The 131,293-nt window shown below is 36.0% G+C and overlaps 4 protein-coding genes and 1 long non-coding RNA gene across 9 annotated transcripts; 3 read left to right on the top strand and 2 right to left on the bottom strand.

The window, feature by feature from the left end:
• Positions 1–12,508: 12,508 nt before the first annotated feature.
• Positions 12,509–21,035, top strand: LOC120890816 (uncharacterized). Its single transcript, XR_013427873.1, has 3 exons — positions 12,509–18,219; positions 18,305–18,513; positions 18,746–21,035. It is a non-coding gene; the product is annotated as an uncharacterized LOC120890816 (long non-coding RNA).
• Positions 21,036–42,318: 21,283 nt separating this feature from the next.
• On the bottom strand, positions 42,319–103,223 carry Spata1 (spermatogenesis associated 1). Of its 3 annotated transcripts, none has more exons than XR_013427872.1 (16): positions 103,098–103,223; positions 97,477–97,639; positions 93,146–93,252; positions 91,500–91,617; positions 88,709–88,762; positions 88,390–88,621; positions 85,816–85,927; positions 84,107–84,164; positions 74,374–74,476; positions 73,665–73,790; positions 70,480–70,658; positions 68,831–68,929; positions 66,400–66,487; positions 63,798–63,868; positions 48,849–59,408; positions 42,319–44,702 (listed from the first exon to the last, which is right to left on the bottom strand). XR_013427872.1 is itself a non-coding variant. In XM_078026611.1 (15 exons), exons 2-14 carry the CDS (start codon positions 97,564–97,566, stop codon positions 63,846–63,848), a joined length of 1,389 nt encoding a protein of 462 aa, XP_077882737.1. In that variant the 5' UTR covers positions 97,567–97,639; positions 103,098–103,223; the 3' UTR covers positions 42,319–44,702; positions 63,798–63,845. The 3 variants fall into 3 exon arrangements, 1 of the variants encoding a protein (XP_077882737.1); XR_013427871.1 differs by having other exon boundaries at positions 50,299–59,408; XM_078026611.1 differs by lacking the exon at positions 48,849–59,408.
• On the top strand, positions 50,533–70,595 carry Ctbs (chitobiase). Of its 2 annotated transcripts, none has more exons than XM_078026612.1 (7): positions 50,533–50,706; positions 54,214–54,352; positions 55,121–55,329; positions 59,257–59,428; positions 60,993–61,090; positions 61,368–61,529; positions 70,256–70,595. In XM_078026612.1, the coding sequence occupies exons 1-7, from the start codon at positions 50,533–50,535 to the stop codon at positions 70,295–70,297; spliced, it is 996 nt and encodes a 331-aa protein (XP_077882738.1). In that variant the 3' UTR covers positions 70,298–70,595. The 2 variants fall into 2 exon arrangements, with proteins under 2 accessions (XP_077882738.1, XP_005334130.1); XM_005334073.5 differs by lacking the exon at positions 70,256–70,595 and adding an exon at positions 64,477–65,807.
• Rpf1 (ribosome production factor 1 homolog) lies at positions 102,554–126,011 on the bottom strand. 2 transcript variants are annotated; one of them, XM_078026613.1, is made up of 10 exons: positions 125,745–126,011; positions 124,323–124,379; positions 122,529–122,609; positions 118,160–118,255; positions 117,265–117,418; positions 113,793–113,875; positions 112,744–112,925; positions 112,360–112,486; positions 102,875–111,966; positions 102,554–102,670 (listed from the first exon to the last, which is right to left on the bottom strand). In XM_078026613.1, the coding sequence occupies exons 1-9, from the start codon at positions 125,970–125,972 to the stop codon at positions 111,925–111,927; spliced, it is 1,050 nt and encodes a 349-aa protein (XP_077882739.1). In that variant the 5' UTR covers positions 125,973–126,011; the 3' UTR covers positions 102,554–102,670; positions 102,875–111,924. The 2 variants fall into 2 exon arrangements, with proteins under 2 accessions (XP_077882739.1, XP_005334132.1); XM_005334075.5 differs by having other exon boundaries at positions 103,098–111,966.
• Positions 103,375–111,001, top strand: Gng5 (G protein subunit gamma 5). The gene is made up of 3 exons (XM_005334074.4): positions 103,375–103,508; positions 107,036–107,182; positions 110,784–111,001. The coding sequence occupies exons 1-2, from the start codon at positions 103,428–103,430 to the stop codon at positions 107,159–107,161; spliced, it is 207 nt and encodes a 68-aa protein (XP_005334131.2). The 5' UTR covers positions 103,375–103,427; the 3' UTR covers positions 107,162–107,182; positions 110,784–111,001.
• Positions 126,012–131,293: the final 5,282 nt, after the last annotated feature.

Genomic DNA, 131,293 nt, shown 5'->3' with positions numbered 1-131,293 from the left:
AGCATTTGCAAGGATTTGGGCCACAAAGATAAGGAAAACAAATCAGTTATTCTAGTCCTTTTTCTAAATAGTGTTTTGGGTGTTTTTCTCTCCCCTAAGCTGGATGTAAATTAGAGTGGATTGATTTAATTATTTGATATAAAAACTTTCATATGACTAATGTTTGTTTTTAAAGAATACTTCTTTACCAATACTAGATTGGGGAGGGCTCAGGAACTACTGTAATGCCAGTAATACCTTAATATTCATATATTTAAAATTCAGAAATATTTATTTCTAGTATAATGCTTAACACAGTAAGCATGTCCCAGAACTCCTTTCTCAAGAGAGTAGGAATCTTGTTTTATGATTTTTGTGTTTCCAACTTTTTCTCACTTGAGTCTTTGCACAGAATATTAGAATAGGTCATGGTACAACTGGTATAGCTTAATGCAAAAGCTTAAATCTTTCCCATGTAAGTCAATTACGTGGAGAGTTGTGGGGAGGAAAGTAAACTGGAGAAGAGACCAGGGTGTAGTAACCCAAGGGAAAAGTGATTTGGGGCAGGGAGAGATTTTATAGGTAGAATCCAGGTTGGGTGCTGGGGTTAAGTGGCGTGATCTAGGCTGGCTCATGCTTAGGCAATGGTAGATGCCGGGATTAGAGGAAGAAGAGCTTGGGGGGGGATAGGGGATAGTGCAGAAGAAGTTAGCAGACCTGGGTTGCTACATATCACTCTCAAGACAGGTCTGTCTGTAGGATGGCCCTGTTGGCTCCTGAGAATACCCCTGAGCCTTGGCATCTTCTGCCTGCTAAGAGAGTATTTGTGTGTCTCAGATGTTGGTCCTGGTCCAGGCTGTACCAACGTGAGCAAAAAAATTATCCTAACAATGTGATTAATGGTGAATGCCTATGTTAGGCCTAGAGTCTGAATAGCTGATGTCAATCACATGTGTGGGCTCTACATATCTACTCAAGTACTCCTGGTAACAACTCCAAACACCAAGCCCTCGGTAAACTGGCAACACTTGGCATGTATTGTCACATATTATTGTGACTCCACTGGGAAAGGACAGCTGGAAGTTTGTGCTTGGTTTCTCCTAGACTTTGCCTGTATGTCTCTTCCCTTTGCTGATTGTTTCTTTTTGGCATGATGAATCACAGCCAAGAACATAGCCGCTTTTCTGAGCCCTGAAAGTCCAAATAAATAATCAGGTCTAAGGGTGATCTTGGAGACCCCTGACACAGGCACAGTGATTGTTCTGGGCCCTTAGAATTTAGAGACTGTAGTCATCTAAGTTCATGTGTCAAGTAGACAATTGGATACAAGGGTTTTAGAGCTCAAAAGAGAGGTCCAGGCTAGATAAGGCTCATCTTGCAAGATGAGGGATTTGCCAGGGACAATGCTAGGTCACCATGCCCCAGGGATTCTGGCTGTGATTTAGTCCAGACTTGACTTCTAGATCACCTGCTCTCAATCTTAACAGTACTGACATATTTAAGTTTCAGTTTTCTATGAACCACATTATAAAAGCTAAAATCAAAAAGGTGAAATTGGTTTTGATATAATTTAATCTACCCAAAATATAATCATTTCATACCACAATCAATATAAAGTCATTAGCAAGATAAGGAAGGAGTCTCAGAAGGCTGCCGCCAAGGTGTCAGGCCACAAGGTATCCCAAGGTAGCCACAGAGGCTCCATGGGGAAGAACCTTCTCACATGGTCACTCAGGTTTGCAGAATTCAGTTCCTTGGAGTGGTATGATGGAAGGCTCCAGTATCTTGCTAGCTGTGGGGTTGGAAAGAGGCAGGGAAGTACCTACAGATTACCCACAATTTCTTGTCATGCCCACAACACAGCAGCTTGCTTCCAAAGCCAGGACAAGAGATTCCAACAAAACACACTTTCTTATCTATGCAATCACATGTGTATATCTCACATCATCATGTATGTAAGTGCATACATTCTGGCCCCTTTACCACATTCTATTGGTCAGAAGCAAATCACAGGTCACTCCCACATTTGAAGGGAAAGGATTAATAGGGGAGTGGCAATCAGCTATCCTGGAGTCTGGAGTTTGTCCACTATACCCATCAATCCTACTTCATAGGCACATTTTTTTTTTTTTTTAATTTGGAGCCAGTCTCCCTAAGTTGCTTTTAGGGCCTTGCTGAGTTGCTGAGGCTGGCCTTGAACTCGTGAGGCAAAAATTTAGATATTTTAATAGCCATATCTTTTGTCACTTTAAGTTCTTTTTGAAACAGAGGGGATGAAGCTCAAAAAATATGAGCCTTTCCCTTCAAATGTGGGAGTGACCTACTTGTTATCTGGATGTTCTTCAGGGAGGGGTTGGTTTCAGCCTTTTTTTTTTTTCAGTTTTTATTGATAAAATATTTACTCTCATAATTTTATGTTAAACCATGTTTTAGTCTCTTGGATTATATTTAGGGAAAGGCCAATTTACTACCAAAGCATGCCCCATTGGCCAGCAGAATTAAATCATAGATGGGGGCTGGGGGTTGTAGCTCAGTGGTAGAGCACTTGCCTTGCAGGTGTGAGACACCGGGTTCAATCCTCAGCACCACATAAAAATGAATAAAATAAAGGTATTGCATCCATCCATAACTAAAAATATTTTTTTTAAAATGCATAGATGGCCTGGCATGGATCTGAGGCTCACTGAGCAGAGTGAAAACAGAACACCTTACACAGCACAGGGTCTTTTTCTGGGTCACCAGGATTCCTCAGATCTATGTCTAATGGAAAACATATTGAAAACTGTTGCTGATACGCCCTTCTAACTTCTCTGTGAACAGCTTTACAACATGTCTGGCCAATTAAAGAAAAATTAAGGGAGACAAATTTATGGCATAGTGATTGAAACTGGTAGAATAATCAAGGGAAACCAATGGCAGCTTGTGTTTAAAATTAAAGTTCGTGTGGAAAGTATGACATTTACCTAACAGAATTTAAAAGTCACCAAAACAGTGAAACAAGGCCCAGTTGGCCGTACCACATGGACATTAGCTAGTTCCTTAGAAACTGCCTATTGTCAAAGTTTCATGTTCATGGACACAAGGAGGAGAGTCTCATGGTAGGGACACTCCTCTCCTGCAGGAAGTTCAAGGTCTTTTGTATGCTATCACCAAATAACATTTGCTTTACACACACACACACACACACACACACACAGATTTTTAGTGGGTATCTTTCGGGTCAAGACATATAGATTGCATCATTGTTTCGTTGCTTGGTACTCTATTGAATGTGTGATAATTGTTTAATCTTTCCTAGTTAGACAAGATTTTCAAGTATTTATGCATACTTGCTATTAAGATAATTTTCTAAAATTGGAATTCTTGACTCATGAGATATGCATATTGTTAAGGCTTTTATTTTTTGTTGCCAAATGACCCTCAGAATTTAATTAATCTAACACTCTGCTAGCACACCATGAAAGAACGTATTTGGTATTTTTATGTAGTTGTCACTTTTGCTAATTTTATCAATAAAGATTTTCTTCTTAGCTTTGATTTTTTTTTACTATTGATCTTTTAAGATTTTCCCCCATATTCATTGACCATTTATATTTTTCTCCTTCAAGTCCAATGACACTTACCCTAACCACACTATTTAAAATTGTAAACCATTCTGACTCCTGACATTCCTTATATTCCTTTCCCCTGCCTTGATCTTTGCCCCCACCCCCTGGTAATTATCATTTCTAACCCGATATACAATTTATTATTTATTAATAGGCACTTTCTCTCCCATCAAATTTTGCAAAGTAGAAAGGATTCAGATCACATCAAATATACAACCTTATCTTAGAAAAAAAGACAAGCTCTTATATCTCTGGAGCTGTGTCTCCTGTCATTAAATGACTGGGGAATAGTTATTTGATGTAGACTTAAACATATATTCAAACTTAATGGGAAGTGTGGAAAATTATTAGATTTCCAATTTTTTATTCACATTTATGATAAAAAAATTATGATTTCCTAATTTTTTTACTTATGTGTATATACATGCAGACACATTAATATGTATTTATGTATATGTTTATGTGTATATTTTAATATTTTTTAAAGTTTTTGAAACTAGTATATGCTTTTTCATTCAATGTGTATAATTGAATATGCAGATCAATATATTTGGTTTTTATACTAATATAATTTGACTTATTTTCCTGAAAATATTTTACTGGGATTCATTGCTTATATTTGGCTGTTTATATCTTAAAATTAAGAAAATACGGAAAATGAACCCTTGTAATCCTGACAGTGTTTATATCACAACTCTAGACCTCTTGAAAGACTGTTAAATATGAATATCATTTGCTTCAATTTCTCAAAGAAATGTATCGACGATCTTATTCCTAATGTTTAATTTCCCTTACTACTTGTTCCAGAACAAAGTCATGCTATAGGTTAGGCAGTGGTTTAGGATGCATTAGAGTAGGGTTGGCAAAATTTTTCTGTCATGGACCAGAAAATAAATATTTTAGGTTGTGTCAGCCAAAAGGCAAAATTGAGGATATTAAGTAGTAACTTATATAATAGAAGAGACAGCAAATTTCTTCCATTTTCTTATTGATGAAATAATAATAATAAATATATCATAATAAAATAATAATTACTTATAAAGCAAGTTTTCTCATCAAATTTTATCAAATTTTTATTGGTTAATGCTTATCCAGAAGAAAATTTTACATAATTCCTCCTTAAAAATGTCTTTTTATGCAGATGATATTCCGTAATACTGATATCTCTCCATGAACATATGACTTTAATTGAGCATTTTCATTGCTTGGAAGACATTTATAGACTTAGATTCTTGCTTTGATATTTTCCTTTTAGATTGAAAATTAATTACTTCCAATTGAAGGTTAGGTGGAAGCTTTTCCATTTGTACATTTGACAGACTTTGAAATATGCAAATTTTCTTTGCAGTTTTATTGAAGTCTGAAATGTCCTGCAAGAATTATCTTTGGAGCTCAAAAAATACATTTGCTACAAATTTGTGGGGAATTAAGATATCACTTCTTGTGACAGCGTGGGAAATGTGTAAAGAAGCTTCACATAAGTTTTTTTTTTCATTTGATTGTGGTCAAAATTACTGAAAAATAATTTTCATATATTAAGTGCTGTCTGGACTTGTAAGTTTAAATTGAATTCACTACGAAACAGTATTTATCTAATTTATCTAATTCCCAAAGCCAGTCGGTGTTCAAAAACAGTGAATAAGGGTGATTCTTCCTACTTAGAAAAATTTTAATCTTGGCCCTGAATTCAAAAAATTACAATAATACTTTACTGGTGTTAAGCCATCAAACAAATGCATGACTAGGAAGATCAGAATATTCAGATTTTATTTCTTATAAGCATTCATGGAATTATGCTTAAGTTCATAAGAATAAGGAAGTTTACTGGTGGCACCAATGATTCAATAACAAACAGCTAAATCATCATTGTAAAATAGATCCATTGTAAAATAGATCCAGATAGATTCAACTCATTCTGCAGGCATGTTTCACTGTTGACATTTTTAATACCATAGATTTTGTCATACATAATGAATTACTGTTTTTCTTGATATCTTTGAAAATATTCTTAACTGTGATTGTTCCATGTCAATTATCCATGCAGGCTAACTCTCATGACTTCAAATTTGTCTTTGATCTCTCAAATAAACTGCTATGTAGTATTAGTGATACCTGTTGACTTATCAAGAGCCAAGAAAAATAATTTAAAATGACTCATCTTATTTTTCTAGAATTGAGTATGGATGCTAATTCCATTGTCCCCAACTCTGTGAGTGACTATTCTTGCCAAAAAGCTAATAGTCCTGAATAAGTTCATTTTGTTTGGACACATTGCTTCAGTTGCAGCAATTAAATACATGTAATTATCTCACCCCTGCCAAACAGTTCTTTTCACTTGGCTAATAAATGAGCCACTTGGAAAATTAATTTTGTTTTGGAGCCTCCTTTTTCATTTTTAATTTTTGTGGAGAATTTTTACTATGCTAAAGATACTTTATTTTAAATCTGCTCATTTTTTGGGCCATTGTTTTCCCATGACTTGGGAATACTGTAATGAATTCTTAATCTGATACATTGTATCCTTTTATTTTAACCCAGTTACAGTGTCATTACATAATGAAACAATTAATTTTAACATCTAGTTGATAATGAAATAAATCACATTCTTTAAGTGTGCAACATTTGCTGGGCACAGTGGTGCATGTGTATAATCCCAGCAACCTGGGAAGCTGAGGCAGAAGAATTACAGGTTCAAGGCCAGACTCTGCAATTTAGTAAGGCCTTAAGCAATTTAGCAAGACCCTGTCTCCAAAAAAGGGGAAGGCCAGGGGGGTGGGGAGCTGGGAATGCAGCTCACTGGTAAAACACCCCTGGGTTCAATCCCCAGTACCAAAACAAACAGCAGTGCAAAATTCAAAGTGCACTTTCTTTGTCACAATGGCTATGCATAAGTAATAAAAAGAATTTTAAAAAGTTACTGTGTGGGGAAACTTGTGGCAATTGGAGCATTATTGTGTTATAATTAAAATTAGTCATACACAGTGATAACTGAGCAGTAGTGCCAAGCAATGCAAGCATATAGGCCCACCACAACTACTTAGCATGTCATTTTAGCATGACAGCAATCCTAAAGAGTATGTAAAGAGTCTGGACTTGTAATTTTAAACTGAATTCACTAAGAAACATTATTTATCTAATGTAAACAAATGAAAATTCGTATGTTTACTATAAAACTTTAGTTATGATCACTGAAATGGAATTTCACATAATTTTTGCGAAATATTCTTTTGAGAGAGACACAGTAGTGGGCTTCACCAAGTATATGTTCACCATCTTAGTTGCTAGACTGGTCCTGAAGGAGCATGACCCACAGACTTAGTCCCACCATAACAAACTCAGGTTTGATTCTGTGCATAAGAGACAGAGTTGGAAGTGATTTATAGGAAAAAGAATTTGGCAACTTGTGTAATGAATCATTGAAAAGGCATTAGCAACATGTCCCGACCAAACAAGATCCCACCCATAGTTGGAAATATAGAGCAAAAGAGCCATTCCACCAAGAAATGGAGTTGGCAAGGTCTGTGGCAATGGTGAGGACCCTAGATGCATGGACAGACTAGTCCTTATAGCATCTGAGCAGCATCCCAATACCATGAGCCTGGCCAGTGGTTCTCATCCACAGCTATGGGTGGCAAGACATTAATTACAATAAAATGTTACACTTGTGAATAAATTCTTTCTCCAGTGTTATTTGGGCCAAATGCAAGTTTATCCTGATTACCATTCCCACACAATTGTATTTCATTGTTTCAAAAGGGATAGAAAAGTACAGTCTAACTGATAGCATGAAGAGAGAATGTGCAGTTCATATAAATGCCACCAAGTGAGGGTAAGTGGAAAAAATACTGCACTGGGAAGCAAGATTGCTATCAAGAAATGACCCAGTACAGTAATTTCGTAGGAGCCCAGAGTTGACCACTCCAGACACCGTGGGGATGACAATGCAAGTAACTAGATCCTAGATGCCTCTGGATCACAGGCTACCCGTGGGCTGATGGTGATGGTCAGGTTTGCTCCAGACCCCGATGGCTCTCAAAGTACAGGTTGAAGTTTATCACATCTACCTCAAAGTCTCAGAATATTCTTTTGATGGAGTTTTGGGAGGAGTTGGCTAAAGCTTTATTCTCTCCTGGAACTCCTCCATCTGACCCACGGCTATCTTGACCCTGGATTGGGGAAGGTGTCAGGAATGCTGACCCCCAAACTATAAAGTGAAATGAAGAAGACGGAGGGCAGTAGTGCTGCTGGCAGAAAAGACAGGAGAAGTCCTGGCAATTCTGCTTCCCAATCCTACCTGCCTTTTGCTCTGCTCTATGTCCTAGGAAGAAGAGAGCCCTCTCATTAAGCAATAATCTATGCTGAAGTTCTATCTGCGCAGCTCCCCAAGGCTGAGGAAAAAAAAAATTCAGAAAACAAATTATGGTATTATATAACCAGCTCAATTTAATCTCTCAGGAAATGAAGTTAGCAACGGCTCAGTTGAGTGGGGCTTGTTCTAAGAGCTTCATTTCCCCCTCTCCCAAGGACAAGATAATACCACCTGATGTCATTGTACCCAGAGAGTTCTTTTCCCCAACTGTTGCCTGCTGCAGTTAGAGAGCAAGCATGGAGAGGAAGTGCTCAGAGGTGCTGAAACCCAAAGCAGAAGGGCATCCCAAGACTCCTGCATCGTGGCTTGAGCTCCATTCCTGGGGCTGGTGTGCCTGAACTGGTCCTTGATCTGTGCTCCTAGTTAACTGAAGCCACAGCCTATAAGATTTGCCTCCAAACACAGTGGAGCACTTAGCAGGCAAGTAAGAAATCTGTTTATCATCCTCTGCACCTGGGAAAAAGATTCTTGTGTGAAGATTCTCACTTTAGGTGAGTTCTTGAAATAAACAGGCAAAAATAAAACCCCCAACAGGATTCCAAAAGAAAGCTTATTTCTACAGTCTACGATTGCTCCCAGGACATTGCTTTGATCCCAATAGCCATTTCTGAAATTTCTGGTTCTTGCTTTCAAGTTTGGAGGGTCTATCTTTACCTGCCCATGGGCACCCCAGGGGAAATTGAGTGTGTGTGTTGAGTGGCAGAGTACTAGTGCCAACTTACGCTAACAGAAGGGAGATAGTTCTCTTTGAGTGTATACTTTATAGTCAATAGAGGCATACATAAGAATAAAGCCAGACATAAATCATGTGACTTAATGGAAAAATTCTTACTAAGTTGCTTAGTCACATGCAAATTAGATGATCATTTTCTGTGAGGTCACATGTAGGTGAGTCTTTCAGACTGCTTCTGTGTCCTAAATGCAGCTTAGGGCTCAGTTCTGGAAGTAAGCAAGTTGCAGTCTACAGAGCAACAAGTGTTTTAGCATCAAACTGGTCAATTAATATTTACAAAGGGTTGGGTTAGACAAGCTTGGTTCCTGAGAGAGACCATCATCCTATCAGTTTTGAAAAATGTAGAGTTTTAATTTGAGATGAATCATTTAACACAGAAGCAGCCTATTAAGTTGTCTGTTTTGAAATTCTACTCTATAAAATTTTCAAAAGGCTTTGAAATGCATGTTCAGCTTAGTAATGGCAGGTAAAAAGCATTATTAAAAGATTTTAAATGCCTAAAGAATAATGGGTTTCTCCTCCCACTACTGAAAACACTTCAGAGTCTAGAACTTTTATCCCTTTCTCTGTGTCCCCTGCATGGAACACCATCATGGGACTCAGGGACATCCCAGGACAATCCCAAGGAAACACTCCTTTCCTATCTCCATTGGAAGATGGTGAAAGAACTGAATAGTCAAAAAGTTTATGGGTTACATTCCAGTCCTGGTCCTATCTTAACTAAGCTGCATTCCTTTGGGCAAGTTGTTCAATCTTTTTTGAGACTTGGTTTTTCAACTGCAGTAAAAAAAAAAAAAAGAAAAAAAAAGTCTTTGACAGACAAGTGCAAGACACTGCCACTACATGATTGTCCAATTCAATGCTGAGTCATGTCCAGTCCAGTAGGCCACCCTATTACTAATTTGGAGCCTTCAACATTGATGCAGGAGAATCAAACATAAGGAGGTCTGATGCTTTCAAGGTTAGAAAACTTGTAAATGTGTTAAAGTTTGTAAAATTTGTAGCTTCAAGGCAACATCCACCTCTCCATCTAGCTCATCTGAGTCCTACGACAATCACAGAAGCATACCCGCAGGTGAGGTTAGGTAATTTACTCATGAGTACACAGCTAATAAGAACCCTAAGGGGGTCTGTCTCTATCTCTGAGGATTGCAGACTTTCTACCTCACTCACTGACTATAAAAAATACAAATTGGTCAGACCAGGCATGGTCTGGTCCCTCTTATCAGCATGTTCCAAGTGCTGGTTTTTACTTTCTAAAGGTTTTATTTATTTATTTATTTATGATACCAGGTATTGAACTCAGGGGCACATGACCACTGAGCCATTCCCCAGCCCTAATTTGTATTTTATTTAGAGACAGGGCCTCACTGGGATGCTTAGTGTCTCACTTTTGCTGAGGCTGGCTTTGAACTCACGGTTCTCCTGCCTCAGCCTCCCAAGCCGCTGGGATTACAGGTGAGTGCCATGTGCCCAACCTAAAGCTTTTATTTTCACCCAAGCAGAACTTGAAGAGAAACACAGCCCTTTTTCATGTTCCCCCAGAGGAAAACCTGCTATAAAGCCTTGCTGAATGATGTGTATGTCACTAGAGATTTCATTTCAACTCATGGGGACATAAAGGCTGGAGGATTGACTTTGCCCCTCCACACTTTACACCATCATCTCTACAAATGGGTCCTCTTCTACATCTTCTCTCTGCCTCAGACTCTGCCAGGCTGCAGGTGACCAGAGGAGAGAAGGAGGAAGGGAGAGAAGGAGAGAGAGGTTGGAATGGGCAGAGAGGGAGGGAGGAGAGCCCAGATGTCATGTGTGAACTGTGAAGTAGATATTCCACTCCCAAACCCATGACGCTAATCTAGAACTTCACCACTGCAGCAGAGGGACAATTTTCAGAATTAACATAAAGAAGGGTCTTGTAAAGAAATCCAATTAAAAGACCAATTTTGTCAGAATGAAATTGAAAACAAATAATTGTATGTTGTCTGTGAGAGATACTCCTTAAACATAAGGATGAAGAAAACTTGAAAGTAAAAGGATAGAAAAAAAGGTAAACTAAATACTGAATAGGGAGAGCTTGAAATTAGATATAAAAAAGATCTTCCCGTATTAAGGAAAGTGGAACAAACTATTATGGAAATTTTCTTGGGTGTATTTAAAAAATAAAAGAAGATTCTCATTGGCTTTCCAGAAAAAGGGAGATAGAAGAGGCAACTTCAGGACCCTCTGTTAGGCTCATGTTTTATTATTTTTTTTATATATTTATTTTTTAGTTTTAGGTAGATACAATATCTTTATTTTGTTTTTATGTGGTGCTGAGGATCGAACTCAGTGCCTTTTTGCATGCTAGGCGAGCACTCTACCACTGAGCCACCACCCGAGCCCAGCCTCATGTTTTTATGATGTGCCTGGAAAGAATATGACCAATTATTAAATTAAAGTTACTAACTCATAAAAGTGGTCTTGTTTAGGGGTCCCAGTCAGCAGAAGTAAGGGAAGGTGGGCAAGAGGTTGTCCTGAAGCTCTATGACAAAGTTTTGCTTCTCTTGTGCCCTTCTCTCTGACACTGACAAACTAGCAACATGATTATATGAAGCATGTTGAGGGGAAAAAAAAAAAGACAGACAGTGATCAAAGGGACTTTGCACTTTGCCAAGCAAAGGGAAAAGGTGCAAAGCCCTTGAGAGCATTCCTGCTGTTGATAATTTACAACCTAGTCTTGGAGACAAGAGACTCACACCTGATGAGTCACAGAGCAGCAGGAAAAAGCATGGGATCAGGTGCAAAGGGTGGAGGCAGAGCTACACTGCATAGAGAGGAACTCTTAAGTCTTCCAGCTATTCAAAGTCTACATTGAGATCAATTTTTCTTTCCACAGCAGATCCACTAACCACTGCCACCTACTTGCCCCTAGCAAAGTAGCTTTAGCTGTGCAACCTAGCTATGCACTTTCACTTATGTAACCCCAGGCAAAGAGGAAAACAGTTTCTTTGCAAACAAGAATAATTAGTTCATTAAGCCAAGAGGCATCCAGACCCCCTTTTAAGGGCGAGGAGTTCCCACTGCTTGTAATTTGGCCTTTTCTTCAACCAGGCCAGTTTAACACCAGGTCTGACTCTTTATAGCATTGTCCAGCTGTTTATACTGATAATTACTGTTTATATATGATGTTTGTGTATAGGAAAAGAAAAGGGGGACTTTAAACGTGTACTAATCTCTGATGAAATTAAAGGTTTGCTAGTCTTCTTTATGCTTTTGTGGGTTTAAAAAATTTTTAATAAATAACAAGCATTGCTTATTAAGTAATGTTTAAGTAATAAGCATTATTTTTGGAGGGTAAGAAAAATAGCTGATGCTGTTTAAAACAAAACAAAAAACACACGTAAAGTGAAATATGGATGGAGAGGAAGGAAGATGGTAATGAAACTATGGATGCCTTAATCCTGGGGGTGCCTCTCCCTCAGGGCCCAGAGATTCTGAGGCTCCCTCCCTGCCGGCCACTTCGGCCTCCAGGCTTGCACCGCGCCTGGGTCCCGGCAGAGGGCGCCACGAGGCCGCAACCCCGGCGTGTCCACGCCTTTCCCAGAGTTGGTGCCGGCGTGGGTAATTCTGTGTCTTCTCCAGTAAAGTGGAGGAGAAAAGCCCTCCCATGGCTCCGGGAGAGCCAGCGCCGAGGTGAAAGCACCTTGTTTCCGGAGAAACCACTCCGGAAAGCAACTGGTATCCTAAGTAAAAGTGCATCGGCTTCGCATCTCGCTGCGAAACCTGGCGCGCCCAGTGCGCGTGCGCCACTTCCTAGCCAGGCCCGCCTCTTGCAGCGACTCCAGCAGCCCTGAGCAGCACGTAGCTAGGGCCCGGACTGCCTCCCGCTGCTTTCTGCGGATGGGCTACCTCCCTAGCTCTGCACCCTCGCCAGGAGGAGGCCCTCCTTAGTGCTCAGGGTCCCCCTGATAAACCCCATTATTCCCAAGAATGATTGCCTTGGTTTTGTTATTTAAATTTTTTTTTTTTTGCGCACACACACAGTAATATGCAGTTGTGAAAAATCCGAATAATGTGTTTATATTTAAAAATCAGCCTCCTGCACCATCTTATTAATTTCCCTCTTCATAATGAACTAGTATACATGTAAGAACATTGTGAGGGTATCTTCAAGGCTGTCCACTCATCCAAGCGTCCATCCATTCCTGGAAGAAAGTTAATCAAAATGTTAACAGTGGTAATTTCTAGGTGGCAGAATTATGAATAATTCTTGCTTTCTGAATTGTTAGATAATGAAAATATGTGCTGGGATCGTCTCGCGTGAGACAAGTGGTCATCCTCAGCCCTATTTTAAAATCCTGTTTACTCTTAGAGCTGTCCTTCTACATGAAGGGGTCAACTGCAGGCGGGGGCTCCAGAGTGTTCCTGCCTTTCATGGAGTAGTTCACTATCATTTCCCTGCTTCCTTAAGTAGTACTTTGGGTCCCCTGGCAACGGAACTGGAGGTCTGTAGCCCCAAGGTTAATGATTATAAGGGGCTGGGCCTGTACCTTTCCCTGCTGCAGGAGCATTTTATCAGAAATGGTTGCTGACCTCTGGGAAATGACAAAGAATCACAATGATAGTGGTAGCAAGACATGTGGATTGAAGACCTCTCCAAAGGAGCATTTTTTTTCTGATTCTTGAAAAACAATTTTGAAATTTTGTCCTTGATTTTGGAGGTCAGAGGTAGTGACTCAGTGGGTCCTATACTCTCCATCAGAAGAATCAGATAAAATCCCAATTACCACAGGAACAAGACTCTTCATTAGGCATAAGGGAGACACAGCAATGGCCTGTCAGGATGGCTCCCCAGGATGAAGAAGGCTAGTTTTAGTCATGTGAAAGGGTGACTGGGGTGGGCTAGAGTTTAGGAATATTAATTGGTTTGGGGTACATTTTCTTTTCCTGGAAAAGCACTTTAACCTTGAAGGAGGGGTAGGTTGCTACAGTTAGCAGAGACTTAATTTTAAGTGCAAATAACATGTTATTTGGGTTTTTCATAATTACATGCCACATCCTGTATAAACATCCCTGCCTTGTGATAAGGATGAGTTTCTGTGCCTGTTAAGAGAGCGTATAGGTGGAGAGTGGAAGAAAGAGTGGAAGAAAACACAAATCTTGGCAAGTAAGAAGTTACGGGTCCAGGGAATTTGCTGTTTCTGTGACTCCTGTTTCTGTTTTATCCTTTATGTTGTTTGTCCTTGGAGACTTATGGTGAGGGTATCCTGGCTTTAATAATATACTGATTTTTTGAGGCCAAACTGCTGGAGAGTGAGTCAGTGAGAAGGTAGAGAAAGGCACATAACATGATGGAAATAGCTAACAAACCACAAGGGAAGGGGGACAGCAGGGACAGCACATACCATGCTTGTGGAGTTAAGGCCCAGGAGTGCCTTTGCCCTTTGTCCCTATGGTGGTCTCTGTCTCAAGAGAACTCGAATTTTGATTTAAAGTGTGTTCTAATCAACCCAGAATCTTTATTGTTTTTGATGTTGTTTTGGGAAACCTAGTCCTGATGTATGTGACACTAGTGACCACAGGCAGAAAGTGCCATGAGACTAAAGAAAGAGGCAGATAGACCCAAGATTGCACAAAGTACAATTTATTAGGGGCTCACAGACAGAAGCTATCTTTGGGCGGCAGCAACACAAGAGAATCCCAGCACCTAGAGACAGGAAAGAGTGGTTTAGATATAAAGCTTGACAAAGGTAGGCCTTTGCCCATCAGGAGGTACCTGGGCTTTCTCAAAAACTTAATAGTTAACACATCCAACTCAGGTAAGAAAAAATAAAAGTGTCAATAGTCAGCACAATAGCTTGGTAGACTACCTGAATGACTTGTTTGTCCTGTTAGGGTTTAGGATGCATGCCAGGGTTACCTGGATGGCAAAATAGTGCTTGGGACCAACATGGATAGAGTCATGTCAAACTGGATCCCAACAGGGAATTATGTGGAATTTATGTCTCTTCCTTTACATTCTAGTAGAGAAGGGTTTGATGCTCTACTCTCAGGGCCTGAAACCCTAAATCCAGGTCTTCATGGAATGCTTTTGCAAAACTTTAAGGCTGACATGCAAAATCTACTGTGCCCTGATGCCCTGTGGCAGTGTCATGGTTTGACTTTTGTACATGTAAGTGGTTTATTTAAAATACACATATCCCAGCATCTCAGGAGGCTGAGGCTGGAGGATCATGAGTTCAAAGCCAGCCTCAGCAGAACTGAGGTGCTAAGCAACTCAGTGAGTCTCTAAATAAAACAAAATAGGGCTAGGGATGTGGCTCAGTGGTTGAGTGCCCCTGAGTTTAATTAAAAAATAAATAAATAAAAAATAAATAAAATACACATATTTTTAAAATCACAATTTTAAAAGTATATTAAAGTGTTTAACATTTTGGTGATGAATGGAGGAAACAAACACGAACACCTTTAAGGGTTTAACCCTATTTAAACCTTTCATTCCCATATCTTATTGCTCACCTACTTGGCCAGTTTGTGTGATCAGCAACAGGGAGCAAGACCATGAAGAACCAGCTGGACCCAGCCTGACAGAAAGTCCAGTTTGTTCCCCAGCCTATAGGGAAGCATTCCAATGGGGATTCTGAGGTTTTGATATTTCACCAACAAGTAAAATTCAGAATAACTCTTGGAAGTAGCAATGATGTGTCAACTTTTAATTTTGCAAAAAGAACCTGTCATACTGGCACTACCATTTTTTACAAAAGAAAAGGCAGTTGACAGAGGAAAAAAAGGACATGATCTCAGAATAAAGAACTGTTTTAAAAATAAATTTTGCTTCGTGAAATGTTTTACTGTAGTTTCTTAATGATTTTTTTTTCAGAAGTGAAAATATTGTTGCCAAATTGCATTTTGCCCATTTACTTAGCTACTAGATAGAGCTCAGTGGGTATAATTGAATCTTTGTTTGATGAAGGCTGATTTTAGGGCCATTGTGATGGATATCAGTGAACATAGTCAAGTATACTGAGGTGAAGAATATTAGATGCTGGGATGAATTCATACTAATTATAGGATCCCATGCAAATCCTGTACACAAACTTTCCATTTTAGACAAGTATACCAATTATTTTAATTTTAGATCACTTTTATTGCTTCTGATGAATTAAATTTACAGTGCTTTCAGGAGGATTATAGGATCCTTTATTTGGATTCCAGTCATTGAAGTTATTCTGCTTGCAGTGATCACCACAAGAATTGACATTTTGTTGTACTCTTTGACCCAAAGTCATTTTCAAATTCTAATCATTAAATTTCAAGAAAGCAAAGTGTTGAGGGTGGGTTATACTATCCAACTGCTCAAAGTGAGAAGGTGGAGGGAGATAAAAAGAAGAAGAGGGAGAAGAGAGGGAAAAAGAAGTGAAGGTAGAGAAAGAGAAGGGAAAATAAGAATCAATTGACAAAAAAAGGGGTGCTATGTACCAACAAGTTTTCTAAAAGCTTTTCTAAAATTGAAGCAGATGCCAACAACCAAATTCCTATTTCTTGAAAGCAATCATAAGGGCATTAAATCACCAGAAATTGAAAGCAGTTTGTAAGAGAGCTTCCCTATCTGTCGCTGCCTACAATGCACATCTAAAGCTGCTGACATCCTCCTCTCCTCCCCAACTCCCAGGCCTGGTGGAAAAATTGCAAGACAGTTCCCTGGATGATAAGGGAGGCCGGACTTTTTCCAGGAACAGGCTGTGCTGTGTTACAGAGTAGAAATGGAAACCTCAACTTTAAATGTGACTTTTTTCCCCAACACTTGAAATTACTTGGTGTAAAAGTAACTCCCTCAGGGAAAGAAAAGGTCGTCAGCGGTTTTACCTTATCTTGAAATGGAAAGATCTGACACAAATCCTAGATATCTGGAAAGGAATACATTTGCAACCTCAAATTTCTTTGTGGGAGACCAACCTTGCACATGACTGAGTCACACTCCTGGCTGGGTGCTGAGGGATCAGGCGACAATCTGCTAGACTTTCTTCACCCTTCTTGGGATCAAGGCACAGTGTTTTGTGCATGGGCATGACTTCCTACAGCCCCATGGGTGGAGCTATGCTCACCTGTTCCTTTGTAATATAACCCCTTGTCCTGTTTAGGATAGAATGTTCCATGGAAGTGCCTTGTGTGTGTCCCCTTCTCTTACTGTGCCCTTGGGTGTGGCCTACCCAGGTGTCAGTCAACCTGCTGACAGTGGACATCATGAAGACAGACTCAGCCCCCTGAAACCTGACCCCTTGCCTCATTTGAATAGCTTCTCCTCAATAAAAGGGGTCAGCATGTGGGGTGTCTCTCTCTCTCTCTCTCTCTCTCTCTCTCTCTCCCTCTCTCTCTCTCTCTCTTCCTGCTGACCCTTAAGGTCAGAGAGCCGTCATATGACCCCAAAGAAAAAGGTATTTTGTGTCTCTTGTGTGGTTATTTTGCTCAGCCCAGTCAGCCCAGTTTACCTGGAGTGACCCCTGAGCCTTTTAGTCGCCAACAAAACTCCAGAATTTCTTGACCTATAACTCCCAGAGAAGGTTCTGTCAGAATGGACTCTACAGGGGACTCACACAACTGGTGCTTTTCCGGGCTTTACCTTTTGTTTCCTCATTCTTTTCTGGTTAAGCCAAACCAAACTCATGACTGTAACTGTCACACAACTCCTGAATCGGTACCTCCAGCCCTGACTTTTCCCCAGGATTCCAGACATATATTTTTATCTGCTTGCGTAACATCTCCCACCTAACAGGAGGTTTAAACTCAACATATCCCAAACCAAACTAATCACATTCTCCCCACCACTAGTAGTAGACTTCTTCATCTCCTACATTCCTTTCTGTTTGGGTTAGTTGCATTATCATTTACCAAATTGCTTAAGCCAAAGTCTGGTGTCATGTTAATTCCCTTTTTCTCCTTCATTACCTAATAGTCACCAGGGCTCACCTCTCTACTCTCACATACCTCACCTTTCCATTTTTTTTTTTCATTCTACTGTCACTTCCCTATTTCAGGACTTCAGCACCTCCCACTTGGACCAGGGCAACAGCTTTCTACTTGTCTCTGGGTCACAGAATCATCCACCAGAACCCATCCATCCAGGTGGCTGTCAAGGAGATGGCTGTAATACAGCTCAGCTCATACTTCTCTGCCTCCAAAACTGTTTTTGATGATTCCTCATTTCGAGGAGGAAAAATTCCAAACTCCTTGATGTGTCCTTCCCCAGCAGGCTCCCATCATCCCAATTTCCTCCTCTGACACTCTCCACAGTGCATTTTGTAGAAGTAGTGACAGATTGCTGCCCCCTTCTGAATACAATAATGACAATTGGTGATTGCTTTCCCTAGTGTCTGTCTCTCGCTCTCTAATACCTGTATTTTATTTATTCTATGTGGTGCTGAGGATCAAACCCAGTGCTTCACACATACCACTGAAGCACAACTCCAGCCTTTTCCCTAGCCTCTTGTGCAGTTAGATGTGGACTGGTGACAAAGTTCTGGACAATGTTATGCTCAACAAAGTAAAATGTGAGTTTCCGAGAACTTTTTCAAGAGCAATCTGGCACAAGTCCTTGGTTGGTTCTTATTCTTTTCTCCCTTCTTCATCCTGCAGCTACCATCTGAGCCCATGAAAATGAAGATGACACCAAAGGGAATGAGGAGTGGCAAGGTGACAGCACCATGGAGCAGAACTGCCACAGCTGCACTTCCTACCTCTGGAATTTGGGATGAGAAATAGCCTTCTAACTTGATTAAGCTACTGTTATTTTGGGTCTCTGCCTCTTGCTGAAGAGGTAACACTGACACAGAATTTGGCACCAGGTATGGGATGGTACCAGTAGCTCCATACTAGTCTTTTTCTGTGTACTCCATGGGGACTCAAGAAACCAGCCAATCAATCCTCCAGCCTTGGAATTTATCATTTGGGCCATAAAATCTTATTACCATAGCCATTTGGCCTCTGATATTTTTAATTCTGTGGAGACTTTTTTTCCCCCACAAATGTGACCACAAATGATACTTTAATTAACGGCTCTGCTACTGTGTGCTGCAGGTTGACGGACCTTGAGAGTGCATCTCGTTGATAGAATTGTAGCTTCAAGATCCTCTGGGATGTGTGGCTTTGTTTCTGATTCTGTTGAACAGGGAGCAACAGGGAGCACACGCTGAGCACGTCAACCCGAAGTGTCTGCACACACTCCTCAATCCAGCCGCACAGGACAACTCACCCTGCTGCAGGGTTAAAGTTTGTGCCTCTTTTTACATTTCTACATTTCCTTCTGCCCTGAATCTTGTCTCCTCCCTCTCTTGCTTCTCTGCTTTCTGAGTTTATGCTCCTCTTTCAAGATCTAAATCAAATATTCCCACTGGTAGAACAGGTCCATCCTGCCTGTTGCTAGATCTAAGTTGACTTTAAATATTCTTCAGTTATTGTCCATTGATGAATCATTTGCTGGTTTACAGATCTCTGCTTCCTTGCTAAAATGAGTGCCTTGAGGGCAGGATTGTAAGTGACTGTGATTTTTATCTGCTGTGTCCTCTCCCAAAGAGCTTTCCCTGGGAAAATGTTTGTTGAACTAGTGAATATTGATAACCAAAGCTACCTCCTTCCTCAGACTGGTTAAGAGCATAGACTCTAGAGTAAAACTGCCTGTGAGTGGACGTGGGCTCTACCATGTACAGCTGGTGGGGGGGGCAACTCGAGCATATTATGCAACCTCTCTGTACCATCGTTCCCATCTCTGCTAAGTGAGGAGAATAACACCCAGAGAGGTAACAGAGGGAGTAAATAGCACTATCCCCATGAAGCATTAGCATAGTGCTTATCACAGTCAGTGTCAAGGCTATAGCTGGGGTGGCTGTCAATCTCTTGGCATGCAATCACTTTCCTTTTTCTCTCCTCTCTCTGTCCTTTGTTTTTCAATAACATTTCAACTTAACATTTCCTGAGTCACAGCACTGTGCCAAGGCAAACACAGCCACTACCTTCAGGAGCTTGCTGCATTTTAAGGAGGCAGACACATAAACCATGAGCTACAGTGAAGCCTGGTGCATAAATGGTAGACATTTTCACTGGTTTCCATGGCAGTATAATGGAGAGAGGCGGTTACCATGGGCAGGAGAAAACAGATGGGCCAGAAAATGGTTTACAAATCCTTGAACTGACTCTCAAAAGAGGAATGGGAGGGAGGAAGGACTTCTGGGCAGAGAATAGCATGTGCAGAGGCTTAGAGATGTTCAACACACAGTGTGGCTTGGGGAATTGCCAGTGGTTCAGTACAACTAGGCAGCAAGTGGTTCTCAATCTTGAAAATGCAACAGGTTGTTGCATGGAAGCCTTGTTAAAATGCAGATTGATGATTCATTAAGTCTAGGGTAGGTCCTGAGATTTTCCATTTTTAATAAGCTCCCACATTATTTTTCTGGGACCATACTCTTAATCTATGAGGAGGCCAGAGGGCAGCAGTTGGGACTGGCAAACAGAAAATGGTGGGAAATCAAGCTGGACTTCATAAAAGCTAGCTTACAAGTTTAGATTTTATAAAAATAATGTTTTAAAAAACTATTGGAGTGTTTAGTTAAGTGCATATGATTGGGTCTGTGTGGAATGAATAGATTTTTAAGGCAACAAGATTTTGGGAGGGAAGACACATGATCATTTGAATCCAGGTGCATTTTGGGTGGTCTGTCACTAGTTAACCTGTGCCAGGTTCCTAGCATCTAACCAAGTTCCCTACCCCTTCAGCTGTTTTGTTTTTCTCATCACAGAATTATCTCTCTCCCGTGCCCTCTCATCTTCATTTCCTCTGACTTATTGTCTTCCAACATCTTCTGCCTTTCTCTCTCCCCCATTAACCTTCCTGTTGAGCATTCCTGTTTAAGTCAAGACCTCAAACACGTAGACTTCCCTGAGTCATGCTTCCCTGCCCCGTTTGGCTGCTATTATTGATAATTTTTAATCAAAAATTTCTCAGCAATTGGTCACCATCTCCTGTACCTCCTCATAACTGGTCCTTAAAACTCAACCTTTTGTACCTGCTTCTGTGATGAAATAGCAACCTCTTTTTCGTTTTTGTGTTAATCTCATCACTCACACTACCACCAAAATGTCTTGAGGACCCATATGAGTAACTCCAGGAAAAACAGTTGATCAATGTTATTGAAAAATGCTACAACAGAATTGAATTTTTAAGACTCCAAGACATTGTTAACCTTTCTATTCCAAAACAGCTTACAGGAAACTCAAATGCCATGGGAATGTGGTACTGTTCCTAACTTAACCGACATAATCCAGTTCATGTAAATTTATGAAATTAGAATAAAATTGACACATATGTGAAATATATTTCCTATAGTTGTATGTTTTACACTTTCTTGGTCTGCCTCTCTGCTCCTTAGAAACAGGAATTAGTCATCTTTCTACAATTGTTGTTAACCAAATATCTGTGAATTGTCCATCGTTTGTTTACATTTCTAAGTTTTTTAAAGATTTGAGAAATAAATAGGTTAGGCATTGGGAACATAAATAATGTTGCTCTTACAGGTTGGTAATTCTAAACAAACATGGAAAAATCTATTGAGTCTTATTTCAGGCTTCCAAGTATGTAAGGGTTGGTTTATATTCCAAACTGGCAGTTGTTCGAGGGTTGGTAATAGCCAAAGCCCCCATGATTCTGTTTTGAATATTGCCCTTTATTCTGGACCATTTATAAAGCTGCTGTAAATCCTTGTTGATATTGCTATCTTGTCACAGGTACCTTCCAACAGGGAATGGTAACAAATTCTAAAATAAATCGGTGACTCAGGAAGGGTGCTTTTTATGATGTCTATGAATCAGGAAAGCCAAGAAATTAGAAACCAAACAGAGAGGTCCATTTCTTTTATTTTCCTTTTTTTTTTTTTTTTGGTGGCACTGGGGATTGAACCCAGGGCCTTGTGCATGTGAAGTAAGCACTCTACCAACTGAGCTATGTTCCCAGCCCATAAGAGAGGCCCATTTGTTATCAATAATTTTAATCCTTTCGAATGCGTTTCCTTCACTTTCTTCCTGCTATGACTTTGAAGAACCCACAGCTTTCTCTGGAAGCAGTGATTGTTTTTTAATCAGTGAGAACACCAGAAATTCTATAATTATCAGAATCTTCTAGGGTTAAGGGCTACTCTCTTTATAAAGCAAACAAATTCCTCTGAGCATAGTTTGAAGTCCACTTACTTTATTTGGTTATGGGGCACAGAACAAAAAGCCTGATCTTGACACTCCTGGTTCCCTTCTTGTGAATCCCACAGAGTTCTCACTGGGGAAGACTTGCCCCCAAATGTATGGGGACAGTTAAGCTTATGCATCATTCCTGAAGGGAGCCCAAAGAAGCCCAGAGAGATGGAGCTGGACAAGAGACAGAGAAAGGAGCAGAGGTGCACTCTGTCCTCGTCAATTCCAGCAATCACTCCAAATCAGAAGAGAAAATTAGACACATTATTCCACTTATGTGTTTATCTTACCAGCTTAGTTGCTCTCTCAAATGCAAATAGGACATCATTTAAAAACTGCAGGTTTATGTGTCTGTGGCACAAATTGGTCAGCACATTCTGTATTAACAGAAAGGTTGTTTTTGGAGCCCACCAGGAGACAGGTTTGTTACTTTAAACTGGGCACAGTGACATACACCTGTAATTTCAGCTACTCTGAAGGCTGAGGCAGGAGTTGGAGCCCAGACTGGGCAACATAGTGAGACGAGACCCTGTCTCAAAAACCAAACCAAAGTAGTCAAAAACAACAAAAAAATCCTTCCAGAATATTTTCTCCTTCATACACTTGTTCCTGCCAATTCAATTTGAAATCAACCTTCTCAGTTGTCCTTTTCTCATCTGGGAGGAACCCAGCCATACATCTACCTATAGATGATAAAACTGTACCCTATCCCTCATGTCCACACTAGATCTGCTTCTTCTAGACCAGGTCAAGAGGCTGGTACAAAATGATAAATGACCATGAGGGCCACAGGGGGATTCTCCAAAAGGGTAATCAGGTTGTTGCCCAGGGTCTGATGGGCTTCCTGAAAGCCTCAAATGCCCTGGAAAGTTTTCAGGTTGACATGACATCATAGAAATATCCAGTTCTTTGTTCATGGTTCAGCACTTTACAGGCAGAGTTTAACATAGGCAGATACTTGATAAGTATGAATGAACGGACAGATTGCTAGAGTGAACGAACTACAAAATAATTGTTACATACTAGAGAAATTTCCTTACATTTTCTTTTAAATATTTGATTTGAAAAATGTTAACCATTTTCCAGAATCCTGTTTCTAGACTCAGTCTACACAAATTGATAAAATAAAAGTTTCTAGTCAAAAGATCCCCTCACACTATCAGCATAGCTGATTGTTATGATAGCAGCCATCTTCCTGACCCTGTTAAATGCAGAGGTTGGAAACATGTATGTAACCCTCTAAAATAGGTTGAACACCATCATCAACAAATTCTGAGGTATCTTTCCCATGCTGCACATGACCATCAAGAAAATACAATAACTCTATAAACAACAGGTGTGACCCAGGAATGCCTGCTGAGATTCACCTCAGCTACCAGGTGGGATGGTCAGATTACAGAGGGGTTGTTCTCTCTGCTTGTCTGCAACTGGCATTTTTGGAGTTTGTCTACTAGATATGTCATCCAGGAAGACCAAAAAACAATTGGATGACTTTAAGCAAGACCAAGAACTTCAGCCCTTGCTAAGAAAGGTTATGAAGACTAATGGGGAGTAAATGCCAACTGAGCCTGCATAGGCAGTGGCCACAGGATTGAAACGGGGCTTGGGGAGAGACAGACAGGACCCACCCATTGCATTGGTCACCCAGCAAAGAGAACGAACTGTCACCATTTGCATGGGATACCACCATGGCAGAGAACTGACGTTACCAAAACGAGGCGGAGGAGATAAATTCATTGAAACCAGTGGCAGCAGGTGTGTAATCCCCTAGCCTTCCCTCTCCACACAGTGGGAAAACATTAAGGGACCCTCCCCCCTCCCAGCTCTCCCGTGAGCGAGATAGCCAGACAGAGGGAATCAGGAGTGGCGCAGGAATCGCGGCGCAGAACTCCTGGCTACCGCTCCCACCAGTGCTGACAACTGAGGTCCCTTGCACCAGCTACCGGGGGCGTGGCTACCGGAGGGCAAGCAAATTCGATGGGGGTTCTCAGCCCCAAGCTCCACAAACTTAGGGTCTGAAGGAGGCAGACAGGGAGAGTGTGCCCAGTCACTCATGAAAACAGGGCTCCAGGAGCAGCAGACCTGGCGTGTAGCCAGTATTGCGGTGAGCGTCACCAGTGAGCGGGGCCTGGCTAGAGGAAAAGAGGGGAAGTGTCTAGACACAAGAGAAGGCCCTAGGCACCCAGGATTGGAGACCCGCCCAGTCTGGGAGGAAGAGCTGCTGCACAGTGATTGGTTCCCACCTATTGAGAGGAGAAGCTTGGCCCAGTGGGCACAGCTCCACCTACTGGAAGAGAAGTTAATCAAACTCTAAAACTGCATTTATTAAATTTTTTTTCTTTTTTTTTTTAATTTAGGGTTTTTTTTCATTTTCATATTTTTGTTGTTGTTTTGTAAATATTTTTTTAATTTCTTTAAATTTTTAAAAAACTTTTTATTATTTTATTTTATTTTTATTTTTTAATTTTAATTTTAATTTTTTATTATTATTTGTCTTTTCATTTCTTTTCAATTCTCTTATTCCCCCTTCCTTGAATTCTATCTGCTTACTCTCATTCTCTTTAGTGACTTCTTCCCTTCTCTTCTAATACCTTTTTTCCCAAGCATCAAATAAATTTATAGGAGTAAACAGTAACTCAGCAGTCAAACAGAACAAGAAGTAACATGAGCAGCATGAAAAAGCAAGGAAGAAAAGGAGTACAAACAATGCAGGACAGCCTAAATATTCAGGAGGACCTAGAGCCATCAGAAAAATGGTCATATAAAGAACTCAAGGAACACCTTAGACAGATGGAATGGAACCTTAAAGAGGATATGAGACAGCAAATTCAAACAGTAAAAGAATACATTGAAAATGAATTATATAAACAGATAAAAGAAGAAGTTAAGCATCTTTATCAGGAGATAGAGATTATAAAAAAATCAAACAATAATTCTAGAAGTGAAAGAAACTATAAACCAAATTAAAAACTCAATTGAGAGTATCACTAATGGAATGGAGCAAGTAGAAGCCAGAATGTCAGATAATGAAGACAAAATATATCATCTTGAAAAGAGTCTAGCCAGTTCAGAAAGGCTGGTTAAAAATCACAAGAAAAACATCCAAGAGATATGGGATAACATAAAAAAAAAAATTTAAGAGTCATCGGGATAGAGGAAGGCACAGAGATTCAAACCAAGGGAATGAGTAACCTGCTGAATGAAAAAATTACAGAAAACTTTCCAGAAATAAAAAAGGAAACAAATATACAAATTGTAGATGCATACAGGACACCGAGCACACAAAATCACAGTAGACCAACGCCAAGACACATTGTTATGAAGATATCCAATATACAAAACAAAGAGAAAATATTAAAAGCTACGAGAGAAAGGAGGCAGAGTACATTCAGGGGTAAACCAATAAGGTTAACGGCTGATTTTTCCTCACAGACACTGAAAGCAAGAAGATCCTGGAACAACGTATTTCAAACACTGAAAGACAATGGATGCCAACCAAGAATTCTGTATCCAGCAAAATTAACCTTCAGGTATGACAACGAAATAAAAATCTTTCATGATAAACAAAAGCTAAAAGAATTTGCAGCCAGAAAACCAGCATTGCAAAGCGTCTTGTGCAAAACACTACACAAGAAAGAAATGAAAAACAATAACCAAAACCATCAGTGGGAAGTGCCTCGGTAAAGACAGAGGACGAGAGGAAAGCTAATCATGGAGAAACCAACGAAATTAAAAAAAAAAAAAAGATAAATAATCAAACATGGCTGGAAGTACAAACCATATATCAATAGTAACTCTAAAAGTTAATGGCTTAAACTCTCCAATAAAGCAACATAGGCTGGTAACATGGATTAAAAAAACAAATCCAACAATATGCTGCCTCCAGGAGACACATCTGATTGGCAAAGACATACACAGGCTGAAGGTGAAAGGTTGGGAAAAAATATACCACGCACACGGTCCTCGTAAGCAAGCAGGGGTGGCCAACCTCATATTGAATAAAATCGACTTCAAGACTAAGTTAATCAAAAGGGATAAGGAAGGACATTATATACTGTTAAAAGGAACCATTCACCAACAAGACATAATAATTATCAATATTTATGCGCCAAATAATGGTGCTGCGAGGTTCATAAAACAAATTCTCCTCAAGTTCAAGAATCAAATAGGCCACAACACAATAATTATGGGTGACTTCAACACACCTCTCTCACCATTGGACAGATCCTCCAAACAAAAGTTGAATAAAGAAACTATAGAACTTAATATCACAATCAATAACCTAGACTTAACTGACATATATAGAATATATCAACCATCATCAAGTGGATATACTTTTTTCTCAGCAGCACATGGATCCTTCTCAAAAATAGAGCATATATTATGCCATAGGGCAACCCTCAGTAAATATGAAGGGGTGGAGATAATACCATGCATTTTATCTGATCATAATGGAATGAAACTGGAAATCAATGATAAAAGAAGGAAGGAAAAATCCTACATCACATGGAAAATGAACAACATGTTACTGAATGATCAATGGGTTACAGAAGACATAAAGGAGGAAATCAAAAAATTCTTACAGATAAATGAAAATACAGACACAACATATCAGAATCTATGGGACACAATGAAAGCAGTTTTAAGAGGGAAATTCATTGCCTGGAGGTCATTCCTCAAAAAAAAAAAAAAAACCAACAAATAAATGAGCTCACACTTCATCTCAAAGCCATAGAAAATGAAGAGCAAAACAACAGCAAATGTAGCAGAAGGCAAGAAATAATTAAAATCAGAGTAGAAATCAACGAAATTGAAACAAAAAAACTTTTGAAAAAATTAACAAAACTAAAAGTTGGTTCTTCGAAAAAATAAATAAGATCGACAGACCCTTAGCCATGCTAACGAAGAGAAGAAGAGAGAGAACTCAAATTACTAACATATGGGATGAAAAAGGCAATATCACAACAGATGCTACAGAAATAAGAAGACAATTAGAAATTATTTTGAAAACCTATATTCCAATAAAATAGAAGATAGTGAAGACATCGATAAATTTCTTAAGTCATATGATTTGCCCAGACTGAGTCAGGAGGATACACACAATTTGAACAGACCAATATCAATGGATGAAATAGAAGAAGCAATCAAAAGACTACCAACCAAGAAAAGCCCAGGACCCAATGGGTATACAGTGGAGTTTTACAAAACCTTTAAAGAAGAATTAATACCAAAACTTTTCAAGTTATTTCAGGAAATAGAAAAAGAGGGAGCTCTGCCAAATTCATTCTATGAGGCCAACATCACCCTGATTCTGAAACCAGACAAAGACACCTCAAAGAAAGAAAACTACAGACCAATATCTCTGATGAACCTAGATGCAAAAATCCTCAATAAAATTCTGGCAAATCCGATACAAAGGCACATCAAAAAAATTGTGCACCATGACCAAGTGGGATTCATCCCTGGGATGCAAGGATGGTTCAATATATGGAAATCAATAAATGTTATTCACCACATCAATAGACTCAAAGATAAGAACCATATGATCATCTCAATAGACGCAGAAAAAGCATTCAACGAAGTACAGCATCCCTTTGTGTTCAAAACATTAGAAAAACTAGGGATAACAGGAACTTACCTCAACATTGTAAAAGCTATCTATGCTAAGCCCCAGGCTAGCATCATTCTGAATGGAGAAAAATTGAAGGCATTCCCTCTAAAATCTGGAACAAGACAGGGATGCCCTCTATCACCACTTCTATTCAATATAGTTCTCGAAACACTGGCCAGAGCAATTAGACGAAAGAAATTAAAGGCATAAAAATAGGAAAAGAAGAACTTAAATTATCACTATTTGCAGATGACATGATTCTATACCTAGAAGACCCAAAAGGGTCTACAAAGAAACTACTAGAACTAATAAATGAATTCAGCAAAGTGGCAGGATATAAAATCAACACGCATAAATCAAAGGCATTTCTGTATATCAGTGACAAAACTTCTGAAATGGAAATGAGGAAAAACACTCCATTCACAATATCCTCCAAAAAAATAAAATACTTGGGAATCAACCTAGCAAAAGAGGTGAAAGATTTATACAATGAAAACTACAGAACCCTAAAGAGAGAAGTAGAAGAAGATCTTAGAAGATGGAAAAATATACCCTGTTCATGGATAGGCAGAACTAACATCATCAAAATAGCGATATTACCAAAAGTTCTCTATAGGTTTAATGCAATGCCAATCAAAATCCCAATGGCATTTCTTGTAGAAATAGATAAAGCAATCATGAAATTCATATGGAAAAACAAAAGACCCAGAATAGCAAAAGCAATGCTAAGCAGGAAGTGTGAATCAGGCGGTATAGCAATACCAGACTTCAAACTATATTACAGAGCAATAGTAACAAAAACAGCATGGTACTGGTACCAAAACAGGCGGGTGGACCAATGGTACAGAATAGAGGACACAGAGACTAATCCACAAAGTTACAACTATCTTATATTTGATAAAGGGGCTAAAAGCATGCAATGGAGGAAGGATAGCATCTTCAACAAATGGTGCTGGGAAAACTGGAAATCCATATGCAACAAAATGAAACTGAATCCCCTCCTCTCTCCATGCACAAAAGTTAACTCAAAGTGGATCAAGGAGCTTGATATCAAATGAGAGACACGGCGTCTGATAGAAGAAAAAGTTGGCTCTGATCTACATATTGTGGGGTCGGGCTCCAAATTCCTTAATAGGACACCCATAGCACAAGAGTTAATAACAAGAATAAACAAATGGGACTTACTTTAACTAAAAAGTTTTTTCTCAGCAAGAGAAACAATAAGAGAGGTAAATAAGGAACCTACATCCTGGGAACAAATTTTTACTCCTCACACTTCAGATAGAGCGCTAATATCCAGAGTATACAAAGAACTCAAAAAATTAGACAATAAGATAACAAATAACCCAATCAACAAATGGGCCAAGGACCTGAACAGACACTTCTCAGAGGAGGACATACAATCAATCAACAAGTACATGAAAAAATGCTCACCATCTCTAGCAATCAGAGAAATGCAAATCAAAACCACCCTATGAATCAAACAACAACATGAATCAGCCACTATGAATCAAACAACAACAAGTGCTGGTGAGGATGTGGGGAAAAGGGTACTCTTGTACATTGCTGGTGGGACTGCAAATTGGTGCGGCTAATTTGGAAAGCAGTTTGGAGATTCCTGGGAAAGCTAGGAATGGAACCACCATTCGACCCAGCTATTGCCCTTCTCTGACTATTCCTTGAAGACCTTAAAAGAGTGTACTACAGGGATACTGCCACATCGATGTTCATAGCAGCACAATTCACAATAGCTAGACTGTGGAACCAACCCTGATGCCCTTCAATAGATGAATGGATAAAAAAAAATGTGGCATTTATACACCATGGAGTATTACGCAGCACTAAAAAATGACAAAATCATGGAATTTGCAGGGAAATGGATGGCACTAGAGCAGATTATGCTTAGTGAAGCTAGCCAATCCCTAAAAAACAAATACCAAATGTCTTGTTTGATATAATGAGAGCAACTAAGAACAGAGCAGGGAGGAAGAGCAGGAAGAAAAGATTAACATTAAACAGAGACATGAGATGGGAGGGAAAGGGAGAGAAAAGGGAAATTGCATGGAAATGAAGGGAGACCCTCTTTGCTATACAAAATTACATATAAGAGGTTGTGAGGGGAACGGGAAAATAAACAAGGAGAGAAATGAATTACAGTAGATGGGGTAGAGAGAGAAGATGGGAGGGGAGGGGAGGGGGGATAGTAGAGGATAGGAAAGGTAGCAGAATACAACAGTTACTAATAGGGCATCATGTAAAATTGTGGATGTGTAACCGACGTGATTCTGCAATCTGCATTTGCGGTAAAAATTTGGAGTTCATAACCCACTTGAATCTAATGTATGAAATATGATATGTCAAGAGCCGTGTAATGTTGTGAACAACCAATAAAAAAAAAAAAAAAGACTATTGAGACCGTGTCCACCAATGACCATCTAATACATTTGGGTGAGTCCCAGGGCTACAGCTCCCCAGCACCTTCCCTGGATTAGCATCCAGTAGGTGTAATCAGCAATATGACAATTAAAGATAATTATTTATACTGTTGCTATTAATGTTGCAATAAATGATCACAAATAATATTAATTTTATTTTTTATTTTTATTTTATTATTTTTAATTTGTTCTTGAATGCATTTTGAAACACAGCTTCTCATTTCTCTGGCTGTACATGGTGTAGCATCATTCCAGTAGTTTGAATTATACATGTATATAGGGTATTATTATTCATTTTAAATGTCAATTTTTAAATCTAGATAAAGAAAGTTTGGATTATTTGGCTATTATTAATTCAATATATAATTTAAATGGCCCTATTTTCCATCTTTTTGATTCCATGGGTAATCATCATACGATAAGTTACTTATTTTGCAAAGATGATCAACCGGACTTTATCAATTAAATGTGGACCAAATGCAGCTAATCATTCTGTTTATGGTTCTACTGCTTTGTTTTGCCCAGTTCCTATGATTGCAAATTGAGTCTGCCTGCCTTTGGAGTTCCTCAATGATCATTTTAATTGTTTTCTTTTGCATCCTAGTTTAGTTTTTTGGTAGATGATCTTTAATGAGACTTCAGTTTTAAGTATAGAATGGATGTTATTTTAAAAATCTGACTTTATCTGTGATATCCCGAGTTCTGTTTCTGTATTTAAAAATTGCCACAATGTAGAATAATATTTCATCAAAGGTACTATAATGATCAGTTTATTTCCTTTCACTCAAAGATTCTGCCAGAGACCTACCAATTAACATTCAAGTCATTCCACAAATACAAGTCTTATTCCTCAAGTGAATTCTAATTCTGCAAGGAACACATCTTCTACTGATGAAGAGTGAAATCTTTAGCTATGCTCACCCAGTCAATAAAGGTAGGTTTTCAGGAATGTACCATTAGAGCCATTGCTGTCTGTTTCACATTCATGCTCCAAAAACCTGATACTATTTTTTCTTGCACTGAGAATATGAGGAAAAAAAATTAAAAAAGAGAAATGAATCAGGATTGGATACCTCATTATTTCATTTCAAATTTTCAAGTACAAAAAGCTAGAAATTTTGTGCTGTGGTGCATGCCTGTAATCTCTGTGGCTTGGGAGGCTGAGGCAGAAAGATGGTGAGTTCAAGCCAGCCTCAGCAATGGCAAGGCGCTAAGTAATTCAGTGAGACCCTGTCTCTAAATAAAATACAAAACAGGGCTGGGGATATGGCTCAGTGATTGAGTCCCCCTGGTACCAAAAAAGAAAAAACAAAAACAAAAACAAAACAAAACAAAAAACAAACAAACAAAAACTTTAAAATCAGTTTTGAAACAAAAATTTAAAAAATATTTTCATTGTTGGGTACAAGCAAATCATCAACTTTTCCAAAGTTTGATTTTATATTAGGTAAAACTTAATTATTTTTCAAGAGGGGCATCTTCCTTCAAAAGAAGAGATTACACTCTGAAAGCTTTAAAATTAAATACATGTAATGTAATAAAAAAAAATTTGCAGAAAGTTAGAGGCATTTCGGTAAATTCCGTGAAAAGATTTTGTTCCCTCTTATCTTCTTGAAAATCGTTTTGATGGTTTTGAGATTCAAACAATGAAAGGTACAAAAGGCCAGGAGAGCAGCATAAGTATGAGCAGCAGCCCCGCAGCCATAGCTGCAGTGGCACTTTGCTCTGTGGTCCTAGCGGTGCAGGAACTGATGTAGCCACCACCCATAGCAGCCAGCAGCTGTGGACATGCGTTGTTTTAAGCATGACTTTTCTGTATAAAGTTACATTTACTATTTTTTCTTTGTAATAATAGAGACATCATAGGGATATTATAATCCAAATTTTCTACTTAAACTTTTTCTTCTTCATTAGAGAGTCCAAAGTGATGAAGAGCATGAAAGAAATGGTCTCGGGTAACAGCCCCTCATTGTGGCCTTGATGAAAACATATGAAATGTACCTCTTCCTTTTCTATCACCGTCACCATTGTGAATATGACCCAGGATAGTTTCTGCTGATTAAGATACATAATCCTTGTTTCAGTTATACTTTTTTCATTGTCATGACCAAAAGACCTGGCAAGGACAGATAGAGGAGGAAAAGTTTATTTTAGGGCTCATCTTTTCAGAGATCTAAGTCTTTAGACAGTCAGCTCCATTTCTTGGGGCCTGAAGTAAGGCAAAACATCAAGGCAGAAGAGTATGGTGGAGGAAAATTGGCTCAGGACATGGTACCATGAAGCAGAAAGAGAGCTCTGTTCAACAAGAACAAAATACAAACCCCAAAGGCACACTCCCCAGGACTCACCTGCTCCAATACATCCTACCCATCTTCAGTTACCACTCAGTTAATCCATATCAGGGGAGTCACTCACTGATTAGGTTAAGACTCTCATAATCTGATCATTTCACCTCTAACCCACCTTGCATTGTCTCATACACAAACTTTTGAGGAGCACCTCATATCTCAACCTTAATAATCTTTTTTCCTTTGATTCAAATTTCTTTTTAGATGACTTGAAAAATGCATAGCATGAATGGAAACTCTGATGCTAAAAAACAAAACAAAAACAGAAACAGAATTCCAAATGCTCACTAGCCTTCCTAGCTAAGCATGCTGTGAACAAATGTTCAACCTTGAATATTAGCTGGTAGTTCCTACAATTCAGGGATGAAGGGAAATGTATCTCATTCAAGCTTGAGTTGCCAATATCCCAAATGCTTACTTTTGTACTAAAAGAGCAAATTAACTTTCCACAGTATCATTAGTTTACCGGATATTACAGGGTCCTTTGCCACTCTATCACTGTGGATGATTTAACATGTTTCATGTGCTGAAAGGATGTCTCTAGCATAATTCAGTGAAGAATATGGGCATCTAGCTTACAGGAAACAAGCACCCATAGACACTCAGAGCACATCCCTGCAATGGACATGGGCACATCAGCTGCCTTAAGTTTTGCTATTTATCTTTAAAAACCCCACTGGAGACCTAGGTGCAATGTCAAGGAGAGAAACCTTGCTGATGTTAGAGGCTTAGTCCTTAGTGTGGTCGTGGGAGGTGGTGGATTTTTAAATGGTGGAGCCTAGTAAGAGACCCTTAGGTCATCTGGGGTGTATCCCTCGGAAGGCATCTTGGGACCCCAGCTTCTCTGGCTTTCTGTCTGGCCATAAGCCTGACTTGATGTTATGCAGCCAAGAGGAGCAGAGTTGAGCTGATGCTATTGCTATGGCCCTCTGTTATGGTTTAGAGATGGGGTGTCCCCAAAACCTCATGTATGAGACAATGCAAGAAAGTTCTGAGGTGAAATGATGAGGTTACGAGAACCTTAACCTAGTCTGTGCATTAATCCACTGACATGGATTAACTGGGCAGTAACTGGGGTATGTAGGGTGTGGTAGGAAGAAGTTGGTCATTGGGGCATGTCTTTTGGGTTGAGCATATTTTGTCCCTAGTGATCAGAGTTCCCTTTATCTGCTTCCTGATATTCATGTTCTAAGGTGTTTCTCTCCACCATGCCCTCTGCTGTGTGACCAAAAGACCTGACAAGAACAACTTTAGAGGAATAGAAGTTTACTTGGGTCTCACAGTTTCAGAGGTCTCTCCATGATGTTCTGCCTCACCTTGGGCCCAGAGCTGTGGAGTCTGCTGACCATGGACTGAACCTCTGAAACCATGAGCCAAAATGTTTCCTCCTTAAGTTGTTTTTGTCAGGTCTTTGGTCACAGTGATGAAAAAGCTAATAAAACACAATTGAGTCTCCTAAATTGAGAGGTAAATAAACATATTTTCTTCATAAAAATCTTAGCTCAGATATTTTGTTGTAGTAACACAAAACAGACTAATTCAGTTACTCCAAGCTATCAGCCTCAGAAGTACTCACTTTGGCAAATAATCGATGGATCCATAATCTTGAGTAGCATTTTCTATCTTTCCTCCTTTTACAAATGAAGTTAAGTGAATTCCCTAGAGTCATATAACTGGTAAAGATATAAACCTCAATGTAGAATTTAGGTGTTTTGATTCCGTCTAAAATAAAAAATACTGAAAGACTGGCATTATACCAATAAAATCATAGGAATGGGTAGGATCAATATACTAAGAACTGAAGGTGTTAGTAGGAAACGTTAGCTTTTTGTAAAATTAAGTCTGATTAGTTGATCTGATCCCTGATTTATAAGGATTCATGTTTCTGGCAGTGGAAACAAGCTGATGGTTCCTTTAGGCCACCATTATATTATCTTGTGCGCAGAACTGAAATGCAATTTTTCTTGATAAAATTGCCACTACCATTTCTGTCCTCACCATGGTCAGTATCACCATCAACTTTACAATCTCCATAGTCTATATGGCCATTAAGAAAAATTTCTTATATTTTAAACCAGAATGCAGGAGATGCTCTGCATCTTGAGTCCTATGGAAGAAATTGGCATTTCAAGGTAGATGGCTCAGGAATATTGTTACGGGTTGAACTGTGTCATTCTCCCAAGTCGATATGTTGAATTCCTAATATCTGAGACTGTGACCTTATTTGGAGAGAGAATCTTTACCAAGTTTAAATGAAGTCTTGAGAGTGGTCTCTATTGCAATAGGACATATTTTAAAAAAAAAGGAAAAATATGGAGAAAGACTCATTTATATAAACACGAAGAAACCATGTGACAATGAAGATCATTTACAAGCTAAAGAAAGGATCTGGAACAGGTCCTTCTCTCACAGCCCTCAGAAGGAACCATCACTTCCAACCCCTTGGTTTTGGACCTTCTGCCTCCAGAACTCTGAGATGACACATTTCAGTTGTTTAGGCTACTGAGCTTGTGGCACCTGGTGACAGCAGCCTTACCAAACTAACACAGGCACCAAATGCAATACGAACGCCTTGCTAGTGTGTGAAGCCATACAGCTGCACCTCGGCTATGAAAAGAAGGCCTTGCTTGCCTCTCAGTTCAGCCAATCTTGGCAGGGAGACTTGACCACCAGGACAGTCTCACTCTCTGTTGATTTTTATTGTTTGGTAGCTGGTAAATGGAACCCTTTTTTGTGGTTGTTCATGCCAACAAAAGCCATTTAAAGTTATTATATTTATAGATTGTCAGCTTGTTTTTAAACCTCTCTAAGCAGAGTCCTTGAAGACACATTGTCTTTTAGTCCTCACATGCAGGGTAGACTGGCCCAAATAATATATGACTTTAAGGGATGAAAATAAAGTCTTTTTTTTTTTTAGTTAAATGAGTCTATTGTAATTGTACGGGTAAAATGTTAATAAGATCTGGTTGAACAACATTTCCTGTCAAATAGACATAGCTAGGGGTCTTAATTGATCATGAATCTGTTATAAGCCAATGGGGGTATCTCTGCCCAGAAAGCTAAGAAATCAGTCAAGCCCAGAATGCATCAAGCTCCTTAGCTCACAGGATTAACAACTCTGCTTAAGGCTGCACTGACCGGATCAGGCCTGAACACTTCCTTAGAGCTCAACCAAAAGGAGTGTGGGTAGAATGGTGAAAACTAGGTTATATCAGGAATGGCCGATGGAAATGTACTTATTTAATCTAGTCTTATGGTTTAGGTACGAAGTGTCTCCTAAAAGCTCACAGCGAGATAAAGCAAGAAAGTTTAGAGCTGAAATGATGGGATTATGAGAACCTTGACCTAATCAGTGCATTGATTCAATGATTGGGATTATAGACAGGGAGCAGGTGGCTGGAGGAGGTAGGTCACTGGGGACATGCCTTGGGTTTATATTTTGTCTGTGGTGAGGAGAGCAGTCTCTCTCTGCTTCCTGGTACCGTGTCCTGAGCCACTTTTCTCCACCAGACTCTTCTGCCATGATGTTCTGCCTCACTTCTTAGAGCAATGGAGTCAACTGTCTATGGATCGAGACCTCTGAAACTGTGGGACCCAAGTAAACTTTTCTTCCTCTAAAGTTGTTCTTGTCAGGCTTTTGGTCAAAGCAGCAAAAGAGGCTAGCTAAAACACCTAGAAAGGTAAAGATTTGGGAAGCATGGAGAAAGGAAATATTGTTTTTCATCTTCAAATATGTGATGAATGCTTTGGATAAAGGAGACTGTGGTTGTCCTGGGAGTCCCAAAGGGAAAGAACCCTTAATGTTAAACATTTTTCAACTCAAAGTTAAGGAGTTATTTATAGTTATTAGCTTCCTTAAACAGTCTGGGATACTTAGTGCGACGGTAGGCTTGTTATTCTGGAAGATTGATGCAAAAGCTGAAAACCACTTTTTATGGGAGGGAAAGACAGACATAAGGTAGGACTTCAGGATCTGATGTTCAAAGGTGTGGTAAGGATAGCTCATGCTACTGGACTCTATGGCAATCAAATGGCCACCCTGACAATGACTCTGTTTTCTCCATTCCAGTAAAATAGACTATAGGCTTGTTAAACAACTTCAATCACCATCTACCAAAATAGAGTTGCTATGGTTATTGAAAATGGCCCTGGGATGCTATTCACCTCCATCTGAGTAGACCAATTATGTGCTCAAAGGAGACAAGAGTTGGGACTAACACAGGCACTCCACCAGCTGTGCTATAAAAATGCAGATTGTACAGCATATTTGTTAAGATCATGGACTTTGGAGCTACACTATTCAAGTTCAAATGTGTGCTTCACACCTCACTATCCAGTGAAACTATCTTTAACTTCTGGTGCTTCTTTATAAATTAGAAATGTTTAATAATAGAACCTGACTCATGGGTTGTTGTGATAATTAAATGAATAAAAGGATATTATATACTTGGAACACAGTGCACTGCTACACATTTTATAATACTTTTAACCTCTCTGTCTCCAGCTGACACCTGCTTTAGAATGTTTACTCCAACCAGTCTCTAAAATGATCTCAGTACATGGAGAGTCTATCTAGCTCCAAACCCAAAGAGTCCCCTCACCCAGTTATAATCAACTCTTGAAGCAGAAATCATAGATCTTTATAGGGAACCCCACCTAAATATTCAAGTTCTAATCAAAAGTATCTACTGAGATAAACCCCGTGAGGAGTTGCATAGCAGTGATTCTCAAAGTGTGGTCCCTAGATAAGCTGTATCTGCATCACCTGGGGACCTTTTTAGAAAAACAAAATTTTGACCTTACCCTGGACTTCCTAAATCAGAGACACTAAAAGTGGGTCCAGTCATCTGTGGTTTAGCAAGTCCTCTAGATGACCCTGCATGATCAATTTGAGAGTGTTCTTGATGCAATAGATTTGGGATACAGTCCAAAGTGTGCATTCCTAGGTTGCCTGGGTGATGTGATATTTCAGGTTGGGGATAAGACTTTGAGAACCACTGCTCTCTAGTGAGCCTCTACTGAGGAACTAAACTGACACCCGGACACAAGTAGAGATCATTTAAGTCACTTATATTATGTGGTGGTGACTAGTGCAGCAGGAGAAAAAAGAAAGCACAGGTGACTGAACTAGGAGGCTGAATGGAGAGGGAGCCTCATCAGGAGCAGCACAAGTCAGGAGACCACCTGGCTGGAGAGGAGGGAAAACATGGAGGAAAGATCCACTAGTCCAGATCAGGCCAGATTATAGGGAAAGGGTGATCAGACAGAAGAATCTGGACTTGATTCGGGATTCCTGCTGGTTCTGGAGCAGGAATATGACAGGTGGACTCAGGGTTCTAGAAAGGGAAGACTAGGTACCTATAAAAGGTCTAAGGAACTAGAATGGAGACTTGCTGAGGAGTCGGCCTATGAGCCTCAGCTTCATTATCTGTGAAATGGGGATAAGAACCATCCCTGCCCTACATGGCCACTACTGTGGGAAGCCATTCTCGCATGTGATTTGAGTTACCTCCCTGGCTGGGTGTGAGGCGCTTAGAAACACTGTGTCAGAGCCTTCTCCACCCTGTCTCAGGTACAAGGGCTTGTCTGTGTGGGGGTGTGCCTGACCACTAACCTGAAGACCAATCACTGCCCCTGACCTTGGAATGCTGCCCGCCTCGACCTTCATTGGATGGAATTTTCCTTTTAATTTTTTTTGTTCCCCAATAAAAGCTCACTCCTTGGCGTGTTTCCCTCTCTCTGGCTGGCCTCTCTTGTTAACCTCGTTAGGTGGCTGGAGGCAGGAGCTAGGAGGAGCCGTCGCTGAGCTGGGCATAAAAGGTAACTGAGAGTCATGTTTCTAATTTAAACTCACTAGTTCTATGCTTCGAATCTCTATTATGAAGCTAGTGTGCTGGTTGCGTGGCTGACATACTATGATCTAAGAGCATGAGCATCGGAGCAAGTAAAGGAGAGGGAAATGTTAACAGAATGAAACAGATAATTCTCTCGAAGTATTGAGCTTAGGAGAAAAAAAAAATGGTGACACCAAGGACCACCCAGAGAACTTCAGGATGGGGAAAGCAAATCTGGTTTCCTATCAGAAACAGTATTTCAAATGAAGCTTTTCTATTCTATGAAGAGTAGAAGTGTATTATTTTATTCTTGTTTCTATATAGCTAAAGTATTATCTTCTCCTCAGAGAACTGGAGTGAGATCTTTGTTTTGATAATACTTTGGCTCTAGAAAGGGAATTTACATCATGTAAAATTTTATTAGTGTTTAGGGGGGTTGAAATAAATTTAAACTCATATGCTGCAATTAGTGTTTTAATTGTTATTATTTTATGAGGTTTGAGGTTTTCCATTTTTTTTTATAGCCATGAAGAGAATGTTTAAACAAGAGAATCCCCAAAGACACAAGATAATTTCCAAAATGTTTTTTTTTTTTCCTTCTAGGATGCACTAGTGTTTCTGAGCAGAGTAATCTAGACCACATGTCTCAGGATTTGGCAGAAATTGTAGATGCTCACATACCATGTTCCTACAGTGAAACAAATGTTCTACTTGAAGTTGTAATTCACATGCCAAGACCATTGAACTAAGTTTAGTTTATCCTTATTTGAATTTGTTTGTCTTTAAATTTGTTTTTTATTTGAACATCACAGAACATTCTTGGCTAAATAGTTTATAATATGAAAATAATATCATCACATCTGTTTTACAGTTTCTAACATCCTGTTTTGAGACTTCAAAAAGTATGTGCTTAAGTGTGTCAAACCCAATCACATTTGAATTTTAAAAAGAAAATCTGAGTTCTTTGAAATTTACAAACAGGAAGCTTATTAAAAACTTACTATGTGCCAAGTGCTATCCTGAACTTGCTGGGATACTAAGCAAGTATTTATAAATCACCTCCAGGGTCTTTAGAGGCTCCTAGGATGTACAGATAACTGAGAGGGGAAAAGGCCACCTCTTTCTCCTCACCCCTTGGCCTCTAACCTAGCAGCTAGGGTTCCTAAGTCTCACTTTTTAGGCTCAGCTCTGCCCTACTCAGTCCTTTTCTAGCCAGGGAGCCTCAGAAGGTCTTGATGTCCTGAGTACTTAGGCACAGAATTCAATAGTCTTGCTACTACATGAACACATCAGCACTGGGACTTTTTTCACTCTAACCTGATTGCTAGCATTTCTAGTGCTGTTTTCTACTCTCTAAGCCATCATTCCTGAAATTAGTTTTTCTGACTTTTTCTCAGGATTTGGGCTTCCTGACCCTTAAACCAACTCTCTCAGGAGCCAAATCTTACACCTATTGTTTGAAGCCGCAGCCCTTTTCATCCTTAAAGTTTTCCTTGGTAAGATTCCACTAACTTTCTGTCTTACTCCTATTAACACAGTCATCTGAGATGTTGATAAGGGCGTATTTAAAGGAATTGATTTTTATTTGTCTTATAGGGCTCATCCTTATACCACAGTTGCTGGGTTTCTGTTCTCGAGACTAAAAGGCTCAGAGGTCACTCCAGTTAAACTGGGCTGACTGGGCTGCACGAAATAACCACACAAGAGACACAAATACCTTTTTCTTTGGGGTCACTGTGACAGCTCCTCTGACCTTAAGGGTCCCAGAAAGAGAGAGAGTGAGAGCACGCACTGACCCCTTTTATTGAGGAGAAGCTATTCAAATGAGGCAAGGGGTCAGGTTTCAGGGGGCTGAGTCTATCTTCATGATGTCCACTGTCAGCAGGTTGACTGACACCTGGGCAGGCCACACCCAAGGGCACAGTAAGAGAAGGGGACACACACAAGGCACTTCCATGGAAGATTCTATCCTAAACAAGGCAAGGGGTTAGATTACAAAGGAACAGGTGAGCGTAGCTTCACCCATGGGGCTGTAGCAAGACACACCCATGCACAAGACACTGACCCTGGAACCCAAGAAGGGTGCCACATTTCTGTGACTGAGAGCTTCAGCACCCAGGTGGGGAGTGTAACTCAGTCACATGTAAGTTGGCTTCCCACACACAGTGAGGTCTCTGCCTTCTGGACTCATGTCTTCATGTATGTTGGTGAGTTTTTCCATTACTATAACAAAATACTTGAGACAGTCAACTTATAAAAAAAAAAAAAGAAACTTATTGTTTAGACCCAAAATGTCCCCCAAGGATTTATGTGTTGAAGGTTTGGTCCCCAATGCAGCACTGTTCAGAGGTGGGGCTTTTGAGAAGTGATTGGATTGTAAGGGCTCTGACTTCATCAGTGAATTAATCCATGGATGTATTAATAATTTGATGACATTAGTGTGGGTGGTGAAACTTTAGGAGGTGGAGCCCAGTTGGAGGAAATAGGTTTACTGGGGATGTGCCCTAGAATGGCATTTCTTGTCCCTGGCCTCATTATCTGGCTCATTATCTTTTTCCTACCTGCCATGAAGTAAGCAGCTTTGATCTGCCACACTTTTCTGTCATGATGTTCTTTCTGCCTTAACTCAAACCCAAAGCCGTAGAGCCAGCCAATTTTGGACTGAAACCTCTGAAACCGTGAGCCAAAATAAAGCTTTCCTACTTTTAAGTTGTTCCAGCCAGGTATTTTGCTAATAGTGATAAAAAGTTGACCAACACAATTAATTTTGGCTCATGCTTTTGAAGATTTCAGTCTATGGTGGGTAGGCCCCATTCCTTCTGGGCCTGTGATGAGGCGCACATCGTAGTGGGAAACGTGATGATGCAGACGGCTGTAGATGGCTCTCCTCATGTGTGGGAAGTAAAAGAGAAAGAGGAAGAGGCTGGGACCCACTGTCCTCTCAAGGACACACTCCCAATGACAAAAAGACCTTCCAACAGGCCCTGCCTTCTCAGGTTTCTACCACCTCCCAATAATGCCGAGTTGGAGACCAAACCTTTAACACATGGGTGTTTGGAGGACATTCCAGATTCATCCATAACATCACAATTCAATTCCATTCAGCAGGATGTGTGATCCTCTTAATGCCAGGTACTGTAATGTAGTAAGGATCGAACAGCACACCACAGATCACCTCTGACTTCAAGGAGCATCAATTCCATAGACAGGCAACATATAGTCAGCCTTACTGCTTCTTTTCCCTCCGGTCCCCTATCTTACATCAGTGAGTCTTTCCAGATCTACTCAGCCTGTATGTTCACATTTGAGCCACCTTGAACTTCTATGGGATTACTGGGAAATAAGCAAAATCTTTAACCACGGATAATGGCACCAACCAATTAGAACTGCATCTAGTCAACAGATGCTGGTTATAAAGAACCCAGACAACAGCTTAATACTTGCCAGGTGACCATCAGCCTTGCTCCTGGTCATCAATAGTTGATTTACTTTGCAAGCCCCTTTCTAATCCGTCTTCCATACTCCAGTCAGAATAATCTTTTAAAATATAAATCAGACCAGGCTACTTCTCTGCTTAAAACATTTCAAAGGTTTTCTTCTCATCCACCGTAGACTAAAACCCCAAACCATGGCAACAAGACTTTGTGTGACAGACCCCTGGTCTCCTCTTCAATTCTCTATCCCTTTTTCATTGTGCTTCAGGTACATAATGAGCCTCTTTCTGCTCCTGGGGCAAGCTATGCTTGTTCTCAGTCTCAACACCTCTGTGCCACTGCATGATTAGCTGCTTCTAATTTTTTGCTACCCATCCTTTCTAGAGCAACCACAACCCCCTCAAATCCTATCACAGTATTAATTACTACCTGAAAACATTGCATTTCTGAACTAATATGATTATAAACTGCACAGGGACATCTTGGCTTTCTGGTTGACTCCAAGCACTTAGAACAAAATTTGTTACTTACAGCAGATTAAACAGTCCTCAAAATTTTTTGTTTTAACTCATATAAATAGACAATTATAATATGGTATAATAAGCACATAATAAAGAGGTGATGAGAAAACAGAGAAGTCCACCTAACTCAGTTTGGGAGAGCTCTACACACTTCAGAGAAAGGTATTTGAGTTAAGTGATGAACATTTATTGTCATGATCACCAATTTTTAAGTGGAATTGATGCACCCAGAAGTGATATTAAGCAGTTTTTATTCATTTTTCTTATGCAGTCATCACAACATTTGTATAAGAAATTACCATTTTAGATTGCAGATGAGAAAACTGAGATTTAAGAGAATGAATGTTGTCAGTACCTCCAAAGCCCAAGCACCACAGCAAAGCAGAGGTGGGGAAGGGTACTTCTAGGGAGAGGAAATAGCATGGGCAGAAGTGTGAGGCCTGAAAGGGCAAAGTGCATTTGAGGAACTGTAAACAATTTCAGAATAACATGTCCCCGATTGTACCACTGTGATTAGAATTGCTCAGTTCTTTGAGACTTCCTAGATTCTTAATATTTTTGTTCCCAAATGTGGACCACAGCTACCCAACCTGGATTACAAAAGAATTTTTAGTCTTATATATTTATGTCATCAACATAACATGTTTGAATTGCTTTGTTTTTAATTGTCAATGGACCTTTATTTTATTTATTTGTATGTGGTGCTGAGAATCAAATTCAGTGCCTCACACATGCTAGGCTGAGAATCAAATTCAGTGCCTCACACGTGCTAGGCAAGTTCTCTACCACTGAGCTACAACCCCAGCTCCTGAACTGCTTTTTAATAGCACCCCCACCCTTGGATTCCTATTTATACTAGAGTATTTGGGAAACTTCTAGCATGAAAGGATCCAGAGGAAAGCTCTGATCATGGAAAAGGGCCTTTCCACCCCTTCAACCTTACTCATCTTTACAGATAATTCTATAACAAAACACCTAAGGCTGTGTAACTTATGAAGTAGAGAGGTTTATTTGGTTCACAATTTGGGTGGCTGGAGGGTCCAAACACCATGGTGCTGTCATTCTGAAAAGGATCCCTCTGGATGCATCACAATGTGGTAGAGAAATGGAAAGGGAATCCACTTCATGCAGAAAGGGCCAATCATATGGGGTGGGCTTGTTTTATAACAACCTGCTCTCCCAAGAATCAATTTGCTCCATGAGACGAGCATTAATCTTTTCCATGGGTGGTGCCTCATGACCCAATTACCTTGAATAATCCTCACTGCTTAAAGATCCACCACCTTAACATTGCAGTGCTGGGGACCAAGCTTCTCACATATGAACCTCTGGTGGACAAACCATATTCCAGCTATGACAATTATTTCTGCCCAAGAAAGTGTAAAGGAATGCTAACTAGGAATTCCTCCTGCTTCTCCAGCTGAGGAAATAAACTGAGCTACATCTCTCTTTTTCATACTTAAAATTTATAAAATGTTTAAGACATGAAAAACATCATAAATGTAAATTATGAAGGATAGCAATAGAGAAATCTCTATAAATTGAATGCTTAATTCATATAAATAAAGTACCAATAGCTTTAATTGCCCTCATGTGCATCTGCCTTCCATACAACTTCATCACCCTAACTCCCAACCCTCACCAAAAAATCACTGCCATGATTTTGTGTCTGTCATTCCCTTTATGGTTTCCCCCATATGTAAGGGTCTCTGATATATGGTTTGGAACTTTAATTTTATATAAACAGTATTGTATTGTTGGTATTCTTCGACAGCATGATTTTTCTAATCATATTTCTAAGATTCATTTATATTGATGCCTATGGCTTTAATTTATTCCTTTTCATTGCTGTATTTCATTCCATTGTATGAATATATCACAGCATATCTATGCCCTGTCGATGGGCATTTGGGTTTTTTCAAGTTTTTTTTGCTACAACAAACAGAAGAGCTGTAAGGCAAAAGGGTATGACTCCCATTCTTGAGGCTTAGCAGTACAAATATGAGATAGGATTCATTAGGGGGAATTTTTTTCCAATTAGAGATTTAGTATACCATGCATATTTCTCTAAGCTTTCATTGTACCACAATGTAGGTTGAGCACAGATGTCTGTACTTGCCATGATCAAAGTTCAAGAAGAAAGGTAATTTCCAACTCCACCGGCTGCATACTTAGGAAAATTACACCATGATGTAACAATGGAAGCTTTGTGAGCCCTTCCCAAAGGAGCTTTGTTAAAAAGGGGAAGCTTCCAGAACTCATCAGCTGGAATCGGCCGACCTAATTCAGATCTGCTGAGCCAGTTCTCTTCCTAGTTAACAAAAGGAGAGGAAAAGCCTTTTGGGCCCATCCAGTTGTCTTCTCAGGACTATGAAGATACTTGTACCGTGGGAGACGCTGAAGCTGCTGGGTCTACAGTATGTGATTCTTCAAGTTTATGAGATAATGCCAACTTGTTTTCGCAAATTATGTGAAGATCTTGATTTTATTATATTACCTGGAGCTCTTGTTTTAAATTTATACTCCTGGACCCCAAACAGAACTAGTGAATGAGAATCTCTAGGCATAGGACCCACACTCAGATTTAAGAAGCTTTGCAGGGTTTTCTTGTCATTTAGCTGAAATATAGAAAAAATATCTTTTGTATAATAAGCAGAAAAAAAAACCATTACACCTACATAATAATAATTAAGTGTAATTATATTAATAACTTGATTTTCAGTCATAAAAATTATAGTCATTATAGTCATATATACATACATGTCATTATTAAGTATATTTTTCAAGATTAAGGAAAATTTGTTGGATTGGCTATAACTTTAAAATATTTAGAGTTTATTTATGTGAATTTACACTGTGCCCTTGTCTGAAGTCTGCAAATGCTAGGGGAGGCTGTGGCAGTGCTTGAGAGCCTGTAGCTGTTGACAAACGTGTTTTCACTATAAGGGAAAAGCCTGACGAAGAATGAAAGCCAATTCAGAGAAAAACAGAGCCAAGATATGAAAGATGATACCAAGATCTAGTGATATCATTAGAGTCTCTGGGTCCTAAAGAGCTATTCATAAACTTTTAGTTCCTTGAATGAACAAATTCCCTTTTTGCTCCGGTCAGTCTGAGTTTTTGCGTTTGTATCAATTGTTACTACTTTCTGGAATCCTCCTTTGGGGGTCCAGAACCTGTGATAAACTTCAGAATTATTCATAAAATTGGCTAGAATGTGCATCTGCACTTTGAGGGGCGGGAGAGGGAGGGAGAGAGAGGGAGGGGGAGGGAGGGGGAGGGAGAAGGGAGGGAGGGAAGGGGGGGGAGAGAGAGAGAGAGAGAGATCATAAATTTTCATAGATCCTTAAAAGGACAAAAAACTCCCCAAATGGTTGTGAAACACTGCCATATTAAATAGGGAACTGTTTTCGAAAAGGTAGTGAAATAACAGAAATGTACTTTAGGAAAATTATAGAAACATTAATTAGAAATAGTGCCTCTCAAATGATATGCCATGACCCACCTGCATCACAATCATCTGAGACTCTTGTTTTAAATTCATATTCTTGGGTCCCAAACCAGACTAGTGAATGAGAATCTCTACATATTGGACCCACATTGAATTTTAAGAAGTTTTGCAGAGGTTTCTTATCAAAACTGCAGTTTAAAAACCTTAGAATTATTGGATGGGTCAGAGGATGGAAAGTCTAAAGTCTAGGAAACAAAAAGACGACTACAAGAGGCTATTTGAAATAATCTGAGCTAATTACTGGTACACTCATAATCTGAATGTGATCTTTATATAACTATTGATAACTAGGTTGTTTACAGGGTCAAGGCTATTTCACGTGAAGTATTCAGGTCCCCCCAGGGACACCTGCACTAGTATATACAATAAAAGATGCTAAGAAAGCACAATTTGGGGCTATGTCTGACTTTAGCTATAAACTACAGGGATACTGGGAATGGAACCCATAGGCATTGAGCCACATACCCGGACCTTTTTAAAAATATGGACTTTTGGGGCTGGGGTTGTGGCTCATTGGTAGAGTGCTCACCTAGCACGTTCAAGGCCCTGGGTTTGATCCTTAGCACCACGTAAAAATAAATAAATAAAATAAAGGTATTGTGATCAATTACAACCAAAAGAAACTTTTTTTAAAATATTGACTTTTGAGACAGGGTCCTTGCTAAGTTGCTGAGGATCCTTGCTAAGTTGCTGAGGCTGACCTGGAAACTTGCAGTTCTCCTGCCTCAGCCTCCCTAATCACTGGGATTTCATGCGTGAGCCACTAGGTATGGCCAGATAATTCTGTTTGTACCTTTGGAGGAGTTTTAATTCTAGGTAAAAGCTTGGGGCAAATGAGAATATTTTGTTCTATTTACATCTAGAGGAGAAAAAGGACAAAAGGTAAATTAGTTAAAGATATTTAACATACAGTTAATTAAATCTTGCTCTCATGATATGAGATTCAAAAGAGCAAAAGAGTAAATAATGTCTCCTTCATCCTATTTTTCCCCAGACACCTATTTTTTTTCCCCTCTCCAGAGGCAAACACTTTTCTAACTTTCTCATGCATCCTTTTGGAAAGTCTATATACATATGAGCATATATAGATATTTATGCATACACAGATTTACAGGAATTCCTCATTTGGGTAGCTTGCTGGGAGTTGTTGGAGGCCCAAGACTGCTGGATTTGGGATAGTTTCTAGCATCTTCTGAGTCTCTGATGAACTTCCATGGTAGACAACAGTTCACAACTTTTGTCACTTTGATGCTGGAGTAGTTACGCATTTGTGTTACTCCATGGGTCTCTTGCAAACTTCATTTTATGTGACTTTCTTCTTTGCTGATTTTCTTTGTATCCTTCTGGTATATTAAATCTTAGCTATAAATACAACTAAGTCCTGTGAGTTCATCTAGTGCATCACTAAGTCTGAGAATGATTTGGGGACGCCCAATATAGGTAGATCATGTGTTTCCGTCTGTATTACAGACTATATTCTCATGCCATGGGAACGACATGCTGGTTAAATGTCCTTGTGGGTTAAAAGATGATCAGATTCAGAGAAATCATTTGTATTAAGAGCACTTTATTGGTTTTATCTATCAGTCTTAGCCCTTTACTAACATTATTCTGTACTTCATCAATTTAAAAAGATGTTTTTGTGCCTGGGTGTGTGGTGGTGCACATCTTTAATCCCAGAATTGCAAGTTTGAGGCTAGCCTCAGCAACTTAAAGAGACCCTCTCAAAACAAAAATTTTTAAAAGGGGCCAGGATATAGCTCAGTGGTAGAGTGTCTCTGGGTTCAATCTCCTGTATCAGAAAAGAAAGGAAAAAAATATTTTGTGTACTTTCATCATGACTGTTTACCCTGAAGAGAAGGTGGCAACTGATATGTAACCTTCCAAGGCATTATAATTTCTTCTCCAACAATCTTATCTGGGCTAGAGCCATGTGATGCTCAAATTGTCATTCAATTCATCATCTTTTGGGGAGGATTTCAACTTTCCTACTTTATTTTTTAAATTAATTAATTAACTTCTTTTAATTAGGTATATATGACAGCAGAATGCAGTTTGATTCTTTGCACACAATTGCCACACAACTTTGATTTCTCTGTTTCTCAAGCAGCCTTAAGAATTACTAATTTCTTCCTGTTTTTTCTACTCTTCCAATTTTCTTTTTTTCCCTGTACATTTCTCAATGTTACCAATTGTTGATTTTTTTTCCACTTCTGCTATTTTCTTTCTTATTTCCTAAGCATTCTTATTTCCCCCATTGCATCCTGTTGTGGCTTCATCTTCTGCCTTTCTTTGGATATTATGAATTTTTAAAGTGTTCTCGCTGCAATTTCTGGAGTTTTTATTTAAATTTTTTTTAAAATTCTAATTTGTTACATATGACAGCAGAATGCATTACTTCATATTACACATACAGAGCATGATTTCTCATGTCTCTGTTTGTATGCAAAGTATATTCACACCATTCATGTCTTTATACATGTACTTGAGGTAATGATGTCTATCTCATTCCACTATCTTTTATTTATCCCCATGCCCCTCCCTTCCCCTCCCACCCTTTTGCCTATCTAGAATTTGTCTAATCCTCTCATACTCCCCCTCCAACCTCATTATGAATCAGCCTCCTTATATCAGAGAAAACATTCAGCATCTGTTTTTGGGGGGATTAGCTAACTTCACTTAGCATTATTTTCTTCAATGCCATCCATTTACCTGCAAATGCCATGATTTTATTCTCTTTTATTGCTGAGTAATATTCCATTGTGTATATACACCACATTTTCTTTCATCCATTCATCTACTGAAGGGCATCTAGGTTGGTTCACAGTTTTTAACTCTATTGGTAAGTGCTTATCTTGCACGCACAAGGTCCTGGATACAATCCCCAGTACAAAAAAAAAAAAAAAAAAAAAAAAAAAAAACAACTCTCTGCATTTCTATTTCCTCCATATTCCTTTTTCTGATTCTTAGGATTTTTCTATATTATTAGATTTTCTTGGTTGTGGACTATGATAAAGTAAAACATGAGTAAAAAAGAGGAATCTTTGAATGGCCCTTGCTTTTGACTTTGAATTTCACTATAGGGTGATCTGGTGTATGATACCAACCTCATTGTTGGTATATTTGGTTAACCTCTTGGATTAGTCAGATTTTGGTCAGCATGGGGAGAGATACAGATGAGGGGTCTTTCTTTTCAGTGGCACAAAGTTTTGCTTATTTACTCCCATTTTAGGTATAGCACTCAAACACTCACCAGGGAAGCTCCCCTCTCCAGAAAATTAAACCTCCCAACTTCAATACAGGTGGGAGCAGGATAGATGACCAGGGACCTGAAACTGGAGAAAGGATCTGGCGGTTTAATTCTTACCAAGAAAAAACTTAAACCCTCTAGCTTCATTTGCTCTGAATTGACTTATAAATCACTAATTTTGGAGGTCACATAGCTCGGCAATACAATAGTTGTTTCCTGCTAGTTTTGTTGTAGATAACACCTCTGAAAGGTGAGTTATGATGATAAGAGTTGCCTAGGTTACTTTTCAGGTACCTGAAGGCTTCTTTTGCTGAAAACAATAACTCTTCAATTGTGTCTATGGTTGTACCGTGTGTGACTAGAATCAGATGAAAAGATCATGTGTGAGACAATACAAAATGGTCTGGAGGGAAACTGATTGGGCTGTAGCCTTAATTCAATCAGGAATCAATGCCTGATGGGATTAACTGAATGGTAACTGGAGGCAGGTGGAGTGTGGCTGGAGGAAATGGAGCATTGGGGGCGTGGCTATAGGGTATATATATTGTATCTGAAGAGTGGAGCCTCTTGGCTTTTTGCTCATCTTGTGAATCATGCTCTTCTGCCATGATGTTCTGCCTCACTTCCAGGGCAGAGGAATGGAGTCAGCCTTTGATGAACTAAGACCACTGAAACCAAGAACCCGCAAATAAATTTTTCCTCCTCTAAAATTGTTCTGGTAGGATCATTTAGTTCCTGCAGGAAAATAGATGATAAAAAAGCACCTCTCTTTTCATACGGTGTCTGTCTCCTTTATTGCCTTAACTTTTGAGTCAGATTCTACTCAGCTCTGCACATATACTTGTTTAACATTTGAGAAATGTTTTGTCCAAAACTATGAAATAGGGTTAACTTGACCTAGACCTGCCTTGTTTTCCCTGTTCCCAAGGGTAAAGACACCTACCAGCCACCATGACCGGAAACACGGGGCCATGAAAGGAGTGAAAATGGCCCTGGGTACCTGAAAGATCTCCACTTATTCCCAGAAAACATATATTCCTCTCCTTTGCTAGCCTATCCTTCTCATTATTCCTATCCTGTAAACTCCTCAAGTCCCTGGAGCTGAGAAGTCCATCTGCAAACCGCTGTCCCTTTTCTCCATTTGTAGCCACTGAATCTGGGTTCACTAACATAAATGCTTTTCAAGCAGCCTTCATCTATTTCTTTGCTTTCTCACACTAATGCTTTCTAGCTTCTGGCATTTTGTTGCTGTCACCTTTGTCCTGGTGGGTCTGGGTTTTTCCTGAGTTTGGACACGGAGGAAGTTGTATTTCAGCCTCCACCCTAACTCAGCACTTACAACCACAGCAATCTTTCTGGCCACTGCATCTATATTGCTGCGTCATCAGCTTCAAAGACACCCTACTTCTCCATTTTGGGGTCTTTCTCTGTCCTTAGGCTCCACAAGGAGTGCCAAGCAACCGCGACACAGATCGACGAGCCACTCGCTGGAACGAGCCGCGGATCGGTATTTATCCGGCTCAGCCACCCGCGCGCTAGGCGTGCCTGCAGGACGCCGGCAGGCTGCGGGGACGTTCCCGGCCCCGCGCCAGCGGCTTTCATAGGGCCGCGGCCGGGCACCGTCCCAAAGCCGGTAGTCGAGTGCCGACCCAGCTCCGCGCCTGGCAGGCCGCGCTCCCCAGCTGGTATGTCGTGGCCCCAGCTCCGGCGCCCGCGCCTCCTCGCTCGCGCGCCTCGCGGCGACCCGAGGCTTGCTCTGCTGCTCTTGTTGGCGCTGGCGCCGCTGCTCGCGGCGGGGACCCACTGCCCGTGCTCGGAGCCCGAGCTCTGCAGCCCGATCCAACACCGCCCGGACTTTGAGGTCAGCGTCGCTTTTTTGCGCTTCCGGGTCTGGCCCTAAAAGCCCGGAGAGAAGTTAAGAGAGGGACGGAGCCCTACCTAGAGGTGGTGGTGCTGCTGACACCTACTTTGACCACTCGCCGAAGGCTGTCCTATTTACGGATTGCCTACAATTTATGGATGAGGAAACTTGGGCGCAGACAGGTTGAGGAACTGCTTCCAAGTCTCACTGGCTAAGCGGCTGACTGGGTGGGCAAGTGTTCAAATCCTCAGCTGGCCCACTCCTTTCATCATCCTGCTCTGCTTCCTGGGGCAGCACCAGGGTGTATACACAAGGAGAGTAGGGTGATAGGATGATCCATTTCTTGGCTTCCAAGAGAAAGAGGATTTAGTATGAAGAATTTTAGCACTCCAACAGTACATTGGAAGGCAGGATGTTCTCCTTACCTTTAGTTTTTATACTTATTAGCCCTTTATAAAAGCACCCCCACACCACCAAGAAATTTATTTTATAGTACACCAGCCTGTTTATTTTTTTGGTACTGGGGATTGAACCCAGGGGCGTCACATCCCCAGGCCTTTTAAATATTTTATTTAGAGACAGGGCCTAGCTGAGTTGCTTCAGGCCTCCCTAAATTGTTACAGCTGGCTTTGAGCTCATGATCCTCCTGCCTCAGCCTCCTCAGCCGCTGGGATTACAGTCCTGTGACACCTGGCCTGGCCAAATCTAACAGTTTATAAGGCTTCTGGCAAACACCCTTTCCGAAGCAATATGAAAACCATCTGGAGTTTAATGACTGGCAGGAATTGGAGGCAAGGAGATCAGAAAATTTAGTCCAAAGAATCCTTGTTTGTAGAAATAGAAACAATTCCTAGCTCTTAAATTATTAATTTTGAGGCAGGGACATTTAAATGCCAATTTTAAAAAGTACATATACATACTTTAGGAAAAGAAATAGAATTGGTGAAAGTATTTTGGAGAGCCTACCTAGTGTGGAAACTTAACATCTCCCTGAAACAAAAATTTTAGACCAATTAAATAGCAAAGAAAAATTCATGATTCTTGGTAGCACTTAAACCATAAAAAGCTCAGAGAGGTCCAAAGTGTAAGGCTGGCTATTATCTGCTGAACATGGAGACAAATTACTTGATTGGCTCTGGGTAGGTATTTGTCTATATGGGTATGATCTGGTGGAAAGTCCCTGCTTAGAGGTAGTTGGTTACTGATTGGTTAAGTTTATTTCCTTTTACTGTTTACATTGATTTGCACTTTGCTTAAGTGGGAATCGGAGGCACTGGAGCTGTTTCAGCTGAATGACGAGCCAATTAAGCGGTTTTTGTTTAACAGTCTGATTTTTTTTTTGTAGCTTACAATACTTGGGCCATGTAGTGTTTGTGGGTATTTTAAGAAATCAGTTTTATAAAGAAGCAAAATTATGTATTATTTGTATGTTCATAGTAAATGGATCCTTTATTGGCTTTTTTTTTTGTATTCGAGTAGGAAGTCTAGATTATGTGGCTTCCTCCCACAATTGATTATATATAATAAATTATATGTAACTGGGGGGAGTTGAGGGCTGGGAATTGAATGCAAGGCCTGTGCATACTAAACATTCACTCCTAGCCTAAATCACATTCCTGTGGCTTTCCCATATTTTCCACTGGTTCATCCAATTATTAATGTTTTTAAGAATTTCTATTATATCACAGGCTCTCAATAGTTTCTTTAAATATTTATTTTTTGGGTTATAGGAGGACAGAATTTTTTTTTCTTTTTTTATGTGGTGCTGAGTATTGAACCCAGTGCCTCACACATGCTAGGTGAGCACTTTACTTCTGAGCCACAACCCCAGCCCCTCAAGATTTTTTTCCCCCAATAGATTGAACTTATGTTAACTTATTTTTTCTCAATAGTTTTTTTAAAAAACAAATTCAGCCTTAACTATCAGAATTAAAATTGGGATGTTTTGATAGAAATATGAGTCCAAAGACAATGAGCCATTCAGTTGCACATTTTGTAATTTTTATTATTTCATTGTGCTGTTGCTTAAAAGATACTTCTGAAAAGTTAAAAAAAGGTGGGGGGGTTTGAGAAAATTAAGAGATTTCTAACTTTTATAGTTGATGTTCCCCTGGGCCTCTCCCACATCCATTCTCACAATAGCTTCCATCGTCAATTTCTTTTTAGAGCAAATCTTATGCCCCTCCTCTGCTTCAAACTAATGGATTCCCATCTATCCTAGGTTATAATCCAAAATTCTGTGGTCTACAAACTACATGATCTTGCCAAATATCCCAGTTGTGATTCCACATAAAGTGAAGGTTTCTGTGTTCTACATGATTATCTCACTTTCAGAGTCTCAAAATCCTTCTGAAGTGTAGGGACTTTGGATTTTTTGTTCCCTCATCTGAGAATGCTTTTTTTTTTTTTGTCCATTAGAATCTTCCTCCATTGTCATTCCACAGTTTTTAGTCCTCCCCATCTGGGAATTTTCCTGCCCCACCTGGCTAGTGGGTCCCCTTTAATATAGTGTTATGACTGCGTGTATTTGTTTAAGCCAGGAGTATTGTTGTAACTGATTAACTCCCAATGGACCTGGTATGTATTGTTAACCACTATATCCCTAGTGCCTTGCAAAATACGACCCTCCCATTGTATTGAAATTCAGTAAATATTTGCTGAATCAGTACCTTGGGATAAAACAAACATGAATAATAAAACTTCAGAGCTTCTACTATTAGCTGGGAGGGAAATACTGGAGAAACACAGCATCAGCTCTTAGGATTGAACTGTAATAGTATTCTAAGAAGTCACCCTCATCAAAAACATATAGTAACAAATGCAGTAACTATGGCTTCATCAGTAGAAGCCAGAAACCTAAGTATTATCAAACTCCTTTCCCTTGCCTTGCTCATTCCATTAGTCACAAAGTCCTGTTAATTAGCCGCCTCTAATTCTCCCAGATCTATTCAATTACCTCACTCATCTCCAGTGCTCCATCCACATCATCTCTTGCATAGATTCATGCAAGAGCTTCTCTATTATGCCTCCAGCTTTGGCCCCTCTTTAATCCATTTCACACTTCAGCTCAAGGGATTTTTCTAAAGTGAATACTTTTTCATTTTAAAAACTTACTATTTTCTTCCTTTTACTCACAATAAGTACCAACTTTTCCAATGGCTTACAAGTCTCTTCATGACTGAACCCCTACCTACCACACTCTGGTTCTTTTCTATGTTCTCTTTCTAAACTCTAGGCATGGCCACACTAAATAGTTACCCAACCATTAAGCTCTTTGTGCCTCCAGACCTTGTCATATGCACTATTTCTTCCTGGCCTGTCCTCTACTTTCCAGACCTGGCTAATTACTCTGCCACCAATTACACTGGGACCCTTATATCTTATTCACTCTTGGACCCTCAGTGCCTGATATAATGCTTGGTATATTGTGATATTTAATATTATTTTGGGTGGTTATCATGATATTCTTGATTTAAATGATGGTGCTTATCCCTGTTTTTCTGGCAGGTATTTGTATTTGATATTGGAGGGAAAACTTGGAAATCTTATGACTGGTCACAGATTACAACTGTGGCAGTTTTTGGAAAATATGACCCAGAACTTATATGCTATGCTCATTCAAAAGGAGCCAGAGTAGTTCTGAAAGGTATGTGTGTTTTGTTTTGTTTAGCCAATTAGTAAATTTACCTATCATTTGTTATAGTTCTTACTAGGAAAAAAAATATATATATATACATACATATATACATATATATGTATACCCGACTGAAAAAAAGGGGAGATATTTTTTTTCAGTTGGGTACATACCTGTAATCCCAGCTACTTGGGAGACTGAGGCAGGAGGATCACAAGTTCAGGCTAGCCTCAGCAATTTAGTAAGACCCTACCTTAAAAAATAAAAAGGGGTAGAGATGTAGCTCCATGATAGGGTACCCCTGGGTTTAATTCATAGTATTTTAAAAAATTCCTTTTTTCTGTTTATCTATTTTTTTCAAACTTTAAAATTAATCTTACATACTACTAACTCCATTTCACAAATACAGATGTTTTTAAAGAATTAAATAAACTACTTCATGGTTTTGAGTAAAGCATGACTGCCAAATTAGCATGTTGACTTTTAGTTAGTAATAGGCCAAAATTTCTGCTTCTAGTTTGGGAATTTTATTTGTAGTAGTTATTTTGGATATTAGCGAGCAATAGCTTTATGTCATTTTAGTACCTGATTTCTCCATTTGGAAAACTTAGATTAGGGCTTAGTATTCCAAAATAATGAGATGTTTTAAAGAAATTTTGATTTCTTTGAAAATGGGTTTGTGAAATAAATAGCACTGAACTGTGAAACACACACACACATATATTAAAAAAAATATATATATATACACACACACACAAAAGATGTCTATTTCTTTCACAGGAGATGTATCCATAAAGGATATCATTGATCCTACTTTCAGAACATCCTGGATAGCTCAAAAACTGGATTTGGCCAAAACACAATATATGGATGGAATTAATATAGATATAGAGCAAGAAGTTACTTGTTTATCACCTGAATATGATGCATTAACAGCATTAGTCAAAGAAACCACAAACTCTTTCCATCGTGAGATTGAGGGATCACAGGTAAACTTTCATTTATTTTTTGGAAACTCCATATTTTCCTCTAAAAATGAAGGTATGACTAATATAATGTTTATAGTGATGGAATGGGAAAGAATTTTGAATTTTGTCACCTATTTTCTAAAAAAAAAATTTTTTTTTGGTACTAGGGATTGAACTTAGGGGCACTCAACCACTGAGCCACATCCCCAGCCCTATTTTGTATTTTATTTAGAGGCAGGGTCTCACTGAGTTGCTTAGCACCTCACTTTTGCTGAGGCTAGCTTTGAACTTGCAATCTTCCTGTCTCCCAAGCCACTGGGATTACAGGCATATACCATCACACCCAGCATAGAAGTATTAATTTTATTATTTAAGGAATTTTACAGTCCTAAGTGGTCTCTATTCAAACCAAAATACAACACTGGGATTACTCTACCTGCTTGCCTTGCAGTAGGGGTATGGACATTGGATAGGCAATGGGTAATAAGAATCAGGAAGGTTCTACCTGGCTTTAACCAGTGCAGGATAGAAACAGCTGGTGCCTAAGGGTTGAGATAGTTCTGGGAAATGTCTCCCTTGCTCCATAGTCTGATTTACTTGTGAAGTAGTCAAGTACAATAAAGCTCAAAGGACTTATTCCATAGAACTCATAGGAGCTATGACAATAGGCAGTATACTTCCCCATTTCCATAATGAGCATAATTAGAGCAGATCATAGCACAGGCATTTTTCCAGGCAATGTGTAGTAACAAGATAATGTGGCTCCAGATCTCAATCCTGGCCACTTATCAACATAACCAGGGGTCTTAAAAAAGAATAAACACTTGGATGTGCATACACATATATACTGGACACTCAAAACTTACTATTCAGAAGGTTTTGGGTAAGTCCAGAAGCCATAATTTTAAAAAAAGTTTCATAGGTGATTATAATTAAGAACTACTAGGTTAGACAATAAAAGTTTGTTTCCAGGATACCCTGTGAATACCAAAATCTGCAGATGCTCAAGTCCCATACATAAAATGGTATATTTGCATAAAACCCATGTACAAACTTCTGCATACTTTAAATCATCTCTACATTATTTATAATACCTAATACAATGTAAATGCTACATACATAAGATTTTATTACTGTATTACTTAGGGAATGAGGACAAGAAAAAGTCCATACATGTATGTACAGACTTGTATGTATAGACTTGGTATATAATTTAAAAAATATTTTCAATCTGTGCTTGGCAGAATCCACAGATGCAGAACTAATTCATGTATGTTTATTCCATGACAGAACATTGTAAATTCTATGTTCCTAAACTGGTCTCAAAATCAACTGTAAGTGCTTGTTTAAAATTTCCTGAGATTAGGTGGGCAAGGTGGTACACGCCTGTAATTCCAGCAACTTTTGAGGCTGAGGGTAGGACGGTCACAAGTATTAGGCCAGCCTCAGCAGTTAACTGAGGCCTTAAACAACTTAGTGAGACTCTGTCTCAAAAAATAAGCAAAAAGGGCTGGGGATGTAGCTCAGTAAGAATTTCCTGAGATTGATTCAATAGTTCTCATCTTGGGGAACTGCATTTTTACCAAGTGCCCTAGGTGATTCTGGTGTAGTTTGTCATCAAGAATTTGAGAATCACTGGAAAATAATAAATGATATGGGGACTGACAGCTCTATGATTTTATAAAAGTATGGCATGTTTGGAATTTAGCTTTCCAAATGAGTACAATCAACAATATGCCTGGCATATAGGGCACTATACCTTTTGCTCCTCATAAGTTTTGGTCTCAGAAAAGTTTCCTTATTTCTCTAAATAGTTGTTACTAATAGGTTAGAATTGGTAACCACCTATTTGCCATTTCTGATTAAGCTATAGTGAAAAGGCAAGATCAAAGAGGTTGAGCAAAGACTTTACATAGGAAAATCTATTTCCATGTTTGAGGGGTAAGTAAAACAATTTGGACTGCTATGTCAAGTTTATACTAGGTGAATTAGTTGGAGGTACAGTTGAAAAGGTAGTCCATATTATGGAGATCCAGAATATTAGACATTTTATTCTGTATGGAAAAGGTTATATGGGTAGAAGTGTGTTTGGGGAGATTATTCTATAATAGTATATAAAACTAGAGGAGAAGGAAGACTAGATAAGTACTATTACAATTATCTAGGAACTTGAAGTTTACATTTTGGATTGGGATGAGAGATCAGTAACATTCAGCAAATATTCAATAAATATTTGTTGAGTTAATTAAGAACAAGGAAGGGCAGAACAACTGTGAGAGGCCACTCAAATAATATGATATTAGATTTGGGGTATGAAGGAAGGAAGAGAGTCAGAAGATGGCTCAAAAATTCTTAAACCAAGTTGGGTGTGGTTGCGCATGCCTGTAATTCCAGTGGCTCAGGAGGCTGAGGCAGGAGGATCACGAGTTCAAAGTCAGCCTTAGCAAAAGTGAGGTGCTAAGCAACTCAGTTGAGACCCTGTCTCTAAATAAAATACAAAACAGGGCTGGGCATGTGGCTCGGTCCTCTGAGTTCAATCCCCAGTATCTTCCGCTGCCAAAAAATGGTTCTTAAACTGATGATAAGAAAAAAAAAAAAAGATCAAAATAGAATCTGGAGTGGGAAATAAGTTTGGAGGAAAGATTGATGATTTAAGTTCACAATATTGTTGTCATGGAATGAAGAGCTAGAAATGCCTTTGATGAGTTTTTATACCCTCATTTTTATAGGTGAGAAAACAAACTCAGATATCTTAAGTGACTTAGCAGTGGCAAAGACCAAGTTATAACAGGGCCAAGACTGTATAGAACCCAAGTCTTTTGATTTCTTGTCTAATATGCTAATACTACTTCCTCAAAAATAAAAGGTTAATTGTAATAGGAAATTCAGGTGAATATACTTAGTATTCAGAAAATTTTTATCTGCTTAGAGGGTAGTCATTTATTTGATCTGTTTTACTAATTAGTTTTTGTTTTGAAATAGGAGGTAGTAAAAAAGTAGGGTCCAATATGTACAAATTTCACTTCATAAGCTATTTTGTGGTAGAACTATTGGGGAAAGCTTATACTTGTAAAGCACAGCCTTCTTTATTGTGAATTAAAGCTTTGAGAAGACTTAGAGCTTTGAGAAAGTCTTGAAATGAGTTATGCCAAAGCATAAAAAATACCTAAAATATTTCAATTTTTTAAGTTAATCAATAAGTGTTTACTGAATGCCTAATTAAGAAAAAACGACTTTTAGTGATAATATTGAACATTTATACACATTAAACATAAAATTAATATTTGGTTAAAGTAATAAACAGATATTTTAAAGAGACATCCTTATTGAATGCTGGCTTACCATTCAAAATGAAAGATAATATATCACTCATTTTATTTTGAATATTTCCATAAAATAAGACCATTTAAATTCTTTGTTCAACATTTTGAGTTGATTAATTTATACCTGTGTGACAAACCATTCACTAATCTCTAAATGTAATAATAATGGGTCTAACCTACCATATAAGGTAATTGTGACTCATGGGCTCAAATGCAGTTAGGCTATGCTAACAACTTTTGTATATAAATTTTTTTAGTGTGCTTTTACTCTCTAATTGTTCAGTAGTCCTACCACACCCTATTGCCATTAAACTTGCTTCTTTCAATCACTTGTATTAGCCCAGCTTCTGAAGACATTTGGATTTAAATCTCCTCATCTATACAGTACACCAGTTCTGATCATTGTATATCCAAATATATGTCTAGACCAATCCAGTGTAGTAAAAAGGACATATTTTGTAGAACTCTTCTATTTCTATGAGTGTCAAATCCTATATTCATATATGACAAAAGCAGTTCTTTTTTCTTGGGTAGCATGAGACAGGAGAATAATTTAAAAAAACCATCTGGTGTAATGTGCATGTTTGATCATGGTACATAAAATGACATATGTGTTTTTCCACAGGTAACCTTTGATGTAGCTTGGTCTCCAAAAAACATAGACAGAAGGTGTTATAATTACACTGGAATTGCAGATGCTTGTGACTTTCTGTTCGTGATGTCTTATGATGAACAAAGTCAGATCTGGTCAGAATGTATTGCAGCAGCCAATGCTCCCTATAATCAGACAGTAACCGGTAAGAATCCATGACATGGTCATTTATTAGTAACATTAATTCCAGAACTTTGTGCTTTATATACCTATATTTCATAAATTCTTAGTTATGTATGTACCCTTTCTATTTGTAAAGCTTGCTTGAAACATATAAAGATCATTTAATCCAGAGATATTTAGTCTTTACAAAAAGTTTCAAAGTTTCAAAGTTTTCACTTAAGTCTTCTAAGAATTGTCCTAACCTTGTGAGATAGATATATTACCATTAACCCTCCATTATAGATGAGATGAAAGGAGTTAGTTCTAATGGTCTCACAATTATTAAAAATTCTACAGTTGTGATTTAAAAGTCCAATAAGCTTGTCATGAAACCACATGAAGAAGATTATCTACAATATGACAGGATACTTTTGTTAAAATAATTGTTAAGTAATTTAACATCAAAGACAGTTATGAGTACATACCATTTATAATTAATAGGATTGATTTATCTTATTATTATAATACATAAAAATTATATTCCTGAAAGAATTAAGAGTACTTCTGAACTGTTGTTCACATGATATTGTCTTTGAATTATCCTTTACAAAGTTGGATTGGTTTGTATTCCATCAATCAGTAGAATAAAAGATAGCTATCTTTTGTACTCAATTGGAATTGCTAGGATAGTTGGTATTGAGATTTAGTTGTTAATTTATAAGTAATTTTTTTTCTTTTCATACAGAGGTCAAAATCTTAGAAGCCAGCCTGATTTTAATGTAATCTAATTTGAATAGAATAGTAGTCTGATCATAAGCATATACTATTTAAATTTGAAAAATAACCACTTTTCTGTTAAAATTACAAAGTAATCTGGGATTCTCAAACAATGTTTCAAGGAAGAGATTAATTTTAATCACTATACTGCTCTTTTTCAAGTGCTTGGGAAATGAAACATATCCTACCCTTCTTTGGGATTTAAGGGCAGAGTAAATATTAAAGGCTCTGAAAAGCAATAAATTTATGTAGTTCAACATTCTAGACAGTCTGGAAGTATCTCTATAGCATTGGGCAAGAAAATGATTGATGTACTAGAATTTGTTCATTTTTTTTTCTTTTTGCTTCCTACAAGTACAGATTATTTACTATAGAATAAGAAACATTTCTTTACCCAGGCTATTGCTAGGATACTTAAAGGATATAGTAAACATGGAATGCTTGTGCTTTTTATAAAAAATTCTGAGTGCATCACTGCCAGAAAGCCTAAGATTTATAGAAATTTTATGAAACTTTAGAATCTATAATATCAAACTTATCATATCTTAGCAGTGAACAGATAACATCAGCATATTTTCCTGTAGTGAATCATGCTTTCTGCAGTTAGATTTTGTGAAGTTTGCCTTCTTTGATTCGAAAAGAAATGGGTATAAAGCAAGATATGGATTTATAATTCTTAAGGGATTAATTTTATAATATTAGAGAAACACTATTAGTATTTTGCATAAAAGTTTTTATGAACTTAGATTGTGGGTGGTTGCATGGCTTCTATGAACATATTAATAGATATTGAAAAGAAAAAACGTTTTTTTCTCTCTCTCCTTAACTAGGGTATAGAGACTATATCAAGATGGGCATTAACCCTAAAAAACTTGTGATGGGTATTCCTTGGTATGGTTATGATTATACCTGCCTGAATCTTTCTGAGGTAAGAACAAGTCATTTGTTATTCATTTTTTCCAATTATATATTTAGAGCCTCTTTTGTTTCATTAAGAATATATTGAAAATATATTGAAAACTTAAAAATTTATTTTAAATTATTTAATCACATGGAAGCTTCTGAATGTCATACATTTTCATCTCATAACAAAATTTCTTTAACTTTTATTCTGTATGGTCAGTTTTCTTTTTGTTGAATATGTTTTATTTATAATAAATAGCTTTGTTTGATAATCTATAACATGAATATTTTTTCATTTCTAGGATCATGTTTGTACCATTGCAAAAGTCCCTTTCCAGGGCGCTCCTTGTAGTGATGCTGCAGGACATCAGGTGCCCTATAAAACGATCATGAAGCAAATAAATAGTTCTATTTCTGGAAGCCAATGGAATAAAGAACAGATGGCTCCTTATTATAACTACAAAGTAAGACTTTTTACAAGTTATGAACATTTATTCTGTTAATTTTCATATAACTATATACATATTTCTAAATTCTTTAAGTTTGTAGATGGACACAATACCTTTAGTTTATTTATATGTGGTGCTGAGGATCAAACCCAGTGCCTCATATGTGCTAGGCAAGCTCTCTAACACTGAGTTGTAACCCCAGCCCCTCTGTATAACTATATATTTTTTATAATTAGACATTTGGTGTAAGAATTTCCATCAGGGGCTGGGGATGTGGCTCAAGCGGCAGCGTGCTCACCCGGCATGCGTGCGGCCCGGGTTCGATCCTCAGCACCACATACAAACAAAGATGTTGTGTCTGCTGAAAACTAAAAAAATAAATATTAAAAAATTCTCTCTCTCTCTTAAAAAAAAAAAAGAATTTCCATCAGTTTTAGAGTACAACATTCAGACTACTGTTTACATGTAAACTTGACTTTGAATCTGTGTAATCAGGAACTTTAGTTTTCTGGCAGAGCAGTACTCTGCTTTGCTACTCAATTTAGATGATGCTATAAAAACATGCATCTTACAAATATGACTTCTTAACAGTTGACAATAATGTTACAAAATTTGCTTTTGAAAGGGCTTTGGGCCAAAATAGGTTACTAAACTCTGGAAGCCTACATTTCAATGTAACCTAAAGATTCTGATGAGACTCTTTGTTTGGATCCTTTGAACTCATCTCTTTTAGATCTCCACACATTATATAATAGGTTACTGTGATCTATAGTCATCTTTCTATGCTGCAGAGCACCAGAATTTATTCCTTAACTCTGTGTTTTGGTACCCATTTTCCAACTAGAACACATTTTTGAAGTTATAGAATTCAGAAAACGTTTTGATGACCCTTGAAGGCCATTTAATTGTATTTAAGAAAACAATCCAGTTATAATTGTTTTGTTCCTCTTTTTTATTATAAAATTCTGTAATCAAAGTCAAGTTTCTGTTGTGTGAAAAGAATTCATTCTGCTTTCTTCTGCTGTTTCAGCCCTAGCAGCTTCATTTTGGACTCAATATTCTGGAAGGACTTTATGCTTTAACCAGCCTAAATCAATCAATTTGCCCTTCCTTCCTTCACTATTTTGAAACATTTGAAATTTCTCATTAACTATCAAAAAAGCTCAAAGTACTAAGTAGGATGGCGGCAAATTCAGAATTATGTCTTTGGGTTTACCCCTGAATCTTCAAAGATTTTTTCATATTTAGATGCAGGTTTTGCAAGCTGTCCTTTGATGGTGAACAACAACTGTTACTACAACATGTATGGCTTTGTTTAGAACCTAAAAATATTAAAGGATAGGTACAAGATTTAGGATGCAATATGCTTGTATGTAATGAATCTACTATACTTATTAATTTACTAAGTTATCAATAACCTTCAAATTAGTCATCTTAGGAGAACATTTTAACTCCAGAAGTACTACCATAGATAAAAATTGGTTGGCATTTATTCACAATTGCAGTTTCCCAGAGGAATATAAATATTAGTAAGTTACTCTTAGTCCCTATCTTTTTTTTCCTTTCTTTACTCTTTTGCCTAGGTCTGCTCCTTTCCTTTTACCTCTTTTTTTTTTTTTTTTTTTGAGGTTGGTACCAGGGATTCAACTCAGGGGCACTTGACCACTGAGCCCTATCCCCAGTCCTATTTTGTATTTTTATTTAGAGACAGGCTCTCACTGAGTTGCTTAGCTACCTCGCTTTTTGCTAAGGCTGGCTTTGAACTTGCAACCCTCCTGCCTCAGCCTCCTGAGCCAGTGGGATTATAGGTGTGTGCCACTGCTCCTGGCATCCTCTATCTCTTATCCAGTAGCTTATGTGCTTCCTGAGAGAGAACTACACAGAGTAGAACTCTGTATAAGATCAGGCTGGGCGCAGTGGCGCATGCCTATAATCCTAGCAGCTTGGAAGTCTGAGGCAGGAAGATTGTGAGTTCAAAGCCAGCCTCAGCAACTTAGTGAGGCCCTAAGAAACTAGTGAAACCCTATCTCTTAAATAAAATATAAAAAGGGATGGGGATGTGGCTCAGTGGTTGAGTGCCCCTAGGTTCAATCCCCAGTACCAAAGAGAGATGGGGGCGTGGGGGGTGTGCAGGGAGAGTGTGTGAGTATAAGATCAGAATCTAATTAATGATTCTTAATTGGGCCTGTGTTAAATTACTTATTAAGTCATGCCTAACAGTCTCTTAGAATCCATTCTGTACAACCAGGAGAAGTGGGTACTTTCCTCCTCCATCGTCATTACCTTTTGATTTGGCTGATTCATCTTTTAAAAAACCCATCTGGTAAGCTCCTAGCTAGGCACACTTCCAGGAACTGTAGGGAATATAAAAATGTATGTAAGCTTGTTTTAAAGGACCAGAGTAGTAGTTCCCCCTAACTTCAGCTGCATATCATAATACCTAATGAACATACACAAAACAAACAAATATATATCTCAGCACCATTGCTGGAGGATTTTGATTCAATAGATTTCACATGATATGGGGCCCAGAAATCCAGGGTTTTGTAGAGGTGGGGATTGAATGCAGGGCTTTGCACATGCTAGGCAAGTGCTCTATCATTGGCCCATACCCACAGCCCCAGGATCTATATTTTTAAAACCTTTACAATGATTCAGATATACATCTTGGTTGACAATCATTGCATCAGATCAAGGAGAGAATCTTAGAACATGAGAAGGACCTTAAATAGTCTACATTAGGAGACTCATTTGTATAATCTTTGTTGTTAAAAGTGCCATAAACACTAATCTCTAGGAAATAGCTGATACAGAACCATGGAATAATAAAGCAGGAAAGTATTGTGCTGTGAAGTTTTCATGTTTCCTTTTTGAATAATTTGCTTTTTGAATAATTTAAGAAACCTTTTTCCCTTTTACTGTACTAACTACCTTAAGTTTCTATTTTAATTTATTTGTGTAGGATCCTGCTGGATATTTTCATCAAGTGTGGTATGATAACCCTCAGAGCATTTCTCTGAAGGCAGCATATATACAAAACTATGGTTTACTGGGCATCGGCATGTGGAATGCAAACTGTCTTGACTATTCAAAAGATGCTGTAGCCAAACAGCAAACTGAAGAAATGTGGAAAGTCTTAAAGCCAAAGCTGTGACAGAGAAAAACATCTTGTTAAACTCTGAAGATTTAAAAATTATCTGTATAAATAGATCTGTTTCCTGAAGAGATTAAAAAATACATGCATTTTTGTTATGTTGCTATATATTTAGTTACTAAATACTGAAAAAAAAAACAGATAAAGAATAAAGAAATGGTTTGATGGAATTTGAAAAAGAAAGAAATAAAAATCTTAAATACCCAGAAACCTAAAGGCATGAAACAAATCAAACTTACATGTTAAATCTTCCTCTTTAGTGTGTTTCAGCATTATAATTAGGAAAAATTGCTTTCAAAATTTTATTATGCTAATTTTACTCCAATATTAAAAATATGAGTCAATGCTAGTTTTAAAAATATGTATAACTTGAAGTAGAAATTGTTTGCTTAGAATAGAGTTTTAAAAACATAGCCTTTGAGAAGCAGTTTGTTTTGTACTTTTTTTCCAATAAATTTTAAACATGGAATTCAGTGTCTTCTGTTTAGGTTCATCAAAATGATGAAAATAATTTTTCTGCTTTCTGATTCGATATAGTACATACTCATATTCTCTGAAGTATCTGAAATAATGTCAACTTCCTGACAGTGAATAAAGAAAAAAAAGAAATACTAAGAATTAAATGTATTCACAAAATACAAAACAGAAGATAACAGTAATATTGTGAATTAGTAATTTAGAGCTACTTAATATTTTCCAAACCAATTATTTTATGAGGCTTATGTGCGGAATGTTTTTACAGTAGGAATAATGGTGTTGAACTTGACACTATTATTTGCACTTCCAATTATTCAGATACCTTCATTTATGAACATGTAGAATTTATTTCTTGGCTAGTTTTCAAGGTTAAAAATTTATTTTTCTGCATCTGCATTTTACTTTTAATTATCTAAAGATGTTGAGTTCTCAACTAGTTCCTTTTTCTAAAAGATTAATTTTATGCAGAGGACTTTCCTAAACATAAAGAAATCCGTTTTCTTTCATAAGGTAATTAAGAATTTCATTGTGCTGCACTGGTTCCTGTGAATAGAGATTAGAATTTTGCATCCCGGAACTCTAGATTTATATTAATCCTGTCTTTCCAGCACATCATCCCTTCCAAATTGAAATAAATGATGACTCAACCATCTTTTACAATATTACTTTTCCTTCCTATAAGTTGTTTATTTCAGAATAAAATAACCTATTATGTATTAAATTACTTCATGTTTCTAAAAGAATCTCTACATTTCTAAATTATTTTAAATTTATATTTTAAAATGAGTTAATAAAAATTCTTAGATATTAATTTCTATCACTGTTCTGATACAATTGCTTTTAGTCAAGATTTAATGAGCAAATTTAATCTTTCTATGTAAATACATAGTATTTATTAAAATGTATTTTCTTTGAAATTAGATTTTAGTTATATTAGCTCTTAAATTTTATCATTAACAACAAAAAGTAATTTTAAATTTATAAAATATAGTGCTGCAAAATAATAGGTAATAGACTTGAAATCTTCAAAAGTAAACATCAACTGTAGCTTTATGCTACATCTAGTATTTCCTGAAACACTTTGTAATACCCACATGAAAAGTAAAGAGAGATAAACCTTAGGATTTTTAAAAAATTTATTTTTAAACTGATACATTAATCTTAATATTTATATAATGTACTATAAGGAGAACAAGGTTTAATCTGTTCAAATAAATATTCAAAGTTTTCAACAAATAAGTTAAATTAACATACCTGATTGAGATTGTGAAGATGTATTGGTTTTCTTCTGTGCCATTTCAGCTTTCAGTGTTCGTAAGTCTGAAGCTGCTTGTTTTCTCATCTATAAAAATAATTACCTCTCAAAACTGAACTTCATTGTACCCTTCTAGAAGTAGATCAGAATTGTCAATTTTGTAACTGCCTTCTCTCATTTGCCTTCTATGCCTTTATTCCCTCTGGATTACTATAGCAAATTCATAGGTCATAAATCCTGTTTAATAACTATGCTTATATAACTAGGTATGCTATGAGATAATTCCATTTATTAGTATATACAGATAATACAACTGAACTGTCCTAAATAAGGTGAGAAGGAATTTTATTTTTTTTCTTAAGCTTCAAAAATCTGTTGCTATTAATGGGTAAAGAAAATAGTAGAAAAACAAAAACTCCAGAAATACAAAAACCCCTTAATCATCCATATCTATTTAACGTATTTACTGATTTTTAATGAACTACCCAAAACTCAACCTAGTAACATCAGAACTAAGGGACAGAAATCTAGCTTAGTCTGTTTGCAAAGACACATATTTCAAGATAGTATTTATTATAAAATGAAATAAACTCAAGAAACTTGAGACTCAAGGAAACTAAGTATCTTGCTCAAGGTATAAAGTTAAAAAGTGGCACAGCCACCTGGGACCAGAGGCCTTGCTATTCCAGGTACTATTGGTGGACAAACACCATTAGGATTATCTGCAAGCTTGTTAGGGATGAAGAATCTCAGGCTTCTCCCAGTCCTAGAGAGCCAGATGCTTCATTTTAAAATGACCTTTCCAGGTGATAGCACATTAAACTTCAAGAAACACTACTTATGCTATACTATCTTGAATATGTGGTTGCAACAGACTTAGGCTAGATTTCTGTCCCTTAGTTCTGAATGTTATAGGTAGGGATGTTTTGGGTAGTTCATTCAGAAATCAGTAAATATTATAGTATCTGTTAACGTGCCAATCAGGCACTATGGTTAAATATAGGAAATATTTTATAGTCTATAAGCTGAAAACTTTGTTCTCTAGGAATTAAGGGGTTTTTGTATTTTGGAGTTTTTGTTTATTTTTCTTCTTCATTTGTCTTTATTAATTTTATACTATTTACATGCAAAGCGTATGTGATGTTTATAAGGTTAACATGTTCAAAGAAGGTAGGATCTAAGCATGCTTTCCAGAAGGAAAGAACATTGGGGAGTCATAACTGAAGGCTCTGGGGGCATTTTAATTATCCTTTCTACTCACACAACTATCTTTCAGTGTACAAATTTCCATCTTGGCTTTCTCTCTCATATACTGAGTAAACACACGGTTTTCCTTCATTGTTTTTGAGTCTAGGTTGTATATGAATGTTTACTTCATAGTTTGTTAAAAATTGTCCTTTGATCTTTTTTTTTTTTCTCTTTTTTAACTTTTAAGCTTCTTAGTGCTGAACCAGGACTTAAACTCAAGAGTGCCTCTAAGTAAAAAGAATCTAGAAGTACACTATCCAGTGTAGTAGATAGGTATCATATGTAGCTATTTAAATCAACTAAAGTTTAATAAAATTTAAAATTCAGTTCCTCTGTCACACAAGCATTTCAAGGCTCAATATCCTAAGTGGCTAGTGGCTACCATATTGGATGGTGAGATACAGAACATCTCTATCACCACAGAAAGTTCTGCTGGACAGTCATAAATCTAGAAGGGGTCATTATTCTGTGTTATAAAGCTTTCTGATAAAGAGTGAATGGAGGGCATTCCTATAATTATCATTCTTATTTTCCTGTTCTGTGTATTATAATTTGTTTGAAAGTGTATAATTCTCTATTTTGTGTTCAACAAAAGAGCTTTTAAAGATATCTATATTCTGAAATTATTCCTATGATGTGATAATCACAGTTTTTAATCAAGTAAGTAAAATAGGCCCACAACCCTTTATTAAATATCTACTATATACAATGTCTTATGGAAGAAACAAAATGAATGAAGGCACAGTCCTGAAAGAACTTATCATCTAGTTTTACTAAGATTCATAGTAAAAACAAATAAAAAATATATATGGAAATAACTGGACAGAATGAGATAATCCCCAAGTAGAGGGGAAGAAACTGAATGGGATTTCGAGGAGAGGTCAGAAGTTTGTCAAGACTTATTTATGAATTACTCTAATATAGGAAAACTATCTTTAATATATTTTTTGAGACTAAACTGACTATAGTAAAATTTTATTATATTTTTCCTTTGGCCTTGCTATAACCTACATCTTTTAAAAAAATAGATTTTCATTCATGCTATTTATTGTTAAATAATAAAACTTTAAAAAAGTCAATTCTGACTATTCTTTTACTATCAACACAAAGTTAAAACACCAAAATATTTTAGTGTTATTTCAAGATGAATGTTATAATATGATTAAGAGCTATATAAATTACCTTAACTTCTATGATGAGTTTCATTTTATCAGTATCCAATTTTCTTTTAAGTTGGTCAATTGCATGCTGTACTTCAGTGATCTGGATTATAAGGTTATTCTGTGTGAGATATAGAAAGACACATTTATTTAGCATAGCATTTGCATATTTTAATGCAAGGCATTTTATAATGTGAACTGATAAGTAACAAAAGAAAAAAATCATCATAATAAAGTATTTCCATAAAATAAACTTATTGTTTTAGAATAAATTACTTGTTACTTTCTATTTATTTCTTGCACTTTAGGAACTACATTCTCTTCTATCATTGTTGTATCATTTGCTATTTAAAAAACAGATATTTACAAAAATTACCATTAAATTAGCACCATAGAAACTGATAACTATTACTAAGAAATGAATCAGCTAGGTTGAAGATACTAGCTGAATTTAGAAATTGACAATAATGCCTTTGTTAGCTGAATCAGATTGGAATTATTTAATAATATTTAATAAATGGGACACATGTTTTATATAAAAACATTTTAATACAAAAAAACTAGTTAAAATAAGACTTTTTGGTCACTTTGTCCAAAAAGTTTGTGAGATATAGTGATCTTCACTAATGAAATTATTTAAGAATTTAAACATGTTGAACTTGATAAAATTGTATCAGCTGTGCTTAAAAAAAGTCTACTAATATGGCCAAATAATTATTTAAGCCTATTTTGGATGTTATATTAAATTTATCAAAAATAGTAAACTTTTAATATTTTATCATCCCTGAAGTTAAATTCTTACTCTTAATCATAATTAACATATTTTAAAATCAATGGGTAAATATGATCAATCTAACAAAAATAAAATTGTTAAATGACCTGGAATTTTTTGTCTGTTATTTAATTATATGGTAGAATTACTCAATAATAAATTTCATGTCTGATCTAAGTAAGATTCAAGACTATCTCAAGAAAAATGAATTGGTCAAAATTTCATTAAAGTATTTTTAAAGTCCAAGAAAAAGCAGTATAGTAAATACTGTTTTTTTCTTTACCCTACTTTATCAGGTAATTATCTCTTTGCCATGGAATCAAGAAACATGGCCCTATTAGTCTAAGGCAATGCATAGTACTCCTTGACAATTATTGAACCACAGTTAGGCTTGTTTGTTTCAAGGTTTATATATTCTGTGGTTCAGGTATAGGTTTCTCTCCTGTTCTGAAGATAGATAGCCCTACTTGTCATTGGCAACACTATTGCTACTATTAGAAAAAGCAGTCTAATGGTGAAGCCAACACTAAAAGTAATAGGGAGGAAATATCAGAAGCATGTAGACCCTTTAAAAACATTTTTAATATGCTGACTATATCTCCATAGCAGCCCTCCTCCTATTACATGAGGTCATGAATTTTTTTTAATTTTTTAATATTTGTTTTTTTTTTTTAGTTTTTGGCGGACACAACATCTTTGTTTGTATGTGGTGCTTAGGATCGAACCCGGTGCACACATGCCAGGCGAGCGAGCTACCGCTTGAGCCACATCCCCAGCTCATGAATTTTGTTACCGAGAAAATTTAAGTCAAAGTTTTGTTACCTGTAGCCCAAAGCATCCTAAATACAACAATATGAGCAATTATAAATGTAATTGTGGAAGTGGGACACATTTAGTACCTTAGAGTCTGTGATATTTGCCAAATTCTTTGGTCTCATCTTGATCTCCCTGGCTTCAAGTTGCATGAGCAGTTTTTTATAATAGAGTTCCAAATCATCTCGAAGTTTTGTTAAAACCTCTTCCAGTGATGCTGTGACTTTTTTTGTTTCCAAGTATTTTTTCTTCCAACCATCAAAAGCTACAAAAAACAAACAAAAAACACACAAAGATTGAGTATGGTTAAAGGGTTAAACTTTTCAATGTAGAAAGAACCCTAGCCTTAATGTCAACTTAAATTATTTTCCTCCTCTTCTCCATCTCTTATATGCTTAGTACATTAGAGCTAAGGGAGAAATGTTTATTGGATAATAGAAGAAAGTACCTACAAGTACAATAAAATAATGACAGATCTAGAAACTACAAACAAGTTCTCCTTTAAACATTGTTTCTTAAAAATACTATATTCATTTCTATACCAAAATATATAAATTTATTTTAATTATTTGTTTTTATAATCTTATTTGAAATGTTATTTATATAATTAAAACAATAAAGTAAAGGACATATTTAAAAATTAAAAAAAAATTTTTTCAGCCCCCACAATGACTTATGTTTTGTGTAAATAGCTGATTTGGATTTTTTTATTTATTAAAATTATTCCAAATATTTGTCTAAAATTCTATAGGACAGAGAGAAAATCAGAAACTAAACACTACCAGCTTAGAAAATCACCTTGACACCAATGTGAGACTAAATACAAACTTAAGAAGATCACAACCAGTATACTAGTGTACCAGAATATTCATATGCTTGTTTCTTTTATATGAGCATCAAAATGAAAATTCCAAATTAAAAAGTTCTACATTATAAGGCAATTTGATGACAGTTATATAGATGTTTGAAACTTTGCCTCTAGATTTTAGCTGTTTTTCTCCATGCCCTGCTATCCAATTTGTCAGCAAGTTCTACTGGCACTACTGCCAAAATATTTCCAACATCTGGGATATTCCACATTCTTCAATGCTACATCTCTACTCAAAACTCTATCTTTTGTCAAGAAAGCTGCATTGTCTTCCTAATAGGTATTTCTCTGCTTTCTCTTTCATTCTTGCCCCCTAAAGGCTTTGTTATATAGCAGTCATTTTATTTATTTTTTGCACTGCTAAGTCTTGAACCCATGGTCTTGCTTTCTACCATTGAGCGAGATCTTCAGCCCCTAAAATATATATTTTTAAATCATGTAAATCCCTAGCTTAAAATTCACCAATGGTTTCCCACCTTACTTGGAATAAATTCCAAACTCTGAATTGGCCTGTCTGCTCATTGCTGAACTTTCTGATTTTTCTTTCCCTCTACATTCTTCCTTATTTATCATGCTACACCCACACTGGCCTTATTTTAGAACCTTGATATCATGAGGTTATTCTTATCTCTGGACCTTGATATTCAGTGTTCATTCAATTCATCTTGTTTTCCTCCTATTTCTTTATATGCCTGCATATTTATTACTCAAATACTAATGATATCTCCTCAGAGATGCCCTCCCTGAAAATGTAACTAAAACATCTTTACCATGCCACATCACTCTTTACTATGCTCTTTTTAATTGACTTTTCAAGTCTGACCAGTAACTGATATTATCTTAATTATTTGCTTATTGTCTTTTTCCTACCATTTGGAATCAAGTTCCTTAAGAGCAGGGCCATGTCTGTTTTGTTCACTGTTATATCTTCAATGTTTAAGCCAATGTCAGGCACACAGTAGGTTCGCTGAATATTTGATGGTTTATATACCCTTTTATCTTGAAACATTACTCTTGAAGAAGAAACCAACTGATCTTCCCATTTTATAGAAAGAATGAGAGGCACAAAGAGGAGAAATAATTTGCCTAAGTGAAAGATTGATCTTATATTAGAATTCAGGTCCTGTGATTTCTAGTCCGTTGTTCAAAACTGTCTGATAAAATCACTCTTAACAACAGTACAAGACTGAGTCACTGCCACCACTTCCAGGATAACAACTTAACATTATGAGGCAGTTCGGAAATATCTCCTGACATTGTCAATAATCTTTAGCTAGTTCTGGTATTGAAACAACAATTTTGCTGTAAATTGAGAATCTTAAAACCAATTGTTTCATATATGACTTTTATTCTAATAATTCTCAAAAACAACTAAGAATGCAGGCCTCTCAAATGATTTCACATCTCTCAAACCATTATTCTAAACATTCTTCACTTGGGTACATTTTTTTCCATTTCTACTGGTCCTAAGGACACTGTTTCTAATTCTTCTGCAAGAAATCTACTTATATTCCCCAACTGCTCTCATTCATTTACTCTAGCAAGGCAGAGTGGCTCACATACCCCTAAATTAAGCACCTAGATAAGTTCAAAGGACTCAGTATGGCTCAGAGAGTAAGCGACATCTAAGTTGATATTGAATAATTAATAAGAAATACCCAGAAAAACTGGGAAGAAGACAGTAGGAGAAAAAGATAGGAAAAAAAAAAAAGAAGTGAATGGCAGAGGAAAAAGTATGCCTGAAAGCCTGGAGCTAAGAAACACTTCAGGTCCTAACATCCCTAGAAGTTCTCGGAAGCTTCCATTGATTTCTTCCATCTGATTTAGGTGTTCTTTCTTTGTATTTCTATCTACAGAACTCTGTAATTCATTTATCAGGAATGTATAATCAATGTTTAACTTATCATTCCCCACTGGATCATGAGACCCAAAATGGTAGGGACAAGATAGTACGTGCCTATTAGTGTCTCCTCAGTCCCTAGAACAGTGGCTAGACTCAGTGGGCACTTAATAAATACTTATTTAATAAATCAATGGAAGAATGAATAAATAAATGAACTTCAGTTATAAAAAATTTACAAAGCTCTATAAATCATTTTGTATGAGTTAAAAAATTTTGTTTTCTATATTGAAAGCATCTCAGATGTACCACTTTAAACTATATTAGCAAAACAGTAATTTTTTTTCTTTTTAAAAAATTTATTAGTTCATTTTAATATTATTATATATTACAGTTAATTTTGACATAATTATACAAACATGTAATATAAGTTGCTCTAATTCAGTCCCCAGGACTTCCCTTCCCTAAAACAGTAAATATTAACTCTATTATTTATCCTGAAAGTATTAATTCTTTAAGGCTTGTTTTCTTTATAGTGACAAAATCTAAATAATAAACTTTACCATGATATCGTTTCCCTTTGCTTTGATCAAACAGCTTTTCAACTTTTTTTATTAGTTCATCTCTAATTCTTTCCAGATATCTTCTTTCTTCCTTTACTTGTTTCATTTGCTCAATAATCTTCTCTCCTAAAGAAATGTAATCCATAGTCATCAATGCCAAAAAGCTAAGATGGTTCATGTCATAAAATATGGAGTCTAAAACAGCAAGAATAAATTTTACCCAAAACTCTTTTGTTTTTCTTGCTGCCATTTACCCTTCTGGAGAGTGTAAAAAATCTTTTTGATTTTTATAAGAGTGGATTTATAAAACAATGGCTCTCTTTTGCATTTATATGCATGTATTTGTAGAAATTAGGTAAAGCTCAAATAGTTATATTTTTTGGTCTAATTCTTTTGGTAAATTTATCTTGGGCCCAAAGTTATTTTATGTGGAAAAATATATTTTAGAGTTTAATTAGTGACTAAAATACAAAATTTATATAATTTCACATTTATTGTAGTAAAACATACTTAATAAAATTTACTATTTGAACCATTTTAGGTGTTCATATCAGTGACATTAAGTACATGTATCCCCACTGTTTGTAACCATCACCATTGTCCATCTCCATAACTCTTAACCTTCACAAACTGAAACTCTGTACCCATGAAACAACTATTTAACTTTACTTCACAGAATCATCTATACTTGTGATGTCACAGTACATACTCTCGATCTTTAACAGAGGTATATCAGGTATTCCTGAAGAAAGAACAGGTTGACAAGGAAAATCAGTAAGGTCTGGTAGGGTGATTCGATCCTTTTCACCTGTCTGTAAGCAAACATGAAAGTCAATAAAATCTTGTAGGGTATACATTCTTTTTCCATTTGTCTATAAGTACTATGTAATGCATACCAGCAATACTTTTTTATTATTAGTTTTTCAAAACATTACAAAGCTCTTGACATATCATATTTCATACATTTGATTCAAGTGGGTTATGAACTCCCATTTACCCCGCATACAGACTGCAGAATCACATCGGTTACACATCCACGTTTTTACATACTGCCATACCAGTGTCTGTTGTATTTTGCTGCCTTTCAATACCTGTTTTTTAATACAATGATGAACTCCCAGATTTTCACTCAGGCTCCAGTCTCTCCATTCCATTATTATACAAACATTATGTACAGACATTCAAACAAAAAATATATATTTTTAAAAAGAATCCATTATTTTTCTTTCCAAACATGACTTCTTTCCAAGATTTCTGGCCTCAGTTACTTGACATAACTTAGGTTTTGTGAGGTGGCTATTGATTTTTTTTCATCTTGAGTCAATTTTGATATTTGCTTCGAAAAATTAGTGAGTCTGTCACATTTTTAAATGTTAGTATAGAATTTTACATTTTATTCTCATATACTTATCTCTTTTGTGTTTTTACTTATATTGATTTCATCTTTCCTAATTTTTGTGATTCTACTTTTTAATAAGCTGCCTCAAGCTATTCCATATTGACGTTTCTCCCACTACTACTTTATAGATCTTGATTTTGTTTCAATTTTGCTAGATTTTTAATTTTTAAAATTAAAAATTTTAATTTTTTTTCTACTTTTAACTTCAAGATCTAACTCCTTTTTGTTTTATTAAGTTATAGAATATAGTTCCCATAGGATAAAGGAAACTACCTAAATTAGAATTTCTCTATACATATTTCCAACTACCCTAAGGAAAGCAAATGAAACCAACCACAACTTATGCCTACAGCATGGAATTCAGAATCCTTCAATTTACACGTACTTGGGGAAATAGGACTCTAAACCAGAGTGTGGGCAGGAGCTCACAGATGAGCAGAGTCAGATGTAGATTTTCTATAGGGAGTACTACACATAGATAACATAGAAAATATCAGGAAGGAAAGACCCCACTGAAGCAGAGAAGTACTAAGAACAAGGAGATGACCTATAGATCACAGTACTTTCTATGAGGGCCCAAAAGAAAGGGCCTAAAAAATGTAGGAGACCAGAGGTAATAATCATGGGAAGACAGTTTCTGAGAGAGAGGAAAAAGCTTTGGATGGGAGAGGTGTCTCTTAAGGGGTTACTAGATAAGAGAAAATAAGAAAATGTCCAAGATAAACTCTCCATTGATAAGCTAGTATGAAAGAATAAAAAACAATAACAAAAATCAAAACCAGACCCCTTCCTCAAAAGGCAATATTTACAAAAAGGAAAGAATTGCATTTCACTATAACAACAGAAGAGGGTGCTCCTGATCTAAGAAACTAAATAGATCATAACTTCCTAAGAATACCTGTTAGTATTCTAACAGAAAAATCAAGTAAATCAATAAACATGAGCCATCCACAAAATAATCTAGGATCCAGAGAGTTACTTATGAAGGAAACCTAAAAATTGAGGGTTGAAATCAAAACAAAAACAACCTGGAAGAAGAGAAAAAATTGACATTATCAATGTATATTAAATATAATTAATCAAGCATTTGCAGATATCAGTAAACACCATCAATTTTTTTTTTAAAGAGGGGCTGTGCAATTCAGTGGAAGAGTGCTTGCCTGGCGTGTGTGAGGCACTGGGTTTGATCCTCAGCACCATATAAAAATAAATAAGATAAAGGTTTTGTGTGTGTCTACAACTAAAAAAAAAGTTTTTAAATTTTAAAAAGAGAATGAAAACAACAGGAGAGGTGAGGAGATTAGACTGTAAGGATAGTACAAAATATCATATTCTTAAAGTGGAAACAACACAACTAAAAATAAATACAAAGGAAGGAAAGAAGGTAAAAGTGGAGCAAGTCTTTTATTACCCCAAATACAGTAAGCAGGATTTAGAGCATAATTTTAGAGGTAATAAGTCAAAAGAAAAAGCATACATTTTTAAAAAGAAAAAATGAAATACCAAGAATACCAGTATAAAGGTAAACATTACAGTAAAAATTCAAAACTTCCTAAATGCCAGAAGGGAAAATAAAAAAGCAAACATGACACAATAACTATAATCTAAACAAAATGACAATCGAATGTATGAAATATGATATGTCAAGAGTTTGTAATGTTTTGAATAACCAATAAAAAAATAAAAGAAAAATAAAACAAAATGACATATCTAAGACCAAACATATCAGTCCTATTAATAATTTAAATGGATATAACTCATCTAAATAAAGATTTTTAGATGGTTCACAAAATAAAATCCAACTTTATATACAAGAGAGACACCCAAAACAAAGTGATTCAGAAAGGCTGAAATAAAGAGGAGGGTGAGGAATGAGAATATAGCAAATAAATGCAAAAAGAAAGCAGATAATCTCAATATTCAATAAATAATAATTCAGGCCAAAACCACATTACTGATATATTATTTCATAATGAAAAGTAATAATACATACAAATATATTTTTAGAAATCACAAGAAATGCAAGGATATTTAGTCGTGGTACTTAAAGGAGAATCTAATATATTGCTCTCAGTCTAAGAGAGAGAATGTAGAAAAAATAAGTAAGAATGTCAAATATCAGCAAAGTAGAACACAGACAAGCCACAAAGTAGGAGAGGAGATATTTATAAAACAGGTAAGTAGCAAAGGACTATCTTTTAGAGTATATTTAAAATTCCTACAATATATTTAAAACTGCCTGTCTCCTAAATAGCAGAGAACCCAATAGAAATACTTGATAGCTCATTAAATTAAAGTTATCAAAATGGGGGTCAGTAAAATACAAAAAGATGATCAAATTCATAGATAACCAGAGAAATGTAAACCACAGTGAAATAGAATTAAGTGCCCACCAGATTTCCTGTAATTTTAAAGTGTGAAGACAGCATGTGTTATTGAAGATGTAGAGAAACAGAAAATCTCTTGGATTCCCAGTCAGAGTGTAAATTTGTACAATTTTGGAACAAAATTTGGCATGATTTAATTGCTATAGATAGGCTTTTCCCAAAATTCTAGACATATATATATTCCTCTCTTGTCTGTACTGTTGATAATAGGTTTAAGTTGGAAACAATGCAAACATTCATCAGCAATAGAATTATTAACTGATGGCATGCCTTTGCTCCAAAATCTAAGGGATCTGAGCTGTGATTGTCCTACTGGGATTTGTACAGACATTCTTTTGTGTATCTATCTAGTATTATTGAATTGAACATTAAAACACAAGTGGCAACATTGCTTGCAGGGTCTCTTGGATCACCATGCAAGTTTTTGTCTTGAGTACTCTCAGTTTGCTACTACTCAGTCCTATTCAGTCTTCAAAATTAGAGAAGGAGGAGGACGATGAGGGGGAGGGGAAGGGGAGGGGAGGGGTGGGGGAGGGGGAGAGAGGGGCAGGGGGAGGGTTTAGAGCAGCATATCCGAATGCTCCAAATTTCTCTCCAAATTCTGAAAGTGATTATCAAGTGTTTTGTCTCATTGTCAATGGTTCCTGGGACAAAGTACAAAAACCTGCTTTTACTTTAAAGGAGATAGCTCAACAAGTCTCTACTCATGGACATCTAGAAACTTCAAAACATTGGTAAGATCATGAATTTTTTTCCACATTTTTTATTGGTGTATTATAGTTGTATCTAATGGTGAGATTTGTTGTTACACATTCACACATGTACACAATATAACAATGTAATCTGGCCAATACCATTCTCCAGTATTTGTCCTTTCCCTGGTCTCTTCCCTCTCCCTGGCCCCTCTATTCTCTACTGATCTTCTTTCAATTTTCATGAGATTCTCCCCCACCACCTTTCTTTTCCTTTTTCCTTTCTAACTTCCACAGATTAAAGAAAACATAGAACCCCTGACCTTCTGATTTTGGCTTATTTAACTTAACATAGTGGTCTTATGTTCTCCATTTTCCTGCAAATGATATTATTTTATTCTTCTTATGGATGAATAAAACTCCAGTGTGTATATATACCACATTTTCTTTTATCTATTCATACATTGATGGATGATACCTAGGCTGGTTCCATAGTTTGGCTATTGTGAATTATGCTACTATAAACACGAGTATGCATGTATCCCTATAGTATGATGACTTTTAATTCTTTAGGATAAATACCATATGGTGGTTCCATGCCTAATCTTTTGAGGAAACTTCATACTGATTTCCACAGTGGTTGTACTAATTTACAGTTCCACCAACAATGTAAAGTGTTCCTCTTTCTCCATTTCCTCGATAGCATTTATACTTTTTGTATTTTTGATGGCTGCCATTCCTATTGGAGGGAGGTAAAATCATAATGTAATATTGATTTGCATTTTCCCAATTGATAATGACATTGAACATTTTTTCATATATTTGTTGGCCATTTGTATTTGTTTTTTGGAGAAATGTCTGTTTAACTCACTTGCCCATTTATTTATTGGATTATTTGTTTTGTTGATGTTAAGTTTTTGGAGTTCTTCATATATTCTGAATATTAATCCTCAGAGTCAAAAGAGTAACTAGCAAAGATTTTTCCCATTCTGTAGGTTCTCTATTCACATTCTTTTGCTGTGAAGAAGCTTTTAAGTTTGATGCTATCCCATTTATTAACTCTTGCCAATATTTCCTGAGTTTTAGGGATCTTATTGAAAAAGTTGTTCCTATGCCTATATGTTGGAATGTTGACCCTATATTTTCTTCTAGAAGTTGCAGAGTTTCTTTTATAACTCCTAGGTCTTTGATCTATTTTCAATTGATTTTTGTGCCAAGTGAGAGATAAGGGTCTGGTCTCATTCTTCCACATATGGATAACCAGTTCTCCAGGTACCATTTGTTTAAAAAGCTGTCTTTTCTCCAATGTATGATTTTGGCATCTTTGTCAAGGACTGTAGATGTGTGGTATGTTTGGGTCTTCTATCCTATACCATTGCTCTCTGTATCTGTTTTATGCCAGTGCCATTTAGTTTTTGTTACTATAGCTCTGTAGTATAATATGAGGTCAAGTATTGTGATGCCTTCAGCATTACCTTTTTAGGTTATAATTGCTTTGGTTATTCTGGGTCTTTTATTCTTCCAAATGAATTTTAGGACTGTTTTTTTTCCTAGTTCTGTGAGGGATGTCATTGATATCTTGATGGGGATTGTACTGAATCTGTATATTGCTTTTGGTAATATAGCCATGAATATATTCTGCCTATCCATGAACATGGGAGGTCTTTCCATCTTGTGTAGTCTTCAGTTTAATTTTCAGTGTTCAGTAGTTTTCATCGTAGAGATCTTTACCTCCTTGGTTAGGTTAATTTCTAGGTTTTTTTTTTTTGTTGTTGTTGTTTATGTATGTGTGTTGAGGCTATTGTGAATGGGATTGTTTTCCTGATTTCTGTGTCAGCAGACTCATTATTGGTATATAGGAAAGCTACTGATTTTTGTATGTCAATTTTGTAACATGCTACTTTGCTGAATGTGTTGACTAGCTCTAGCAGTCTTTTGGTGGCACCTTTGGGATCTTCTAAGTATAGGATCATACCGTTTCCAATATGAGTTAATATTGGAAACGATATGAGTTCTTCCTTTCCTATTTTTATCCCTTTTATTTCCTTCTCTTGTATAATTGTTCTGGTTAGAATTTCTAGTACTATATTAAATAGGAGTGGTGAGAATGAACTTGTTCCAGGTTTTAAAGCAAATACTTTCAGTTTTTTCCTATTCACTATGATGTTGGCTTTGGGTTTTTCATATATAGCCTTTATGATATTGATATAGGTTCCTTCTATCCCTAGTTTCTTCAGCGTTTTTATTATGAAGTGGTGCTGAATTTTGTTAAAAGCTTTCTCTGCATCTGAGATAACTAAATGATTTTTGTCCTTAATTCTATTTATGTGATGAATTACACTTACTGATTTGTGTATGTATGTTCAACCATCTTTGTATTCCTGGGATAAAATTAACTTAGTTATGATGTACAATCTTCTTAATAAAGTGCTTAATTCATTTAAGGTCATAAGGGATACTGGTCTATAGTTTTCTTTCCTTTATGTGTCCTTACCTGATTTTGTTATCAGTGTGATACTTGCTTCATAGAATGAATTTGAAAGTGTTTCATCCCTTTCTATTTCATGGAATAATTTGAGAAGCATTGTCTTCTTTAAAGTTCTGGTAGACTTTAGCTGAGAATCCATCTGGTCCTGGGTTTTTCTTTTTTGGAAGATAGTGCTTCTATTTTATTGCTAGTTATTGGTATGTTTAGATTTTTTCTATTTCCTCTTGATTCAGTTTTGGTAGGTCATATGTGTTTAAAAATGTATCCATTTCGTCTAGGTTTTCCAATTTACTGGAGTATAAGTTTTCAAAATAGTCCATAATGATCCTCTGGATTTCTGTGATGTCTGTGACGATTTCTCAATCAATGCTGGCTATGATCTTACAGGCTTGACAACAACAAGCTGCAGCATGACCTCCTAAAATGGTTCCTGCTAATCTCCACTGGCTAGTTGAGAAATATAGAGCACTTTTCAAACACCAGTTTGTTGTGCAGTCTGGATCAGCTAAATTTAGGATGCTTTTCTGATCTATAGGTTTCTGTGCTAATTTTTTCTGTTACATTTTTCTCAGTGTGTTATCTTTTCATTCTGTGGTAAACTAGCACCACCACCACTGCTGCTGCCATTGCTACTGCAGCATCTGGCTTGGCTCCAGTGTAGTCATTCTTGTTTTTTTGTTTGTTTGTTTTTTGTTTTGTTTTGTTTTTGTTGTTCAATTCACCTGAATTTATCAGTCTCTAAGAAACTCTTGACTGTTCGGTAATGAATTTTAGTGAAATCCCTCTTTCACTCACCTCTCTGAGAATTCTCCCATTGCTTGAATCCTGAGCACAGAGCAACTGGAAATGTAACTTTCCTCTAATCTGCTATCTTTTGTCCTTCAAGCTCCTGAATTTTCTAGAGGCTTATATCCACCCTCTAATAAACATTGTCTCACCTAAGATATATAGAGTATTTTTCATTACTTCCTGCTTACCAGGTCCAAAGGGGATCAATTCCTTTTGATTACACAGATAAAGAACTTACTGATGCACTTGCCCATTGAATTCTGAGGAACACCATGATCAATTAGTATTAAGGATACCTTGCATCTTTATTGTTAAGGATTTCTCAAACATCCTTATAATCAGCTTTTTATTGTAAAGTAAAATGGTATAAATTAGCCACTCAAATCCTGTGATCTCTAAGGAAACCAAGGAATACATTCCTGTCTTCATTTCAGTCCACATAAAACTGTCATTATAGGGTTTTGTTAAGAATGCTAGGCTTGCTATTCCAATATATTCCTTACCATTTGATTAAATGGATGAAGGGGTCTATGAAAACCAGTTGCTATCTCCTGTCATCTTTGCATTTCTTGCTCTCATTTTTCCAAGAAATTTCTAGCATTCTAAATTTATTTAGCTTAGTTATCATATAGTCCAGGTTCTTGTCAACCTGTTTGTCAATTTAGCAAAATATTTTTTACCACTCACAACTGCTTAAGCTAGCACATTAAATTCAGAATCTCTGATAAGTATACCCATACTTTTAAAATTGCATCAATCAGTAGCTATAGTCCTTCATTTCTGGTCTTAATTTATTCCCAGTAATATTCTAAATTTCTACTAGCACAAATTAGCAAAATTTGTAATTATTTTGTAATAACAAGTTCGAGATTCTCATTTTCAAGAGTTTGTTTCTCATATTTCACTTTCTATATCAAATACTGAATCAGTTCAGCACAAGTTTAAGCAGGAAGGAATTTTATAAAGGAAATTAAGTGCAACAGAAAGACTGAAGGAGCAGGTTCTAGGTTTGCTCCCCTGGAATGTCTTTTCCATTACTGAAATTACTATCTTTGAGGCCATCACTAGAACTAGGCAGAAAGCAAGAAGCCAATTCATATGGAAGTATTATGCTATATGATAACAAAAAACTACTATAAAGCCTCTGTAATGAAGGTGGTGTAGTACTGGTGTAAGACAGAAAAAAGATCACTGAACAGAAAAGGAGACCAGAAATTGTCTAAGACCTTATTTATGGTCAGAGAATATCAACAAATCATGGAGAAGAACTGGATATCTGAGGAAAAACTGAACCTCAACTCCAACTTCACTCTGTACATTGAGATGTCGTGGTTCTCTTCAAATTTCTCCTATTTTTGCAAGGACAAATTATCACAGGTTGCAAAAGAAAGGAGGTATTGATGGTTTGAAGAGAAGTACGATATATGGTTACACTGACTCTGAACCATGCACAGCCAGAGGAATGAGAAGTTGTGCTCCATTTGTGTACTATGTGTCAAAATACATTCTACTGTAAAATTAATTAATATAAAGAAATTTTAAAAAGAGAGAAGATATGGCAGAGTTGTTTAGAAGAGTAGCAATGGATCAGGAATACATAGTGTATGGCAGAATTAAAGACTCATTTGAGGTTTGTTGTTTTGTAAACTAGTGTTGGAGTTTTGCTGAATGAGTAGGAAAGACTTGTAACCATGGAAAAGTTAATGTAATCTGTAATTTAGTTTGTTGATCTGAAAGGTAGATAACAGAACCTTCTTAAAAAGTTGTTCAATTAAATGGACTAACATATGAAAAGCATTTAGAACAGTGGTTAGCTCAATAAATGTTATATAATTAGTTTTTGCTAGATTGTTATTATTATTTAGAGTTATTATAAAAAGATGAATTCTAGAGCCAGCCTAGACCCTGACACCTCTAATCCCCTTTCCAATATTTACTAGCTGAACTTATGATTTGAGCAAGCCACTGAATCTCTCTGTGCCTCAGTTTCCTCATCTGTAAAATGGAGATGATAATCATGACCTGGCTCATAGGGTGTTTTGGGGATTAAATGAATCAAAATGTGTAAAACACTTAGTGACAGTTAGTTGGGACTCATTGTTAACTATTATTAAAACTAGTATTTTTAGCAGCTAAATTAATCCTACAAATATTTTCAAAATTTTCCTGTTTCTTCATTTCTAGAGAATGAGCTGGTGATGTGGAACAGCATTTGTTAACTCCTTTAAACTATTACTATTCAAATTAGATAACATATCCAAGACCATAGAGCTAGTAACTGGTACTAACCACCTACTACTGTACTTCCTAGAAACACACTAGAGAAATCTGTTCTAAAGAGCTGAATTAATCAAAGACAGGTATCAACATATTATATTACAATTTAGCTACTGAAGTTGCCAGTTAAGTAAAGGTCAGTGTACCTTAAAAGTAGTAATAACATTTGAGATGAAAATCCAAAAAGTCTTTGGTGGATAACCTAATTTATCCTCTCTCTCATTCAGGCATAAAAGCAAAAGCAAAAGCTGGACTATCAGTGACAGTATTGATATTAGAAAAATAGATGTTTTCTGGTATTACAATCAGAAAACTTAAATTTTATCTTAATCTTCAGTATAATTTCAATTTCTATATGTATAAATATTATGATATAATGCTGAAGTTAAATCAAAATTTTAAAATCATACCTGACTGTCCTGTCTTCTACTGTTGGTTGTATCTTCTTCATTTTTCCAAAGAAACTGACTTAAAAGGACAGATTTGAAAGTCATATTAAAATATAATTCCATGAATATTAACTTTCATATTCACATATGAATATTTTACATGTTTTATTTGGTGTTTATAAACCAAAATATAACATTAAAAATTTTAAATTAGCCTGAAAACTGGGTGGGAGGTGTGCTTCTGTAGTCCCAGTTACTTGGGAGGTTGAGGTAGGAGGATCACTTAAGCCCAGGAGTTTAGTACCAGCCGGGGAAACATATTGAAATTCCATCACTTTAAAACAACAAAGCCTGTCACAATTTCTAGACTGTGGAACCAACCCAGATGCCCTTCAATAGATGAATGGATAAAAAAATGTGGCATTTATACACCATGGAATATTACGCAGCACTAAAAAATGACAAAATCATGGATTTTGCAGGGAAATGGATGGCACTAGAGCAGATTATGCTTAGTGAAGCTAGCCAATCCCTAAAAAACAAATACCAAATGTCTTCTTTGATATAATGAGAACAACCAAGATCAGAGCAGGGAGGAAGAGCAGGAAGAAAAGATCAACATTAAACAGATACACTAGGTGGGAGGGAAAGGGAGAGAAAAGGGAAATTGCATGGTAATGGAGGGAGACCCTCATTGTTATACAAAATCACACATAAGAGGTTGCGAGGGGAACGGGTAAATAAACAAGGAGAGAAATGAAATACAGTAGATGGCGTAGAGAGAGAAGATGGGAGGGGAGGGGAGGGGGGATAGTAGAGGATAGGAAAGGTAGCAGAATACAACAGTTACTAATAGGGCATTATGTAAAAATGTGGAGTGTAACAGATGTGATTCTGCAATCTGTATTTGGGGTAAAAATGGGAGTTCATAACCAACTTGAATCTAATGTATGAAACATGATATGTCAAGAGCTTTGTAATGTTTTGAACAACCAATAAAAAATAAAATAAAATAAAGATATTGTATCCACCTTAAAACTAAAAAAAAATAAATATTTTTTAAAAAGAATTCAACAACAATAACTAATAATAAAATAGAACAATTATAAAAAAATAAATAAATAAAACAACAAAGCCTGGAATCATTATCATATTTTCTCTCAAACTCTTAATGATTAACATAAACTACATTTAGTATGAGTTAATAAAATCATATTTCATTATACCATAGCTAAATTCAAATTATAGTCCAATGTCTCTGACAAAGTAAAGTAACTGGAAATTTTAGAAATATATTTTTATAGTTTGTGAATAAAACCCTCACCAAAATTTCAAAAGACTAAAAGCAAAACTGTTATCTAAGTACTCTAATTTTTACTGAAATGATGGCCATGTAAAACTCAAATATACTGATTAGTTTATCTGTAGCCAAGAATTTAAGAGAAGTAGAAGAATTAGTCCTAAACAAAGGTAAAACAAAGAAATTTTTCTGTCATCAATTGTCCCTGATGACAAAAAGACCACAACATCAATAAACTTAATAAATCATCCCTCATTATATTGAAGAGGAACATTCATATATAACAATAAATATGAGAATCAAGGTAATTATAATTAAAGATCAATAATTTCAATCATATCTTTGTTCCAATTAACAGTAGTCTGGACATCACATTCTTTTTCTTATAGTTTAGATTATAACATGTGAAATCAGCATCTGTACTAATCACCTTTTTTTGTTGGTAAAATAATCATTTGAATTTTCCAATGATCCTGGTAACTCAGAATTTCCAATGTGATATTTTACAATCGGGCTTTCTTTAGGAGTGGCTATTTCCTCAGCTGATGTTGATGTGCATGCATGATAAAAAAAAGTTCAGAATATTCATAAAATACTAAAATAAAATTTTCTATGTATATATTACAATCATGTCCTATATTTCATATTCCTCATGAACTTTACTATATAGATAAAAGGTAACAATTTACAAAGTGATTTTCATGAAACATTACTTTATGTGAAAAGAAAATTCTTTGGTCAGCTCAGTTTGGAAGACAATGAATTAAACAATACTAAACAGGCATACAACTCCCTTATACACACACACAAGCAACTGTATTGCAGAAGTTCTCTATGAGCAACATGATTCTGAGAGAGGAAGTAAAGTGGGCTCTACCCAAACTTTGTCTTCAAGATACTTTTAACCATTTGTATTTCTATAGAAAGGCAAATTAAAACTACACTGAGATTCCATCTCACTCCAGTCAGAATGGCAATTATCATGAACACAAGTAACAATAAATGATGGTAAGGATGTGAGGGAAAAGATTCACTCATAAATTGCTGGTAGGACTGCAAATTGGTGCAACCACTGTAGAAAGCAACATGGAGATTCCTCAGGAAACTTGGAATGGAATCACCATTTATCCCACTCTTCAGCCTATACTGAAAGGACTTAAAATAAGCATACTACAGGGATGCAGCCACATCAATGTTTATAGCACCTCAATTCACAATAGCAAAGCTATGGAACCAGCCTCATTGCCCTTCAACAGATGAATGTATAAAGAAAATATGATATACATATACAATGAGATATTATTCAGCCATAAAGAAGAATGAAATTGTGGCATTTGCCTGTAATTGGATGAAACTGGAGACCATCATGCTAAGTGAAATAAGCCAATACCAAAAAACCAAATGCCAAACGTTCTCTCTAGTATGTGGATGCTAACCCACAACAAGGGAAAGTAGGGAGGGGAAGAATATAAGTTCACTGTATTAGACAAAGGGGAATGAAGGGAAGGAAGAGGGGATGGGAATAGAAATGACAGTAGAATGAACTGGTTTTAAGTTTCTTTTGTTCAGATGTGAATACATGACAAGTATAACTCCACATTATGTATACCCACAAGAATGGGACTCTAACTGGAATAGGTTGTACTCCACGTATGTATCATAGGTCAAAATACACTCTACTGTCATGTATTTCTTAAAAAAAAAAAAAGACACCTTTTACCAAAAGCATCTTTTGAAATAGTCTTCTGAGGAACTCTTTTCCTGGAAAATGTTTGTATAAATAAAGAGCATAAAATATCACATAAATTTTCATTTATAGAATCTCCCTTCATTTCAATAGCATTTTCCATTTGAGTTGTTTTTAAATCATTAACATTAATGTACCACATGATCTATACATTAACATAAGATCCATGAACTTAGCAGCATTCATGTAGATTTCCATCCCCCCAGAAATAAATTTTTTAATTTAGGAAAAAATGTCAAATTAATATTTGAGAAGTCATTTTGCAAAGGTTGTCAAACTATTTTGCAACCTGAAGCCCACATTCGTTTAATTCAGTTTGACCACTATCATTTATTTCCTAGCAGGCATTGCCAAATTATTTAGTCTAATGAACAGAATTTTTTATAAAAGATTTATTCAATGCTAAATAAATAAAAAATGGATATACCTACCACTCTCTCTCCATGCCCCATCAAAATAAACAATGATACAAAACTCAATAGATATCAAGGTACATTTTGGTAAGAGTATAGGACATGTATCTGTTGATCTTTGTAACAGTAAAAGCAAAATGAAGACAACCCCAATCAAGATTTGAATAAAATTAAAGTACTATATATATATATATATATATATATATATATATATATATATATATATATATAAAATCATACTGCTGAAAATCAAAGTAAAATCTTAAAGACAGCAGAGGGAAAAAAAGAAATAAAAATAAAAACAAAGTAGACTTATCATCTGAAATTATGCAAGCCAGAAGATTTATAGAGATATTTTTAAATACCTAAAAAATAGTAAACAAATCTAAAGAAATTATTTAGAATGTGGAGCACAGAAACAAGGAGATATAAAATGTCTGATATAATGGCAAGATTATGGTTCAATAGGAAGTTTAGGACTTGATGATGTTTCAAACTTGGCACTTTCTTTAATCTTAGGCACACTAATATTTACTGTTTATTGATGCCAGTGAGATACTCAGTGAGAATCTTTACCTTCTTCTTTGTCTGAACACGTCATTTAAAGGCTCAAGAAAATGATATCTGGGAAACAAATATCCGAAGTAGAATCCCAGTATTCCTGAACAGAGTATATGGTCAAGTGGCTATTGAAGTGGGCAATTACTCTCCATAAAGCTTTGAGTGGTATTTTAATTTACACTGTGGTCCTGAATTATGTACTAAGATACTGAGGTACAACCACTTTGGAAAACACATGGACTTAAAATAACCTCTTTGTTGTTCCCATTTTAATTGAAATCACCTTCTTCCTGATTCGTGTTAATAAGGTCTTTCAAAGTGTTTTCTAAGAAATTGGGATCCTTTCCAAGTTCTTCCTTTGACAAAGTTTCACTAACTGGTCTATGGATTGTTCCATCAATTTCAGCAATATCACTATTAGTCTGCTGCCCATCTAAAGTAACTGATGATGATGCTGAATAAACATTTCCTAAATGGTCCATTACAGGAAGCAAATATAATTCTGGTTGAAGAGCCTAAAACATATAGGAAATTTTAAAAATTAGTTTATAATTAAAAAAACAATTAAAATTAGCATCAGTTTAAAATGTCACATTACATACGTATGGAGGAGCAAATGATTTGAGTTTCAGTTCTGGTTCTTGCTTTTCTTTCACCTAGAAACAAATAGATGAGAAAAAAATAAGAGCTTTTGTGAAATTTTCCAATTATTTTTACCTCCACTTTTTTTTGTAAAAGGCATATATCTGTATGATATAAATCAAATTTAAAAACTAATAGCTATGGCTATATTTTAGAAAAATGTAGAATTCTCTTTCTACTCACTGCACACCCAACATAATAGAAATTCTATGTCACTTAATAAGAATAATTATGGCTATCTTACATGGAGTCACTTTGTGCCAGGCACTGTTTTATGTTATTGCATATGTTAGCTCATGTGATAGGCACTAACATTACTTATAGTTAACAGAGGAGACTGAAGCAAAAAGAAATTAAGTAACTTGCCCAAGATTTTATAAACAGAAGTTTCCAAGTTAGGATTCAAAACCTGGTAATCACTCCAGAGTCCAATTTTGTAGACTTATTTCCCATATAGTCTACCCCTAGAGTTTGCTTTCAATTTATTTATTTTAGCAGATATTGAAGATATACCACATGTCAGGTGTTCTACTTGGTGAGGATACAATGATAAATAAGACAAAGTTACTGCTCTCGTAGACCTCACATTCGACTTGTGAAAGCAGATATTAAATTAAAAAAACAATTTAGGATTGTGATATGTGATTCATGAGAATAAAACAGAGTGATGCAATAAAGAGTAAGTTGGAGAAAAAAAGTTCTAAAAACTGAATGATCAAGAAAAGTCCTTTTGAAAAGATTATGTATTTGAGCTCAAACAAATTACAAAGAGCAGCCAGCTATCCAAAACTCAGGGAAAGTGATTGCAAGGTAAGTGCAAGGACCGTAAATCAGAGATGTCTGTTATAATTAAGGACCAAAGTAAGATGTTTGGAGCTGAAGTATGTAGAACCAAGGTGAAGATGGTAGTAGATGAAATCTGAGAGGTAGTCTTAGTTTTTCCTTATCTCTTGCCTGAACCACTGTAAAAGCCTCCTTGCTGGAATCCCTGTCTCTAGTCTCTTGTTACTTCTCAGTGAGACCCAATTATTGTACTGAAAGCTCTCATTATGTCACTCTATTTTTTTTAAAGCATTTTGTTAGTTGTAGGTAGACACAATGCCTTTATTTTTATTTATTTATTTTTATGTGGTGCTGAGGATCGAACCCAGTGCCTCACCTGTGCTAGGTGAGCACTCTACCCCTTAGCCACAACCCCAGCCCTCATGTAACTCTATTGCTGAAAAACTCAAGATTTCAGAAAAAAAAATTCAAACTATTAGTCTGGCATTCAAGATATTCAACAAAGTACTTCATAACTTTTCTCACTGCACACTCAACATGATAGGAATTCTATATCACTTAATAATAATTATTATGGCTATCTTACATGGAGTCACTTTGTGCCGGGCACTATTCCCTTTCCCACAGTTAATGTTTAATGAAATGAATCAATTCTTTCTTAGTTGCCTGCTTTCCTACTTCCATGCTCATCTTATTTTCTCTGCTCAGAAAGCCATTCACACACTTCATTTTTACAAGACCAAATATTTCTTTCAAAATCCAAATTTATATATTGCTTCTTCCTCAAATTTCTCTACTCTGCTTTCTTCTGCTGAAAAAAAAATCTCTTTTTTTTTCTTTTTTGTGACTATAGATAATATTTTACCTTCACCACTTATTTTACCATTACACTGAACATACTTTAAGGGAAGAATTCATATCCATTTTTTGGCTTTCTAGAAAATAAAATATCAATAAATATTTGTTTAAAATAAAATATTAGAAGGATTTTAGAAGTTGATCTAAGTTATGTTTAAGTTCCCAGCTTGGGATTCTGTGGTTGATATTTTATAAATTTACATATAATAAAAAAAGAACAAAAAATTATGTTCCCTTTCTTCTCTGAGAAGAACTAATTTAACAATCAGTAAATTAATATTATGGCATACTAAGTAGAACAAAAACTTCTTTAAATTTAGCTACTGATCTAAGAATCCTACATTGCAAATTATAATAATACTTCGGGTGGGAGAGATTTATTATCCATTATCATTCATTACTTAATTTGTTTGATAAAGATTTAAACCTTTGTTAGGCTCTGGTTATAAATACAATGTAGTCACAAAGGACTAAAATCTAATGATAAGAGTTAAATATTAAATAATCACATCAATGAACACCTGGCAGTGACATAATATGTTAACTTAAGTGGCATACGAATACACTACATTTTGAAGTTTAAATGTTGACCTTATATATAGACAAGATAAATCAGAAACTTTGATGTCTGATGGCTTGACAGATTGGAAATTTTAGCTAAAATGTCCTCCCTTAGAATATTCTGCCATCAGATTACAGAAACTACCAATAGAAGTGTTCAGTAGATAATAGCTGACACCAAAAAATATATTGGGGACATTATCATTTTAAAACCAATAAGGCTAGTTGTGACCCAAATAAAAAAGAACTCTGTTTTCGCTACAACACAAGTACTTTTTAAAAACATTTTGTTTAAAAACAATATATATTATTGTTATTATTAGTTAACTTTGTCTTCCTTTTCAAGGAAATTGACACATCCCACCATTTTAGTGCCTGGTAACATGCCAAAGAGATCTATTTTTCATGATCTATGTGCTTAGTGATATTTTATGATTAAGATTACATGTCTTACAGTATGTTAAGAAGCTGAGTTCACAAGCATTTAAGATACATAATTTGATAATGAATGCTTTTCTTTAATCAGAAGGAAAAAATAAGAACTCTTACCACAGCTAAATTATTTCCAATGCATTTCAGGAATAAAAATTTTTCTGCAACAGCATCTTCACCAAGGAACTCACCAAGGCGCAACCTCAGGGCTTGCAAAGTAAGTTGAGGAGATACTCTGAAATGTAATAAAATTGCCTTATATGAGGTAGAAAGAAAGAGTTTGGATATATTAATGGTTCAATAATGTTAGTTATCTCAAACATAAATGTTGATTTAATTATCAGACAGAGCTTACTATATTACATTTCTACATTGCTTAGCACTTTATAATCTTTAGCAAATATTTTTCAAAGTAAACGATTATGTCTATCTTCTAAAATTATGCAAACGAATACTATTTATAAAAGTCATTTTAATACTGAAAAGGAAAACGATTGTCTATTTTGCTATTCCACTTCTAAATTTTATGACTAAAACAAAATTTCTGTGTAATCTATATGCTTTTACATATATATTAAAGAGTGACTTAGGCATAGATATTTATTTTGGAAGTTTAACAGTATCTAGTGCTTAAAATGTGTTTAATGATTAAATGTGGTCGGATTCTACTATATTTGCCCATTAGGGATCTTTTCTCAATGTCTAAAATTTAAAGACAATATTATGTCATTGTTCTAAGTACTTGTTTTTTTAAAGATATATTATGGGAAATATTAGAGAATTCATTCAATGAACAATTGTTTGATCAACAAATATTTATTGTGCACCTGTTATGTGTCACATTGTTCCAATGGATGGGAGAACAGCAATCAACAAAACATACAAAAATGTATGCCCTCATAGCTTTTATAATCTAGTGGTGGGAAAGAAAAATAGCAAAATACATAGTAAAAAAACATAATTGATAAGATACTGCTACATAAGTAAAGCAGGGAAAAGGAAAAGAGACTGTAGCTGTTATTTAAAATACAATGATCAAAGAATATATACACAAACAAGTCATATTTGGGTACAGACCTGAATGAGAGGGTAAGGGCAGAAAATGTATTCTAGACAAAAGGAACAGAAAGTACAAGAGTCTTGAGGTAGGGCCATTTCTGATGTGCTCTAGAACAGAAAGGAAACTAATAGGATTGGAAAAGTGATGAGGAAATAAAGAAGAAAGGCACTCAACTAGGTGACGTTAACAATAGGAGGTCAGATCATGTGTCATGTTTCTGTGAATTTGAAAATACACACACACACACACACACACACACACATATATATATATATTTAATTATGTTCTTTGTTTATATTTTTATTTTTCGCCATGCTAGGGATTGAACTCAGGGTCTTGCATATGCAAGTCTTTTGCATATATTTTTAAAGAATTCTAAGAAAATAACAGTGGATATATTGCTGTAACCATTATTCACAGCTCTTCATCAAATTTTTAATTTTAGATAATTTGTTCCTTAATTCTTACACATTATACACTATGCTCTGGGTGGCATATTATGGTCAAATGACATCTATTCCTACAGCTATGTTTGATTTAACTACTACATAGTACTGTTTGTCAATATTCATTAAATTAGGAATGGGTCCATGACATAGGCAAAATATTTTTCATTTACAATTTTTAAATTTCTAGGAAATATTTTTCTCTGCACAAAAAAATATTTTTTTTAGGTATTTTGTTACATGCACAAAATACTTGCCTTATAAATCCAGCAGAAATAAATTTGTTAATAACTTCTATTGAAATAGTATTTAACTTATAGTTCCACGATCCTTCAGGGACATAAAAAACATGAAGTTCCACCAACTGAATGAGAAGAATATCAGTTAAAACGTTTGTAAAATTGAAAAAAACCCTAATTGATTTCCTATAGAATTTTAAGTTTAATAAACACAACTGAAATAAATATGGAATAATGTATCCCTCTGAACATACAGACAAAACAAAATAAAACAAAAACAACCCACAAACAAAATGAAGAACCCCAAAATATTCATTTGGAGTACATTTCTTTCCTTTTATTAAATTTATTTATTATTAAAGTCCCATAGTAGATACCAGTCACAGTGCTAGGAGCTCAAAGCAGACAGATAATATTGTATAATTGGGTCATTATGGGTTTTTAATGTTTTTTTAAGCTGTAGATGGACACAATACCTTTATTTTATCTATTTATTTGTATGTAATGCTGAGGATCAAATCTAGAGCTTCATACATGCCAGGCAAGCACTCTACCACTGAGCCACAACCCTAGCTGGAGTACATTTCCTTTGGAAACACTGTAATAGATGTGGCTTGGCTTCTAGAGTACCTCAATATCCTTGATGAATGGTGTTTTTGTCTGTGGCCTGTAGTAAGAATACTATACGGTAAAGATCAATTTTCTGATCACCAATCTTTCTCTCTCCCTGACTTCTCTCTTATCAGTTCCACTAGAGTGACCTTGTACAATCCTTTGCTTTTAGCACCTACAAAAGGATTCATACTGTGGTTTGTCAGGAACATATTTGCTTCTCAGAGTTCCAGGAAGAATCTATTCTTGATGTAGGGGATGACTATAAGCTTGTCTGTGCTTGTATAAAACTAATTCTCTGTTAATGTTTTGTTATGGCTCTAATTAGAAATCTTCTGTTTAGAATAGTTAGATGGCTAGAACAGAAACAATTACTGCAGTCTCAATTTTTTTAGTCTAAGGAAGGTTGAATACTCACTGCATATTAAACGTGAAAGCCTTGAAATCATTTTACTTTAACTGCAATATTAAATATCTGAGAAAACTTTAAAAGTTTTAATATGACCTATTATTATTAATATTAGTAATTTTTATTAGACATAAAAATGGTCCTTGAACTAAAGGTTTTGCTCAAGTTTTACCAAGTAAATTACTTCTATATTTTTGATATATAAAAAATAAACCAACAATTCAAATGTTTGCATAGATCAGATAATAAAATTTGCCACATTTTGCATTTTGAACTGCAGAGTATGTGAAAGATTATTCCCTAGCTATACTATTAAGTATCTGCAAAACCTTAACAAGTTTGAAGTAAATATAATTTTATTTTTATATAAATGTTTTAATATGTCACAGGAGAAAAATATTTCTTGAACTAAACATTTATATATATATTTCTAAATAATACTTCAATGAGTTTACTATAACAATAACATTATAGCAATATTATAGTAATTATAACATTATATTATAAACATTATAGCAATATTATAAGAGTGCTATGTTTCTATAACAACAAAGTAGTTGAAAAATACTGCAAGTTTTAAAAGTTTATATATTTTAAGGTTAAATATTTTATTTATACCAAAACTATAATTTATTATAATTTTATGTTCTTGGCTTTCTAGAAGCAACTCATCAATAATATTTTTATTAAAATCATTAACTATTTAAGTAATTAGAAGGTATATACATGTGTAGAGTACATTTTTTTAAAAATTTTAGACTTCAAAGTTGCTATGCATAGTACTGTTGGATTGTGTCTATTTAAAATATCAATATCTTGTTCACCACGAATTTTGTGAAATAAATTTAACTTAAAAAATATTGTATTAAAATATTTATCTTGATTTACTGAATTTTTGATGTCCCCTTAAATTTTGCACCCACAGCAAGTATTTCATTTGCCTCAGACTAGTCCTGGTTCTGCGAGTGATATAGACAATAATCAATAAATACAAAGCACTAATAGGTTATATACTGTATAAGAGAGGGGTAATTACTAGGAAAAAAGAATAAGAGCAAAGTAAGGAAAATTAGGAGGATAAGGGTTATAGAAGCCTTCAGTTTTATAAAGAATATTTATAGTAGATTTCAGGGAAAAGGTGGGAACTGAGTAAAGATTTAAGGGAAAGAATGAATTAGTCAAGGGAAGATATGGAGTTCCAGGAAGGGCTAAACCAAAGGCTTTAAGGTGACCATTATGAGTACCTGTATAAATGAAGAAGAGAGAGTGGGAAAAGAATAGTAGGAGATAAAAGTCAGAGAAAAAAGAAGGTAAGGGGAAGAAATTAAGTAGGGCCTCTGAGCTATTTAAAGGTCTTTACCTTACAAGATAGGAAGCCAATGAAGGGTTTTAATAGAAGCATGGCAAGACCTGACATATTTTGTAATTTTTAATGAAAAATTTGATGCATATATTTTATATACATAAGTAAAACTATTATGAATTTTCAAATAATCTAAATATGATTTAGATTCAAAAGTTAACATTTTTCTTGTTAATTCTTTTTTCTCTCTCAATAAAATATTTAAAGTAAATTAGACATATTCATACTTTGGTATCCATCTTCTAAAAGTAAGGACTTCTTTAATACAGTCACAATACCATTTTCACATAAAGAAAATTAACTATTCCTTAATGTAGACTAATATCAAATCTAAAATTTCTCCTATTGTCCACAAAATGGTTTTTCAACCTAGAATTCAATTGAGGATAACATATTGCATTTAGTTGTTATGTTTTTAAAAATCTCAATTGATTCTTCAAAATATTGAGATTGTTTTTCTTTTTTTTTTTTTTGTGGTGCTGATGGTGGAATCTAGAGCCTTGCACATGCTAGACAACTATAAGAACCCTAGCCATATCCCCAGCCCTGTCACATTAAGTTTTTTAAAGTGATAGAGCCAATTATCTTATAGAATGAATTTACCTCATTGTCTTTAAGGTGGCATTTATTTCTCCAACCCCTTTAACTCTTGTAAATAGTCAATGGTACAGCCTTCTAATGACACAAGTTATCCATCCGAGGCAAGAGTATTTTACAAATGGTGACTTATATTTCATATTGCATTACACTATGAGACACAAATTACTGTGAAGTATTTCTACATTTGATAACAGGTTAAAGCAATAATAGCCAAAATAGACTGTAAGGGGCAAAAAAAAGGGAACTTATTATCAAACTATTGGAGTAACTAAAGTGTAAGAGGATGGTGACACAGACTAATATGCTAGCAGTAGAGGTGAGTAATCAAATTTTGTGTATATGTAGAGTTTGGGAGAAAAAGACTCAAGTAGGAGTCATGTATGCAAGAAGAATCAAGTGTGTTTCCAAGGCATTTGGGCTCAAACAATGAAAGGATAGATTTGCAATCACCTGAGATGGAATAGCCACAGGTAGTGCAAGTTTCCAGGAGAGGGAAAGATTCCCTTTCAGATATGTACTATTTGAAATGTCTATTGATCATCCAAAGAGAGATGTCAAGTAGTCAGTTGAATATACGTAGACATGAATCTGAAGTTTGGGAAAGAGGACTGGGATGACGATAAAAATATATAAATCCTTACCATAAAGTTGGTATTTAAATCTACTAGATTGGATGAGACCACCATGTAATGAGTGCAGATAGAACAAAGAGCTGAATCCTGAGATAATCTAGTTTTACGAGGTTAGATTTAGTAATGAAGAGGTGACTTTAGCAAGAAAAGTTTTGTGAAAGGTGAAAGATTGATTGAAATTGGTTTAAGAGAGAATGGAGAAAAGGTATTGGGGATTTGAGAAGGTATGAAACACTTGTGTTGAAGAGATGAGTGAATGAATAAGTGACAGAGGGTATGAATGCCTAAAAGCAAAAGATTCTACTGGTCATGAAGTTAAAGTGGGAATAGTCCTTATGCTGGTATATTTTCATCCATTCATGTTTAGTTACTAAGGAATAGGTGCAGAATAGGTAGAGAAATGAATTAACTAGGTTGTTATTTTGCAAAGGAGTAGAATAGAACAAGAGAGGGGCAAGGAGTCAAAGTGTGAGCCAAGAATGACCAACACTGTGTATGAAATTCAAGCCTCTGGAGGGCATCATAGAATAGTGGAGGAAAAAAGGTGATAGAATCACTTTATTGTAGGTCTCAACTTAGAATACTAGAGAAAGTGAGTTAAAGATGAAATAGTAGTATCAGTTAATGGGATACATGAAGTTGGGACTCTGGTGGAATCAATTTCTAATACTTTATATAATTCATTTTTGCTTTATCAACTTTTCAAAAACAATGATAGACATTATTTTCTTACCTCTGATGAGGAAGGCTGACTTGGATTGTGAGACATACTCACCAATGTCTGAACAGCTGGATTTTTTCTTGTCTTTTTCTCTCTCTTCATTTAAGTAGTATTAAATTAATTTTATAATACACTTTTGGCTTATTTAAAATAGCATTCCACGTATTTCTGGTCTCTGATTTGTTCAAAAAGTGAAAAGAAAAATATAAAACCTTTAAAGTAGATTCCAAAAGAAAACTTGGAATATATATAATCTTATTATTCCAATTAAAAAAAATCACTAATGAACAGACTGGTAATTGCAATGAAATGAGCATATATTCTATGGATGGTCTTCCAAATTACAACAATGCAAAAGCAATTCTGTACCTCAAATTTAGAATCTTGATCTTTTCCTCGGCTAGAAATACATGGTTTGATATTCTCTTGCAATGCTAGGCAGGATTGATAAGCTATAGTTCCCAGTCAGTCACAAGATTATAAAGATAAATAGCTGATACTTGAAAATGTACTGTGTTGCTAAGTCACAATATTCAGTAGGTTAAGTGTATTAAGTGTATTCTATTTTCAACTTTTATCAGGATGTAACCCCATCCTAAGTTGAGAATAATTAAGGAAACTGGTAAGTTACATTGTAATGAACTTTTGGCAAAAACATATTTTACTATTCTAAACAATTCATTTTCTCTGGAGTCAAAAGTTAAGGTTGAATGTGAAAATGCATTCTATTGTCATGTATAACTAGAACAAATTATTAAAAAATTGACTGTCTAACCTTGTATATTAAATGTATTTTACATAACATAGAAATATACTTTTGGAGTGAAAAGATTAAATACAAATGGCTGTATGTAACAATCAGTCCAGATGAAAATACTTGTCTTTTATATAATGAGCATCATTTGTGTATTATTTTCTGTTTTGTCCTCAGAGTATTTATTGCAATTTAAAATAATGAATTATAAAATTTAAAACACATAAATATATAATAAAAATTGAAAAATAAAGTAGCTAAATTATCTTAAAAAGAAATTATCAAAGTGGTTTCATCCTTAAGAATGTACTAATCATACCAAAATCACATCTGAAGCTTTTTTTAAGATTCCAAAGTATGGCTTCATTGGCTTATATTAAAAAAGTTATGTAAATCTAACAAAACTTAAAACTCCTTTGATTTGGTACTGATTACAGCCCTTTGAAATCCTACTAGATACCATTTTTTTATTTTGTCTTCTAGTAATGGGAATTAAACCCAGGTGTTCTAATACTGAGTGACATCCCTACCCCTTTTGTTATTATTTTTAAAATTTATTTATTTATTTTAACCAGGTATATATGACAGCAGAATGCATTTTGATTCATTGTATACAACTGCAGCACAACTTTTCATTTCTCTGATTGTACATGATGTAGTCGGACACCATATGTGCAACTCTAAAGTTCTTTTGACTAGTTGATTGCTCAAAGAATGCCAAAAGTGAGAGGGATAGTTCTACTGCGCAAAAAGAGAAATCAGAATATAGTTAACCTCAGGTCAGATGATGGGAGTACTTATTGACATAATTTTTGATTTTTAAATCATCAAGGGTCAGGTCTATCTGCTCAGGATAAATTCATATTATATCTATGTTCTTAGAGTTTTACATTGTCTAGGTCATAGTTAACCTGTAAACTTCTAATGGTAATTTAACTTTATTTAAGTTCTAATTCATTTAAAGGGTAAATAGATTTTAGGTAAATAGATTAAAATGCCCGAGGGCCCTCTAGAGCCTACATACATTTAGGTTCCTTAGACTTGGTAGGAACAATTGAGGAATTAGTCTATTTTCCATACAGATGCCTAGTATAGACAAAATTACACACTTTTCTTGATTTGGGATTTCCCTCAAGATTTATAAGGGCATTTTAGATGAAAGAGGGTTTGATAGAAATTAACAGAATGATATTAGAATTAGAATGTTTGAAAAGGAATTATGGAATGTTTTCTCCACATAGCTCTTCAAGGCCTTTGAGCAAGTTTAATTTTCATAATCATAAAATAGCAACAGGGTATTTTCAGCAAATTTGTTTACCCAACTTAAAAAATAACTTAGGTTTTTAAAAGAATAGAGCATCTTCTTGCCCAGCGTAAAACTTGATTATACTTCTCTTTTGAATACCTAGTTACAGAGTATCTCCAAGTTTATACTCTAAAAATACAAAAAGTTTAAGACTTCAAATATAAAGCAGAATACAGAAAAAAAAGTCTTGTCTTATTCTTCCTGAAGGTCATAGTTAACATAGTGTTAGCGCACAAAAGAAGTATAAACATGGATTTATGAGAAGTAGAAAGAATAAATTTCCCTCTGTTTATGAAGGAATACAGTGTTTTGAATCTTATATTGAAAGGTTAATAAAAAAAAGTACTTGTCACTCCGTTTCTCTATATGCTTAACAAAACACTGTTGAAATCTTAAGAACTGTTTGCTAATCTTGTTCCCAGAATGTGCTGTCCCCAACCATGGACTGTCTGCTAATCTTGTTCCCAGAAAGAGCTGTCCCCAGCTGCCAAACTACAAAATGTAACTTCTCTCCCTGCCCTCTCCAGGGAAAGTATATAAGCTCTGCTCAAGCTGTTCTCAGGGCTCTATCTCTCTTTGCTATAGAGGGAGCCCCAGCATGCTGGTCTCCAAATAAACCCACCCTTCTGCTTTTGCATAAGACAGTCTCTTGTGGTCTCTTAATCCGACGTTTCGCCAGACCCTTACAATATATAAGTCCATTGATGAAAAACTGCTCTTTCACTTCTCCCATGTACCTTTTGGGAAGTCTTTCAAAAGGATCAACAGAGATAAAATAAGTCTATCATTTTTAAAATTAGAATTATAACTACTTAACTGTCAACTAATACTATCACAAAATACTTGAGATTATCAACTAATTAAAAAGAAATTTTATTTTGGCTCATAGTTTCAGCCCATGATCACTTAGCCCTATCACTTTGGGCCTCTGGCACAGTATCTCAAGGCAGGATCACATAATGTAAGTATTTATCTCATGGTGGCTGGGAAGTCAGAGAGGAAGGGGTAGAATCCCAAGAGTCCCAATATCCCTTTCAAGGACATATCCCCAGTTATCTAACTTCCTTCCATTAGGTTCACCTCCCCAGTGTTCCACCTTAGGAATAATGCCACAGACTGCTACCAAGCCAGCACACAGGCCTTTGCAGGATGCTTAAAAGCACAAGGTGAAGGTAACATAGTAAGGTAAAAAAATAAAAAATAAATTTTAAAAATAAAGGGTATTTAATTGTACTTCATTTACTGAAAATGGGCTTTACTATCCATATAAGCTGAGCCAAAAATACAATGGTGTCTTATGACCACACTATTACTAGGTATCCTAAGCCTTTTTGCTGTTTCTTATAACTAAATTTCCTTATACTTTAATAAAAATAATTATTATTCCAATATATCTGCAACTCCATAAAAAGAAATGCATTACTTATATATACAGTGTAAACATCAGGAGACCCAAGTTCTTTTCTTTGCCATAAACCAGCTGTATGGCCATAAGCAAGTCATTCATTCTTTCCCAAACTCAATTTCCTTAGCCACCATGAAAACAAACTAATATAAGCTCATTCTTTGAGAAAAGAGTCAGAATTGTGAAATCTACCCTTATCTGGCTTTTAGTTAAACTACAAAGTAAGGTGCATAAACCTTAAAATCATTTTATTTATTCAAATACTGAACTTGGAGCTAGTGAACTAAAGAACTTAGAGTACTAATTAAATAAGGTGAAGATCCCAGGTAAATTTAAACTTACAATGCTCTCCTGACAAAAGATTTCTTGCTATATTGTAAGGAATCTCTCAGTGTCAAATTGCTTCACAACACAGTCTGTTCCAAACAATCTAATATGTAAACTCCTATGTCTGTATGGATGGTAAGACCCTTAAAATATTTTAGATCATTTTGGAAGGTCAAAGAACAAGTCTTTGATTTGTAGTTCATGAAATATATTTAATGCTAATCACTTCAAATGCAAATGAACTTGAAGTGGACTTTTTTTTTCTTCTTCTTTCCTATTCCAAATCAAATCCTAATAGATGGGCTAAGGTTGTGGCTCAGTGGTAGAGCCCTTGCCTAGCTTGCCTGTAAAAATAAACAAACAAATAAATGTATTGTGTCCATCTACAACTAAAAAATAAATTAAAAAAAAAACAAAGAGACTACCTTCTACAGCAATCCACTCTGCTTTTCCAATGAAGTAAAAAAAAAAAAAAAAACATTTTCTGAGACTAAACGTAAAACACAATATAGGTTTTGCTTATTCCTCCTCTTTCTCACAGAAGGGAGTGGGCCACATATTACTTGAAAACCTTTCCAGCACATTTCTTAACTAAGTTTTGAAGTATAGTGTATTATTGAAGAATAAACTTTCTTTGAGGAAAGCTATTTGTGTTTTATCTAAAATTTATTTAAAATACTAGTAGGGAAAAATAATATTTATTTATTACATAGGTAAAGAATGGGAAAAAATAATAAAGAAATATTATTTTCCCATTCTTTACCTATGTAATTTCATTTCATTCTTAGAAGCAACTCCAGAAAACTTTATTTCATTTCAAAATGAGGAAACAGAGGCTCAGTGAAGCTTAAACGGCTTGCTCAAGGACCCCACAGTAAGTAGCAAAATCAGAATTCAAAACCTGGTTCCTAGCCCCAGTTATTACATCTAAGAATTAAATAAAATGCTAAACTTACGCTATACATTTTTGAGGACGGATATTCTATTTAGTAAATAAATCTGGTTTTGTTGACCCAGAGAAAATTATACATGATATTCCCACTATACAAAAAAATTGAAATGCATTCATGTTGAAACTATTTATGTTTACAGAAAACATCAGTGTATTCGAAGATGGTTTACTTTAACAGAAATAGAAAAACAAGTGTCTTAAGTGTCATGACGCAATACACGTTTCCACGATGACAGATGCATTGGCTGGGCCTATTTTGTTAAATCCTCTCTCTCCCCTAAAAACTCCTTGGGTGTTCAATTTCAAGCATTAAGTAATTAAAACTTAAATACAAAAAGAGCAAACTTTCCCGAAGCACAAAAACGTTTTATTTTAAAAAGCACAGTAAGAATTCTTCAAACGGGATGGTTTAGCAGATAGCTGTAATCTTCGGCCAGCACTCTGGCTTCTTCACAGCCTTTTCTAGAAAACCGATTTGAGAGTTTAAGAGGCGACAAAAATCAAAAAATCCCGAGATCTTCTTTTCTCCAACGCCTATTTCCCCGCCCGCCCGGTCTCGTAGGCGGGTCACAGGGGGCTCCGCGTCCCTTTCAGTCTCCGGGTCCGCGGGTGGGAAGCGGGCGGAGGACGCCGTTGGACAAAGGGTCACTTCGGGACACGACTTACGCGGGTGGGCCAGCGACTCGCGCGGGGCAGTCTGGCTCCTGCGCCTCCGCTGGGCTATCCCCTTCTCTCCCTCAACTCCTGCCGCAAACTCCCTCGGGACAACTGGGGCCTCCCGGTTCCTCAGTCACTAGAGCTTTAGAGACTTTCAAACGTCTGACTTCCCTCACCGGTCCTCTTCAGTGTCCCCTCTGGTCTAGGCGGCTAACCACAGCTCCTTCCTTACCTCTCCCAAGTCAGCCTACCCGGAGTGGGAACAAGGAGTGCGGCATCCGGCCAGACTCTCTCGGAGCCTCCACACCACGCCCAGGGACCGCTCCGCCCCTTCTTCTCGGGCTACCTCAAGCTCGAGCTCCTGCAGGGCGAGTAGTTAGAACTCGAGGCGAAGCGCGGCGCGCATGCGCACCGAAGGCTGTGTCACCCAGCTCAGAACCGGAAACTTGGAGACAAAGTTCGGAGCCCCGCCCCCGCTGCGCGCTGCCCAGTTGTCTGGCCCAGCCGACCCGCGACTTGCCGACCCTCTGACCGACGAGTCGGCCCTGACCTCGAATTCGCCATGTCTGGTTCCTCCAGCGTCGCCACTATGAAGAAGGTGGTTCAGCAGCTCCGGCTGGAGGCTGGACTCAACCGCGTGAAGGTGAGCGGGGGCCGCGGCCGAACCGGGTAGCGGGAGGCGGCGGCGGGCGAGTCAGTTGGGGCGGGCGGGTTCGCGGTGACTCTCCTTGGAGGACGCGCATTCGGGCGACGATCGCGGACCTGCCAGCTATAGGAAAGTTGCCGCGCGGATCCCCGCGGTGGTTGGGAGGGCCCCCTTAGTCCGCCCTTCCGCCCCAGGACTTTCCAAGGCGGGCTGGCCTCCGGGCTACAGAGCGGCCCGCATTCCGGTCTCCCTCCCTCCCTCCCTCCCTCGGCTGTGACTCCTCGGCTGGCCTTGCCAGCTGCTGCTGGTCCGCGCCCTTCCCTTCCCGCCCATCTTTACCAGCCTCCACCGATTTTCGTCTCTGGACTGGGTATTTTGACTTTTGATTCATGGCCGACTTATTAACTTTTTTTTTTTCATTTCAGATCTTTACCAGATCTACTCCAATTAGTACTAGGTTCTTAACCTCCAAATTCTCCAAACCACTGAACACATAGTTGAAAACGAATTTTCTTGCATTACTGTTTTCGAAACTTTTCCAGAGTCTTACTACCTTTGTCCCTTACAACCTCGCACAAAGCGTGCATTTCAGATCTGTGCAATTTGCTTGAATCCCACCTTAAGTATATCTACTGGTCCACATGCTAAGAAAGTGATTAGGGTGGGCCAGAATTGGTCTGTCTTACTTTGATGTCTTGATAGCATTGGCTTTATCTTGGGATATTTTTGGGGAAAAAAATCTTTTGTTGGTGTTGGTATTGACAACCTGACATGGAAGTGCTGTAGCAAGTGTTTATTATTTTTTAAATCCTAAACAGATTGGCTTCTTTCTAGTGCAATATATAGGTTACATGTAAAACACTTGTGATTGAAAAAAAGAAACACAGGAATTATAAATCACTACCCTGCTAGAAACAGCCAGGTTCCAAGATGATTTGATTTTACACTCATCAGGCAAGTCAGTATTTCTTCCTGAATGTGAGGGCTCCTATTTAGAAATGTCATAGACCTAGCTTACTTGGTCGATGTAACCTCAGGAGGGAAGGGAAACTCCAATGGTCTTATTGTGGAATCTCCCTCACTAATGTGTAAACTGCATAGTTGTTCATTTCTCTAATCCCCAAATTCTCACTTCATCCCAGTGATTTATCCTCACTGTTTTGGCTGGATTGAGATCTGAAGTTTGAAGTCATCCATTTCTTAACCATTATCATTCATGTGTGCCTCTATCACAGATTGAAGTGTACCAGGAAAGAGAACATGAAGGATCAGAGAGACAAAAGAAAAAAAAATGACACAGTAAATATCAGTGCTGCTTTGCCATTGTCGCCAAAGAAAATGAGTTCTCAGAGTAAAATACTCCAAGACCTTTACCTTGAAAATCCTAGTAGCTGCTGCCTTTCCAACTCCCAGCTTGACCCTGGCCTCATACACCCAATTCTTCTGTAGATTTTTGATAGGAATCATTAAAACAACCACAAATGATTCAGTTTTGCAATTTTCAGTTTCTGCCTGATGTTAGGGCTTTAGCAAGGAGGGGAGGGCATCCCACTTTGGGATTTTAAATGAGTCTTCTCATATGCATTGCAAAATGTGTCTAGGTTCCATTTCATATTGTGTACCTATTTTATCAGTGCCTCTGTGGTAGATGATTTATTTTTCTGTTATTTTAAAACTAGCACAAACTTACTTTAAACCTTTATATGAGTACAGCTGAAAAAATTATTACAAGTATTTAACAAACTTTCTCACAGGTAGGTCAGCAGAGTGAAAAGGGACTCTTAATAGTTATGTCAACTTAGTATTTCAATTTTCTGGAGGGTGATTATTGTGCCTTGAAGGGTAACAGCTTGTCCAGTGTCCAGTTTTAGTTTGAGGTTTCCCCACTGCTTGGGATGCTGATTTTCACTGATCCCTTGTTTTGAGTTTGATCTGTTATTGAAATCTCAGCTTAAATGTCACATCATCTCAGTGTAATATTTGGTACCCAGTCGTTTTTTAACAGATATCCCTTTTTACTGCAGAGAACCTTGTCTTTTTCCCACAACTGTCAGCACTGAAACAGCAGGGATCTTGATGTTCTTTACTATTCTCAGTGCCTAAAAGTAGAGCTGGCACATAACCGTGCTTTAGTAGTTTATGAAAAGGAGTTAAGTTGGACCCTACCTACATTTGAAACAGAAAATAAACAGGCACTGCACTGTCTTCTTACTGGGTCAATTTGAATGAAACCAAATCCTCTAACATTGTGGAAGTTGATTAATGCTCATTCCCCTACTTTTAACACTTTTTTGGGGAAGTGGAGTGAGGCAGGGACACAGCCATTTGTGAAAGTACTTGTTACAAGGATTTTAAAAGTGCAGATACTTCTTACTCATGGGAGTTAATAAACATGGAACTCATTATTGTGGACTGTTGTATAAGCCAAATACAAATAAGATTGGAGAAGAGTTTAGATTCTCAGAATGATGGATTCTTTTACTAGGTCTGGGATATACAGGGATATACAGCTTGGAATATACAGGGGTTTTTGGTAGAGGGGACATTGGTAATGGTATTAACTCTTTCAAAGGGTACATAGCCATAGCAATGGACATTTGCTATGTGTCCTTAGGAATAACTAAGACAGAATGTTATTTTTCTATCTTCCTAAATCTCAATTCAGGATTGAGGATATTGGGACATAATAGTCATCCAAGTTCTATATTCGAACCATTCAACTTATTGTTTTGCTATTATTGTACCATCAACTGTTAATGTTACAAAATTGTATGCATTGACAGCTTTCTGCCCTTTGTCATGCGGCTTTAAAGGCTAATAACAAATCTCAGTTCTAACAATCTCTCTGAGCAGGCTGCCTTTAGAAACTGTATTTGTCTCAATTGTCTTTCATGTGTATGCAGTGCTCCTCAACTAAGATTTAAGGCACATTTATGGTTTTATGCTTATTTTGTTAATACATCATCTTACCAGAATATACAAATAGTAGATAACTATGTGAATGAAGGCAGGCCTCTCTTAGTTTTAAATGCAAAGGAGTATAACATAAATTTGAAGACCAATGTACCATGCTAGTTATTCCACATTATATTCATTCACAGTAGCATTTTTTTTTTCCCCACTGACACTGCTTTCAGGACAAAGTAATAATTTGCTAGAATGTTAAGACTGTTGTTGTTTATTCCAAAAATACCATGTACTGCTTTTAATTTAAAAAAGATGTTAAGTACTTGAACAGCCTATTACTAATAAACAAGAAGTGCTATGCTTTGTAGATAAACTTTAATAGTAGTTTCTAATAAATCATTTGAACTTTTAATAAGCAGGCAAAAGAACATACTATAGTTTTGTTTACAAGGAATGTTTAAGAGACAGTATATGATTGTTACTTTTCATTTTGTATATTCTTTCTTTTTCTAAGGCAAGAGAAGTGCTGTTCAGTACAAGTATTTTCAAAGATTTGAGAAAAATCATTAAAACTTTACCAACTGGTATCTCCCCACCCCTTCTTTTGTTGTGTATAGGTTTCCCAGGCAGCTGCAGACTTGAAACAATTCTGTCTGCAGAATGCTCAACATGATCCCCTGCTGACTGGAGTATCTTCAAGTACAAATCCCTTCAGACCTCAGAAAGTCTGTTCCTTTTTGTAGTCAAATGAATCTTACTCTGAGGTAAGAGTAAAACAAAACAAATTCCTTTTTTATTTGCAGCACTTACAGGATCATTCCATGCATTTTGTTTGGCAGTCCCAATTTTCCAGTCGTTGTCTATTTTGTGAAAAACTGAGGATCTATGAAACTTTATTTAGTAGTCATGAACTGTCATTTCTGTTTCATCACAAAGAAGGTTAAATACAGGACTTAATAACCATAAGAGGTTTAGGAGAGTTACTATAAAACTCCATTTGCTGTGATAGCCATATGTTACTTTTTATAGCACTGGTTTAATGACATGCATATTTTGGGGTCCTTAAATAGTAGATTAATTTTATTTTCCTGAACCAAGCAAATATTTAGATAGTTTTTTAAAATCTGCAGTGTCCATGGGGAGTGACTTATAAAGTACTACCAATTGATTTGGATGAATCCTCATGTTGCTGTAATAGAACCCAACTATAGGGTAGTGGAGCAAACAATTGGGAATTAGGAGAAAGTCAGTGGGGTACTTGCATAAGCAGATGTGGAGTTGGTTCTTGGGAGTGAGGAATAGCAGGTTATACTTTTTCTTATTTGTTGTGAAAAAAACCTAACAGAAATGAGGTATTTTTTGTGGTGGTAGACAGTGGATTAGATTTCTAAGGATTAAGAAACAGCAAGAAACCAATTCCTGAATTGTTATAAAAAGAATGTTTCTATGTGTTAGTTGGTCTCTTCCAGGTCAGATGTCATTGTGTAATAATGTATGTTTGTCCAAAAGAGATGTGACTCCCCCTGCAATCCCCACCTACCCCCCGCCCCCAAAAATGTTCTCTGGTAATTTAGAATATGAATCCAAGTATGCTATCTTTTGCCATGGTGAAGATTGAACCTGGGGCCTCACATATGCTGGCAAGCACTACCACTGAACTACATAGCTGCATTCCCAGCCCTTTTTATTTTGAGATGGTCATGCTAAGATTGTCCTGGCTGGTCTTGAATTTGTGATCAGTGCTCTGGCCTCCCACTTCAGGCTTTCAAGTTGTGTGTGCAACCATGCCTGGCTAAGGATACTATCTTCTTAAATCCTTAGTATTTAAATTAGGGCATGTACCCATAGTTCAATACTTTGACCATCAAACTTTAATAGTGCTTTTAAAAAAAGATTTTGTATATAGTACACATCCTTTACTTTCTCATTTGAAAAGATCAGGAACCTGCTTCCTAAAATACCTTGTTTAATAGGTATTTTAAACCTATTAAAATAATAGGTATTTTAAGTATTAATAGGTATTTTAAACCTCCCTAATTAAGCTTTGTAGACCTTGGAGTATCCAGAAAGTCTGTGTGTAAGTACAGCATGTTTCCAGTAAATATAGTCATTGGTTAGAATGGCTAAGTTTTTTGAAACCTGGGGGTAGTGGTGGTGGTGGGCACAACCAAAAAACCCTTTATAAGTAACAGAGTTTTCTCATAAAGTAATCTTTTAACAGTGTAGCACCTTCATATTTAATAGTCTATTTCCTTACTTATGGCAATGTTAATTTCATTATTCATCAGAATTTCAGGATGTTTCATATTTTTTTTTATTGGTCCTTTTTAAAACTTATGGGTTCTGTTGTAACCACTTTACAAAGTGGTTTATTTTCATTTAACATAAAGTACTATTAAGAAAACTGGGCAGGCTGTTAATAATTTTATAAATATATTAAAAATATAGATTTTTTATATAAAATATATAAAAAATATATAGATAAGTGTTAAAATGACTTGCTCAAGTTGATTAAGGTGATTAGAATAAGAACCCAGATTTCAAAGTAAAATAATGTCTGTTAACCCCAGCAGACTAAGAAAAGAACATTGTGGATTATTATAAATCAAAGCTATTTTGGATAAGGAAGAAATTTGGGAATAAAAAGATTGTTTCTCAAAAACTTGAATATATGTACAGATCACCTTATTCAGATGTATATTATATATAATTCAGGAATTCTTGAGGTGAGGTTCTAGAACTTGCATTTCTTATAAGCTGTCATTTTATATACTGATGGTGCTAGTCTATGCTAAATGACATGGATATAAAACTACATAGTAGTGTTTACACTTAAAAATGTAGCTTTTAAAAACTATATGGCCATCATTTTTCAAAAAAATATGGTAAGTTAACACAGGCATATAAGAAAGAAATCACTATATAAGAAAAAAATCAAAGAGTTTTTTCATAAAGTAATCTTTTAACAGTTTAGCACCTTCATATTTAATAGTCTTATTTCCTTGCTTATGGCAATGTTAATTTCATTATTCATGAGAATTTCTCCTGAAATAACCATTGTTACAGGCATATTTCAAGAGCAAAAGTTTATTTTTTAAAAATCATAATATTGCAGTTTTATATTCTATTCTATCCAGTATCTCATGCATGCTAGGCAAGTGCTCTGCCACTGAGCCACAGCAGCAGCACCTATTTCTCTACCTTTTAAAAATACTTAATGAATTTCCCTATTCCATTATTCTTCATAATTAAAAAGATTTTCAGTGGTTGTATGTACCATAACTTAAATGTACTTCATTTAATGTTGAAGTTTCTGAATTTGAAGCTATAGTGAAGCAGGCATCTTGGTGTCTATATGTCTACTTTGCCTCCAATTATTAAGATAAATTTTTGGAAGGAAAATTAGGAAACAAGAAATAAAAATTTGAAGTTTTAATTATACTTGATGATAACCCCTGCTATAGTATAGTACTTCACCAGTATAGTATTTCACCAGGAGCATGTTTTTCATATACTTACTGCTCTTTCAAATACTCTTTATTGAGTTTCTAGGAGTGTTCAGAGTTTTCTTGATTTGAGAACTTATATATACTTTATAATGATAGAGTGTATTTCAGCAGTAATCTTAGCAAGTTAATCTGTAAGTCTATTTATAAACAGTCAGTACTAATACTGAGAATAGTTATGAAAATTAAGAGAAAGTTGGAAGTTTACTGCCCACAACATCAGTCTTTTCCCATCCTGTTTTTATATTCTTTCTTAAAAATCCTGCAATGTATCTGCTTTAAAAAAAAAAAAAAAAGTAGATAAGTTTTCCAACAGGTTTCATTCAGGTGAAAGCTCTTTATAAACTGACATTTGAATGAAACCTTTAAAGGTAATACAGATACTCCTAAACATGTGATAGTGTTATATCACAACAAACCCATCCTAAGTCAAACATGTATTTAGTATAACTAACAAAACAGGATATCTTAATGACATAGTTTCACTGTGGATTATCAGTTATTTATCCTTGTGATCATGTAGCAGACTGGGAGCTATGCTCACTGCTGTCTAGCACTGACAGAGGATCATACTGAATATCCCAATCCCAGAAAAGCTCAAAATTCAAAACCTAAAAGTATGTCTTGAATACTTATTGTTTTTACATCATCGTAAAGTCAAAAAAATTGTTAAGTTGGGGACCATCTATATAAGAAGTATTGTTAAAGGAAAAAATTGGCAAAGGACATGAGCAATTTAAAAATATATACACGCATATATATTAAATAAACAATGGTAACTGTTATGTATTCTTGGAAAAAATGTGAAAAACTATCCATGATACTTTACTCTAATTTACCTTTCCCCACTTCCTTTCAGGTTTCCCAAACCACTGCTCAAGAACCAGTGAATATTCAAGAGAGCTAAATTTGAAGCCTGTACAAAAAGCTTCCCTATAACATGTGCCATAATATAATCTTCTACTTTTGTCAGTCCTTAACATCTACCTCTCTGAATTTTCATGAGTTTCTATTTCACAAGTGTAATTATTTTATATACACTGGCAGCAACATACAATAAAATACTTAGTATAAACATTTTTTGCTTTATTATTATATGAAAAACATTGTTTTAAGCTGTTTTGACACTTGAAGGGGTTAAGTTTTTAGTTCTAACTTTTCATTGTTTCACCAATTCTTCTCATATTATTTTGTGTCTTACCAAGTATAAATTGCAAATCTTTATTCTTTTAAAGTTGGGGTAAAGTGCTATTTCTGTCCTTGAGTTATTTACATAATTTTATTTTAATAATATTTACAATATCCTCCTTTCTAGGGATATTACCAGTTATACTTAAGTAGCCAGTTACTTCAATGGTTTTAGTTTAATCAGAATAGTAGTAGAGAGAAGAGATTGGCAAAGAAAGTTCCATTAGTAGTAGTAAGAAAAAACTTCAGGATTTGAGACAGTACCTACTATGTAATACCATAGTAACATGTAATGAGGTTAAAAAGGAGTAAATAAAGGGAATCAAAGATTAACTTCAGTAATTTGCAAATTTGGTTCAAGTTCTGATAAATCATTTTGAAATATCCTAGAAATCTGGCTTCTAAATTAAAGTTAAAACTATGTGCACCAGACATGGGGATCCAAAATTAATCCGGTAATAAATCAGGAGTTACATGGTATCCATCAACCATTCTGTTTATCTCCAGCCCACATGTTATTTGGGAATGTAGATAAGAAAGTTAATCTGAGTCTTTATTTCAGTTTGAATCATTCACAATTACCCCAACGTAAGCAAGCAAATTAATTGTTAGGAAACCTGAATTATAACTTCTAAATCCTCACCCAAATTACTTTTATTTTGATTTGCTATGTAGAGTAGCAATTCATGGCACTTGGTCAACTGTTCAGACATGAAGATTTATAAAATCAATAAATGCTATTTTGAAAAAGGTGTTCTTTTCACAAATAAATTACCAAGTTCAGCAAAATCCAATACTATTTCCTTAGGACTTTATAAATGGAATTTTCTTCGACTTGTATCCATTTCTCGGGGCTGAAAATTAGAGGGGAAAAATATGTTATGAAAACCATTTAGGTAAAGATAGTAACATGCAGTAGAATCACATAACACTGGCCTAAAACAATGCTATCCTTCACCCCCAGCCATAACTGATCCAGTATATCAGGGTTCCAAGAATTTTCATTGCTAAAGTGACACTGCCAGTTTTACTTTGAGAATCATTCTCTCTTACACTACTTCAAATAAGTCACAGTTAAGCCTCAGACCCAGATACCATATCAGATTGGTTCTTTCTTTATGGGCTCATAGGGGACAAAATTCAGAACCACAGTTTAAGGTATAAATACCCAAAGTTGAAAGCACAAGGTTTTCTTTTCATCACATTTAAAATGATTTAAATGGATTTTTCAGATAGTAAGCACTTACCTTATGTACCCATTCGTATTCTCCATATTTAGAATCAAAGGTTCCTTTCTGAAGTGACCTTAATTTTAAGGTAAAACGTGGTCCAAGTTCCTGAATTCCCACTTTCTTTTCACTCTTGAATATATATCTTCAAAGACAAAAAAGTTAATGCTAAAGGAATAATTCTAGTTGGGCTCATTCAGACTAATTTACTATGACACAACTTAAAAGATTTGCCATAATATATTAGAAAACAGATTCATGTTAAAGGGTTTGGGGTATGGCCCAGTGGTAGAGCACTTGCCTGGAATGTGTAAGGCCTCAGGTTTGATCCCTAGTACCACACTCCCAAAATAAACAAAATAGGTTCATGTTGAAAATGTAAGTCCAGAATACGTGTCTCACCTGTGAAACCTGAAGAAGATATAATCACGCTGATTGTGGAATGTGGCAACCTGCCTTCCAATAAATTGAGGATCATGGGGAAAGAGTGAAGCAAACATACGTCCAATTGAATGACCCAGTCGTGTTGTAAAATTATTCAGAATTATTTCAGGTACGTGTTCTGTGGGGTCTTTGCCTCTCCTCTAGAAAAATTGTGAAAAATCACAATAACAAATTAAGCTAAGTTGTCAAAACAATACTTCTCAGTGCAATTTCATGTCTTGGAACTTGGAGGTCAACTGAGAGTTATTGTTTTGTTTTTTAAATGGCAGACTACCATGGATAGTTTATTAAGCCAATGAAGTAAGATGTAGAGTACACCAAAAAAGTCAGAAATTCAGCAATTTCTTACTAATAAGGGCTATTTCCTGTCTGCCATAAATCATCATAATAACAGAAGACAACTGTTGAAGGAAGCCATCTGTGAAAGGCACAAGGACCCTTTTCATTTTTCAGCATCACATCCAGTGAGGGGGTAGATCTGGCACTGGGAACTTTTCATGGCAGTACCACCAGGGTAGATTGCCCGACGCAAGTGAATCCCCCCTTAGTTCTGCTAGAAAGGTCCCATGAAGCACTGGAGATGGGCGTAACCCACTAGAATTGAGCAGCCTACCTGCCCCCACCTCTATCCTGTTTTGGTAAAGAATTTTCTATTGAAAGCCTTTGATGTTTTCCAATACAAATAAAACAAACAGAGGCTCTCTTGGCTAGCAGCTGGATCCGTCTGGTCAGCTTTGCCCATCTCTGCCCCCTCTTTGAAACTACTTTCTGTGTTCTGTAGTCACTTCATGGTTCTACTTTTCTTAGCTTTAATTTCTCAGCCAGCCCATCCCACTGAAGGGAAACCCATTCCCTCACTTGCACGGGATATGGGCAAGAAACTGTTAGGTGAAATATTGCTGTAATCAGAACAAATGTCATTAAAATGAATTTGATCTTTAAGATAAAATAATCTATTATTCAAATAATATAAAATCAATACCCATCAAGGGTTGCATAAAACTTACCTTAATTTCTTTACGAAGACGAACACTGCTCATTTTAAAGTGAGCAGTTGGGCCATTTGGCAAGTGACTCAATATAAGCCCATCTGTTCATAGATGTTAAGAAACACATTATTTTAAATTGTTTAAAATAACTAGTGTCATGGCTTACATGTGAGTTGTCCCCCAAAAGCTCATGTGTGAGACAATGTAAGGTTTTGAGAAGAAATGACTGGGTTATGAGTCTTAACACAATCAGTGAATTAATCCCCTGGTGGGATTAACTGAGTGGTAATTGAAGATGGGTAGGGTGTAACTGAAGGAGGTGGGCCTCTGGGGGGTGTGCCTTTGGGGTACGTATTTTGTATTGGGTGAATGCTTCCCTACATCACACCCTTCCTTCCTCCATGTTCAGCCTCACCTTATATCCCAAGAAATGGAGCCTGCTGGCTGTGAACTGGGCAATTTAGTAGACCTGTCTTAAAAGTTTTTTAAAAGGGATGGTATGTGGCTCAGTGGTGTAGTGCCCCTGGGTTCAATCCCCCCAAAACCTGCAAAAAAAAAAAAAAAAAAGCAAAACTCTTAACACAGTGTGGGATATGCTTCACCATCCATCCAGTATGTGGTGAGACCTCTGAAACCATGAGACACTAAATAAACTTTTCCTCCTTTACACTTGTTCTGGTCAAGTCTTTTAGTCACAGCAGCCAAAATGCTAACTAAAACAAGTAGTCTCCTACATGTCCAAACAGCCTTAAAATCTGAAATGATCACTAATTAGAACAAACTTTTAAAACTCAAAACATATCAGTCAACCTAAATCTTTTCAAGAAAACAATCTAGAGTAGATCTTTTCTTAAAAAAACCTTACTGTCTACCATAAACAGAATTATGCCAGACACTCTTAAACTACAAATGAAATATATTATATCTACATATAATCAGCAAGGTAGCAGCCCAAGGATTAAAAGTCCCAACTACAAAAAACTTAAGATTATTATCCATCCAACAGTCCTCAGGTCTCTAGCACAACTTGACTTGAACCTCTCCTTTACTTTTCCATGAATTTATTTTGGCTACTGTCCATTTGTACTTTAAGCAGGAAGAACTAACAGCTATGGCCTGGGCTTACAATTTATAGTGTGCTTTTTGAGTTTAAGAAAAATTTCAAACATGATTTCATCTGACTCAGAAATTGAATCCTAAGGGGATGGGATTGTGGCTTGGCAGTAGAGCGCTCGCCTTGCATGTGTGAGGTGCTGGGTTCAATCCTCAGTCACACAGAAAAATAAATAAAGGTATTGTGTCCATCTATAATTAAAAGTATTTTTAAAAAATTGAACCTTAAATGTAGGTCAAAATCAAGACTATTTCAATCCTTATCTGTATACAACATGAAATTTATAAAATTCTATTCCCCCATCCCAAATCTTTTTATTTTTAAGAGAGAGTGAGAGGGGAAGAGAGAGAGAGAATTTTTTAATATTTTTTTTTTAGTTCTCAGCGGACACATCTTTTGTTTGTATGTGGTGCTGAGGATCAAACCCGGGCCGCACACATGCCAGGCAAGCGTGCTACCGCCTGAGCCACATCCCTAGCCCCACATCCCAAATCTTAATCCTTCACTTTCACAAGTTCTCATTTCTACACCTGCCTCTTTACCTTGTTATTGTCACAGTTGAGATTCTTGAGATTTTCCATGTACATCATTGAAAACAGTATTGTGGTTAGTTCTATTCTTTCCATGTCAAGTACATTCTAATACAGACTATAAATCAAGTCTGGATTTAGGCTTTGGTTCTCTTAAGTAATAAGCTATGTGACTCTGCAGTGTCGTTTCACTTGCACCATAGTTTCTCCTGTGCAAAGTGAAAACTAGATACCTTCACAGTCTTGATAGCTGTACCTAATTTCACATTCTGTTGTTACTGACTCAAAGACATCAATATGGCACTTGTAATGTGGCTACAAACTGCCTTTCTTATTTCCCCTTTTTCTCTCCCCAAATATTTTCTGACTGGTAGGCACCCACACAATCTTATATTCTTATATTTCATGTTAATCTTATCAGTGCTTTTTTTTGGGCTGTTATTTTGAATATTTCCAGCACTTTACTCGCCCTAAGATCCACTGCAAGTCCCACCTTTTTATAGTCAGAACTCTGCTCTGAATCCTTGCTATCATTGTTATTTACCATAGCACTTGTCACTTTCTCCCAACTATCTGTTAACTCTGGAAAATAGGTCTTTTTCTTTTGGACGTTAGTGACTACCACATCACACATTACAGCAAACATTTCTTTCTTTTTAAAATATTCACCACAGGTGCAACTTCATGAAGTATAGGAAGTGTTTCTGTATCATTTGCACATTGAGAAAATCATCAACTATTAAGGGGGCTAGGAAATGTAAAGGTCATTTCTTCTAACCCCAATCAAGGCTTCAAATCCTTCCTAGAACATTCCCACTAAGTTGTGGTTTATGTCAAAAGCAAAGTACAAAAATTTAAACTCATCAGTTCCTAAAAAACTTTCCTGGTACCTATACTATACAAAAAGCTTTATGTTATTGTTAATACCTGACACAACTCATGCAAACAAAACAAGGAGTCATGGCTATTTCATTCAGTAATGAGGAAAAGAGGCTGACAGCTTACCCTACAAAGTATCCAATATGGTAATCAGAAAATAATATATTTTAGGTAAAAAAGAATACAATTTTATAAAGAAAAGGCAATGTAATTTTTCTGAAAGTCACAGATGGTGACAATCTGTGCAATCTGTGTCTTCATGAAATACCTCAGTAAAAGAATAGAAAATTTACTGAATTATATGTCTGCTTCTTTGTTAAGAGTTACGGTAATCTTGAAATGACTGCGGTTTAACTGACAAAAATAAAGAGGAAAACAGACCTTGGCACTTTATTTTGGGGGGCAATTAAAATAAGCAGCGTGTGCCTTAGAAATGGATCTTTTCTGGAATAGTTAAGTGTTCAAAAGGTTTTAATGTGGTACATTAGTCTGGTTAAGCCAAATTATAATATGGCCAACAAAGCACCATATTACAATACTATTTTTGCTTCTGGAAAACTACTAGTATAAGTGAATAAAGAAATATATTTCAGTTATATTTAAAATAATAAAACCAATAAAAATTACTTATGTTTTAAAAAACAGTCTTTTAAAACATTTATATAAAATAATATTCACTGATATAAAAAGAATATTGTTCCATGACTGAATTCCCTGAAGGCTGATGTCTCTTTATCACTGCATCTTTTTTCTAAGGATTAAAACAATGTCTTGGGTATTTATGTTCCTGATAAATGTTTGCTGAATAAAAAGGAAAAAAAAAATCTGTTTGTAGAATCTTGGATAAAGATATTAATTTTGGGGGAAAAATTATGTTCTGGAAGTTACAGGGAAATTTCCTATTAAATATATTTTTAAAACAAAATGAGAGGACAGGAAAACTTCCTTTTATTTTTAAAAAGGATACTTGGTGTTTTACGATCTTCATTAATCACAATCAGATCTGTGAAATCCCTTGAGATGCACTGTGGAATAATTTTTTTCAGAGCCAGTCCTCTTCTATAATAAACATGTGAGTCTGGTATAACTGTAGAGAGCTGTTCACAAAGTCGTACTGTTCTCTATAAACAAAATAGCAAATATTCTCAAAAGGGCAAAAGAATGTTATGTGTTATATACTCACAAGAAAAGGAAAAATGATTATTATAGTATTATTAATAGATAACAAGACTGGGAAAAGAATGAAATCAGAACAATGTTTCATTTTTTATCAAAGGCTAATCATCCTAAAGCATCAGTTCTCAACAAGGAGTGATTCTGCTCCACCAAAAGACATTTGGCAATGTCTAGACATTTTTATGGTTGGCTACTGGCATGGAATGGACAAAGACTAGGGATACTGCTAAACATCCTATGATGAACAGGATAGTTCACTCTAACAAAGAAGTACCCAGCCCAAAATGTTAATAGTATTAAGGTTGAGAAAACGTATGAAGAATCATGCTTAGTGAACTCATATCCTATCACCAGTTATTTTTAAATAACTTATTCACAGGCATTATCTAAGACAATTAATTAATTCTTCTGAATAGAGTACTTTAAATAGTAGTAAAAAAAGTAGATTAAGAATTCAAGAATTGGGCTGGGGATGTGGCTCAAGCGGTAGCGCGCTTGCCTGGCATGCGTGCGGCCTGGGTTCGATCCTCAGCACCGCATACCAACAAAGATATTGTGTCCGCCAAGAACTAAGAAATAAATATTAAAAATTCTCTCTCTCTTTCTCTCTCCTCTCTCACTCTCTCTTAAAAAAAAAAAAAAAAAAAAAAAAAGAATTCAAGAATTATACTAATGGATGTGTTTACCCCATGAGGTCTATCTGATGTTGTGATGAGTATCTTGGGAGAAGTCTGTCTGTTGAAGTAAGAAGCAAATTCATCTGTAGCTTCATCATAAGCAACCTGCAAACAAGGAAGATAATTTTACATAAGACAAGTATGCTCTACTGGTAAAGCACTGTCATTAATCACCTATTTGACACAATTTAAAGAAGACATAGGAGGAACTGATGCTAATGGCGACATGAAGAGGGTGGATGATTTTGTGTCTGTAGAAAACAAGTATAAAACTGGATAAAATTATCAAAAATTATTTCAAGACACAGAATGTTATGGTTTAGATAAGAGGTGTTACCCCAAAGCTCATGAGACAATGCAAGAAAGTTTAGGGGTGAATGGATCGGGCTATGACAGCATTAATTTTACCAGTGCATCAAACCACTTGAATGCATTAACTGGGTGAGAAATGTAGACAGATAAGGTGTGGCTTCAGGAAGTAGGTCACTGGGGGTGTGCTTTTGAGCCATGTATTATATCTGGTAAGCAGAGCCTCAGTCTCTCTGCTTCCTCATGGTCATGTCCTGAGAAGCTTTCCTCTACCACACTCTTTTACCATGATGTTCTGCCTCAACTTGCGCCCAGAACAATGGAGTTGACCATTTAGGGACTGAGACCCCTGAAACTGAATGTCAAATAAACTTTTCCTCTTTTGAAGTTGTTCTTTTTTTTTTCCTTCTATAAACTATTTATTATTTTATGAACAATATCAATATCCAGATACAGGTTAGAACTGATTAATTCAAACTGAGTAGCAAGCACAAACTTAAATGTTTAATAAGAGAACTCTGAAATTGTTCTTGTCGAGTCTTGGTCACAGCAGCAGAAGAGCTGACTAAAACACTGAGAGGTACATTTGTTCTTGAAAAATAGCTAGAGAAATGTGCAAGAATATCAGGAATCTTGCCTAGAGCTATTCCATTTCTCTCATTAGTTTGGTTGGTGAAAATAGTAACAACTTCAAGGTGATGGCAGGTAAGAACTAGCAGTCTTGGATTCAAAGGTGGTGGACTAGACCAAGACAGGAATAGAGCTTTGTGAGATGAAGGTGAAAACCTGCACAGCTTTGCCAATCCAGGGTAGTAGACCCAGTTCAAGGTGGGTATGAACTGGCCAGAAATTTAAAGGGGTGCTATGGAAATGAAAGACTCATAGAGTGGTCAAGATTACTGCTCCATAATTCTTGGCTGACAGCTAACCTCACATATGTATTGGGGGAGATTTGAGAATCCACCTAACGTGAAAGACAAGGGAGACTTGAGAACTGATTGCAACCTTGAAGGCATTCCTCAACCCACATGCAGCAAAAAGTATGTATGTCTTAAGGTCCTGAGGTGTCTCAACACCCAGGTGCCTAATCACTCACAGACCATTAAGCCACATAAACACAGGAGCAATTCCTCAGGAGAAAGTTTAAAAATAATTTTTAAAAACTGAGCAGAGATATTGTGCTACTATTGAGGAGACAAATTCCATGTTGTAAGGCCAGGAAAATTAATAAAACAATAACCATTTCTTTCAGACATGCTACAATTTTTGGTCTAAAATGTCCAGTTTTCAACCAAAAGAATTATTGAGTATATAAGAAACAAGAAAGTATGACCCATAATCAGGAAAGTAGTCAATACTTAGTAAGTGGGTTCGGATATTGAATTCAGCAGACTTCAAAGCAGTCCTATTTAATATACTATAGAATTAAAAGCAAAACACAGTCTTAATAGCAGATCTGACAATGGAGAAGAATCAATGAACGTAAAAATTGACAAATATATAGTCTGAAGAACAGAGAAAACAATCACAGAAAGTAGAGCAAAGCTGGGAGAACTTGTAGGATAATGTCAAATATTTCAGTAGTATGTTAAGGAAGTTCTCCTTAGACCAAAGAGGAAGGGCAGGAAAAAAAAATTGAATAATGGCTGATAACACCACAAATTTAATGAAAAATACTAACTTACAGATCCAAGAAGCTCAAAAAATTCCAATAGAAAAAAAAAAAGAATGATACCTAAACACATGAAAATCAAACTGCTAAAAGCCAACACCAGGAAATTTTGAGTGAAATAAAAGAAAGCACAGGGAAGTGATGATTAGTGGAAATAAGGAAGGCTAAAGTCAATAGATGGATATGTGGCGGGATATGTTCAAAGTATTAAAAGAAAAAAGCAAGAATTTTATATTCTTCAAAATTATCTTAAAAATGAAAGCAATATGAAAATTTCTAGGTAAAAGTTGAAAAAATTGGCTTTATTAACTCTGCTATAAAAACAGACTAACAGGGGCTGGGGATGTGGCTCAGGCGGTAGCATGCTTGCCTGGCATGCACAGGGCACTGGGTTCGATCCTCAGCACCACATAAAAATAAAATAAAGATGTGGTATCCACCAAAAACTAAAAAAATAAACATTAAAAAATTCTCTCTCTCTTAAAAAACAAACAAACAACAAAAAAACCTAACAGAAATTCTACAAGCTAAAAAGAAAATGACATTAGATGGTAACTCAGATACAGAGAGTGAAAAGAAGAGTAATGTGAATAGTAAAAATGCAGTCCATTAAAGACTATATATATGTGCATACTCTTGATTTCCTTGAAAAGCACGAAATTTTTTAAAGAAGTAATTACGACTGTACTAGTACGGTACTTGTTAAATTTTACCAGAATTGTATCATCTTTATTAAAGATGCATGTTGTAATTCTTTTCTATTTTTTTGTGTTGGGGATTGAACACAGGGACTGCACATACTAAACAAGCAGCACTCTACCACTGAGGTACACTTCCAACCCCAAGTTTCACTTTAAAAGTCCTAAACAGAGAAGTCATAATATTTGAGATGGAAACGATTTAATCATTATGCATTGTATATATGTAACAAATTATCATAGTATACCCTATAAAATGACAATTAAAAATTTAAAACTAAAGAAAAAACTAACAAAATTACAAGAAATCAACAAAGCTGTCATTATAGGAGATAGTCAGACTTAATAATGAAAGTAGCACATTTTAAAAGTTGTGGGAAATACCACAACTTAATAATAAATAAAAGAGTAGTATTTGGAGATTTGTGGCCTTAACTGCTCACATCAGAAATTATAAAAAATGTTTAAACCAATAAAACAAAACAGAATAAATGCAAAGATGAGAGAAGGAAATAAAAAGATAAAAGTGAATTAGAATTTAGTAGAGAAGATCAAAGAAAAAAGTTCTTTGGTTATATCTCTTGTAAATAATTATCTAAAATGCCCAAATAAATAAAATTAGGAATGAAAAAGGTCATTTCTACAATCTTGCTTAAGAACACTGACACATATTAATTCAATCAAAGTACTAACAACACCAAGCAAGATTTTAGAAAAAGATAAAATACGATAACCAAAATGGGTTTATCCCCAAAATGCAATTATTTAATATTAGAAAATCAATAAGACGTCATTTGCTAGGAGAAAAACCGTATGATCATCACAATATTTGCAGAAAAAGAATCCAATAACAATCTATATTCATTTGGGATAAAACAAGTATAAATGGAATTTCTTTAACCTCCATTGATGACATAAACATTAATGATGATACACCAGCAGTATTCTCTTTCAAATCAGAAGCATGGCAAAAATACCATTATTGCTTTGCTATTTATCTGACACTATGCTAAAAATTCTAGTGAACACAAAGTGGGAAAAAAAATAAAGCATTAATGGATTTAAACAAAACTGTCATTTGAAGAAGTGATTATACATAAAAATGAAAATGATACTTAGACAAATGATTAGAAATGAGCGTAGGTAAGCTATTTGCTTAGAGGACCACTATCCAAAATTCAACTGCATTCTAATAAATCAGTGAACAAAACAATTTTCAAAAAGAAGCAATTTACACTAAAAAAAAAAATATGTTCAGGAATATCTCTAACAAGATTTAAGATAATCTTCCACTCTGCATGTTATTTCTTTAGATAGTCTGCAAGAGTTTTATGAGTATGCAAAAAAGTACCATCAAATGTTATTCTTAGATACCAAAATGTCCAACAAACCCTACAAATATCTACAGTATAGAGACCCTTAAAATATTCAATATGCTACTTAGAGATTAAATGACAAATTTAAAATCTTACTCATAAAATTCAAAGCATTTGTAAAAAAATAAATATTTATTGAAATTTTCTATAGCAGTACTGGGAAAAATCAATTATAAAATAAGTTGTAACAAAAAAGACAACATGCCATCATTATAGCTGGATCAGTATATTATATAACTTAGCAAGCCAGCAAAATATTAACATATCAACATACTATTTATCAAGGATGATCATTCAAATTCATTTAAGGCTTCTAACATTACCTCTTCATCATTAGGGTCTACTACAGTTTCATCATAGACTCGTTGGTTGTCAATGGTCTTGGGTATAGGCTTTGGTGGAGCCTAAATAAAAGAGAAAGGACAGGTTTACAAATAAGCATTTTACATTATATTACAGTTGCAGAAGAAATTCATAAATACATTAAAAACATAATCTGCTCTCATTTCAACCCACTGCTACACATACCATATAGCTACATCAATCCTGATAACAAAACTAAAAAATACTGCTTTTTAACCATCTGAGCAGAGACATATACATAACAGAAAAATGATTACTGTTGAATTATATGGCTTAAAAACTAGGCCAAAGTAGCAAAGAGAAGTAGCATTAACAATAATTATCCATTACTGAAAACAACAAAAGCAAATAAACAAAAAGATGGAAAAAAATTACAGAAAAAAAAAAATATATATATATATAAAATGTGTGGTTTTGTCTATTCACAGACCATGTAATTCTATTTTGGGAAATTTACAGTAAGCAATAAAAGGGGAGGGGGTGGAGCTATCTATAAAGAAATATCACTACGGATAGTATCACTATTTCTAATAGAAATAAAAAAATAAATACAACAAATATCCAATACGAGGGTAATTACTACACATATTACCTGTACGTACATTAACATGATGGGATACTGCTAAAATCATGCACACTCAGAGGAACAAATTATATAAATGACTGTCAAAGATCAGGAACAGAACTATACAAATACTATACAAAATGATTGTCTTTGGAGGGAAAAGCCATCAAGAAGAAGCAAAAATAATCAAAAGTACATGCACGCTAGCAGAGATATGAAGAAAATGTGAACTAATAAACCAGTCATGATTTTATTTTTTGTTACTCTGAAACAAATGCTGTAGGAAGTTTTAAGTGATCTTTAAAGGAGCCAATTCTAGGAAGTCATCTTTCAGCACAAAAAAATGAAAATGTTTTCAAGTGATGATTAAGACATTAATTTGCTATAATTGATTATTGAAGAGTTTCAAAGATACTAACATTGCTTGATTCATAGAATTTTGCTGGTCAAAATAGTCTAACAGTGACAATTTCATATGATTTAACCTAATACTATAAAGAGAATGCATGAAAAAGTATTTAATTTATATAAAGTCTTAATATTTCTCTTCTTCCTCAGAAAACCTTATTCTTATTGTTACCTTATTTTACAAGAAATTACAGTGGACAGAATTGAATATTTTTAAAAGTTTGCAAGTATAAATCATAACCTAGAATTATGTATAAACAAAATGAAACTAAATGAAAATAAAACTTAGCTGTGCAACAATGTGGGAGTATTTTTAAATAGTGCTTATCTATACAGGTTCATAATCTTCTTTATCAGCTCTCATTCTTACATGAACTCCACTCTACTATAGAAAAGACTCCATCTGGTCTTTCCACGGTCTTGCCTGATAAAAAGCCTTTTTTGCTTCAAGTCACAAAAGCTAAACATCAAAATGTCTTGAGGAGTCTTCCCATTCCCAAACATATAAAAAAGACATCCAAAACACCATCATTATGCTTACTATTTACGTACACATATATATTAATGGCATAAGAAGTGCATGGAAAAAATAAGCAATTTCATGTAAATGATTCTCTTTGGAAGGAAAAGCCATCAGGAAGTAGTAGGCAGGAGCAAGGACAGAAAAGTGTTTGCTATGTTATTTTTGCATCTTTCTATAAATATAAAATATTTCATAAAAATTTAGAAGTTATGAATGTAATAGCCAAGATAGAAAACAGATGACTAAAAATTTATTTACCTTATCACCAAGAGCCTCTCTCTCTTTTTTCAGTTTTTTCTTGGCTGCTAACTTTTCCTAAAGGGATAAAAACAAAAGAACAATATTAAGAAACTACAAGTTATATCACAAATACATACTGAAACTACAAATTGATAATGCTATGAATATAACACTTGTAATCCATTAAAATAACCATTCAGATATAGATTTTTATATCTAAATTACTATAAGCCAATCAATAGGATTTGTTTAACAAAGATCTTGCTTTTTCAAAAAAAAGTGTAAACTGGCAAGTTTGAGCATTTAAAATTTCACCACCTTTTTTGCTACTCAAAAAATTAAATATATGTATCTAAACAATTTAACAAGTTTTGTTTTACATAAATGATTACATCCTAAAGATCATGGTTATGATAGTTGAATTTGTTAGAAAGCACTAAAAATAGAAGTGGGAGATGAGTTTCAAGTTGCTTCCAATAAAATTATCCCTAGTTATCCTCATATTTTATAATTAAAATATTCTTTTAAAAATTAAAAATGTGCAAAGTCGGGTAGGATTATTTGTTATAAATCCGTATGGTTTGATTTCTAGACAGAATGCTTAACACACAACAGAACATACTTTTCCCCCCCAATGCCAATTGACCCTCAATTCATTGTTTCTGAAGTCACTGTCCCAAGAAGACTCCTAGGATTTCCCATCGGATACTTGCATACCAGAATAGGTTAGATGTCCTTTGAATGTACTCCAGTGGCACAATGGCACTTATGTAAGAATCAATCCCTGGCCTCAAAAAGTCTAATAAGAGGAGACAGGCAAATAAAAAGAATACTACGTGTGAATTTCTATGATATGCAAAAACAAGCATATGCTTTTCTCCAACAGCGATTTAATCACAGATAAGCATTAGGACCTTGGGGGAGTCATTTGTTTCAGTTTGTTTACCTCTCAGAGCACAAAGCTTTAAAGAACTAATATAATTACTAGAAACTTAAAACTTCAATAAGAGGTGCTGCAGGAATCAGAAACAATATTTTAAACTTGTTATGTATCGCCCGGATCACAAATGCTAAAAATTAACCAAAGTTGGGTAGGCAGGGTAAAACAAGGATTGAGACTCTCGCCTTCCAGGCAATGAGGGAATAATTCTCATTAGGAAAACAGGACTGCGGATTTTCCTTCTAAGTGGAGAACCCTCGGAATGAGCCCTCCGCCCAGATGATAGGGAACTTTCCACCCACACGATCAGGCAAAAGGCTGTACACAAGTCTCCAAAGCAGAGCGCGAGGGCCAGGGCACGCGAGCCACTAGCATCACCCTTTGGGATCAAACACTGCGCGCCCACCGGCTTTCAAAGTACAAGCTAGATTTCGTGAGCCCCCGAATCCTCCACGCGACGCACACCACGCATGCGCCCGGCAACCTCCGCCCCTCCATACCTTCCGCTGCTGCTGCTTCCACCGCGTGAACATCAAGTGACGCCGCTGTTTGTTCTTAATCTCCGAAATGCTGAAGCCTGGGGGAAAGGCAGCGGCTTTCGGGGGTTGGGCCCCCCTTTCCGTCGCTCCATCCTCAGCAACTGCAGCCTCTTGAGGTTCTTTGGTAGCGGCTTTCCTTTTTAGGCTTTTTTTCCCGCTGCTGCCATTCTTTTCGCTGGCCTTCGCCATGTTTGCTCCTTTTGCTCCCTACGGAAACGGAAGTGGCTCTCTTTTCTGACCCGCTTTGTGGGCTTTTACTTCCGGTGTCCTGAGGGTCTTTAAAAAAATAGAGGGCTTTGGAAGCAAGGTGCGGAGATTGAGTGCAGGTAGCCTACCCAGATGTATGAACAGTAAATGGATGAGTTCCTGGGCTCCTTCGTTGAACGTTTGTTATCATGCCAAACACTCAGTGTAATGGGACAAAACAACCTTTGCCCTATTTTGTTACATTTTACTAGAAAGAAAATGATCCTCTGAGTTGTTTGGTGCGCTATAAATACAAGATATAGGAAAAAAGTAGAACAGGATAAAAGATGAGCGGGTAAAGAGGCACGTTGCAACTTTAAATGGGATTCTCAGAATAGACTTACTTGAAAAGGTTACACTGAGCCAAAAGCTTAAGGAAGGCAATGGAGTAAACTAAGCAGTTATCTGGGTGGGAAGCTGTTATTCTGAGAAAAGCTGATAATGTGGGAGAAAAGCTGCCCAGGAAAAAGAAACAGTCAACTCTGTGGCTCCTAGTCAGTACCAAATTCGGCCCGTTCAAGAAGCACCTCAGAGGTTAGAAGTCATGTGGAAATAGAAGAGATGGAGGAGTGGGGAGAGGAATTGAGATTGCACAGACCATAGAGATTCCTAAGGAGTTTGAGTTTTATAACATGCAGGTTTCTTGAAGTGTTTAGAGAAAAAATAATGATATGATCTTTTATTTTTTATTTCATTCTACTTTTTGCAGTGCCAGGGATCAGACCCAGGGCCTTGTGCATGCTAGTCAGGTGAGGGATTATTGAACTACATTGCCTGGTTTTGTTAAAAATAACTTGAATTATAGAAGCATCACTCATATTCTTCTTTTAAAGGGAGACTTAGTATGTTATGGATCTTAAATGGACCCCAAAATCTCTTGTGTAGAAGCCTTGATCTTCAGTGCCACACATTGAGAGGTGGGACCTTTTGGAGGTGATTGGATCATGAAATCTATGACCTTATAAGAGGATTAATCCATGTATGGTTTCATAACTTAATGGGTTTGGCAGGGAGGGGCTTTGCTGTAAAAGCAAACTTTATTTTTACTTTCCTACCTTCAGGAAGTGAGCAGCTTTGTTCAGCCATGCACTCCCCTCCATGATGTTTTGACTCACTAAAGTCCAAAAGCATGGCCTTCACTAGCACCACAGACTGAAGCTTCTGTAGCTGTGAGCCAAAATATCTTCCCTCCATGTGAATTATTTATCTCAGGTATTTTGTCACAGTGATATAAAGCTGACTAACAGGTAGATGGAGGTGGGGATGATAGTGGGGATGTGGAAGCCTAAGTGCAATAGATCCACCTGATCATGATTGGAGCCTCTAAAACTGTAAATTGAAATCTACCTTTTCATTATATAGCTTGATTATCTCAAGTGTCAGTTATAGTGTTAGGAAGCTGACTAGCATACTACTCAATAAGTGCATAGAGTGGGTGGATATGATGGAAATAGTGAATCACAACTCTGGTCAGATCTTGACTCAGTTACTTAGCTGCTATAAAATCTCAGATATATCACGTAATCTCTGTGAGCTTCCATTTCTTCATCTATAAATGGGCCAATTGTACTACCATGTAGGTCGTATAGAGCAGAATAGGGAAAATGTTTATTAAAGAATGAGACACACCCAATAAATACCAACTAGCTGTTTTTGTTATTTCACAGGCTATGCTAAACAGTGCAGAGAAAAAAGACATAATGTTTACCCTTAAATAGGGTTTAATTTAGAAGACGATGAAACACAAGTCTAATGTGCTAAATGTTGAGTACAGATTGGAATAGATATTTTATTAGGCCCAGTTCAGCATTTGAGTTTTTTCACCAGTTGTTCATTGTTCATCATTTTCAAGACGTATTCCCAATAGTGTTAATTTTAAAATGAAATACTTACTTTTAATGTTTAATAAATATTTTTTGGTTATTTGTGTTTTTTTCCTGACATTTTGCGAATGCTGGGATGCAACTCTATCAGATGAGTTAGTTACATGATCTAAACTAAGATTGTATCAGAAAATTTGATGTGTGTACTCTTTTATTTATTTGTTTATTTTGTAGATGAAATGTTTGCTATTAGAAGATAATTCCAATGTTATATGAACAACCTCTGCTGACAGGTGAGAAATGGACAGATGATTTGCCATGATGATAACCCAAAGAAAATTTTAAAAAAGTAAATTATAGGGTAATATCCCCCACAAAAATAAATTCAAAACTACAAAATAAAATGTCAAATCAAATTCACTAACATACTGAATTTGTACCTTAGCTAAGACAGTTGTCTCAAATATGTATGAGTGGCTAATATTTCAAAATCTTTACACAGAATATGATATTTGAAGTTAAATGCATTATGTTAATGACATAAATACCATAAATTTATATTCATTTAAACAGTACAGTTATCTATTAATGCTAAAATATATTGCCATATTCCAGGAACTGAAAAGTGAATTAAGAAACAAATATATTTGCCGAGTTTCTGTTCTTGCGACTAAAAGGCTCAGGGGTCACTCTAGTTTAACTGGGCTAACTGGGCTACACGAAATAACCACACAAGAGACACAAATACCTTTTTCTTTGGGGTCGATGTGATGGCTCCTCTGACCTTAAGGGTCCACAGAAAAAGAGAGAGCAAGAGTACATGCTGACCCCTTTTATTGAGGAGAAGCTATTCAAATGAGGCAAGGGGTCAGGTTTCAGGGGGCTGAGTCTATCTTCATGATGTCCACTGTCAGCAGGTTGACTGACACCTGGGTAGGCCACACCCAAGGGCACAGTAAGAGGAGGGGACACACACAAGGCACTTCCATGGAAGATTCTATCCTAAACAGGGCAAGGGGTTAAATTTCAAAGGAACAGGTGAGCATACCTTCACCCATGGGGCTGTAGCAAGACACACCCATTTCTGTGACTGAGTGCCTCAGCACCCAGATGGGGAGTGAAACTCAGTCACCCATAAGGTTGGCCTCCCACATATATTATTTTAAATTATGACAAACTGTTTACATCAACAAAAAGCTTCCTAAAGTTACAAAATAAGAATTTACTGTATGAGAATAAGAAATAGCAAGTTTGGAAGTTGGCAGATTTAAATTTAGAATGTGGCAAAGCCCTTTGGCAAACATAAGTAAATCAATGTGTCTTGAGCTAGAATTATGCCACACAGTCTGTTGGTAAAAACAATGGAACAATTATAGAATTAATCTCTCATCCATTGATGTTTCACTAGTACCCAAGAGCTGTTATTGGCATCTAAACTACTTACTCTAAGGAATTTGTGAATTCTCTCTCTTTTTAAAATTTCATACCTTAAGATATCTTAGTTACTAATGAGGTTTGCTTCTGTCAACAGGATTCTCACAAGTTAGCTTTCCTTTGAAACAGAAACAGACTAATGGAACAGAGTGAAGAACCTCAAAATAGATCTACACATATAGGGTTAATTCTTCTCTACAAATGGGTATGAAGAATCCACGATGTGTAAAAGGTAGACTGTTCAATAAATGCTATTGAGGAAACTGGCTATCCACAGGTAAAAGAATGAAATTGGTCCTTAGCTTGCACTATACACAAAATCAATTCAAAGTTGATTAAGGCCTTAAATGTAAGATCTGAAATTTTAAACTTCTGAGAAGAAAACATAGGCAAAAAAGCCCCTTGACACTAGTACTGGTAATGTTTTTTGGCATAGGAAAACAAAAGCATAGGTAACTGTGTGACCACATCAAACTACAAACTCTGAACAAAAAAGGGAAAAAATCAAAATGAAAAGGCAAAAATAATGAGCAAAAATATTTACAAATCATCTATCTGATAAGTGGTTAATATTTAAAAACACAAGGAACTAACACTACTCAATAGAAGAAAAAAAGAAAGAGAGAAGCCCACTGATTAGGATAACTATTATTTCAACAAAGGAAACCAAGTATTGGAGAGGATGTAGAGAAACGGATAACCTGGTACACAACTAATAAGAATAAAAATTGGAATAGCCATTATGGAAAACAATGCAATAGAACTGCTGTGCAGCTCAACAATTCCACTTATGGGTATTTATCCAAAAGGACTGAAATTGAGATCTCAAAAGGATGCTTGCATTCTCATGTTCATTGTAGCATTATTTACAATAGTCAAAATACGAAAAAAACATAAATTTCCATTGACGGATGATGTATAAACAAGATGTGTTATTTGCTTACAGAGATTTTGTTTATTTATTTATTTATCCATTCATTCTAATTTGTTATATATGACAGAATGCATTTCAATTCAAAATACACATATAGAGCACCATTTATCATGTCTCTGTACACAAGGTAGAGTCACACCTTTCATGTCTTCATACATGTACTTAGGGTAATGATGTCCATCTCATTCCACCATCTTTCCTACCCCCATAACCCACCCACCCCGATCTGCCCTATCTAAAGTTCTTCCATTCCTCCCATGCGCCCCCCCCATCCTCATATGGGTCAACATCTACATATCAGAGAAAACATTCGTCATTTGGTTTTTTGGGATTGGCTTACTTAACTTAGCATAATATTCTCCAACTTCATCTGAAAATGCCATGATTTTATTCTCTTCTAATGCTGAGTAATATTCTATTGTGTATATATACCACATTTTTTTTATCCATTTATCTACCGAAGGGTATCTAGATTGGTTTCACAGTTGAACTATTGTGAATTGTGCTGTTATAAACATTGATGTGGTTGTGTCACTGTAGTATGGTGTTTTTAAGTTATTTGGGTCTAAACCGAGGAGTGGGATAGTTGGGTGAAATAGTAGTTCCATTCTAAGTTTTCCAAAGAATCTCCATGCTGCTTTCCATATTGGTTGTACCAATTTGCAGTCCCACCAGTAATGTATGAGTGTACCCTTTTCCCACATCCTTGCCAACACTTATTGTTGTTTGTATTATTGAGTTCTATAGTTTCTTTGTTTAGCTTTTGTTTGGAAGATCTATCCAGTGGTGAAAGAAGTGTGTTAAAGTCATCCAGAATTATTATGTTTTGGTGTATATAATTCTTGAACTTGAGAAGAGTTTTTTGATGAATGTAGATGTTCCATTATTTGAGGCATATATATTTATAATTTTTATGGCTTGTTGATGTATGGTTCCCTTAAACAGTATGAAATGTCCTTCTTTATCCCTTTTGATTAACTTTGGCATGAAGTCTACTTTATTTTATATGAGGATGAAAACCCCTATTTTTTTTCTGCAGTCCATGTGAGTGATATGATTTTTTCCCAACCTTT

The sequence above is a fragment of the Ictidomys tridecemlineatus genome, chromosome 11 (assembly GCF_052094955.1).
Source record: "Ictidomys tridecemlineatus isolate mIctTri1 chromosome 11, mIctTri1.hap1, whole genome shotgun sequence".
NCBI classification, from domain to species: domain Eukaryota; kingdom Metazoa; phylum Chordata; class Mammalia; order Rodentia; family Sciuridae; genus Ictidomys; species Ictidomys tridecemlineatus.
Note: the sequence above shows the minus strand (reverse complement) of the source record. Positions and strands in the feature narration are given on the sequence as shown.

Coding starts and splice junctions, on each gene's coding strand:
- Rpf1 (XM_078026613.1), bottom strand. CDS start 125,972: ATGGCGAAGGCCAGCGAAAAGAATGGCAGCAGCGGGAAAAAAAGCCTA. Junction 122,610..124,322: donor GAGAGGCTCTTGGTGATAAG/GTAAATAAATTT, acceptor TCTTTTATTTAG/GCTCCACCAAAGCCTATACC. Junction 118,256..122,528: donor TAGACCCTAATGATGAAGAG/GTAATGTTAGAA, acceptor CCTTGTTTGCAG/GTTGCTTATGATGAAGCTAC.
- Gng5 (XM_005334074.4), top strand. CDS start 103,428: ATGTCTGGTTCCTCCAGCGTCGCCACTATGAAGAAGGTGGTTCAGCAG. Junction 103,509..107,035: donor CTGGACTCAACCGCGTGAAG/GTGAGCGGGGGC, acceptor TGTTGTGTATAG/GTTTCCCAGGCAGCTGCAGA.
- Ctbs (XM_005334073.5), top strand. CDS start 50,533: ATGTCGTGGCCCCAGCTCCGGCGCCCGCGCCTCCTCGCTCGCGCGCCT. Junction 54,353..55,120: donor AGCCAGAGTAGTTCTGAAAG/GTATGTGTGTTT, acceptor TTTCTTTCACAG/GAGATGTATCCATAAAGGAT. Junction 59,429..60,992: donor CTATAATCAGACAGTAACCG/GTAAGAATCCAT, acceptor CTCCTTAACTAG/GGTATAGAGACTATATCAAG.
- Spata1 (XM_078026611.1), bottom strand. CDS start 97,566: ATGAAGAGAGAGAAAAAGACAAGAAAAAATCCAGCTGTTCAGACATTG. Junction 91,618..93,145: donor ATTTCTGCTGGATTTATAAG/GCAAGTATTTTG, acceptor ATTACATTTCAG/AGTATCTCCTCAACTTACTT. Junction 88,622..88,708: donor AATCATTTGCTCCTCCATAC/GTATGTAATGTG, acceptor TATATGTTTTAG/GCTCTTCAACCAGAATTATA.